This window comes from Seriola dumerili, unplaced genomic scaffold (assembly GCF_002260705.1).
Source record: "Seriola dumerili isolate Sdu_G_001 unplaced genomic scaffold, Sdu_1.0 BDQW01000291.1, whole genome shotgun sequence".
Lineage (NCBI taxonomy): Eukaryota > Metazoa > Chordata > Actinopteri > Carangiformes > Carangidae > Seriola > Seriola dumerili.
In genome coordinates, this window is record NW_019174546.1 from 2,673,027 (window position 1) to 2,815,121 (window position 142,095).

The 142,095-nt window shown below is 38.9% G+C and overlaps 13 protein-coding genes across 23 annotated transcripts in view; 8 read left to right on the forward strand and 5 right to left on the reverse strand.

Moving 5' to 3' along the window:
- The window catches only part of LOC111230992 (receptor-type tyrosine-protein phosphatase F), a 184,594-nt gene extending 184,448 nt beyond the window's left edge, over positions 1-146 (forward strand). For all 7 annotated transcript variants that reach the window (XM_022757914.1, XM_022757913.1, XM_022757918.1 and 4 more), the window contains one exon: positions 1-146. This exon is cut by the window's left edge and continues 712 nt beyond it. The gene's annotated coding sequence lies outside the window, so the exon portion shown is untranslated.
- Positions 147-3,580: 3,434 nt separating this feature from the next.
- LOC111231199 (la-related protein 6-like) lies at positions 3,581-4,970 on the forward strand. The gene is made up of 3 exons (XM_022758238.1): positions 3,581-3,597; positions 3,680-3,866; positions 4,005-4,970. The coding sequence occupies exons 1-3, from the start codon at positions 3,581-3,583 to the stop codon at positions 4,968-4,970; spliced, it is 1,170 nt and encodes a 389-aa protein (XP_022613959.1).
- A 3,135-nt stretch (positions 4,971-8,105) lies between these two features.
- nrtn (neurturin) lies at positions 8,106-15,106 on the forward strand. The gene is made up of 3 exons (XM_022758266.1): positions 8,106-8,188; positions 14,044-14,347; positions 14,670-15,106. Exons 2-3 carry the CDS (start codon positions 14,071-14,073, stop codon positions 15,104-15,106), a joined length of 714 nt encoding a protein of 237 aa, XP_022613987.1. The 5' UTR covers positions 8,106-8,188; positions 14,044-14,070.
- Positions 15,107-42,529: 27,423 nt separating this feature from the next.
- On the reverse strand, positions 42,530-54,290 carry ranbp3 (RAN binding protein 3). 2 transcript variants are annotated; one of them, XM_022757982.1, is made up of 17 exons: positions 54,245-54,290; positions 52,059-52,114; positions 51,155-51,191; positions 50,974-51,051; positions 50,813-50,884; positions 48,614-48,679; positions 48,327-48,419; positions 48,019-48,128; positions 47,518-47,637; positions 46,968-47,068; positions 46,789-46,864; positions 46,583-46,679; positions 45,222-45,346; positions 45,007-45,127; positions 44,187-44,329; positions 43,420-43,621; positions 42,530-42,874 (listed from the first exon to the last, which is right to left on the reverse strand). In XM_022757982.1, the coding sequence occupies exons 1-17, from the start codon at positions 54,264-54,266 to the stop codon at positions 42,831-42,833; spliced, it is 1,563 nt and encodes a 520-aa protein (XP_022613703.1). In that variant the 5' UTR covers positions 54,267-54,290; the 3' UTR covers positions 42,530-42,830. The 2 variants fall into 2 exon arrangements, with proteins under 2 accessions (XP_022613703.1, XP_022613704.1); XM_022757983.1 differs by lacking the exon at positions 48,327-48,419.
- Positions 54,291-62,255: 7,965 nt separating this feature from the next.
- Positions 62,256-64,777, forward strand: LOC111231101 (C-C motif chemokine 21a-like). The gene is made up of 5 exons (XM_022758093.1): positions 62,256-62,348; positions 63,005-63,084; positions 63,331-63,448; positions 63,592-63,709; positions 64,019-64,777. Exons 2-5 carry the CDS (start codon positions 63,027-63,029, stop codon positions 64,034-64,036), a joined length of 312 nt encoding a protein of 103 aa, XP_022613814.1. The 5' UTR covers positions 62,256-62,348; positions 63,005-63,026; the 3' UTR covers positions 64,037-64,777.
- A 2,884-nt stretch (positions 64,778-67,661) lies between these two features.
- On the reverse strand, positions 67,662-71,241 carry LOC111231061 (serine/threonine-protein kinase NIM1-like). The gene is made up of 4 exons (XM_022758028.1): positions 70,933-71,241; positions 70,528-70,803; positions 68,994-69,262; positions 67,662-68,739 (listed from the first exon to the last, which is right to left on the reverse strand). Exons 1-4 carry the CDS (start codon positions 71,000-71,002, stop codon positions 67,987-67,989), a joined length of 1,368 nt encoding a protein of 455 aa, XP_022613749.1. The 5' UTR covers positions 71,003-71,241; the 3' UTR covers positions 67,662-67,986.
- Positions 71,242-74,176: 2,935 nt separating this feature from the next.
- Positions 74,177-78,656, forward strand: LOC111231230. The gene is made up of 7 exons (XM_022758267.1): positions 74,177-74,228; positions 74,764-74,859; positions 75,085-75,224; positions 75,549-75,825; positions 76,653-76,834; positions 77,742-77,800; positions 78,447-78,656. Exons 1-7 carry the CDS (start codon positions 74,177-74,179, stop codon positions 78,595-78,597), a joined length of 957 nt encoding a protein of 318 aa, XP_022613988.1. The 3' UTR covers positions 78,598-78,656.
- Positions 78,657-80,496: 1,840 nt separating this feature from the next.
- On the forward strand, positions 80,497-82,540 carry LOC111231201 (bone morphogenetic protein 2-like). The gene is made up of 5 exons (XM_022758240.1): positions 80,497-80,797; positions 80,901-81,037; positions 81,154-81,276; positions 81,392-81,581; positions 82,116-82,540. Exons 1-5 carry the CDS (start codon positions 80,497-80,499, stop codon positions 82,538-82,540), a joined length of 1,176 nt encoding a protein of 391 aa, XP_022613961.1.
- Positions 82,541-83,834: 1,294 nt separating this feature from the next.
- LOC111230991 (excitatory amino acid transporter 1-like) lies at positions 83,835-89,434 on the reverse strand. Its single transcript, XM_022757912.1, has 8 exons — positions 89,403-89,434; positions 88,758-88,947; positions 86,696-86,833; positions 86,388-86,595; positions 85,352-85,585; positions 85,000-85,194; positions 84,267-84,401; positions 83,835-83,994 (listed from the first exon to the last, which is right to left on the reverse strand). Exons 2-8 carry the CDS (start codon positions 88,933-88,935, stop codon positions 83,856-83,858), a joined length of 1,227 nt encoding a protein of 408 aa, XP_022613633.1. The 5' UTR covers positions 88,936-88,947; positions 89,403-89,434; the 3' UTR covers positions 83,835-83,855.
- Positions 89,435-90,873: 1,439 nt separating this feature from the next.
- cib3 (calcium and integrin binding family member 3) lies at positions 90,874-94,814 on the forward strand. 2 transcript variants are annotated; one of them, XM_022757934.1, is made up of 6 exons: positions 90,874-90,924; positions 91,621-91,655; positions 92,064-92,175; positions 92,676-92,823; positions 94,409-94,604; positions 94,793-94,814. In XM_022757934.1, the coding sequence occupies exons 1-6, from the start codon at positions 90,874-90,876 to the stop codon at positions 94,812-94,814; spliced, it is 564 nt and encodes a 187-aa protein (XP_022613655.1). The 2 variants fall into 2 exon arrangements, with proteins under 2 accessions (XP_022613655.1, XP_022613656.1); XM_022757935.1 differs by lacking the exons at positions 91,621-91,655; positions 92,064-92,175.
- Positions 94,815-97,183: 2,369 nt separating this feature from the next.
- Positions 97,184-100,676, reverse strand: LOC111231003 (ras-related protein Rab-8A-like). The gene is made up of 8 exons (XM_022757933.1): positions 100,507-100,676; positions 99,864-99,924; positions 99,290-99,350; positions 99,105-99,182; positions 98,902-98,991; positions 98,739-98,804; positions 98,602-98,652; positions 97,184-98,353 (listed from the first exon to the last, which is right to left on the reverse strand). Exons 1-8 carry the CDS (start codon positions 100,628-100,630, stop codon positions 98,264-98,266), a joined length of 621 nt encoding a protein of 206 aa, XP_022613654.1. The 5' UTR covers positions 100,631-100,676; the 3' UTR covers positions 97,184-98,263.
- Positions 100,677-101,705: 1,029 nt separating this feature from the next.
- On the reverse strand, positions 101,706-112,196 carry LOC111231002 (tropomyosin alpha-4 chain-like). Of its 2 annotated transcripts, XM_022757931.1 has the most exons (9): positions 111,843-112,196; positions 108,964-109,089; positions 104,658-104,791; positions 103,661-103,778; positions 103,486-103,556; positions 103,318-103,393; positions 102,954-103,016; positions 102,793-102,862; positions 101,706-102,055 (listed from the first exon to the last, which is right to left on the reverse strand). In XM_022757931.1, exons 1-9 carry the CDS (start codon positions 111,954-111,956, stop codon positions 101,973-101,975), a joined length of 855 nt encoding a protein of 284 aa, XP_022613652.1. In that variant the 5' UTR covers positions 111,957-112,196; the 3' UTR covers positions 101,706-101,972. The 2 variants fall into 2 exon arrangements, with proteins under 2 accessions (XP_022613652.1, XP_022613653.1); XM_022757932.1 differs by lacking the exons at positions 108,964-109,089; positions 111,843-112,196 and adding an exon at positions 106,024-106,318.
- A 4,918-nt stretch (positions 112,197-117,114) lies between these two features.
- LOC111231020 (AP-1 complex subunit mu-1-like) lies at positions 117,115-129,468 on the forward strand. 2 transcript variants are annotated; one of them, XM_022757960.1, is made up of 12 exons: positions 117,115-117,294; positions 118,158-118,314; positions 118,437-118,504; positions 118,628-118,758; positions 119,464-119,611; positions 119,968-120,094; positions 120,419-120,561; positions 122,145-122,216; positions 122,509-122,667; positions 122,968-123,093; positions 128,133-128,208; positions 128,626-129,468. In XM_022757960.1, the coding sequence occupies exons 1-12, from the start codon at positions 117,253-117,255 to the stop codon at positions 128,646-128,648; spliced, it is 1,272 nt and encodes a 423-aa protein (XP_022613681.1). In that variant the 5' UTR covers positions 117,115-117,252; the 3' UTR covers positions 128,649-129,468. The 2 variants fall into 2 exon arrangements, with proteins under 2 accessions (XP_022613681.1, XP_022613682.1); XM_022757961.1 differs by lacking the exon at positions 117,115-117,294 and having other exon boundaries at positions 118,311-118,314; positions 118,437-118,506; positions 118,629-118,758.
- The last annotated feature ends 12,627 nt before the right edge of the window (positions 129,469-142,095 follow it).

Here is a 142,095-nt window from a genome sequence, read left to right on the forward strand (position 1 = left end):
ACGACATTATTGTGTTATTCATATTATGTATCATTACATTGTTTTTGGTCTTATACAATTCAATACATCAGAAAAAAATTGCCTTTTCACTTGCTGTTTCCGATAAAAAAAAAAAAAAATCTACTTTGAGAAAATTGATTTCAGAGCACACACTTGATAAAGTTATCCTTCTGTAAACATGGTAGCTAGCTAAAAAAAAAACAAGTGAATTAGCTAACAAGAGACTAAATGAGAGGTGTACAGAAATGGAAAGCACATGATTTCTATGTTTTCTCTTTTCGTTTGTTTGTTTGTTTGTTTTTCATCAGAAGCCTATGGCATTGAGGCCTTCATACTCCACAGAGGAGAACTTACCTGAGGAAAACAGACTTTTATACCCAAAGGGTAGTTGACAGAAAATAAACTCCCTGATCTCTGAATATAAACGCTCTTCAAGTCCCTCCCGTCTCCTCGCTGCCCATTAGCCTGGTCGGTTTGATGGAGCTGAACCACACACACTGAAAGGAGCGGAAGTGGTTCATATGGGCTGAGGAGTAGAGCCATCAACGCTGGCACCTGTACAGAATCAACCATTCCTACCAGAGGGAAAGAGACTCAGCCCTTTGGACTGAAACCTGATATTATTTTATACAGAAATAGAACTATAAATATATATATAATTATGATTGATTATATATATGTACAATTACACATAGATATATACACAGCTTCAAAAGTATATTGTTAAAAGGATTAATTCTGCTGATCTACCAACCCTAGAGACACTGCAGAGAGCCTGCTGTCCTAGAGTGTGTATTAATGGAAACACCGTTGTATCTACTGTAATACCATAGTAACTTTTGACAGCTGGTTGTCCATCTGAATGAGCAAAAACAGCACAACCCCCCCCCCCACCCCACCCATCAAAAGGAACGACTCCTCACTCAGCACAGGCCATCGCACTACTCAAGCACACATCCTCTCCCACACGAGCCGCAGGAGGGAGCGTCTGATCCGAGAGGCCTGAACGTTATAGCATTGGTGGTGGTGGAGGTGGTGGAGGTGGCAGTGGAAGGGAGGGGGGACTTGAAAACGCTGGCGAAAAACAAAAATGTTCATTTTTACCTTGTGAATGCTTAGTGCTGTAGGGGTTCGATCTGTTGTACACACAGTCTGTTTTCTATTTGTTGATAAAGAACTGGAATTTAAAAAGAAACTGTTGATGAAAAAGAAAAAACATTGATGTTAATAAAGTTAAATAATTGGGTTTTTGTACAAATCCCGGCTTGTGAAGTTTTGTTTGTTGATGCTGTATTTTACAAAATGCTTGACCGATAAATCTGTAATTTGTTCTTCTGCTTTTTGCCCCTGGGGTCACCAGCGAACACTACAGTTTTAGTTCATGATCATGTTTCCTTTGTTTCAAGGGATTTCTAAGAGCTCGTTCCAACGATAAAACTTCATGTCTAGATATTTGGAAGTGTGTGTGGTTGTGTATGTGTGTGTTTGCAGAGGTGTAGCTAGGAATTCTGAAGGATATCCACCCCCCTCCTATTTTTTGAGAAGCTGCCAAAACCAATTTTCTTAATTGTTTCTGGTAACACTTAACTTTAAATCCCTCAATTAACATGTAGAAGCGGTACGCAAACATTTAATACGTGGTGTCTAACGCACCATAATGTAGTTGCAAGCAGATGTACACTGCGTCAAAAGTTTAAGAACACCTCAGTTTTTCCACTTGTAATGTCCTGGTGTTCTCTGAAACTCAACATGGAACAAATGAATAATTAAAAAGGGGAATCATGGAATCTCAAACCCTTAATTGAAGCTAACATTTTGACTCATTCAGCTGCTGAACACACTCGTGACGTTCTTTCTACAGTGGAAATTAAACATTGTTCAGAAAGTTTGTCCCGACATGTTGGTTCCCACAAATGTGTTGCGTTTGCAGTTTGCTTTGCTTTCACCTTCTCTCCAGTTCATCTCAAATCACCTCTGTGGGGTTTACATCAGCAGTCTGTGCTGGTCTTCATCATGTGAAGCCACCGTCTGTTCTTTTCTTCTGATGTTTTGGATCATTGTCTTGCTGTAGGATGAACCTCTGACCAACCAGCCTGTCTTCCTTACTTGCCTTTTTCTCCCAATTCTGATAACAACATACAGCAGTACTTCCTGCAGTACAGCACTATCCTAATAATGTATCAGGGGGTGTAGTAACACAGTTTGTTCCAGCACTGCCTTTGTGCAGACAGAGGGTTTGTAACAACAAAAGTTGGGCACCTGTGAGTGGAGGCTGGTGTGTAAAACTGATGTTTAGTCAAACACTGTTGTAATAATATAAAATATTAAATAACAAAAGTCTTTATAGGATAAGTTATACTTGCTGACAAATACTGTACATTATAAACACTGTTTATAAATACTGTTGATGAATGCTAAATCAGAGCAGTGTTACCCATCAGTGTCCTAAATAACTGTTTACTATATCGTGCACTATGATTATTGTCCACCATTTTATTTAAGTGTTTTGAGTCAGAGTGTAAAAGTTCTACTTCTACACTACTACTTCTGCTATACAGTAAACCCCACCATGCAATGTATCTCCTTTTATCGATTCAAAGATGAGTCTTGTATCACTGCACCTGTCAGAGATGATGCAGAATAATGATGATTCATAATTGTGTGAAATCTCAGTTCACTGCTCACTGTCGAGTAAACTGCTCAGTGTTCGTTACATTGGGAACGAGCCAGCGAGGGAGAGATATCATACGCACAGTCTAATGACAGTCGTTTTTTGTATGTCACCACGGAGACACTACTGTCAGTCTAATGAATAGATACAGATAGATGTAAATATTGTTTCTTGGCATCACTCCTCAGTTTATACAAATGTGTATGGAACTTGCTAAGTCAACCGTCACTGCAGAGCTGCAGGTTTTGCATATTTATCTGGGCACTGGTTCAAACACATAAACCAACAGGGAACATATTTTCATGTAACTGACTTGTTGGTGCTTTGAACATGTTGGAATGACATGCAGCAGCAGTAAAATGTTTTCATTTAAATTCTAATTACTGTTTTATACTTTGTGCTGCCATGAATTGTGTATTTGGTCCGGCAATATCATAATTTTCTTCTAATTTGATTGTGCACTTAGCTCTGAACCGCACGCTACAGAAATTCACACCTATAATGACGCTGTTGTTCTTTTGTGTTATGATAATAATACTGATATGCTGGGGTTATTTCTGTTGCGCCGTAATTTCAGCAGTGATAATATTCTGTTTATGAAAGCTTCTAGTTTGTTTACATGACAGTGCTTCTCCTTTTTTAAACACACACAGGGGAGTAACTTTGTGTTATTGTCAGTGGTAGATGTATGATTGTGTGATGTGGAATCTTGGTTGTTGCAGCATCATATGATTTTGTTTTGGATCCCACAGAACCAACCAACATCACTGTGGCTGTATGAAGTGTGTCCAGGTGCATGTTTTTTTGTTCTTCAGCTCTTATGTAGCCTGCTGCTTTTCCTTAATACTTAAAACAGCCCAAACAACACTGCAGCTTAGTGACCTGTTATCCCTAACCTCAGGAGACACCATGAGCAATCCAACTGGGTAAGGAAATAAAAAAAAAAATCACATGGCTGACTAATCTAGATTGCAATATATCATGATCCTGAGTCCTGTCTTCTTGCAGAGATGATTCACAATCTGCCAAAGATGAGGAAGAGCGAAATGGTGAGTTGCTGTGCTTCAAGATTAAAGCCCATTTGGAGGATTTGTTCTCCAACAGCCACCTGGCAGAGGATGGCTTCCTGCTTAAACATGTGCAGAAGAACAAGCAGGGCTACGTGAGTCTCAAGCTCCTCACTTGTTTGAAAAAGGTAAAAGAAAAAAAAGACACATTTCTTTGGTTTTAGCAAGATTTTGAACGCTTTCTGTGGTGTTTGCATTCCAAACATTTGAATAAAAACAATGCAGTGAAATGCAAACAAAGCTGAGTTTGCCACTGTTTGCCACAGATAAAGGCCCTGACCACAAACTGGTACATGACTCTAGCAGCAGCAGAGCGCTCAGACCTTCTTGAAGTGAATGATGAGCGCACCAAAGTGAGGCGGATAGAGCCACTTCCCCGATGGCTGCTGTGTTCCCCCAGCAGCAAGCTCCTCCTCGTCTGGAACATTTGTGAGGAGCAAACCGGAGAAGACGGAGCAGCCCGAGGCCTGGAGCGACTTTCCCTCTCAGAGAGGATCTTACAGTTCAGAGCTTACAGTGGTGTTACCTCAGTCTGGATCCTGCATCCTGGCAAAACGCTACCTAAGGAGCTGCAGTGCTACGCCAAACGTCACAGAGAGCTTGGCCAACATTTGTGCGCAGTGGTGAAGTTTGATAGTTTAGAGGCGGTCCGTAAGACCTACAGTGTCCTGAAAGCAGAAGAAGACAAGTCCAACGGGAAGGACATGTGTGTGGTGCCTTTGGGATTCCAGTCAACGCATCACATCAGCAAGGACAAATCATCAGAAGAAAAAACTGAGGACAAATCTGTGTACACGCTGTCCCAGAAAAATCCACTGGAAACCTCAGAGGATCTGGTCAAGGAGGAACCCTCTTCACCAGCTAAGACTCCAGATACATGTCAGCCCCAAAATACTTTGAACAGCTCCATTCAAAGTAGCTCTGAGCAGATCTCCACCAGCTGCAGCGGCCAGTCCTTCTCTGGGTTGAATGTGAGGTACAGCAGAATGAGCTGGTGCTCTGGAGACTGTGATAAAGAGAGTTTTGGGATCCCCTGGGTGTTGAGGCGCAAATTTGCAGCCAGTGCATTAAACTCCAAAGCACCCGGACTCCCGTATGCATGTGGCATGCAAAGAGTGCTGCGCCAGCCGTTTGGTCCTGACGGCACCAAGGGTTTTCAGGGCAGAGGGAAGCCGCTGCAGCAGATCAAAGAAAGAAGAGGCGGCTGGAGCAGTACCACCTGTGCTGAATAACAAAATCTTACCAAAATTTAAAAGTTTATGAAGCAAATTAAATATTTATTGCATTAAACAACAAAAGCTATATTAGTTTTGGCATCTCTGTTGGTGAGAGGTTGTTTATTCTGGGAGACATGTAGTTGTAAACCACAGGCAGATGGGGGCAGCATTTAGCTGTTCCCACAAACATGTTATTCTAAACACTTTCTTCTACTTGTCACACTGTAGTTGTGTAGGAAGTAAATTCACTATAATACATGTAAAGAGACTATAATACATATTAGCTGAAGGTACAAATTGTAACACAAACAGAGGCGGTGCTGAGGTAAAAGTCTCTCTGAATCTACAGACGCGCCTTTTGAAACTCGAGTGGCCTCTGCGCCCCTGGGGCCTCAGCTCGTCTGGTCACCACTGCAAATTGCAGTGTATATTTGTTCTTGAGCCAGGATGGATTTACCTTGTTACCACTTTCTCCGAGAAAGAGGTGTTGTCTTTCAACATGTAACGCTCAGAAAAAAAGCCCCCATTGTCCGTCTGCATCTTTTTCACAAATGCCTGTTTAGATTTTGGTTCTCTAAAAAGTAGTTTTCCACTCGCTGAGATGACATTTGGCTGAAGGCTTCTTGTCCAATCATCAAACCACATCTTGTGCAAGACGAGCGTAGTAGCAACATTTGTGCCTTATTTCCAGCCGTTCTAATGACACCTCGACTGGAATGGTGTGTTTATAGTGTTACTGATTGAGGGCTTCCTTAAAATCTTGCCCAAACCTAAACAAAATGTGTTTCTTCACTTATCCACACCCAGTGGAAAAGATTCAATCCGATGTGTATGGGATTCTATCATATTCAAATTGGAAACATACTTTGTTGTTTTTTTTCTCTTGTATATTCTGAACGTCAGACTGTCTCTCTGACTAATGTAATCGTAGCTGTTGAGTGAGACTTTGCAATGCACGGCTCAAATGTTTCTCTCTATTGTCTCTGACTTGATTTAGCAATTAACAGCTGTTGGGGTTTTACTACAGGAGGGTTGGTCTATGAAAACTTAACACATCTGTGAACAATATGTATAGAGTAGAAAGGTTCCTGCCTGATGTCAGGAAATGTTTCTGTGCTGATGGTTCCTTTTCAAGGCTAGAAAAGCACGATATCCACAGTTAAACTGGAGGCCATTATGTATTTACACAGGCTCCTCTGCACAATAATTGAGGTATATGTCAAACAAGTTAGTTTTAATAATTCTCATATTTTCTTATGTTTTTTTGTTGCGGAGCGGATGTGGATAATTGTGCACCTGCTGACCGTCACCAAAATATTCTCAGCTTGAAGAAGAGAACAGATCTCCTGTTGATTTGTGGCCCAGTGTTTTTCTTCAGGTTAGCGCTGAAGGGGTTTAAGCGAAAAGAAAAATTTGTTTTGGCTTCACTTCAAACTTTACATGAAATCTACGCTTCAGGTCACTGAGATAACAACCCTCAGATATCCATCAATACACATTTTTTGGTATGAGACGAAGCTTGGGTAAAGATTCCTTTGGTTTTTTTCTCCTTTCTCTCTCAGTCAACACTGAAGGAATTTTAAGTTCTAGCAAGTTAGCATTTGGCCACATCTCCACCTCTCTATTGAAACACTGCACAGTGAGATTTGTGTATAATTTGGCCCGAGGATATCACAGTGACTCATGGTGTTAGAATGAGATATTTGTTAGCAAATAATTTGTTTCCTGTTGTGATGCTGCCTTTCGTTTCTCCAGCACATTTCAGCATGTTTGGCTCCGGCTGCAGCTCTGAACCATAAGCTCTGCTCTGTTACCTGCAGATTTATGGAACGGCTTTATGCTCCCAAACAGCACCTGTACACCTCTGCGTACTTCCGTCACCTCTCCTCCCTCATCCAGCGCTTCACTCGTCTCCAAACTGGTTGGCCTTTGTTTATATATGACTGACCCTGCACACCTGACGCATTTCCTCCATGGATGGGGTATTTATTTAGATTGCAGTCTGGAGTGCCTGATACCTTCCAAAAGCACAACCATCTGCTCCTAATTTGGCGCTCGAGGCTCAAGGGCTAAAATGCTGGTTTGTATTGGAGGAGACGTGAACGTGAGATCCTCAACAACAACACCCTTGGTTTTATCCCCGGCCAACTGTAGATGGAATCATCATGAAATACCTCTGCTGTGATAATTCTATTTAACTTGGGTTAATGTTGTCTTAGCACCATTTAAACCAATTGTGAACTTTCTTAATTCCCACTAAAAGATTGGAAAACACTTGCTTCAGCAGACCGATCTGCCCAATTGAGGCTATTACCAATCTCCTGCTTAAGATGGCAGACTCTCTTGCGGCAGAAGGTAAATGTAAGCCCTTGCTCAGGCCAAAGCATCCTTTAGTGCTCCTGGAGCTAGAGCCAGGGAGATTATCATGTCAGGAGTAATCCGACTCGGCCCACAAGCACAACTATGGAGGAGGAGGAGCAACAGTTGAGGGGGTGAGGCAGGCAGAGGCATCAGAGGAGCTCTCTGCTCCACTTACGGTAACCGAGCTCTCCCTCCTCACCCATCTTCTCGACCCACAGAGTTCCCCTCTCTGGAGCTGGAGAGAAGAAGTGCTGCTGGAAAGAGGGTAAGGAGATGTGCATTATCATTCCAACACCGCTCTTGTATGAAGATAAAACGTTCTGAGGGAGAGTGAGTTTCATAACAGATGGAATAAAAGTTGAGGCATCTGTGAGATCTGTTCATGACATGACACTGCACCTCAGTTTTGCTCTGCTCCTCTTGTTTCAGGCTCAAGTCTGTGCGGAAAGGGGACCAAGAACTCTGTTTGAAGGAGGACGATGACAGGAGTTTTCTGAATTTTTTGAAGTGATACCAAGTGACAGGCTGCTCTCAACAACCCATCTCTCCTCTTTTTGAATGGATCAACCTTCCAAGAAGCCATGAAGCCCATGCTTACATTTGGAGGAATGTTGATATTGATCTTTGCAACTTAAGAATTCTATGGAAGTGGAAATATGATAAATGAATAATACAGCCTGGACCTGAATCAAGTCAGGACGCCTTCCCTACTTGCAAGCACAGGGAGTTGTGATGCTTTTCAGGGGAACTAGCAGGAATCCTGCTATCGCGCCTCGCCTGTGATGATGATGGACTTACCTAGCCAGCACTTGCCTGTGGAGGTCAGCTGAAGACGACGCCACGCAGCTAAGTCTGGATTAGCCGGCCGAACGGTAAGGACACCACATCTTCTTTTGTTAGTTTAAGCCAGCAGCTTATGGGGAAGGCGTTAGGTGCCGCTGACAGGGATGCCTCACCAAGTGCTTGAGTGGCAGAAAACACACGCTGGATTATCTGTATCAACAAGCGGCCTTCGCAGGAACCACATGTCAATACCGCACAGCCGCCTGTCACGAAATGTTTGCAAAGCAGTTACCACTGATTACAAGAGGCATGCCGGTATGTTGCAAAAAATAAATTATTATTATGATTTTCTTGCAGAGTTTGAACAACCTCTGACAAGTTTATTTTGTCAGGGAGGGTTATTTTCCTTCCATGTCGCTTATCCAACATGGTGGTTTGCCTCATTAACATGCATAATTGCTCTCCAAATACTCTCTGGCTTTTGTTCCCCAAAGGTTAAAGCATTACTTACAGATATATAAACAACCATTTCAGCTAATTATTTTCCTCTCTATGTATCATTTCAGAGATTTATTTATTTTTTAATTTTTTTTGCAGAGCTGAACCTTTAATAGTTTAAATAATTAAGAAGATTGGGATCAAATTGTTAAACTTGTTATCTAAAAATATAAAGGAGGCACACTGAGAGAAACTTGATGATACTCACTGTGGGCATTTTACTGAAGTGATGATCCCCTTCTCACTAAGCCCATATCATACGTAGAGATTATACTGAATCTAGTGGAGCCCCGAGAGGCCAGATAGAGGTTAAGCCTAAAGTCAATTGAGCTGTTCAACTTTCATAACCTGCCAAAGCTTGTCATAACTGGAGGAAGCTGATGAGGAGGCTGAACGGATGCACCACTCCTCGTTGTGTCGTCTGCATTTTTTTTTTTGCGCGATAAAATTGATAATATACTCATTGTGCATATAAAAAAATGAAGATTTATTTTAATCTTAAGAAAGCATAGGCTTTTAAGGAAGCAAAATGTCATCATATTTCAGATGTTTGTGCTTGCTTGTGCTTGCTCGCGTGGGTCATATTTGAAAGTGGTATTCAGTGTGTGCCAGATGGCCGTCAACCTTTTGTAACAGCAACATCAACATGTTTAACATGGGTTTAGAGCCGATGCTGTTGTGTTAAAAGAGGATCTGGCATAGACAGATTAGCAGCCAGAATAGCAGCTCACAGGCTCCTCTTTAGAAAGCAGCTGAGAGACAACATCAATCTTCCTCTCGGGTGGCACAAAAATTATGAGGCAAGGTGATGCTTCTTTGCCAAGTCTCATGTAACCCTGCTAGAAAAAAACTATTTAAATGCATGCCACAACTTTACCTTAACTCAGCTCTTCCCGAAATAGCAAAGGGCGGGCAAAGTGAGACAGGTGTCAAATGTGCATCTTCCCCTCACACCTGATTAACGCCACCCTAACAGCAACAGGTTTGAGTGGTGAGATTTCGTGCTAGGCTGTTGGGTCACTGGATTAATCTGTATAAATCCGTGGGTGATAGTAGGCCTTCCAAAATAAAATTGAAGCTTTTCAAGCCACTTACCAGTTATGTCCAGTAAAAGGATGCAGGAGTCAGGATTTGTGGAATGTGTGTAAAAATGAATGCTATTTTTCTGGCGTTACCTGCAGATGTTTTCCCCTTTTCTTTTCTTTTTTTTCTTCTCAATAATGAACGGTAGCTTTCTCACTAACAAGGAACAGGCTTGTTTTAATTATCCTATGGTTACTGAGTGACAGAGCCGAAGCCAACAGAAGTGGCTGCCCAGCAAAATTACAGCACAGTCTAACCTAAGCCTTTTTCAGTTGCATTAGAACCAAGGCTGGATTTAGAACAGCCAATCCTGGCTCAGAACATCCACTTTATTTTACAGCCTTTTGGCCCACCCCGGTGCCAACACAACAGATCTCTCACTCACAGGGCTTGTCACTTTTCTTCACCATTACTCCGACTGTAATCAGGACAGGTTTTAGCAGCAGAAAAAGAAGTGCCTGCTGGTGCTCTATCAGTGGGCCCTACATGCTGGCCTAACCCCTGAGTTAGAGGTGTCTGATGGATTAACACCAACACACACACACACATACAGCAATGCCTGGGCTTCGCCACCAACACTGCAGCCAGGTGTTAGCCCACGTGACTGCAGATAAAGCCGGCAGGCATTAGTGCTAATCCCGCCCTGATCTTTGGAATATGTCCCTATTACCTCCCCAAGCACTCTCTAGATGTCCCCAGGCCTCCTGATGCTCACCTAAGAGGGAAAAGACTAGACAAGGCCTCTCTAGGACTCCCCAAAGCATGTTGTTTCCTTGCAACAACACAGTAGGTGCCCTTCCCGCTGTTTGTTATGCTCCTGTTATCTTTCAGTGCAGGTATTTATGGGGTGTGTTCACAGTAGCGCAGAGACAGCTGGTCACATGGGTGGAGCTGAGCTGAAACACACAGCGGGGTAATAATGTTCTGTAGGTGCAGGCCTCAGGTGGTGCAGTGGCAAATACACAATGCTTTAGACCTGTGGACATTTCTAGATATCAAGAAGCAGCACTATTATGTAAGATGGATTATCTAGTGTTATGTGATGGTGCTTCTGGGAGTGTGTGCGCGCCCTGGAAGTGAAGTGGGTGTCTGGACAACAGTGGAAGGTTGGACTTTGTCTCGATTTCTACACAAGCCCGTGTCATATGATTTGGGAAAAATGAAGCCACGCAAGTGCTGTATGTGTGTGTTTATGGTATGTGTGAGTCAGAGCGAGGGAGAGAGAGAGTGAGACAGAACAGGCTGTATTTAGGGAATGCACAGGAACAAATGCTACAGAGTGGGGGCACATAAAAGTCGCTATCTGCTTTTTTCTCCAGCACAAAGAAGCTCTTCATTCAGGCCTGTCTGTGATCTTCTCTCACTGTAATCATGTCACACTGGTCAAGATCCAAGCAAGCTGACAAGAAGGCCCCCCCCTGTCTGCCGGCTTCATTCAAAAGTGTTAACCACAGACGCCCCTTATCCCCATTTTGACAGATCTCTAGTTCATCTTCCATAGGCTGTGGCATTCTGTCGAGTGTCTCCTTCTGGCGTGGGAGTGCGGGGAGGACACGAGTGCCATGCTACTGTAATTACATTACCGCCAGCTTAGCTGCTCCACGGCCACTGACCCAATTATTCCTTTGAAAACATCAATTTTATTGTGTCATTTGAAATAATGCGATCTTTGAGTCACAACAAGAGCTCGGTTGAGGGTTGAGTGTCCGGCTGCAACTGTATGATGCATGCATTTGAGAATACATAATGTCTCAGGAATGGCTCAGACTGACTTAGGAATTCTTGGCAAAGCGGTTCACTTTCATTGTTTCCCTCAAACATGTCAGTGATCCTCTGAGACAGTTTTCACTCAGTTGGTGGCTCTTCAGGTGACATATGGCCGAGTGCAGACATCAGGTGTGCTGTTTCTTACATGCCGCATATTCACTCCCGCTCTCACTCTAAACACAAAACCCTAATGAGGACTTTCATGCGTGTAACCCTTGCCTTTTCTCCTTGTGAATAGATTATTTTCTCCGTTTGTTTTTGGGCCTCATGCGTTTGACCAGCCTTTTCTCCACACACAGGAGCATGCATGGGCACATCAGCACTGAAGCTCTGTGAGGGCTAGACATGCTGCAGCTGTGCGGGAGCTGTTTTAGTTGTCTTTGCGACTCATCTGCGCTTTTATGTCTCTGTTTGAGGATGGCTTTTCCTTCTGCCGGAGAGTCCTCTGGGGTTCCACTGTATCCTCTGCGTTGTTGCTCCTCTCTATTTGCTGGAAACCGGCAGCATTCGTCCTTTCAGGAAGCGGACTCCTCATTCATGCCTTTCCGCTGCTCTCCTAAGAAAACACTCGTGCTCCTTTCTCCTATCAGTGTCTGTATATTTATGTCCATGACAGCAGGGGCCAGTGGTAGATATTAAATGTCTGTGCTGATTAATCACCCGTGACCATCTGAACAAGCTGCAGAATGCTCCTTGGCACTTTTATTGGCGCCAATCGACTGCAGATAGAACTAATGTGTTTCTGAGTGGAGCAATTATGACAATCAAAGTGTCTTCTGGGACGTGAGATCAGTGTTTGATGACCAGTCTTCGTCCAGTGTCAGCAACTGAGACATCGGAGGACTCATCTGTTTTTTACGAGCTAATTGTTTTATCACGATGAGCCACAGAGCTAACAGACTGAGGACATTGATGGATCGCGTCTGTGTGAAACAATTAACTCCCAGGATGAGTAATTGCCCCAAAACTGACCTATTAATAGCATAAGAAAACAATGATCTCATCCTTTGCCATATATCATAACAAATCGTCTCTTTTTGAATTGGCGATTTATCACATTTAGAAGCAGCAGCAGTGAGATTCCTGGTGTGAGGAGTTGGTGTTGAACCAACAGAAACAAAATGAAACTTTCCATTGAGGCTTCTATCTATCACGCCTGCCTGTAAATACAACGACGTATAGGCAGGCACGGAGTGACACTCTGCAGGCTCCACGTTTGATTTACATAGACTGTGTCTGATTGTTAGCTGAAATGTTTGACTTTCAAATGAATACTATTCTACCCCACCATTGTGCAGAGGCTGCTTACCACGTCAAACCCATATGGAATTATGAGTGATGAGTCAAGCTTTGACTGATAGGACTGGTTGTACCTGTTTATACGCTGTTTACACCACTGCAGCTCATGTGTTCAGCGTCTCTGTATTTTCCCTCTGCGGTGTCCAAAACAGACGTAGTGAAGCACTGTCTGAATTTGCATATAGTTTTTTTTTTTTTTTTTTTTTTTGTTTCACTTACTCCACGGCCAAAAGTTAAATTCCACAAGAAACCAAAATGTTCCTACTTCTTTTACTATTTTTCACAAATGTTTATGTTGAATGTGATCTGCAGGAGCAAACCTCCAGAAATGATCCATTTCAGATTTTTGGTTCTAAAAAAACTACTGGACAAAGATATGTGACACTTTGTCCCACTGTAAACAATCCAGCAGTCTGTATATGTACACTACAGAATCCAGTCTGGCAAAACAATTTGTAACGCTGGTCTGGAATTGCTGTTAGTTGCTGCCAGTATACCATTTCCAGCTCTGGGGAAATGTTTTGCTCACTGGTGACATGATATGAAAAATACAAAGAAGTGAGCTTGTAAAACTTCTCAGATACCTGTGGAATGACAATAAGGGAAGAGAAAATGTAAAGGAATAAATCCTCCAAATTGAGTTTTGTGGCTGGTGTCTTGTATTGTCTATTGAAAGGGAGGGGCTGTATAAGATGAAGGGGTGTACAAGCACACACTCACTGAGGCCTCATCATACATTGCTTTGGAAATAGGTGTGGCAAAGAGATTCCCGTAAAGCAACCCCCCACCCCCCCTTAAAAGGATATTGCAGGGACACGATTTCTGCACAAAGAAGTGTTTTTTTCTTAAGAAATCAAGAAAAGAAGTTTACATTTTTGAGATAATACACAAAACCTTTTAGAGGTTTTATGAGTAAGGTACTTGCACAACTCAGTCAGCTCCCTCCAGTTTAAATAAAATATTTTGCAGCAATGTTTTTTTTCTTTCACCCTCAGGCTGCCTCGATATAACTTTAAACACACACTGCATTCTCAGGTGTCAGCAAGTGATGTCGAGCTCACAGATCATGAACCCACTTAAGAGTGAAAATGAGCTGACAGCAGAATCAGAGAAAGTAAACTGACGGTAAAATAAAAGCCCTGTCAGGCTAAGGTTGAGAGAAGTGGATTTACGGGAAGGTCACTGAAATGTGATGGCGAGGAGATGCCAATTATGACATTGTTCTCTGTGCTTTAATGTGACAGGTTTTCATGTGTGACTGTTTGAACGCTGCCTGACGTTTTGCCTCTCTCGACAGAGTTTCAATGCTCCTCCACGTTCTAAGATGAAGTTATGGAAAGGTGCTACTTTTGCCTTCATGCTCTGTGGTGCAGCCCTGTCCATCGTCCTCGTTAGAAACATGGCCACTATTGGACAGTTCAAACCTAAGACAAAATATCCATACACACCTTCATCCTCATCAAGTCCGTCTTCATCATCAGAATCAACATCCAGAACCTCACCACCATCCCTAGCGGAGTCGGCGGCGATGTCGCGGCAGATGGGTGGTCTTCATCGGAGAGTCCGCTCAGCAGACGACATGAACTCTCTCCTCTCAGAGTGTAAGATCTACTGTTATTTTCTTCCTTCCTTGTCTGGTCTGAGATTAGGTGTCATGTGAAAGGGTTGCTGGGGTTCAGACAGAACACTTAGTACCTGACTGTGTTGTTATCTCACAATAGCCTGCAGTCAATTAAAACCTCATAGTTCACTGACTGCCCCGTTTCCCATGGCTGCACTGTGAGGCATTCATCACAGATGGGATTCTATCTCTGGGAACCATCAGCCATGTTTACATATCTGCCCTGCTATTCACATTGCACAGAAATCAGATAATCTCTTTGTCACCTGTCTATTAATTTTGATTCATCTTGTCTCCGTCAGTTTCCATGATGTTCCAGAGCTTCACAGAGGGCGAGCTTCAACATGTGGTCGGGACCTTGCTAGACAGGAAGAGAAGGAAGAGCCGACGCCTGGGTAAGAACCAGGCCCGAAGGACTAAAAGAGCCAGGAGGCAAAAGCCCTGCTCTCTAAGGGAGCTGGAGTTGACCGTGAGTGAGCTGGGTCTCGGCTACGAGAGCGACGAGACAGTGCTGCTGCGCTACTGCAGTGGCAAATGCACGGCCCACCGGCATAACTACGACATCACCATGGAGCACATGATGCGGACGGGCTTCAAGAAGAAGGGCCGCAAGGACAAGGTCAGTAACGGGCCCTGCTGCCGGCCAACCGCATTTGAAAACGACTTTTCCTTCTTGGACAATAAGAGCCGCTATCACACGATACAGAATGTGTCTGCGAAGAATTGTGGGTGTGTATGACCCAGAGAAATGGACTTATTATTTTGTCATGCTGCTCTCAGCCTCTGTTGGAAGAGTCGAACAGGATGCTGTTAAAAGACAATCACAGGAAACTATGGAATATAATCTCAAGGAGAGGAGGAAAGGATGGGAATATGTAATATAAGACTGCTCCACGGTGGCCATCTTTGACAGACAGACTTCTCACTGTCACCACAGCTTGGGAACGAATCACATGGACAGCACGTGCTGTGTTTCTGTGGATTCCATCTAAAAATACAGAAAATGACTGTTGATGACAAAAAATTTTTATTATCTTTTCTATCTGTGTAGTAACACTGTAAACTGTGGTGTAACAACAATGTAGCAACATTATGTTTGTGATATTACATTTGAGTAGTAGTACACATACGACTCATGTTGACAATGAGCCATGGTGGACTAGATTATTGCTGTTACTACACTTCATATTCATGGACAGTAAATAAGTCCAAATCTCCTAGTTTACATGATTATAGTGGCGATAGTAAATCACCCGTCAGGCAAAAAAAAAGTGCTCAAAAGTCAGTTCAAAGCCATAAAGAAAACAAACAAACAAACAAAAAAAATTAATTTAATGCACCAATGTTTACTTTAAGTTCTGTGCAGGACAGTTTGGACCGTTGACCTAATTATAACGTCTTGTGATAAGATGTCTCCAGAGAGTATATTGACTTAAAAGTGTGTTGAATTGTTGTTAACACAAGACATGACATTGTGACCTGTTTGTTTGCATTACTGTTACTGATTGCAGTGTTATTACACAGGTAAGGTATTGATAAGAATTTAACGAAAGAAAATCCTTTTCTATAGCTCCAGGTTTGATACCCACGTTTAATAAGTGTTTTGTATATTGATGTTGTGTAGATTAACAATGAGGACCAGTTTTAAAACACATAAGTACACTCTCACTTTAGCAATAGATCAGTATGAACAATTTCTCCAATTTGCTCTCCATAGACTAGCTCATCATTCTCAAAGAAATTGTCATTTTAAGTCTTTTTTTTTAAATACTTTTCCCAAATAACCCTGTGTTGCAACTACCCATAATCCTCTGGAATTATTTTTCTCAAAGAATTGCCAAAACAAAGTTAATTCAACACACATGATGAATTCACAAACTTAGATTCATAAACATCTCACGTCTCAAGTTCCAGGTGATACAACCTCTTTAATGTCGTCTCTGGATGTAATCTGCAAACGTTTACACAGAGTTTTTAGCCAATCAGAGGCTCAAGTGTGAAAGAGAAGAATGGTTTTAATGATCAGTAGTGACATGTTTTTTTTTGTTTTGTTTTGTTTTGTTTTTTCTCGCTGCAGGAAAACTAACTATGAAGTAGCGACATGATCTGGGAACGTGTTTGCACCCATATATAAAATCCTGTAACTTGCCCACAGTACAGCCTTCTATTGGCCCATCAAATGCCTCCTTGTTGTATTGCCTGGTAGACTTTTAGGGGGAAAATAAGCTGTTGAAATGAATTATCAAGCATCTGTTTTGGTTTTGAACCCATTGCAACTGTTTGCCTGAAGTACAATAAATTATGTTTTGTTTTGTTTTTGTTTTTCCGAGGAGGTGCAGTGCGGGGCGCATATGCGGATGCGGTGCATCTTTATTGTAGCTTATATTGTATTTATTTGGGAAGTAAATTATGGTTTTGCATATTTATTTAGAGTACCACACAGAAATGGGACAGCTTATTATCATTAAGCAACTGTGCCAAAAAATGTTTTATCTAACATTCTATATTGACTGCTGAATAAACATAATTTCAGAGGTATGGATGTGTATCATTTTTCCCAAACTATTGACCTTTGGGTGACAGATAAACTCTACTCAGATTGTATTTAGAATAAATGAATACACAATAATAAAACTAATCTTGCAAGATACTGTTAATAAGGAAAAAAAGCCGAACCCTGTGGGGAAATATGAGGATTACAGCAGCAGGAGGATATGTGGACGATCAGATTACACTAAATGAACCATAAGCTTTTATAACACGGCCTGTGACCAGACAGTTTGATCCCCCTGGCGGGCAGGGACAATCAGAAGCCAATGGGGGACATCACTGTGCCAAATTATTAAAAAAAATTAAATTAAACAAAGACCACAATCAGCAATGAACTGATCTTTCTAGCCAAAGCCCGATACATCTTATACCTCTGTACTATAGGTCTCCATTGTTGTCCAACACATAAGTCAGCCACATCGTTGCACTGGGGGACATGTTGCTAAAGGGCAATGAAAATGGTAACTGTAGTTTATTTTGAGCCAATCCCTCATATGTTGCCGGAAATACTAACTAGAGCCCAAATGTGCATCAATCCGCAGCTGAAAATAGTCCCAAACAAATGACCTACTAACTCCATTTTGAGAAACTTCTGCTAAAATTATAATGCCCATCTGTTTAAATAAACCACTGAGCCTTTTTAAATACAAAACTATAACTATGTGACCCATTTTTTTTTTTTAAAAAAAGAAGTCTTCAGTAGGAACCAATGGATTTGGGGCTGAGTGCTACAGACAGTGGCAGAGTAGTCAGAAGGTAAATGACTAACAAAATGTATTTTGGTATGGGATTTTTTGAGAATAAGAAAAATATCAAATGACACCAGCCTTATCCTTTCAGTGAAATTTCGTAAGGCTTTTAGGAAATGTTTTTTTGTAAAATTCATCTGTTTTGGACCAGAATATCGTGTCTGGAAAAAGTAAACTTTTCAAAAGTGAAACCAAACAACCTTGTTTTTAACTTGACCACCCAGCAGTTTTGAGTTTAGCCGAAAGGTTTTACGAGAGCTTCATGGGGCTTATGAGTAGCAGAACTTTCCCAACCCCTAAACGAGCCTTAGACTTCTTTGGGTTAGATCTGAAGAGTTTGTAAAGGTATTTAGGCATTAAGCTCTTCCTTTTCTGCCTCCATCCTGATACAATGGTGCTGTGCATGTCACAGCATTGAAAAATTACACTAGAAGAATTCATTGTGGTCTGTCCACATTGTGAACTTGTTTTCATAGCAACTATTTCTTACAAAGACATTCCAATAATAACTTTTCACAGTACAGTGGATTATCCCCTATCGATTTCATTTTCAGTTCGAAATAAAGTCTAATGTTTTTTTCTTTTAGCTGTTATCTGCTTGAGAGAGATTGTTATTTTTCAGCTGCGAGTATCTTCAATGGCAATTTTAGTGGCCACGGGAGCTGTTGGAGCGGTTGCAAGGAGCGGTTAACTTAACATATTTCGCAATTATTGAACAGTTTTTTTCTGTAAATTGATTTACAAAAACCTGTGTTCCGTCGTCAGTCTCATCCACGTTTGACTCCATTTTTGCAGCATTTTTTCTGTCACCATATTTCTGCCTCTGGCACAGGAAGCACTGGATGGCCCCATTCTTCGTCCAGCATACAAAGCTTTGATTAGCTTGGTGGGTTTTCCAACCAGGGAAACTGCCATCAGGGAGCACAATGTCTGATGAATTTGAATAGCTGAAAAAAAAATGACGTGGGCGGCAGATTAGAGGTCTGGAACCACACTTGGGTGGAAATTCCGAATCATTTTGCTGATTCATATAATTTCATTGAGTTCATTCACTTTTTTTCCTAAGATAAACAATCACAGTAATTACACTACTTAGATGAGTGAGTGAACAGATTCTGACTGTCTTCATTTCAGTAGCCTGTTCAGTCTGTTGTCTGATTAAACTGTTACATTTAGATTAGTAGTAAACTAAGACGATGCTAGCTAACAGTTTAGCTTGCAAGATTCTGCACACTGACAATAGTGATTCAGTCAGTTCTGTGTTAAAGATTTGTTTGTGTCTATATATATATATTTATATATATATATATATGTACAAAATACATACACACACACACACACACGACACACACAGCACACATTCACACACACACACATATATATATATATATATATGTGTATTTATTTATTTATTTATTGTTGTGAGCATCACAAATGAAATTATATTTAACCTCCACTGAGTTGGAACAGAGGCAGCAAACTCAGAGACAGATATCTAAAACCTGTCTGGATGGCTAGATAACACTTGAGGTAAGTGAGAATCTTTTTAATACATATTTTTAAATTCAGAACAGCTACAACTGATATAACATTCAGAGGAGCTTACACTAGAGAATTAAAACTTCTGTTTAGATTTATCATTTAGCAGTATCATGTAAACATATACTGGTAGACAAATGTGTTGTTCTACATACAAAAGTCAATCAGCAGAGCAGAAGCCAGAGCATGTTATGCATTTTGCCAGGGAAAAACTCCATAGGTCGTTTTCATAGCAGACATTTTGACATGTCATTGCAGGTAAAGCACAGGTGTAATTGAAGTCATTAATTGTAGCTGCATTCCTTTCATGTGTGTCAGGTTCATGACCCAGGTTGTTGTGCATGCTGACTCTCTCAAATGGCTTACTGTGATACCTAAATGGAACAAACCCAGCATTGATTTAATTAGTTAAACCAGGAAAAGTCAAAATGTTTGTTGTGATTAAGCTCTGTTGCTGTTTACTGATACTTTTGAAATCCACCCTAGGGCATCACTATCTGGAGGGGAAGCAGTGGAGACAGGTTTAGGGAATGTGGTTTAATCAGAAAAGCTAACAACAACAGTTCATGACAACTCCCACAATGCACTGAAAATCACAGTTTGATAAAATAAACTAGTGTAAGTGTCTGAGCAGGAATTTGGCTTTAAATTAAACAGAAAATTAAACACATCAAAGTTGAGTCAGAGAGTTTTCATGTGACAACAGCACTATATACACTATGTACTGTATTGTTTTGGAGATAAATCATGTGGAGGTAATTCAAGAACACTATTTGTTTGAAGTATATGCAGAGTCCAGTTCTGACTTGGAGACATACAGCATATACTGAAAGTCTTGTGAACAGTAATGGTGGTACTGCTCTGTATGTTGGGTGAAGGGGTTGCCTCCTTCTCGGCCCACCCATGCTATAAATCTGCACACTTGATTGCACTTTGGATGTAAATTATGTTAAATTTAATATGTTATCACCATATTTCACCTCCTGAGTATCATTTGTACTAAGCAGGAAACGCCTCCTCATGAGTTATACATGCATGAAGACATAGTGCTTGTTATCCCCCGGGAGACACAATCCTAGCACAAGGCCAGACAACACAACTTACACAACTTCCTGCACAGTTTCAATGAAGCAACACCACCTCTCGCAGTTTATACCATGTCTGCAGGCATTTGGAGATAACAGAAGTCAGCTTGAGTTGGTTTAGAGACGATCAGCGGCAGGTCACACAGAATGATGTGGCGGATGTATGGGTCCGGGGCTAACTGTTGTATATTTGTGAGTGAAAAATAATCCTTTCCCTTTGGGTTTTATTTGGCCAAGTGGAGCACATGTTTCAATTTGACTGTGACTTACTGTATTTACTACAGCTGTGGGGGGAGAAATGACTTCAGCAGTTTGTAGTTTGAACAATTTCATAAAATGAAGAATTTCCCCGTGAAATCTGAAATGACAACTTTCACTCCAGCTACTAGTGGAAGGAGAGCATTCCTGCAGCATGTTGTATTTACATTGTTTTCTTTATGTAATTTCCTGATATGGTTTTCATACTCAGAGCACCAAAAATATGCTTTAAAATGTTTATAGCTGTATTAAAGTGGAACCACTTTATTGCTGATATAAACAGACATTTCCGCAACTTGCCACTGGAGTAAACGGTCTTCAACCAAGACATTTACAAACCCAGTGCAGAGAACCAGTACTTCAGGAATGAAAAGATGATAGCTGGTTAATCCCAGCACAACATTGGTGAGAAAATCAAACTGCATAATAACACATGGCAGCCATTTGATCACCATGTACGATTAATCTATGGGAATTCGCACCACTTTTGGACTGTGGTTTGACATTTCCTAAGAAATAATCATTACCGCTATTTGTTTTTCCTTTTCATTGGGCAATAATAGCAAGTTAGACCTTGAGCCAACGGTAGTTAATGAAGTCCAAATTGAAAGAAGTGAAACTTTTTGCCATCAAGGGGCTTAAACTGAACAAAGAAAGATGCTCAGCAAGATCTAATTAACCCTCTTCACCCTTTATCCTCCCCTTTATGTTTTTTTCCTGTAGGTTTTTTGGATAAGCTGCCACTACTTTCTGCTTGCTGAATTGAACTGTCAGCTGTCTGCATGTTAATGTTTGAGAAAAGCACATATGAGCAAAAATTAATGATTATTTGTGTTTGCGGATTTAAAGGAAACCCCCTCAATATTCGTGTCAACATTCTAGCATGTTGGAGGATAATAGTGTTAGTGTATACAGGACATCTGTTGTTGGTAACAGCGCTGACAAGATCTACAATAAACATGCCAAAGTTTTACAACCCCCTCCCATGTCCAGCTGCAACATGTTGGTGAGTTCAGACATCTTTAGAGGAAGATAGCGGGATGGAGGATGCAGCGGTGACTCTGGAGGACCCAAACAGTCTGAACAACTGCAGCGAGCAGGTGTTTCTCCTCTTCCTGAGCAGCTCTGAACTCTCCAAAGATGTATTAACACAATCCATTCTGGCTGTGTGTTTTGTTTTGTTTTTTTTGTTTTTTTTTGTACTGATGAAATGATTACTTTAGACTTTGTATTTTTTTAATTACACTATAAGATTTAAGTTATAGATACATCATTTTATAATAGAGATAGATGTGTGCAAGTCATAGAAATGTACTTGTTGACTCTTCATGTTCATTCATAATTAATGTGCGTTTGCATTCATAAATATTTAAAACCTTCAAATATAAATAATCATGAATAACTGATGACATTAATGACCTTGTGTACCGTTCATGTTTAAGAGAGGAACTATACAATGGTCAATTCAACTTGTAATGGGTGACTGACATCTATGATATGTAAACAGTGTTAATTTATAGCCTGGAGCAAAGTGAGGTGACTAGGTCTCTTATCTGACAGGGTCCAGATGGGTCGCTGGTGGTGCAGAGTAGCTTTCCGATTGGCTGGTCTCAGTTTGAGGCCGTAGTCCTAGAAGTGCGAAAGCTGCTTAATTTGGCAGCGTCTCTAAATAGATCTTGGATGGCACCATCTCTGCTGCTGAAATGAATGATGGCCATTCTGTGAGCAGGCTGGCGTGAGTTTGGTTGAACAGAGGATCCACTGTTTTCTGGTTTTGATGTCCTTCAGTCGGAGGCAGTGTCTTTTAGAGCCTCTGCAAATAGTCTCACTTGGTTCTTCCTGAGGTAAAAGTGGTTGTGGAGATGCTGCTGATAGCTCTCTCTGGAAAGCTGTTGGACATTTGGAAGATGGGGACATTGTTTAACAAACAGCTTCCATGTTATAGATGCTGCACAGAGATATGTCACGGCTCTGTAGGAATGATGACAGTTGTCTCGGCCTCAGGAAACTCCTTTCTTTCATTCAGTGCCACACAGTGTAATGCTGCTGTTAGCTGTCATTTGTTGCTATTAACTCATTATATGATTATATGCTCCACACCTTGAAACCTTCAAACTACTCCCTTCTCATTGGATTTCTTTATATTAAAGCTCCACAGTTCAAACATTGTATGGGCAGGGAAGGTGTTTATACTTAAAATGCTTTCAATTTGAGCCAAATATTAAAAAAAAGGGCTATGCTTGCCAGGATGTTTATCTTACATTGTTGGTAGCTGTGTGAGCGTTTGTAGTATGTATGAGTGTTTTGTAGGGGCTTTGGGGTGAGGCAGTGATTGGGAGTGGCAGGATTTGATGGAATACGAGGATTAGCGGGAGTGGGGGGAGAAGTGGGGCAAGGTGTAGGGCTGGAAGGCTGGAGGCCGCTCCGGCATACAGCCTCTACCCATTCTCCGCCACACACACATACTGTATGATGTTGAAAGTTGATGTATGATTTTATTTTTGTTTTTTAAAATGTTTTACATGAAACTGAAGAATAATTTTAGAACAATTTCTGTGTTCATTTGTGCATCATTGTTGGTCAGATAACAAAGCAAAATCTACAATAAAGCATTAAACGGACATTTTAGATGGGAATTTAAAACATAAATCATATTATTTAACTTATTCAAGGTCATTTAAGTCTTGGTTATTAAGAAAAGATGTCTCTGCATGCTTTGCTTTAGTATGTTAAATTTAAATTTGCTTACCCTTCCTTTCTCCTTATTTGATATTTGTGGGATCTGGATACTGTATGTAGACTGTATCATGAGAAGAGTCATCTTCTCAAAAGATGACATTTCAAGACTATCCAGGATTTTCAGACACCCTGATGCTCCCATATGTTTATGACCATGAGAGAGGAGAGCTAGGACTTTTGCTGAATTGTTATTTCAACATCAGTGTTGAAAAACAAGAGCTAATCTAAAATTCATCAGTAAATCCTCCAATACTACAAAGTACAGTATCTGTTTGACATTTGAGACACTGCAGCTTTTTCACCTCACAGCTCCCCCTTGTGGAATAATAGAAGCATGACAGTTAGATAAATTAATAAATAAATAAATGGGGTAACTGTAGGTCATATTCAAGCAAGGGTGTAGGTTTGCATATTGACGGTAGGGACATGTCTCCTTCCAATATTTTGGGAGGACAGAATTATCCCTACCAATATGTGAGTGAACTCGTTCGCACTATGTTTGGAGTGAAGTCATATTACATCATTCCAATGTGCCCTCCAAGAGGCTACGTCTCCAAGACAACCGATTTAGGCATGCTAGCATTTGAATGGTTGAAAGGGCGGAGGCTATCTCAAAGCTCATGTAATGTGAGAATATCACAGAGGTGATGGTGGTACACTGGTTAGACCTCCCGCCACACAATGAAAAGGTTCTGAGGCCTTTCTGTGTGGAGTTTACATGTTCTGCCTGTGTGGCGCCTTCCTCCCGCGGCCCAGACACATGTACATTAGGTTAAGTGGTGGCTCTAATGCCTTACTATACTATATCGTTTTATGACTTTTTTATGCCTCACTATATACTATGACATTTCATGCCTTACTGTACCATGGTGTTTTTTATGACTTATACCATGAGTTTTTATGTCTTACTACGCTATGACGTTTTTATGACTTGTTATAATGTGGGATTTTTTTTTATTTACTATACTATCTGTTTTTATGCCTTATTATGTTATGACATTTTATGTCTTACTATACGATGACTTTTTTATGCCTTATTATACTGTGACTTTTTTTATGCCTTACTATACTACGACATTTTTTGGCTTACTATACAATGACATTTTTTCACATTTTTATCCCTTAGTATACCATGATGTTTTTCGACATTTTTATGCCATACTGTACTATGACGTTTTTTGTCAATTTTATGCCTAACTATACTAATATGTTTGATGCCTTACTATACTATGATGTTTTTTGGCACTTTCATTCCTTATTATACTATGGCATTTTTAAAAAATTTTTGCTACATTCGAGGTAAGGACATTGAGGTGGTGCATACTTATAAATACCCAGATGTGCACCTGAACAGTAAACTGGACTGGTTCCTGAACACGGATGCCATCTACCGGAAGGGGCAGAGCTGGCTCTTTTTCCTCAGGAGGCTCAGGTGCTTTCACGTCTGCAGTGAAATGCTGCACATGTTTTATCAGGGCAGCAGCATGTCCGACATGAACACAAGGAGACTGGAAAAGCTGGTAAAAAAGGCTGGGTCTGTGCTTAGCAGGAGTCTGGACTCACTCAGTGTTGTTATAGTGAGATGCATGCAATGTAAGATTGAGGCCATCTTGGACAATACCAACCACCCTCACAACATTCTGGCAGGACAGAGAAGCAGCTACAGCTGCAGCAAAAGTCTGATCTCACTGTACTGCAGAACAGAGAGGTTCAGGAGATCCTTTGTTCCTACTGCCATCAGGCTATACAACACCTCAGCCAACTCATCTAATTATTATTGTTTATTTATTATCAACTGTTATTATTATTATTATTACTATTATTAATGTTATTAATATTATTATTATTATCAACAATGATCTAACGGACACATGGATTTCCCCTAGGGGATAAATAAAGTATCTATCTATCTATCTATCTATCTATCTACTGTAACTATCTATACTATGACGTTTTTTCACATTTTTATGCCTTAAGTTACTATAATGTCTTCTGACATTATTATGTCTTTCTTTAGTATGACATTTCATGCCTTACGATGCTATGACGGTTTTTCATATTTCTATGCCTTACTATCATATGACGTTTTTTGACATTTTTATGCCTGATTTTGTGTGACTTTTTATGCCTGACTATACTATGACATTTTATGCCTTGTTATAGTATGACGTTTTATTCCTTAGTATGCTATGATGCTATTTGACGTTATTATGCCTTACTAGAGTATGACGTTTTATGCCTTAGTATACTATGATTTTTTTTTCATATTTTTATGTCTTCCTATACTATAATTTTTTATTTATTAAATGCCTTACTATACTCTGATGTTGTTAGACATTTTCATGCTTTACTATACTATGACATTTTTTCACATTTTTATGTCTTCCTATACTATCATTTTTTATTTTATTTTATGCCTTACTATACTATGATGTTTTTTTCACATTTCTATGCCTGACTTTTTTTTGTCTTACTATACTATGACATTTTATGCCTTTTTTATTACTTACTATACTATGAAGTTTTATGTCCTAGTATACTATGACTTTTTTTTCACATTTCTAAGTCTTACTATACTTTCATCTTTTTTTTTTATTTATGCCTTACTATACTATGACGTTTTTTGTCAATTTTATGCCTTCTTATAGTATGAAGTTTATGCCTTAGTATACTATGATGTTTTTTCACATTTTTATGTTTTACTATACTATCATCTTTTATTTTAGATTTTATGCCTTACTATACTATGATGTTTTATTCCTTTTTCATACCATTCTATAATATGACGTTTTATGCCTTACTATACTATGATGCTTTTTGACATTTTTATGCCTTACTATACTATGACGTTTTTTCACATTTTCATGTCTTACTATACTATCATCTTTTTTTTTTATTTATGCCTTACTATACTATGACGTTTTTTGTCAATTTTATGCCTTCTTATAGTATGAAGTTTATGCCTTAGTATACTATGACGTTTTTTCACATTTCTATGTCTTACTATACTTTCATCTTTTTTTTTTATTTATGCCTTACTATACTATGACGTTTTTTGTCAATTTTATGCCTTCTTATAGTATGAAGTTTATGCCTTAGTATACTATGACGTTTTTTCACATTTTTATGTCTTACTATACTTTCATCTTTTTTTTTTATTTATGCCTTACTATACTATGACGTTTTTTGTCAATTTTATGCCTTCTTATAGTATGAAGTTTATGCCTTAGTATACTATGACGTTTTTTCACATTTTTATGTCTTACTATACTTTCATCTTTTTTTTTTATTTATGCCTTACTATACTATGACGTTTTTTGTCAATTTTATGCCTTCTTATAGTATGAAGTTTATGCCTTAGTATACTATGACGTTTTTTCACATTTTTATGTCTTACTATACTATCATCTTTTTTTTTTATTTATGCCTTACTATACTATGACGTTTTTTGTCAATTTTATGCCTTCTTATAGTATGAAGTTTATGCCTTAGTATACTATGACGTTTTTTCACATTTTTATGTCTTACTATACTATCATCTTTTTTTTTTATTTATGCCTTACTATACTATGACGTTTTTTGTCAATTTTATGCCTTCTTATAGTATGAAGTTTATGCCTTAGTATACTATGACGTTTTTTCACATTTTTATGTCTTACTATACTATCATCTTTTTTTTTTATTTATGCCTTACTATACTATGACGTTTTTTGTCAATTTTATGCCTTCTTATAGTATGAAGTTTATGCCTTAGTATACTATGACGTTTTTTCACATTTTTATGTCTTACTATACTATCATCTTTTTTAGACATTTTTATGCCTTACTATACTATGACATTTTTTCACATTTTTATGTCTTACTATACTATCATTTTTTTTTTTAAATTTTATGCCTTACTATACTGTGACGTTTTTTTGTACATGTTTATGCCTTAGTATACTATGACATGTTTATTCCTTACTATACTATGAATTTTTTGTAAATTTTTTTGCCTTACTATACTATGATGCTTTTTGATATTTTTATGCCTTACTATGGTATGAGGTTTATGCCTTAGTATACTATGACGTTTTATGCCTTTTTCATTCCTTACTATACTATGACGTTTTTGTACATGTTAATTTCTTACTATACTATGAATTTTTTGACATGTTTATGCCTTACTATAGTATGACGTTTTATTCCTTACTATACTATGACGTTTTTTGACATTTGTATGCCTTACTATAGTATGAGGTTTATGCCTTAGTATACTATGATGCTTTTTGATATTTGTATGCCTTACTATACTATGACGTTTTTTGTCAATTTTATGCCTTCTCATAGTATGAAGTTTATGCCTTAGTATACTATGACGTTTTTTCACATTTCTATGTCTTACTATACTTTCATCTTTTTTTTTTATTTATGCCTTACTATACTATGACGTTTTTTGTCAATTTTATGCATTCTTATAGTATGAAGTTTATGCCTTAGTATACTATGACGTTTTTTCACATTTTCATGTCTTACTATACTATCATCTTTTATTTTAGATTTTATGCCTTACTATACTATGATGCTTTTTGACATTTTTATGCCTTACTATACTATGACGTTTTTTCACATTTTCATGTCTTACTATACTATCATTTTTTTTTTTAAATTTTATGCCTTACTATACTGTGACGTTTTTTTGTACATGTTTATGCCTTAGTATACTATGACATGTTTATTCCTTACTATACTATGAATTTTTTGTAAATTTTTTTGCCTTACTATACTATGATGCTTTTTGATATTTTTATGCCTTACTATGGTATGAGGTTTATGCCTTAGTATACTATGACGTTTTATGCCTTTTTCATTCCTTACTATACTATGACGTTTTTGTACATGTTAATTTCTTACTATACTATGAATTTTTTGACATGTTTATGCCTTACTATAGTATGACGTTTTATTCCTTACTATACTATGACGTTTTTTGACATTTGTATGCCTTACTATAGTATGAGGTTTATGCCTTAGTATACTATGATGCTTTTTGATATTTGTATGCCTTACTATACTATGACGTTTTTTGTCAATTTTATGCCTTCTCATAGTATGAAGTTTATGCCTTAGTATACTATGACGTTTTTTCACATTTCTATGTCTTACTATACTTTCATCTTTTTTTTTTATTTATGCCTTAGTATACTATGACGTTTTTTCACATTTTTATGTTTTACTATACTATCATCTTTTATTTTAGATTTTATGCCTTACTATACTATGATGTTTTATTCCTTTTTCATTCCATTCTATAATATGACGTTTTATGCCTTACTATACTATGATGCTTTTTGACATTTTTATGCCTTACTATACTATGACGTTTTTTCACATTTTCATGTCTTACTATACTATCATTTTTTTTTTTAAATTTTATGCCTTACTATACTGTGACGTTTTTTTGTACATGTTTATGCCTTAGTATACTATGACATGTTTATTCCTTACTATACTATGAATTTTTTGTAAATTTTTTTGCCTTACTATACTATGATGCTTTTTGATATTTTTATGCCTTACTATGGTATGAGGTTTATGCCTTAGTATACTATGACGTTTTATGCCTTTTTCATTCCTTACTATACTATGACGTTTTTGTACATGTTAATTTCTTACTATACTATGAATTTTTTGACATGTTTATGCCTTACTATAGTATGACGTTTTATTCCTTACTATACTATGACGTTTTTTGACATTTGTATGCCTTACTATAGTATGAGGTTTATGCCTTAGTATACTATGATGCTTTTTGATATTTGTATGCCTTACTATACTATGACGTTTTTTGTCAATTTTATGCCTTCTCATAGTATGAAGTTTATGCCTTAGTATACTATGACGTTTTTTCACATTTCTATGTCTTACTATACTTTCATCTTTTTTTTTTATTTATGCCTTACTATACTATGACGTTTTTTGTCAATTTTATGCATTCTTATAGTATGAAGTTTATGCCTTAGTATACTATGACGTTTTTTCACATTTTCATGTCTTACTATACTATCATCTTTTATTTTAGATTTTATGCCTTACTATACTATGATGCTTTTTGACATTTTTATGCCTTACTATACTATGACGTTTTTTCACATTTTCATGTCTTACTATACTATCATTTTTTTTTTTAAATTTTTTGCCTTACTATACTGTGACGTTTTTTTGTACATGTTTATGCCTTAGTATACTATGACATGTTTATTCCTTACTATACTATGAATTTTTTGTAAATTTTTTTGCCTTACTATACTATGATGCTTTTTGATATTTTTATGCCTTACTATGGTATGAGGTTTATGCCTTAGTATACTATGACGTTTTATGCCTTTTTCATTCCTTACTATACTATGACGTTTTTGTACATGTTAATTTCTTACTATACTATGAATTTTTTGACATGTTTATGCCTTACTATAGTATGACGTTTTATTCCTTACTATACTATGACGTTTTTTGACATTTGTATGCCTTACTATAGTATGAGGTTTATGCCTTAGTATACTATGATGCTTTTTGATATTTGTATGCCTTACTATACTATGACGTTTTTTGTCAATTTTATGCCTTCTCATAGTATGAAGTTTATGCCTTAGTATACTATGACGTTTTTTCACATTTCTATGTCTTACTATACTTTCATCTTTTTTTTTTATTTATGCCTTAGTATACTATGACGTTTTTTCACATTTTTATGTTTTACTATACTATCATCTTTTATTTTAGATTTTATGCCTTACTATACTATGATGTTTTATTCCTTTTTCATTCCATTCTATAATATGACGTTTTATGCCTTACTATACTATGATGCTTTTTGACATTTTTATGCCTTACTATACTATGACGTTTTTTCACATTTTCATGTCTTACTATACTATCATTTTTTTTTTTAAATTTTATGCCTTACTATACTGTGACGTTTTTTTGTACATGTTTATGCCTTAGTATACTATGACATGTTTATTCCTTACTATACTATGAATTTTTTGTAAATTTTTTTGCCTTACTATACTATGATGCTTTTTGATATTTTTATGCCTTACTATGGTATGAGGTTTATGCCTTAGTATACTATGACGTTTTATGCCTTTTTCATTCCTTACTATACTATGACGTTTTTGTACATGTTAATTTCTTACTATACTATGAATTTTTTGACATGTTTATGCCTTACTATAGTATGACGTTTTATTCCTTACTATACTATGACGTTTTTTGACATTTGTATGCCTTACTATAGTATGAGGTTTATGCCTTAGTATACTATGATGCTTTTTGATATTTGTATGCCTTACTATACTATGACGTTTTTTGTCAATTTTATGCCTTCTCATAGTATGAAGTTTATGCCTTAGTATACTATGACGTTTTTTCACATTTTTATGTTTTACTATACTATCATCTTTTATTTTAGATTTTATGCCTTACTATACTATGATGTTTTATTCCTTTTTCATTCCATTCTATAATATGACGTTTTATGCCTTACTATACTATGATGCTTTTTGACATTTTTATGCCTTACTATACTATGACGTTTTTTCACATTTTCATGTCTTACTATACTATCATTTTTTTTTTTTAAATTTTATGCCTTACTATACTGTGACGTTTTTTTGTACATGTTTATGCCTTAGTATACTATGACATGTTTATTCCTTACTATACTATGAATTTTTTGTAAATTTTTTTGCCTTACTATACTATGATGCTTTTTGATATTTTTATGCCTTACTATGGTATGAGGTTTATGCCTTAGTATACTATGACGTTTTATGCCTTTTTCATTCCTTACTATACTATGACGTTTTTGTACATGTTAATTTCTTACTATACTATGACGTTTTTTGACATTTGTATGCCTTACTATAGTATGAAGTTTATGCCTTAGTATACTATGACGTTTTTTCACATTTTTATGTTTTACTATACTATCATCTTTTATTTTAGATTTTATGCCTTACTATACTATGATGTTTTATTCCTTTTTCATTCCATTCTATAATATGACGTTTTATGCCTTACTATACTATGATGCTTTTTGACATTTTTATGCCTTACTATACTATGACGTTTTTTCACATTTTCATGTCTTACTATACTATCATTTCGTTTTTTAAATTTTATGCCTTACTATACTGTGACGTTTTTTTGTCAATTTTATGCCTTCTTATAGTATGAAGTTTATGCCTTAGTATACTATGACGTTTTTTCACATTTCTATGTCTTACTATACTTTCATCTTTTTTTTTTTATTTATGCCTTACTATACTATGACGTTTTTTGTCAATTTTATGCCTTCTTATAGTATGAAGTTTATGCCTTAGTATACTATGACGTTTTTTCACATTTCTATGTCTTACTATACTTTCATCTTTTTTTTTATTTATGCCTTAGTATACTATGACGTTTTTTCACATTTTTATGTTTTACTATACTATGATCTTATATTTTAGATTTTATGCCTTAGTATACTATGACGTTTTATGCCTTTTTCATTCCTTACTATACTATGACGTTTTTGTACATGTTAATTTCTTACTATACTATGAATTTTTTGACATGTTTATGCCTTACTATAGTATGACGTTTTATTCCTTACTATACTATGACGTTTTTTGACATTTGTATGCCTTCTTATAGTATGAAGTTTATGCCTTAGTATACTATGACGTTTTTTCACATTTTTTCTTACTATACTTTCATCTTTTTTTTTATTTATGCCTTATTTATGCCCTATTATAATATTATGTTTTATGCCTTACTTTACTATGATGTTTTTTGACATTTTTATGCCTTACTATAATATGACGTTTATAACGTACTATACTATGACGTTTTATGCCTTTCTCATGCCTTACTATAATATGATGTTTTTTGACATTTTTATGCCTTAGTATAGTATGACATGTTTATTCCTTACTATATTGTGATGTTTTTGTCAATTTCATGTCTTATTTTTTTTTAAGTATATTTTTTGGGCTTTTTTATTCCTTTATTTGATAGTACAGTAGAGAGACAGGCAATGGGGAGGAAGAGAGAGGGGGAATGACATGCAGCAAAGGCTGTCTGATGCGGGACTCGAACCGGGGCCAACTGCAGCAAGTACTGTAGCCTCTACACATGGGGCACCTGCTTAGACCACTACGCCACACAACACCCCCACATTTTCGTTTTTTTTGCCTTACTATACTATACTATACTATATACTATGATGCTTTTTGATATTTTTATTCTTTACTATGGTATGAGGTTTATGCCTTAGTATACTATGATGTTTTATGCCTTTTTCATTCCTTTCTATAATATGACATTTTATGCCTTAAAACAGTATAATGTTTTTTGACATTTGTATGCCTTACTATACTATGACGTTTTATGCCATATTATACTATTACGTTTTATGCCTTACTTTACTATGACATTTTTTGACTTTTTATGCCATACTATACTATGATGTTTTCTTAAATTTTTTGCCCTACTATACTATGATGCTTTTTGACATTTTTATGCCTTATTATTATTATTATTTTTGTTAATTTTATGCCTTAACTACTATGACGTTTTTTTGACATGTTTATGTCTGACTATACTATCATCTTTTCTTTTTAAATTTATGCCTTACTAGACTAGACTAGACATTTTATGCCTTTTTCATTCCTTTCTATAATATTACTTTTTATGCCTTACTATACTATGACGTTTTATGCCCTATTATACTATTACGTTTTATGCCTTACTTTACTATGATGTTTTTTGACATTTTTTGACATGTTTATGCCTTACTATAGTATGACGTTTATAACTTACTATACTATGACGTTTTTGTACATTTTTATGCCTTATTATACTATGATGCTTTTTGACATTTTTATGTATTACTATGCAATCATCTTTTTTATTTTATTTTATGCCTTACTATACTATGACATTTTTTGACTTTTTCATGTCTTATTATACTATAACGTTTTTGACAATTTTATACCTTAGTATACTATGACGTTTATGCCTTATTATACTATGACCTTTTTTGACATTTTTATGCCTTACTATACTATGATGTTTTTTGTCTATTTACTGCCTTATTATACTATAACGTTTTATGCCTTACTATACTATGACGTTTTTTGTACATTTTTATGCCTTACTATACTATGACGTTTTTTGTACATTTTTATGCCTTAGTATACTATGACATGTTTTTTCAATTTTACACTTTACTATACTATAACGTTTTATGCCTTAGTATACCATGACGTTTTAGCTCAGTTTTATGTGTTACTATAGTATGATGTTTTTTGACAATTTTATTCATTACTATATTATGACGTTTTATGCCTTACTATACTATAACGTTTTTTGCCTTATTATACTATGATGTTTTTTTTACTTTTTTTTGCCTTATTATACTATGATGTTTTTTGACTTTTTTTTTGCCTTATTATACTATGACGTTTTTTGACTTTTTTTTGCCTTATTATACTATGACGTTTTTTGACAATTTTATGCCTTACTATACTATGACATTTTTGTACATTTTTATGTCTTAGTATACTATGACGTGTTTTTTCAATTTTATGCTTTAATATATTATGACGTTTTTTGACATATTTTTGCATTACTATAGTATGACATTTTATGCCTTAGTATAGTATGACTCATAACATATATATACATGTCCGTATTTCAAGAATGATGTTATTACATAATGTATGTCACATATAAGAGGATATATTATTATGATATATATACATTTTCTGGATATATGAAGTTATATTTTCATAACATATATGATATACTCCTCTTCAAAACAACATGCTTATTAAAGTTCTATGTGTTTGTATATTATTTTCTTAATAATTTCTTTAAACATACATGTCAATTTTTTATATTTACACATTTAATGTGAATATATACGAAAAGGCTTTGGGGTGGATACATATTTATGTTACATATGTTTAAATTATAAACAGACATACTAAAATACATGTACAAAATACAAAATACAAAAATAGATGTACAAATACAAAATACATATGTGATACTGTTCCAATTTCCAACAGGATCATTTGTAATTTTTACATATATATATAGGCTATGCCTTACATACATATATGTTTTACTACATACATATTCGTACATATATTTCATGATTCAACACAATTCGACACGTTTACATATATTACATTTGTGTATGGGAATTTCTGAATGTAAATTCAGATCTTACATGTTAATAATCTGTTTGGTTGATGGCATTACAAAGTCAATCTCTTTGTTTTGGATTAATATGGCCATCTTTTGCAATTGTGTACATGAACCTAAGAGTTGAATAAATAATCAAATGAAACATTAAATAATAGCAAAATAATAAAAAGTAAAATTTTAATTGCTATGTCACATCTCAGATCCTTTTCTAGATGTACTTATTCAAAGTTCATATCCTTTAGCTATTTAAAAGTAGAACTTTAATTGTAAAAGCACTCTATTAAAGGTAAAATCCCTGCTTTCAAAATGTTACATGCATAAAACAAAATTAAATATATTAACTGAAAACAGGGCGTTAAATTACCCTTTATTGCCATTATTGTTTCAGGTGATACTTTTCTTTAGTGGTAAATATCCCCAAGTAAGTTTGCAGTCAATCAAATAACCATAAGCCCATTGACACACAATGAATATGTGGCCCTGAAAGTCTGAGGTAAGAAGGCAAGGCTCTTTGCCCACTTGGCGATCCAAGCCTTGTTTGGAAGGAGTATTTATAATTTAATAAGTAAACTGTATAGTTTAATCTGAAATCAACATAGAATAGAAAGGACAGATGAGATGTCTCATTTCAGCAGTTTATGTGACTGCACAGACAAACTTTAAAAAGGCTCATGCTTTCAAGAACACACAATAGCTGCTAGATAATAGTAATTTTTCATACTTTCATATGCATGGCAAACAGCTAACACTCTTTTCTGACCAGCTGAATAATTAAAGGCCGAGTTTCAATGTATATCACTTATTTTAAATGTGATGTCAGCAGATAAATATTACCTGGGTATCAGCATGCGAAACAGACAAAGCATTTGTTTCTGGTGTCTGTCTCGTCAACATCCTTGAACGCTGGGAATGTCCTCAGACTGCAATAATTGCATGGAACCATATCTGATTATTGAGTAATTTATTTATTTATATGTTAAGTGAGGTTTGGACTTTTAAGTAAAATCCACGTCATGCGCTTCATTCTTTCCAGTTAGTAATCGTATTTTATTTATACAACATTTCCATCCTGGAGGAGGATGCTTCTTGTAAATTCCTCATAGTAGACAAAGTCATGTGCCCCTCTTAGGAATTACTTGACTCCTTCTAAGGAAATAAAAGACACAAAGAATAATCAGATGTTCTTTATGGGCGATCACATAAATCTTACTCTGGTTTTGATGGTTGTTTTTTATGTGGCTCTTGTTGTTTACCCAAGCTGCTCAGAAGGACCACTATAATATGACTTTGATATATTCACCTCTCTTCACTGATATAAAAACAACATTCCTCATCCACTCCATCTCCATCTCCATCTGAGCACTCACACAAATTCTCATTTTAAGTATTTTCATCACCATCTTTGATCAACTTCTTCTTCTGAACTTAATCCACACTGACATGATTGCCCTTAAAGCGTTGCCAAAACTTCCCAGGTTGACTAAAACTGGATGACTCATTTCCAGATCGGCCCTTTGTACACATGCTTCAGCTCACAGGTGATAACAAGTCTTAAAAATGTGGCGTCTTGGTAATTTGAATTTTGCACTCCCTTTTAACTCTCAATGAGTTATAACACTGGAGCCAGCTGGGTGAAGAAGAGGAATGAACATAGAGTTAGCAGGTGTAATTTGTTCTCCGTGCCTAAGGAATTCTTAAAAGAAGCTGTTTGACTAATGACATAAGAGATTCATTCCTGGTCCTTTACAAGTTTAACAATGCATATTAGGTGCTTCTCATTCTGACATCATGACATGTATAGGCTTGAAACTTGTCCAAGTCTACTGAAATTCAGAAGCCTGCTGCAACTGAGAGGTATCACTTTACAACAGCTTCCACCTGGTCTGAAGTAATGCAATTCTACACTGTGTCATTTGCATTTAATGGGTTGAAAAACACAGTGTGAATATCCATTTGATCCAAAACAATACAAATTAATTCTGTGCAGAGGCAGAGGAGAATATTTTATTTGAGCAGCTACATCAAAGAAAATTTTTACTGTTCCCCAATTAACATTAAATACTTATGGTGACCATAATTTTAGTGCCTCCAGACAAATATATTAAACCAGAGCTATACAGCCATGCTAATGAGGCACTCTGAGGCTTTACTTTTAGGTACTGTGGTGCTTGATGCCATGTTCACCATCTCAGTCTTAGTTATCTTAGCGCCTTGTTGACTATCAGCTGAGGCTGATAAGAGTGTCCTTAGTTTTGCAGGTATTTGGTCATAAATCAAAGTATTGGACAAATTAAATTATTGACCTCATGGTAACCTAGATGACAAGTCAGGGGATGCCCAAAATTATTCTGAGCGGGAATAGTTGTTGACACACTCAAAACTACAAATGTGAACCTCTTGATGGTGCTAGACAAAAAGTCAGGGGATCACTGATGTCTTTAGGCTTCATCCTCTGGGAAACATGAATGTCTGTATAAAATGTAATGCCAATCCATCGAAGTTGTTGAGATTAATTGACATTGGTGCAAATATAAGGGCATAAGGCTGCAATGCTAAAGTTAGCCCAAACTAGAAGGGAGACAACCGAGAGAAGTTGGTGGTTAAAAACTAACCTAAGACAAGGAAGACAGAAACACCTGAACATGATCTCACCCATTGCATCCCCCATTAGGTTGAACACATCTGGGAATTGGACTTTGATAAGCCGGTGATGGTAGGAAATTTCACACTGCTGTTTTAACCTGTGTTTTGTCATGTGGTTTTAAGTGCTCTGTTGTTGTTAACTGTAGGTTGTTTCATTTATATTATTCAGGTGTGTGTTATGATGCTTAAAGATTAATGATAATTTATAAACAGACCTCAATATTTCATAGAAGGAAAAATCACACTGAAGTGATTTTCTGTGACAACTGGTAGCAGGCAGATGTTGCCTAATTCTAAAGGGTTGTATATTTGCATTTCCCTTTGATGTACTATTTTGTTTTGTTTTTTTTGCCCTTTTGATAAAAGTTAGGAGCCACATATATCGTGAAGATCTACCATAAAGCATCGCTAATCCTTCAATACTTGTGTCAACACATGGTGAATTTGCTGTTACCATGCTCGTTATTGTCCCTATATAACCCTGATGCATAAAGCCTACAATGAAAGGAAAGGAAATGATTCAGAAAAACAGTTGTGTTACTATGCAACATGCTTTTGTTGAACAGGTACGACCAGCTTTGAATATTTTGCTAACTCTTGGTTCTGAGTTCCTTTTGTAACAAACTTTTGAGGAGAGAATGGTCCTAAATGAACAAAGACTGCAAGAGTGGAGTGAGTTTTCTTTTTTTACATCACAGGCTTCATCCCATGAAGAGAGAAAAATCTCAATTTGATCCCAATATAACAGTGTAAAGACATTAGGTAAAACACTTTAATATGCACCTTATAACCCTATCTGCTTAGTTTTCAACACAAATTATAGTCAGAACGTGTTGCTCCTCAGGACAGGTTTTTATCTAGAAGCCTTTGAAATAATGAAAATAATACGAATGACAATATACAGAATACTATTTACAAAATATCAAAAGGAAATGGGAGAGAGAATAGGGTCTGGAGATAACAGGGGAAGGTAGGAATAATAAATGGTTATGGCAGACTATGATGACAAATGTATGGTCCAGTAGTAATTCTGGTGGAGGTGTATAATCTGTTATTTTTTGAAACAACCATTTATACAAATGAGCTCTCAGGGACAGAACCAATGCTAGCCGCAGTGTGGTTAAAAAGAAATTCTTCGCTTGACCTTCTATTTTGATAAACAATTAACAGTTTTAAGCAGAAATTTGAAAACTTTGCCTGTAGCAGTTTCTTTTTTGTGTTTTATATGACTGTAAATTGAATATCTTGAGGTTTTGCACTGTTGGTCAGATATAACAAGCCATCTGAAGACTTCATTTTGGATTATGGGAAATTAGGACGGGCATTTTTCACAATTTTCTGATATTTTATAGGCAAAAACAATTTTAAATGATAAATCAAAAACCAAATTGTTCATAGCTCCACTGGCAAGAGCTCTATTAAAAGATAATCAAAAGACTTGTAATAAAGATGAATTATACCTGGGCAAAATTCCACATGAACTTATAGCGCAGGAAAAATACATTATCTCGTAATGATACTTTTGGCAAAGAGTAAAAAATTCCATCACACATAAACAGACAGGCAAGAACAGCCAGACTGCATTTTGTGACCTATATAAAATGAGTTATTTACATGAGCCTATTCTTTGACAGGTTATTAACATTCTTTGTTGGATTTATTTTTATTTTAATCTATTACTGACCCTATAATTTGAAGGAAAGAAAATGTTCCATCTTCAAACTCATCTGGAAAGCACCAATCAGTGTTCAGAATGTACACAGGAGAACCAGTTTTGCTTCTTTACTCTTTATTTAACTTTTATTTAAATTGGTTAAAGGAGCTGAAAAGATCATGAAATTGTGCAAAATCTAATGCTTTGAAGGCTCACAGTTCATGATGATAGTATAGACATTGTAAATTTTCTAAGTTGAATGTCATTTTTTGATTGTTTGAACTTGATGAAAAGCTGTTTTGTTTTTTAGCATTAGCTATTATGCTTGAAGCCTTGACAGGTAAAAGGTTAATGCAAATGTTAATTGCTAATTGTTTGTTATTTAATCAGCTCAAAGTTTAGAGATAACAGCAATTATGGCTGGAGTTTTAATAGAAATCAGAGATAAGATCTGTTTTTTTTTTTACCATTAGTTTCTAAACATTTAATGCCAACACCAGCACGCCTAACTGGGTTCATGTCTGTTTTGCTTGTAACTTGTGTACTTCAGCAGACAGAAACTGATGACAAGGATTACATTCAAAGTTCAGAATCTGACAGTGATAAGTGATTCTAGTTTGTAAAGCAGAAAAGTGCAGGCAAATATTGGAGCAGAAAAGAAGACAAGAGGAACAGCAGCAAACAGAGAAAGAAAGTAAAAAGGAAAGTATCAGCAGAAGTTAAGAGAAATGTTTTGGGGTTTTTTTGTAAAACTTTAAGAACTTTAATGCCAATTGTGATTTCAAATTCGATTTGACTAAATCGTTCATGGTCTAAAATAAAGCATATTGCGAAAATTGTCTACGCCCCAGCATATCATTTCAAGATTACGTATTTTTGACCTTTACAGTCAGGCTAAGTTGTGAACAATACTGTAAGTCAAATACTCAAACCTGGGAGCTTATGTACCTAGATAAGATGTAAACCATTAAATACTGGACTGTAAATCACTGAGAGACAGAACTTGTTCCTGTACAGTTTTTTGGCACCTACAACAGAGGTTCCTAATCTGGGGTGAGGCCCACCAGAGGTTCACAAGATGGATCTAGGGGATTATCACTGACTTAATGTTTGCTTTTTTGTGAGATTCTGTGTAGTTTTACCTTTTAGGATTCAGCTTATAGACATGCACCCTGAGGAGCCACATGTAGAAATAACTTTATATTAAGAGGTCATGAGTTTAAAGGTTGGCAGCCACTTACCCACAGCATGTCAGCCCACCCACTTGTTTGAAAATGTCAACAAAGTAGCAAAGAAGAAGAAGCTGGATGGTAAATAAATCTGGTTATTGCCTGTGGGGAACCTGCAAGGGTTTTTACAAAGAACAGAGGCTGGACTAAAATAGTGTTTGGTATCTGCTTTTCAGAACACCTTTTATTCCTGCAGTGACTGTGAAAACACAGCATCAGGCCCCAGTTTTTACCCATGTAGGCTACCCATGCCATGTACTGACTGGAGAAAAGGTGTATCATATGATTTATTAAGATTAATAATAAATCTCTGTCCTTTCTGCTTGACATTGTCTCACCAGTATCATGAGTTTTCATGTTCTGCCTGTTGTCAGGGACTCTAAACTGACCCTAAATGTGAGTGATGGCCTGCAACTCAGTTTTAACCTTGAGGTAGAGTGGTGCTCTCATGCCTTTAGTCCAGGGCATTCTGGGAAAAAAACATACAGCTTCATTACTCTCACACACAAAAAAACAAAAGAAATTAGGATTACATTTGTTTCCAGTCTAAATTCTGAGCTCCATTTGAAATTTATTACGGTGCGTCTCAGCCTAACTCTAAGTGGTCCAGATCTGTGCAATCTGTGCCACTTTTTGGATACAATACAATATATTTTGGGGTTTTTTTGTCTTGTATGCCACTTTCTCTTTTCTTCCTTTAGAGCATTTGGTAAGTTGTGCTTAGAAAAGTCATACATAGTGTTTGCTTGCTTATTTCTGCTGTACTTTATCAAAGTGTCGTCTTTGATTGGGCTTCACTTTTAAGCTTGTGAAATTACTCAGTGAGTTGAGGATCTTTGCAAATGATACCTATTTTGTGTTAATGATGAAACTGCATACAAAAATAGCAACTGTATAAATTCAGTATGTTAAAACTGGCTAAAGTATACTTTTAAGTACACTTCTCGCCTGCATCAAAGCGACTTCACCAATATACAGTAAAGATTTACTTTCCCAATTTTCATCAGTGTCTCATTAAAATTCAAATTAAGACATCCCATGTAGTGAAAGTGGAGGTGAACCAATGTGTTGGATTTAAAGGCCTCAGGCAAAACCTCCCTATAAGTTATGCAGATCGATTTGTTTTATAATGTCTAAAAAATTAAAGGTCAGAAATTGTTTTTTAGTGAATTTCATGACATGCTGCAGTCATTTACAGGTGACACTGCAGAAAAACACTTTTCTACTGCATCACTACAGAAAGGCAGATAAGGAGGAGAATTTTGGAGCGGCAGCTGGTTTGGATGTATAGATGGTGTTGGACTTTTACAATAGGTACATGCATCAAATATTCATAACCTTGTGCCAGATGCACACAGTATATTGGTAAGGTTTAGTGTGATGATTCCTGCTCAGTGCAGTCAGACCCAACACATGAGTACAAAACAGATGAATGACTCATTCTATGCATTGTTCAAGGTTGAAATCTGTTATTTCTTTGGTTGTTAATTCTTATTGTGGTATTTCAATTTAACACAGCTACTTGAGACTTTCAGTGCTGAAGTGTATCACACTCTGTGGCTGTCTTACCCTAAAATTTTTTTTAAGTCAGGATCTTGACATAATCAAATTTCAGAAGGAAAAATGGCAGATGTCAGTCCAAAATGGTTTATTTTGTAAAGGGGGCAGTTGGAGGAGATGAGAAAACATGGTGCGCTACTAAATGATGATATATTCAAATGTACATGACATTCAAAGGGTATTACAGTTATCACTCAAATTTCCACACATGAAGTTAAGTCTTCATTCCAACATGTTTACCAAATGTAAATGGATAAAAAGTTTTGTATATTTTAAAAATAAAAAAAATGTATCAACACAATAAACCCTTGGGATGCTGAAACAAAAAAAACAGAAATAACAGTTACATGCAGAATGTAGACTGATGAGTTAAATTTCTTGATTTTGGAAATAAAAAACACAAGGTGAATGACTAACACATCTTATTAATTTAGAGAAAATTTTGAGGTGAATCCTTCTGCCCTTTTGTCCCCATCATTAACTCACATTAGCAGAAACTGCATTGTTTCAGTCTTTTATTCACTATAATATAGGTCAATAGGAAATATAAGAAACTGCTATTAATGACAACTTGAGTGGTCTTGGCTAGCCATTACAAACAGCACATATGTGTTGAGATGCCTCATGAAAATGATGGCCCAAAATAAATTACATTTGCCAAAACCTAACGCACAGACTGGTAGGGAGGGGGAGGGGGAGGTTGGACTCGATGTAGGAACAACTGACGGGATGACTAGTCAAATACACTGTGAATGAAGCTCCTCTGGATGTGTGGCGTCCAGAGGTACGGCTGTAGAGTGAGTAAAAAGGTCCCAAAGTAGAAACTGCAGTCTTAACATGTGCCATACTTTAAAATGTAGAGGAAAACACCCTTACGCTCATCAATATGATGAGCAGAAAAGTCCCAAACCAAAGCTTTGAAGTCTTTATTTTTGCTATCGGGGAGAGGAAAAAAATACTCGAAAACAAAAATAAAACACAAAACAGGAGAGGGAGGGAAGAAACGACTCCAGATATTACGCTGAATGCAGAGAAGATGAACTGCACGAGTTGGGTGAGACACTCCGGCACAGGGGGTTATTTCCTGGAGCTAGACTTCTAATATCCAAAAGTACTGGTCTGGAGGACCCATGTTGGTCAAGGGGTGTCCATGGAGGTGCCTACAGCAAAATGCCTCAACAGCAGCATCTTAGCAGGCTGTCCATGAGTGACGCTATGTGCTTCCTGCTGCTTGGCTCTCTCCTCCCTCTGAATTACCTGCAGGAGGGGAGTGACAGCAGGTTGACAAATGGCTTGTGGGCTAGTGGTCTGAATACATGTACACTGATGGCAGTTTATTAGGTACACCTAGCTGAAACTATTGCAGTCTAATACAACAGTCCTGTAAATCCTCCTTCATCAAAGTTATGATGTTCAATCTTTTATTTTAATAGTTTTTAAGCAGCATTGATTCAACCTCATGATTATTTTAGAGAATGTAGTTTGCGGTACTGTTCTGATCTGCATCATGTTATATAGAAAGGTGTTTGTTATTTTGCCTACCCTCATTGATATAAATAGGTTCAACAAAATAATAGAAGCCCTGTCTGTACAATACAATTCAACATTACCACAAACTGCAGCCTCAAATAAGCAAGAATTGGAATCAACACTAGACAGCATTAGTTTTAACTAGCTGCCAACTGAGTGTATATCACAGTGCAAATGGCTGTGGCACAAACAAGCAAAAAGCTTTTAAAGCGACAATAAAATAAACAAACACTCTTTAATTGAACTAAAACTAAGAAATAAAAATTACTGACTTGTAGCAGGAGTGGAGGCTGAAGCAGAAGCAGAGGCAGAGGCATTGCCCTCCTCGTCACTGTCGTCCTCATTCGACTGTGGTACCTCGGCCTCAGGGATGGTTGTTGCTGGGGTCTCAGGCTCCTGCTCCACCCTGCTCTTCAGGGCCAAGATACGGTGATGTAACGCTGCAGCCAGCTGACCTATGTCCTTAGAGCTACCCTGAAGAAAAGAGACATGGGTACAGACATGTCAGCCACACTGAAGGGAAAAAAAAAAAAAAAAAACATATTCATACTCTTTCATTACATTGCTTCCAACACGGGATTGTGATGTTTGAGCCACTGGAAGGCTTTTAATGTGAAACATCTGAGCAGGGAGTGTTGAATTTCATTACTAGTAGTTTAGCTAAATATGGTATTAGAGTGTCATGTATGGACAAGCAACACATGAAATAAATAAAGTCAATTCAAATTTTGGTTTTGTCCAGTGTGTAGAAAGTCTACAAAATGGAAATCGAGTTATTAAAATGTGCACAAAAAGATTATTTTCACTTCAAGTAAAGCTTTGTAACTAGTCAAGAAGTACTAATTGTGCTGACAGTGAGATATTCAGGTCTGTGCTCCACTTCACTGAAACCTCTAATAGTACATTTCTATAATTTTAAAAGAATAACCTATACTTTAGTCTTTTTGCATTTGCGTAGGGGGGGAAAAAGACTAAAATCTCACCCAAGCTTGAACATAAATATTGCATAGCCCTAGCTTAGAATTAAAATTTTACATACCGATATTAGGAAGACCTTGACCCCCTGGTCCTCTGTGTCCATGGCAGTGATTCGTACACTCTTCTCGCTGGCCTTGTCCACCTGCATCTGGGGCCAAAGTTTAGTGTTGAGGATCAACCGAAGGCTGCCCTGGGTCCTCATCACTGGAAAAGTTCAACCACAAACACAAACAAGAGCAATGAACAACAGGCCCAAGCAGCTACTTGCTTTACCGTTGTTGCAGTCCATATTATTCTACCTGACTATGATCTCAGTGCAGTATGTCGTCATGAAAGATTTAAAAAAAAAAAAAAGACACTAGCAGACTATAGGCCTATAGTCCCACAAAGTGCCATTTCCAAGGTGACAGAGAATGTTTATATTTGCCAATATTTTACAGTTACAAATTCATCAACATAAATACAGTGACAAGAAGTATAATATGGCCTGGAGTAAGTGTGGTAAAGCAAAAAATAACGCAAAAATCTAAACTTTAGAGATAAAAGGGCTTTGTTTTCTATCCTTTTTTGTCTAGCTGATGAACAAATATATTACACAATCATACATATACAGTGTATTTAAAACATGCTGTGGCGTCTAGTCCATATGTGTGTAACATGGGGAAGGGCTCCCCCTTGTGTTCAACATCACGCATTGTAATAACTATGGCAATGAAGACCACAACTATGAACTCATTATTTAGATAAGTGTTACAACTATGAACTCATTGTTTAGATAAGTGTTACACATCTGTCTCTATAATCCCATATCTATCTTGCACACACAACCAATCAGAACCCCCCCCCCCCCCCCCCCCCCAAAAAAGAAGATGTTTCTGTACCTAGACGAGACTGTAGCGTGCCATCATCTGTCGATGCCATGTCGTTGAGCCTCAGCAAACCTCGACCTCTCTCTATCCACGACTGAGCAGTCTTCTCAAAAACGTATAACTTGCACTGCATCTGTGGGAAAAGAGTGCAGACAAACAAGGACTGTTATAGCTGTCTGCCACATTTATTTATTGCATGTCTTGAAATTAAGGGAGCCGCCCTCTACCTGTAAAACATTGCTTTCTGATTCTTCTCCAGTTTTGACGTCAACTTTCTCTAAGATGCACTTCTTGGCTGTGGCTTTGGTGTACGCTGCTGCAGACTCCTCCAAAGACTCTGACACGCTGTTCACTGGAGAGAGAAAACAAAGGTGAGAAATTAGCACCTTGCACGATTGTCAATGTTAGGTCACTTAGCTTTTCATCAACAATTCATGTGTGAAGAAGTCTGCTATTTTTCCCATGTTCTTGTACTGAGACAAAAACAATATTCTTTTGCAAAAATTTTGAACTAGCCAGTGCTGTAGGCTGATTATGAAGAACTCAGAGTGGCAGTCTATCACTTACACCAGAGCTGTAAAGGCCGCTGCAGATCATTTGCAGAGCCACTTGACCACTGCACTCACATAAACGAATGCCTGAACACGCAGCAGCTAAGAAATGCTGAATTTCTTTTCATTTTCACTGGGCAACATGGACAGTCGCTGTCAATCCCCGAACTGTATGCTCAGTATTATCTCACCAAATGAGATTGCACAAATAACATGACTACTGGCAATTATGTTAAAATACTGACCTTGGTTTGGTGTTGAAGTTCATAATTGGCTAAATATGAAACTAAAAGGTAATGTCATTCTCTTAAAAACAAACAAAAAAAGCTGTATATAATACATATATAATCATGGCCTCCATTTCAGTAAACACATTCATCAAACCAAGTCATACAGTATTCTCACATTTGTAAATGTAACAAGCAGGTGATATTTTATAGTGATCTAAATTCACTCCACATGCAAATGTGACAAAATTCTCTGTTGCACATTATTTCTATTTATCAGTTATTTGCATTCACTGTAAATAAGATGTGAATATGATGGGAAGGAAGAGGGGCAGTTATGTACACTCTTTTGTGAGAAAATATATGTAACTAAAAGTTACTCGAGTCCTTCAGCTCTCACAATTCCGAGGGATTTTCCACAAAGGAAACTGCCTTAATGTTAAAGGAAATGGCTGGGATATATCACTGGTGGTGTGGAATTTGTATCTCAGATTACAGATTAAATATTTATAACACCCACAGCTCTTTAGGGAGCACTAATCAAACACCAATTCCCAACTAAATTTGATGCTGATATTAAAAGACTTAATGTAACTTGTCCAATAGATGAAGACATATTTCACTGACTATTTCAGTTTGGATTATTATTTCAGTGCTGCATTTCTGTTAAACTGATTATTTTACCGCTCCAGGTCTCATTTTTGTTGTTTATGGTTGTCATTGGAGTGAAGCCAAGTGTCTCTTGAATCTATTAAGAGTCTAGCCAAACACTAAGCATTTTGTCAGTAATCAGGTGGGTTGTGTTTTTACCCTTCTCTGGGGTGGTTTCCTGTGATGAGGGCTCTGAAGCAGGGGTAGCTGAAACCTCTTTATTTTCCTCATTTGAGGACTCACCCTTGGGGGGACTCTGAAAATACAACAAAGCTGGTCATCGGAACTTGTTCATAGCTCACTCATTATGGGTTTTCAAATTCGACAAAAGGCAGACCATCTATGCAACAAACTGTATAACTCACCAGAACTCTTTCAGACATGTTCTGCCCAAAAACAAATTTTGCCCCACTGTCTGTACTGTTTGTGGCATTTTTTGAACTGAAAATGGAGGAAAGAAAAAAAACATTAGAGAGTTGATGAAGTTAATCATAAATGAAGATGAGTTTCTAAAAATACTCAAAGGAGGACACAATTTCATTACCTTGGGGTAGAGATGTACTGTAAGAAATAATTAGTGCCCTCTGATTGAGAGTCCAGTGGCACACTATCCTTTGACTTGTCTTCTGTACTGTTCTCCTCCAACTAGGGAAAAATAAAATCAAATTGTTAAATTTGCAATCATGCACAAAGCAAGCTTAAAGACAAAAAAAAGTCACCATTTCCAAATTGTCTAAATCGTTTTCACATATTTCTACCACAACAGTTCCAGACTGGCCACGACAACTGTATAATAGTGGACATTGTACAAAAACACCCAAGGAAATGCACCTCTTATCAGGAACTGAATTTACAAAAACCAAATGTGGGAAATTCTCTTAGGGAACTGAGACTCATTATTCAGGGTGAAATCTCAAGGAAAGGTGTAGAAGCCCCTCCTCTGACTGCCACTTTTAAGTGTTTTAATCTGTCTTTTGTTTGTCATATGTTTTTGCCTCAGGTTTGCCCACTCACTGCATATTACAGACAGGTATATATAAAAAAAAAAAAAAAAAAAAAAAAAAAAAAAGGTGAAAAATTAGAAAACAACAAACCTTTGCTCTGTCTTTGATATTCTGACCAAACACAAAAGATATTGCTACATCTGTCTCCTTTTTCTCTCTTCCACCTCCATCTTTGTTATCACTTGCTCCATCTTCCTCATTTTCATGTTTCTGAAATAAGGAAGAAAAAAAAGTCAACTTTTATCCATTTTCACATGTATATTTTTATGCCAGTTTTACAGCAACTACTCTTTGCACCCCTGAGCAGAAAGAAAACAACTCAAACTAATTAATTTCACTCATAATACAGTGATCCATTTGATGTCTAACATTTGCTTAACCTGCTATAAATATGTTCAAAATTCAGTATACTTCCTCATTTCAGAGGAACCCAGAAATAACCACAAGTCTTCACCTCTTCCGTGAAGAAACTAAAGTTCAGTGGTTTCCCACACATTCTGCAGCCTTAAACAAAGCCTGGAGTGAACTGACCAGCATTGTTTTTCAATACCAAGCCTTTGATTATAAACAGGCTGAGATTTAACCACTCACCAGTGACTTGGCCAGGGTGGCCGAGTGCTCTGTGTTGTTCAGGAAGAGGGACTGGGTCGCAGGTGGTCCATCTGATGACTTCTTCACGCCATTGGTTCCACAACTGGAATCTTAAATGTACAGACAGACAGGAGAAAAATAATTTACTGTTTTTTTTCATTGTCCCAAAGGGAATTTAACCTGTAAGGCACAGGCAGAAAACACACAATTCAAGGTTAAATGAATCATCAGGCTAAGAAGATTTTAATGTTTAGAGAATGTTTTACAAGTATCAACTAATGAAGGCGGGCAATTCTAAGCTAACTCACTGGACTCTATATGTGATTTAGAGGGCGGCGCCTGGAGAACTGCAGGGCGGAGGACACTGCGTTGCTGCTCCTTGGGTTTCTGACTTGGGACACCTGCAAAAGACAAAACTTGTCTTATATTTTTTAAATAATAAGGCGCTTTGGGTCTACAAGTTCAAGACTAGATGTACCATTTCCATTTCTGAGGGGTCATATAAAGGGTGCAAGTCTGTTCAAGCCCTTTTTCCATTTCAATAAACTCATTGTGAGACAATATTATATGAAGAAAGGAAACATCAAACACCAACCTGAACTTGGTGCCTGTCCATGTATGAGAGTTGGTGGCTTTAAACGGAATCCCACAGGCTTCTCCTCTGGTGAGATTGAGCACAGGAGAAGGCAGACATTAAAAAAAGAGTTACACAGCAACTTAAAGGGTATGTTCCTTTTGTCTTTGCACCTTTCAAACCACAGTGCCAGTTACCACAGCAACGCTTGTAGAGCCTCAAGAGTTGTGTTGCGATCCAATTCCTGTGCCATAACGTGACGGGCTCTAGGGCCTCTGATCTATTTCTACCTCTGTCTCTCCATCTCAGTGGCTTTAGTAGCCTGACATGACCTGGCCCTAATCAGTGCTAAAGCAGAAAACCTAAAGCACTTGTAAAAGCTGCATGCCCTTTTCCCTCAACATTTATGAGGCCATTCCCATGTCTAGCAAACATTGATGTTAAATGAAATTTCATTTTCATCCCCCCAGCCCAGACCTTATTTTCATTTTAATAAACACAGCTGTACAATCATAAAAAAACAACCACATAAGCAATCTAAAACAGTTTTTTTAAAAGTCCAATTTATCCAAATGAACAAATCTACCAGCTTGGAAGTTATATAAAAGGTTGAAATTATTACATCCACTATTTTGCAGAGCTTCCATCTGCAATAGTTACTGAACTTCTGCATCTAAGTAGTTTTACAACCAATCATGTTTCATATTTGCTCTGTTCATCTTTGTTTTCAATTTCAAATAAGGACTCCATGTAATAAGCTTGAAGTGGTTATCAATTATACCCTGTTTGCTCAAGTTGATGCCCAGTCCTCTCTGTAAAGCTGTGTTAAATGGTGACATCACCCCCCCACCACGCATCTCTAAACTGAGCTGGTGATAAGAATTATAGCCAGACACTAGAAACAGCAGTTGCATTAATTACAAAAAAACCCACAAGATCAATCCAAAGCAAAATTTGATGGGATATTTCATTTTTCCAACATTAAACACATCTTACACAAACATAGTCCTGCTCTAGTAATAATTTCAGAAAATCTCAGAACGTGTTTTTTTCTTTGCAAAAAGCATCAATTAATATATTTCTCATCTTGCCTTCTTCCCAGTGTTAATCTCATTCTGTTTTAAATGATTGCACCACTGTCTATTTAAATATTAATGACAAAAACTCCTCACTGGCCATTGATTCTGATCAGTTTTGCATGTCCCCTCTGATGAAATGCATGTGGTGAACCATAACAAAAATTCTGTCATACATGGTGACCAGTACACTAACAATGTGTGATAAATGTGACTGATTCTGAGTTTTACCCAAACCACATCAAAAAGATGGCACTGGCACGGAATTGAGACCCAAACTCATTCTATACCAACATCCAATTAACATCAAACTGACCCCGACTTGTACTGCCAAAATAGAGTCCCAAACCCAATGCTCTTTTTTTTTGAGACAGACACAGAAAGATTTTCTCACAAATTTCAAACTAACGTATCTGGGAACCGTGACTACATGTGAGGTCTATACAAAATTAGGCACAGTGGCCCACCAGCACAAAACACAACTGCCTTATAATCCATATAAACCATTCTTCTGACGTGTTCAGGAGTACTACACAAATTGCAGCCAACTACCAGCACACGACACCAAGAAATCATATAATAATAAACCCTGTGTCTTTAACAATATCAAGGTAAACTGTGCCTTTTTCCCCTCAATAATGATATAAAAAATTTGGTTGGTAAACTCAGAACTTTTTTCCTGGCTTAACTTGGCAGTTCAAACAGTCACAATGCAGAACAGAACTACATTATGTACAGGCATGGTCGTGGGTCATACAAGGTCATAATGTTCCCATCATGAAGAAGTCTTTAATTTAATAAATAAAGTAAATATCTTGTTTATTTCAACTTTACAATAGCACACATCTCAAATCCAATCATACCTGTGGAAGCTGTACTTTGCATTTTGTAATCACACATTTTTGCATTTACAGGCAAAGAATACACAAAACTTCACTGACATCTTATTTGCAAACACTGATGAACTACTAAACACAAGAATTATTTCTGACACATAGTCATTGGGCAATCTTAGTCAATTCATCAATTTATTGTCCTCAACTGTTAAAAAAGATTTACAAGTTTGACCCCTGAAACAAATATTTTTTACTGCATGGACCTTTTAAGTTGTGAAAAGAAACTAATGACAGTCTAGATGTCTCACCTGGCTCAGAGTCAGAGTTCCCAGTAGGAGACTGGCAGAAACTTGAGGGCATGAATACATTGTTCTTGGGAACTGCAAAAGAAGCAGACGGGCATTGCAGTCAGCATACAAATCAATGTGTACACCACAAATAATCAAGTTTAGTCACCCTGTGCCCTTACCAGAATGTGGGGGTGGGAATGATGAGGTCCTTTCCCTTTTCACTGGGGGGCAATAGCTTGCCTCATCTTTATCTGAATCTGAAAGTGACAATAAAATATTAGTATTATTCCAGTTTTAAAAAATTGTTGAGAAACTTAATATTAACTTTTAAAACGTGGCCAGTTTGGACATTAGATGTACCTTCTCCATCCTCTGCACTTGAGCCCTCCGCAGATCGCTTAAAGAAAACACAATAAGTCTTTTAGTTCTTCTCTCTCCCAAAAGAATAGTCCTCACCATTGCAATCATTAAAAAATTAAGGACACATAAGAAACAACGCTAGGCTGCATCTTGCTGAGCTCACTGATTTTCTGTCTGGAGCTGCAATAATGGATAAAGGTGAAAAGTGGTATCAATTCAAGCAAGATGTGTTTGACATGAGGTCAACATACACTCAGTTGGCAGTTAATGTAGTACACCTGGCTGACACTAATGCAATCTAATACAGCAGCCCTGCAATAAATCCTTCTGCCATGAAGGTTATAACGTTCAGTTTGTTTTGAAACTGTTTTGTAGAGCTGTTGATTCAGCTGCATAATAATTTTGGAGGCTGCAGTGAGTGGAGCTGTCGAACTGTATTGCAATATACGGGCAGGTGTTTCTATTATTTTCCACCCTATTTATATCAGTGAGGGTAGGCTAAAAAACAGAAACAACTCTCTGTATGATGCAATACAATTCAATAGCACCACAAACCACATACTCCAAAGTTATTATAAAGTTGAATCCACACCTCTTTAAAACAATTCAAACAAAAACTGAACATTATAACATTCATAAAGGTAGAATTCAATTCAAGACTTGTATTAAACTGCAGTAGTTTTAGCTAGGTGTACCTAATAAACTGCCAACTAAGTGCATTTTGACTTTTCCTAATTCATTCTAGTTAACAATTCTGCTAATAGTGACAGATTTGAATTTAGCAACTCATCTGCAATATATGATTTTCAAGAATTTAGTCCAGAATTTAAGCATAAGTGGTCAGCAAAATAATAACATTAGCTTTCAGCCATGATAAATACTTGAATAACATAGTGAAACTTACCTTCTGTGCTTTATCTTTTTGGAAAACAAACACAGGAGGCGCTATGGCAGGCTTGTCTGTTAAGAGAAGATGTAGGCTAGTCATCCAAGCACTAACTTAGGTGAAAAGCAATCATATTCATGCTTTATGGTTGAAAACAAAATAGGTAAGCTCATGGCATGTTCATTATTTGGCCTTGAGTTTCCCCTTAAAAGCAGTGACAGCATTACTGTTGATAAAGCCTAGAAGGTTATGTGCATCAATACTAATCAGCAGTCTAGCACTTACTTATACACCAAATTTCAAGGAACTGCAATACATCCCAAATGATGCCACAAGTCATACAAAACATTTTATATCATACAGACTGTCTGACAGATAAAAATTCTGTTTCTCAAACTTACGCTGCCTTTATAAGATACATCAGGTGATGCTTACGGTGAGGTAAAACAACTGTTACAGTTTATTTAAATGTCAGGTTTAGCTGGGTCAAAACCTATACTATAAAAAGAGGGAACTGTGAAAACAATCTGACCAGGGTGACTTGAGAAAATAAACTTCTATATGATGATCAATGTCTAATTTCAATCAATGTTAGACAGTCAAAAGCAATCAGAATATACCACCGTTAATCGTGCAATCCTATTAGGAATACCAAGAAGACAGAGATCACTTAATGTTGACCTAAACTAAACAATCCTAAAATACCAAAACAATGTGACGAAATAAAACAAATGCAAAGACATATGTGTAAATAACCATGTATCAAACAACCATCAAACTGTCAGACACTCCATATGGTCAAACAGTAACTATAACTAGTTTCATAATAAAAAGGGAGATTTCATTCATTTTACTCACACATATCATATTACTGCTAAAAGCTATCGTCATAACCAACAAGAATAACAATAGTCAGGCCAGGTAATAATTTAAATTCACCTCAGGCAACTTAATGCGTCTACCTTCACACGGTAACCCCTGTAAGATGTGTAATCCTATAACGTTAGCAGACAAAGGTTTTCCTCTGTCTGGGTTGGGCCTATTACACTGAGCAGGTGTAGCATCGTTGTCGTTGTGAGCCTTGCCGGGACATAAATGCATGCGGTAATAGCCAACTAGACGACAGCACACAGGCAGGATTGTTTACTGAACCGACATTCAGCGTCTCAATCACAAACCCTCAAGGCTAACACTGTCTGTTTATGTATGATTCACATGTAATGGAAGAAAACATGAAAACGTTGTGTGACCTATATTTAACAATTTAACACCCAGTTTTGTATCTCTCGGCGGCTTGCAGTGAGCTATCTTGGCTGATGAATGTAAGAAATCTAGCGTGCAACACTGATATTCACATCAGAAATTCAAGTAGCCCGAAATGTTCCCGGCTTATGTTAACCAGCTAGCATATACACTATACAACCCGCTCCAGCAAATACTCGGCGCCACAGGTTGTTCCTTAAAGCAGAAGCTAAGCAGTAGCTTAGCTTACTTGCTATAGTTAGCTTGCTAATGCGCTCCATCCCGCATGAGTCATCTTGCCCGACATGCAAGGACACCAAGATTCTAGCTGAATTCCCCTTCAGTTAACAGATCGACATGATGACAAGCAAATCTGAGCGGAATTAATAGCAAATGCCAAGAAAGCACTGACTGCACAAAAGCATTGCCTCTTGACTGACGTTTCTCTTTCTACGCGCCTAAATGAGCGTCAAGCAACTGAGCGCTAACTACATTAAATAACAAGAAGAATGCCGTAATGTAAACATTTCCTATCAACCGAAGCAACAAACTGGTATTGCCTCTGTACATTAGCTGTGTTGGAAGCAGATCCTTCATCTTTGGCCATGCAGGCTTATGTTTATACCCACATTAAATCATTTAGCTCACCACAAATGGCAAAACACACCAACTATAAATAGCCGGGTGCTAGCGTTAGAAGGTAAGCCAGCTAGTGGCAGGCAGCATTCGAGGGCGTTCCGAGGCATTCCAGGTATTACACACAGCCCAGCCGTTAGCATTGTTAGCCTGCTTGCTAACGATGTAGTATTGTAAACGCCGCGAAGCTCATAATTCACCGGAACTCACCATTAACAAGCAGCCATGTAGTTTCATTTCAGTTATCAAATATGCAGACAGTATACTGGCTCCGTTTATAACGCCACAGCAGCGGTATTGTTTTTCTCATACTGCCACTTACTCACCTTCGTTTGCCAAGTCCGCCATTTTACTTCGACGCTCACACACCCACAACCCACCGCGCAGATAATACAAGCCGAGGCTGAACCGTTTTCAGTGGCACAGAGCATATTGTCACCGTTCACTAAGTCTGTGAGGCAACCCACTGCCATCTCCTGTGCCCTTCAGTGAGCCACAAATACATTTTGTGCCCTTGCCTATCTCAATGTATATCTTATTAATTAAACATATTTCAACCAGCCCCATGGAACAGCTTAAAGTTTGCTTGGAAAGCCTAACCTACGACTACAGCAACTCCTTAGGCCCCTATAGAAATGTTATACCACGGTGTGATAATAGATTTAAAAAGTGTTACCTGCTATGAGTGACACACAGAACATAACTACTAAAACTAAACTATTGACGTTAAAAGAGCAAACAAACAATCCCAACTCAGAGTCCTTTTACTAGCTATTTCTGGACCTTTCAAACACATCCCACAGCCTTCCTCAGATTATAGAGTCCATGGAGATAGCTAACTCAGTTGTCATCATCGTTAATGACAACAAATGAACTCCCACAGCACTGAAGAAGGAGACAACTTGCCAGGAGAGGGACGTGCTGTGCAGATATGAAATTCTGCTCACAGCACATAAGCAAAGGAAACCACATAAAAAGATGAAAAATGTCCAGAGGGCAACAATAAATTACTGCAAGTTCCTGAGGAATAACAGTCATATGTGACAGGGAGAGGGAGAGGGGGCTCATAAGCAAAGATGAGTCACAAGAAATGAATTTAGGCCTATAGCCCACACTTGTAAAAATTAAAAATTAAAAAAAAGGAGGGAAGAGGAAGTTTTCACAATAGATTCAGTTTGAGTGCCATTCTAGTCTTCAATACCTTCAATATACAATTTGTGAACTATTTCTTTCTTGGTACTGTTATCCTTGTTTAATTACCTCTCCAGTTTCAGCTGCAGCTCTACAGCCCTCCCCAGAGGCACCACTGTACAGGTGCGGATGGTATTTAGTATGACAGCCAATAATGTGAGGGTAAACAAATAAAGCATTGGTTGCATCTCTCCTGTAATCACTATGTTTAGATTTATGCACACAGGGGCAGTGTTGCCTCGCAGTGAGAGGGCTCAGGTGTTTGAATCAAAGAGAGAGCTGGATAGTCAGAAAAACACTTTACATGACAATGTTTAAAAACAGACATGATGTTCACCGTGATGGATTCATATTATTTTCATACCCCGTGGGAATTGATGAAAGAAAAATAAGTTCCAAACTAAAGAAAAAAAACATAAAACTGTTTGGTATGTTCTGGAAAATAGTCTGAATAATGTTGAAAATGAGATAATACTAATTATCCTAAATTAACAGACTCAATTAAAGATAGCCAGTTTAATCATTTACAGTCACACTGTGTCCTTGAAGTCTAAGAAACATGTTGAACACATTTTAAACCTCATAAAACATCTACAAAGCTTTTTTAAAATGTTTTGAAACAGGATCTTTTTTACATCATCTTCTCTTTTATTGGTGCCTTGGTATCTTCTATGGAGGCCACATTCCCTGCGCTGTGAATCAAACATGAAAACATCACGGACTGTTCTGTAGTGCTGATTGTTTCCCAGAGCTGTAAACAAAAAGCCTCTCTGTTATGACTGAAAGAGACACTTCCTCAGAGATTTGGGGACTCTAGAAAAAAGCAAGAATGAATCCAAATTCTAACACTTTTCAGTTTGTCTTTTCTGAGCACTACTGACATTTGTGTCTGATCAAGATATTTTCATATGGATGTATGTGTCAGTTTTCAATGTAAAGCCAATGCAGGTCCCTTCACCTGCCACCAGAGGGCAAACAAGCCTTTACAGCTGGAGGTAAACCTCTCATGCACAGACAGTTACCACCTCCCACATATTCTGTATCGGCTTGTTCAAACACCTGATTGTTAACATGACATAACATAACATAACATAACATAACATAACATAACATAACATAACATAACATAACATAACATAACATAACATAACATAACATAACATAATCGAATCTAAGATTGGTTTTGTGGTTTTGTTTTGTTTTGAGTTTTTTTCCATGCAGGAAACATCAGTATGTTCTTAACTTGGTTATGGCTTCATAGCAGCATAAATTGTTAGGACATACTCACATTTCTTAATTTCTGACCTGATATTATCAGAAAATGACATTGTAATCTGGAAATAATAAGGAAATCATTTTATGATCTTGCGATAATGGGATTAAAACACTAATTACAATCCCAGTTGTTCTCTGTTGACAAATGAAACCTATTCTTTGTCATACTCTCTCTTTCTCTCTTTCTCTCTCTCTCTCTCTCTCTCTCTCTCTCTCTCTCTCTCTCTCTCTCTCTCTCTCTCTCTCTCTCTCTCTCTCTCTCTCTCTCTCTCTCGCGCTCTCTCTCATAAACAGTTTCTCTATACTATATGAGTATATGAAATCCTTCCTTTTAGGAAATGACCAAATGCCAGAAGCCAGATAAAGAAAACATTTAGGCAGAAATCACTGGGCAAATATGGCACAGATTATACCAGCTGTTTGTTTTGTTAGTTCAATTATGGTTAAGGAACACTGCATAGAACACATTTCATATCAAGAATTTGTATTGCTCAATGTTGACCAAAAGTTTTTGGAAAGAGTCATTCAAATTTGCCTTCAGGCTCAACTCAAACAAGCCACTGCATGTGTTTATGCTATTTGCCACAGAAAACCCTCATCTGGCAGAGGAGCTTGGCTTGTACTTTGAGCCATAACAGTTTTTGTTTCTGTTTCTGCCCATCACCATGGGAATTAGCTGATGTCCACTGTCTATCATTGAGTCACTATAGGCCAAGGAACTTAACCCTTACTAAGCTGTAATTATATACGCCAGCTAAATGCTAGGATGTTTTTTGTGCTTGACAAAATTGTCTGTTACTATGCAGTATTGCAGATTTCCAAACAGTCCCTGTAACATTGTTCAAATAGTAAAAGTGGCTACCTCATTTCCGAATCCATCAGAGACTAGTAAAAATGGCATTCTCTCCTCTTCATGTGTGTGATATCTGCATAATGATATGTGTTCCTTGAAGTAATGTAAGACCACCTCAGACACACTCTGTTACATAACAGACTTCTTTTTTTTCATATGACTGTAACGAACACCTAAAGATAAAACCCAGGGAAAATTGACTGGGAAAGCACATGGGTAATTATAACACACTCACTCTTCCATGTAACCCCAAAACTATCATATTTGTTGAGTAGGATTATATCTGATCTCATCCTCTGAGCAGGGTCATCTGAAGAACACAGATTCTGGTTAACGCTAAATACAGCTGAGTGATGAATAAATCAGAATATAATAAAAATGTTGGTTTGAAAACTGCCCTCAATAGTGTAGTGTAACCGCCAAAAATTGGGCAATTTAGCCACATTTAGACAGAGGTGTACAGATTTGCATACTCACATGATTTTTCATGTTGAACAAATCATACAATGCCAATGTAGCAGGTGTCTCAGAGACTTGCGGTGTGCTCCACAGGTCAACAACAATTTACCAGTTCCAGAAGGAATATTAATATTGTTAAAGTCTAGTGCCAACATTTTGAAAATGATTCCTCACTTCAATATCTGTGACAACTACAGTTGAGGTTAAGAAAAGTTCATGGTTGGTTAAAAAAAAAAAAAAAAAAGAAATATTAATTTCTAGGTCTGTGACTTGACAGGAACTCCAGTTTCCAGATGTAATACACACCCATCAACCAACCTGATTATTCACTTTGCTACATAAAATTCATTATACATTGGCACAGAATGTTAATAGATGTGTCTAGTATTAATTGCAAGCAAAACTGGGTTATGTGCAACTATGGCAGGTTCTGGTGAGAAGAAAAATCTCACAAATACGCCCCTTTTTTATCCGTGAGGCATTGGGTATACCAATCTGCGTAGAAATAATTTTGGAAAATCTTATTTTGAAAATATAAAAATCCCACTTAACAGGTAGTGTAAGTCTGGGAAAACAGTGTATCTTCAGTGGTTCTATCACATAAAACCTCCTCTATCTGTCATTCATAACCATTGGTTTACTCTTAAATCTGACCACTCAGGGTCTAATGTCCTGCACTTAACATCCTATCACAAAAGGAAACACAACTAATAACAGAAATGAGAATACTCTGGTAAGTTTGGTACCTTTAATATTACAATGAATATACTTCTGTTTTTGTTTCTGTTGTTGTATTTTTTACCTCTGGTGATTGGATTGTTTTGTTGGTGGTATCTGAAAAGAAATGACTGGGTTGTGACAAGTTTACTGTCTACACTCATGACATTCCCTTACCTAAAACAATTAGGTTACAAAGTTACACTTATCAAATGAACTTATCTCCTGACCCCTTTGGCGTTAACATAGAAGTTTTGCTCTGTACATTCATACAGAAAGAGAAGAGAAAAACTACTGATTTCACATCTTTCGGACCTTTCAGTCATCATCACACTCTGAACACATGAAATCCTGATGCTTCAAAATCAGTCATAAATGAAATATGAGAATCTTTAGAAACTAAATTCTTTTTTTTATAGTTTCCCTCTGTGTTTGCTTTTATCTTTATTTTTCAGGTACATGCAGTTTACAAATGGATGGTTGCAACAGAAGTAAATGTTAAATCAGTATCATTACTCAGTCCACAGAATGTGAGACAGCTCTGTCCTCATCTCCACTGTAGGTTTTTTTGTACTGCATGCAAAGTTAAGTTTCTCACACACTGATGAATGACTTCTTTGACATGTCTCTGTTCACATGCATGCAAAACGACAGCATCGATGAAGGGATAAAACAACATATCATATTGTCTGAAAGGAATGCTGAAGACAACGCAGTGTATCATCTCACGGCCTGAGTCCAACTACACTTGGCAGTGGACCATCATGTCCTGACAAATGTTCAGTGCCATTAATCAATTTTTAAATATGCAATCACAACCAGGAATTGAGATAATCGCAGCCAATTCTATAAACATAGTTTTTTTTTCTTGTTAAAGTTACAGGTTGCTTTGCCAACAAACATTCAGATCTCTTTCATGTGTTGAAACCCACATGGCTTGCAGGGAACATTCACAGCAAGACCAGAGTTGCACAAAAGGACTGAGGCAATTTGTTAATAAATCCTAGCAAACCAAGTGTAAAGGAAGTGCTTACAGCCTGGGCGGCAAATCCGCAGAATCCTTCTATACAACATAATTCACAGTGGTGGTGTTCTGTCGCAGTCGTGGTGTACTGAACAACTGAAGTCAGCACCAGTATCCTGCAGGCAAAGGAAATGAAAAGGGCAGGTCCATGAAATGTCTTGTTGGGCTTTAGCAGGGTGGATGTGAATACTGGTAAGAGTATAAACAGTCTACTGTGCTATCAAATGTCCACACAGGCACTCATGGCCCATTAATATCTGTCACAGTGTTCAACATCAACAAAAAAAAAATCCATGTGAAAAGAACACAGCAACTTATTTTCAGGCATTAACAGGATATGGGAGGATATGCAATATGACTGACAAATGCTGACAAATGTTTTTAATGCAAAGTTTCTCAGCTGTCAGAAGACAATACAGCTGATGGGAGGATACCTCATATCTGATTCTGTGCAAGTGATGTTTCATACATCAGAGTCAAGTTCTTATGAAAATACTGAGAAGTGTAACAGGAGGTCAACTAGATTTTAGTGTTAAACTAGTATATTTCCCAACAATACAGCAGCAAGCTACTCGTGCATAGTGCATGTCGGGGTTTAAAACATAAATTAGCAGGAAACATTGACATCAGATTAATATATGTTGCATCAAAAAGGATTAAGTCAGGAAACATGAGCCTAAAAGGTGATTTGTCATCAAGTATAAGCACCAATGTTGACAGATATGCCATTAATTTTTGATATACTTGTATTACTGTGATGACTTTGATATGCGGTGTCTAATGACTCATAATTTCCGGTCTCCTTTCAGTTAAGAGTCAAAACAGGTTGGTCAGATTTTCAGTTGTCAGGCCAGGTGAACTCTATTGATACTGAGACATAATTTTTATGGTCCCATAAAACTTTGTGTGACATCTGTCAGTGACTTCCACACACCAATAAAAGTAAATAAGTAACAGCACTCAGTCACTTTCATTTTATATTTGCTACATGATATGCACCTACCAGAGATAGCGAGAACAATTTGTCTCAGCATAAAAGTAATATCCTATTGTGTACAAGGCAATATTAATATTATTAATATTAATGGTTTGCATTGTGTCTGCGAAATAAAGAACAAGATGAATATCCAAGTAAAACAGAGGTAGGAAGTCAGTCACTGTGTGTGCATCGCGGTCATGCTTCATATTATCAAATGAAGCTCAGAAATGATTTCACAGCAAGCTTACTAACTGTAAGTCTGATACATCTTAAGAGAAATTTAACATTGCATGTGCCTTATTGTTTGCATCTGTTGGACATAGAGAGATTTTAATTTAAAATTCAGTTTTAGATCAATTTTGAAGAAGTAAAAGATTTCAAAACGTGGGGTGATGGAATGGTTTTCTAAATATTTAAGATGTTTTCAACATTAAATAGGAGTTCATATCCAGTGCCATAACATCAGTAACATCAGTCATCATTTATCACTTTGGTAGTGATGATAAGGGCATAGTTTTGAGGGGTCTAGATCTTTTTATATCTAAATCAATCATGAAGGAAATAATGTTCTTTAATGTTTTCTCTTCAAGCAAACCTCAGAGTGTATATGAAGATGGAATGGTAAATGCATTGTATTTATACGGCATATTTATCAACAGGGCTTTAAAATTTTCTTCTCATATACCCATTTAAACTCACACCACCAATGGTGGTAAGCTTCCCGTCATAGGCCCTGAGGAAAAGATGGTTTTAGTGAAATTAACTGTGGTATAAACAATTCATTACTCATTACTCCAATATGAATGGATATATTAAAAGGGGAAGTGAGTTTCCTGAGAGATGTTAATTATGCTGTCTGACCAGGAGTTCAGATGTCTCAGGCAGAGGTATTTATTGAAAGCTGACGCGCTGCAGAGAAAGTTATGAGCAGTGCAATGACAGCAAGTGAACCATAGCACTTCCCCAACAAGTTCTGAAGATGTCTTGCCCGAACACGGGTATATATTTCCAGGTATCACAAGGTTGCAACATTTCACCACACCTTACTCCGTGTAAGGTTGAACTTTATCCTAGACAATAATATATACTATTGAGCAAAATCATAAATTATCATCATAAATATTAGATTTATATTTCAAAATGACAACCTGATGTAAGGGTGTGTGCTTGTACTCAAAGAGAAAGACATCATTTGAGTGAGAAGATACAAATACCTGTTCAGTTGTTTATGTTAACACACTTCTCTTGAAACTATATAGGCCACGAAAGTCTGCAGAATAAGCTTCAGCAGTTTTGCATTAGCACAAACGTGCAATTGTCTAAGTCTGTTATTCCACCCTGTTTGTTAAAACCTGTTATTAAGTGCAAGGATTTCAACAACAGAACTTTTTGGATAAAGATTGAGAGCAAGTTATGTAAGAGTGAGTGCTCAAAACACCTTCATTCAACAGCGACTTTTGAAGACTTAATTTTTCTCAATATGTTACTGTCAGAGTGAGGGGATGTTTAAAACCTTTAAGAGTTTAACAGGCCAGACTCCAATTACAACAACCTCAAGCAACATGGCAGTTGATTCCATATCTGACAGACATATGTGGCAGCCCCACACATACTACATACATGCTGCTTGGGAATTTCCAACCTCTTGAGAATTGAGGAGATGTCATTGAACAATAATGCAACTAACTGTGCTGACTTAAATCATATGTTTCTCCAGCTCTCTTTCTATGCATCCACTATCTCAGGGAGCAACATAAGACAACACACATGAGCTGAAAAAAATTAATGCTGGGTTGAAAAAAAGAAAAAGAAAAAAACGCTGTGCAAAGGTGAGCAACATGACACCTGCCCCTGGGTGCTTATAAGAACGCCTCACCTGCGCAAGTAGATAACACATGAAGAGAGCTACAAACTACACCTGGAGCATTAGAGGTGAGTGTTAAAATATGAATAGAGACATTACAATCTGTGTTTGTCAACAATTAGTCTTTTTCAGAAAAAAATGTGTCTTTGCTGATTTGTTCTGCTCATCAGATAAAATTCAGTAGGATTTTTGTAAAATGTAAAATATTTTCCATATTTCTTATTATTTTCTTTATTTCCTCTTCTTTATTTGTTTATTTACCTATGACAGCACACATCATTCACATCATCATGATGTAAATGTGCCACATTTAGCTTTTCTTTTTTTTTAGATTTAAATTTTTTACATTTTTTTCTCTTAATAAATGTATTTTATGTTGTCCACCAAAAAAGCTGAATACAGGAAACTTTTACAGACAATGGACATCAAATACACATGTGCCAGAACCATGATTGCTTCATTCAGCATGTGCAGACAAATCCTGTGTGAAGGAGACTGAGATATGGAGGTTAAAAAAAAAAAAATATGGGATTAAAAGAGCTGGTGCTACATGTCGGTAACAGACATAAAAGAGGTGGTGTAAAACATCTGTTGAAGGTCCAAGGTTTGAGATGTGAACAGGGAAGGCATGGAAGGAGTAGAGGTTGAACAATCACAGAGCGATAAGGCTGATTGCAGGTAAACATCGTAATAATTCTTTGCAACCATCTGTCTTTTTTTTCAGAGCTGCATCTACAGACTTCACCATGAGGTTGAACGTGCTGCTCTTCCTGAGCCTGTCTCTCTGTCTTGCACTGGCACAAGGTAAAGAGCTGTAAAAGGATGGCTAGTATCTGCAGCATAAAATGAGGGTCAGAGAGGCTGGTTTATTGCCTAGGTACCTGCGTGGGCAGATGTGCCCTCACTGTGTATTTATTGCTTTCTTCAGCACCTTCCGCATTCCCTGATAGTGTCAATGGCTTTTTGATTATTTGACTTGATATAATGCACTTTATCTATGTTGCACATATTGTACTGGATTTCTGACTTTACTGTTTTCTGATCCGTCAGTGTCCTATGAAGACTGCTGCCTGAAATATGTGAAAAAAATGAACCACAGCACTCAGAAACATGCAGTGAAGTACAGACGGCAGGAGACAGATGGAGGCTGCAACATCCCTGCTATTGTGTAAGTGCACACTTTCATGAACACCCACTTTATAAGGGAGTTGATCAGCCCTCATGAACTCTCAATGTTTCTTATTTTAAGGGTAGAGGTTTCCTATCGTTGCTGCTGAAAATAAACATCTGTTTGAATCGATTGTTCTTTAGATTCACCATGAGGAAGGGGCGAGTGTTTTGCACAGACCCCAGAGAGAAATGGGTCGAAGAGCTGATGAATAAGATTGACACAAGGGGAGCCAGAAAAAACAGCTACAACCCCTCCAAGGTGAGTGATTATTGATGGTACTTTTTGCACTTCAGAACTTTCAAGTCATGTGTTGATGTTTGCATTTATTATGTTCCAGATACTAGTTTTTTGCATCTTGAGGCTTGATTTTTGAAAACACTTTGAAGTTGATTTGAAATGTTCTGACTGCACTGACAGATTTATCTAAGAATTAAACTTTAAGGAATCAATACCAGAAAATTGACTTGATAAAACAAAGATTTCTGCAGTGTGACCTGAGCATTTGAATGTGAATCTTTAAATAAAAGTGTGAACTGATTTTCAAATGGAGATCTTTGTTCTTCAAAGAACCATCCACAACAGTAGCGGAAGAGAGGCTGAGGGCGAGAGCCTGCCAGCCCCAATCATCCTTCTGCCCTCTGGTTAATCTTACCATCCACCAAGATGCAGTTGGACAGTTTCATGACATCTGACTGGAAGGCAGACGAGGAAGCTGGCCAAATTTTGTAGCATTACTTTTGCTTTCACTCTGCATTAAGCTAAGGGTCAAGAGCTTGTGTAGAATTGCAGCAGCACTTTGTTGTCCAGGGTTGGGCTGTTAATGCTGAGTGGTCTCCACACAATACATATAAATATGTTCAATAGCATGGCTGCTTCACTGGGATTAATTGTGACCATTTTCTTGCCTTTTGAGAACTTTTAATGTTCAATAATATGTTTAATTGTATGAATGGTGATGGAATGGAATTAAATGTAAATAACTTTCTGTAATGTTTGTCATAGGGAAGGAGAAATTCATGTCTTAATTTCTGAATTGTTTAAGTGCCTTTTCATAAATTTTGTGTCTGGCTTTTATTACAGTATATGTGTTCCCATAAAAGCATGATTGCAATAAACTTGCTTTTCAGATCCCACACAATGTTGTTTAAAAGTTCATGTATATGTACATATATAGGGTAGAGCGGTAACAATATAAACTTTCTCCAATGTTTGCGTCACCTGATGCTATTAAACACAATGATAACGTGTAACTCCTCTCACCATAAGCGACATCACTACCACAATTTCTGCTACCAATCACTGCAATACAACACAATATTGAACTCATTCCTGATATGTTGACAGTCTTTTACAGTAAAGTAACCACTTTACAACAGATTGCTTTCTCATAGCATTGCTATTATTTCACACACCGTTTCACTTTAAGCTCTTATTTTATGAGCTGTTCCTAAAATACTGTGATCCATGTAATTATACATTTCATGCTCTGAAATTGTGGTTTGTATATTTTTAAAATAATTTTCTTGTGTTTTCCTGCTTCTTGAGCAGTGCCTGCTGTGATAAGTTCCATCTCCCAAGCAAAAAATTGTGTCATATTCTTTTTTTCTTTTCCTTTAGTATCTTGCAGTGCAACTTTAAATTTTGCCAGACACCAGGACTTTGGCTGCAGTTGATTTTCTTTGCACGGGATGCACAGCTAATTAGATTACCAAATTACCAAATGAGACGAATAAAATCAAGACTTAACTATTCCAATGCAGTGCAAAATATCTACAGAGAGAAAGCAAGAACAAATAAAAAAATCTTCAGTGAGAGTATCGGTGAATGTGACATGTTGATTTACAACAAACAGTATCTGGTCTGACATGGTGCTAGATTTACTCGGTGATCTATGTGTGTTACTCTCGTCTCCATGAGCATTCACAGGAACTGCAGGAACATGCAGCTGATAACATCAGTCTGTGAATAATACAGCGTTCCACTTTGCTGTCTGTGTGGATTGATGACTTCCACGCGTTGGTGCCTGGCAGAGGCTCCGTCCTGCAAACTAACTTAAAAAAAAATTTTTTCCTCCATAGCAACATTATCAAAGACTACAAGCCTGTGCATTACAGTGTATTAATTATCTGATGTTTGTTGATTAAATGAAAAGTGTGAACACATCTTCTTGGCCAGTGTACAGGTGGTTAAGTGGTGGAAGTGAGTGGTATGATTGTTGTTTAAACGTTTTAAATAGAGCAATCACCATTAAAAAAGTATAGAATCTCCCATGCGTGAAGGTTCAGGATTTGTTCGAATTGGCTGCCAACTTAGCCTAAAGGCAGAGGTGATAGACTACCTGACAAATACATAATAATTACCAAGACATTAACGGCATATATGTTACTGATGGACATCCAAAATTCCATTGAATATGACGGATAGATGCACCACCTTCAGAGAATTTGGTTGCAGCTTGAGAAGGATTTTGGTGATGAGGCTTTGTTTCTTCTTGTGTATATGTCAACCATTCCTGACAAATGTGCTGTAGTCTTTGCCTCTGCATGCTGAGACAGAGAGACATAGCTGGTTGGCATCATGAGCAGAATTTTTTCTTTCATCCAGGGGGAAAACCATGAAAGGAAAGTATGAGACTGGAAAATAATATCAGTAAAAAAAAATCACCTACTCTGAAACAAATTGGATTTTTGAACACGAACAAATCAGATACAGAGAAAATTAGATTATAACATGTTACAGGAGGTGTTAAAAACAGAAATATAAACAATAAAGCACAGACTTGTTTCTTATTGTTGTATTTCTGTCACCTTCATAATGTAAAAAAACTTTTTTTTTCCTCCTCAAATTCATGTCAGCAGAAATGTGTGTGGAAGTTTGGTGCCAAAGATAATTATGGTGGAATTATAAATCATGACTCCAATCACAGTCAGAAAGGAGAAAAAGATGAAAGCCGTCATAAAACATTGCACACCACAAAGCACAGAAATTACATTATATTTATTGCCATATTTTATACTCTACCTAATACTCAAACTGTCATAACAGCTACTTTCTGTCACAATGAGCAGTGAACTGTATTTGCAGGATCATGAATAATTGTTTGCCTTGCTCTATAGTATTCTTACTGTAGTGAGCAGTTGTTTAATAGTCCATTCTTTATCATGTGAAGGTGTTGCAAGCTAATATTAATAATTACATACATAAATACGTCTTTACAATTTTTTAAATAAAATTTAAATACCGTACATGTAAACATTTAATGACACACATTAGTAGAAAAGTCCACAGTAGAAGGTCAGTAAAAAAAAATCTGGGACAGAATTGTACCAACAATATTAACTACTATAAACAGGTTAGACACAAAAATGAAAATTGATTTTATAAAAACATGATAGCTAGCACAAAAATAAATTACATCTTGCCCTGCTAATTTATTTACTGTAAGGTTATTGTTACTAATAAGTATTTTTTTCCATGTTTCTACAATAAAACTGATCGCTGATCAGTTAGCATGTATGGAAATTTATCACCAAGAATTTATAAGGGATCAAAAGTTGGGGTCTAAGTTTCAGGAAAAGATGAATGGAAAATCTGAAAAGGGGGGTTTAAATATCATTGAAATTCTATCATTGATATATAATACACTATATAGGGATGGATAACCAAAAAATCAAACGTGTTGAAAATGTCAGAACCCTAGGCTATTTATAACCCTGTTTACATTTTCCTTTTTCACATTTCACTCATTAAAAAAAAAAAAAAAAAAAACACGTGGTGAGAAATGAACCTCAAGGTCATTCTCAGTCCAGTGAAATTTCCTTCATGCTCAGTTGGTTTAAATACATCACACACTTTGAAAACGTTTGATGTTATCTTGGTGCACACACGACTGACAAGTATGAGCACAGACTTTGCCACTGGTCTACACTTTCAATTACAATGACTTGCAATAGCATGAGAGCATCTGTTCACAGCCTGATTCAAATCTAAAACCATGTTCTACCCTTTTAGATTTACTAAAAACTAAAAGAAAACTACTGAGGGATTAGTTCAACGTTTTGAGACATAGCCTATGTTTTATCGCCCTTGTTCCGAGAGTTAGATGAAAAGAACGGGATCAAACTCATGTCTGTGTGTTAAGTGTGGAGCTGGAGCCAGGAGATATTAGCTTAGCTTAGCATAAAGCATGGAAGAGGAGGGAAACAGCTAGCCCAGCTCACTCCAAAGTTCAAAAATAGCTATGAGCAGAATTCACTAATTAACATGTTGTATTTGGTTTGCTTAACTATTTCTTGATGAGCCACAGTTTATGCATATTTCTGTGTAATGTCTCAACTCGTTGACTCATTGTCTAGCTTGGTCCTTGTTATCACCCTACAGTGATAACAAGAAAGGACCAAGCTAAACCTCCGGGCTCCAGCTCCATGCTTAACACACACATATGAGGGTGGTAACAATCTTCTCATCAAACACTTTGGAATTAGGTAAATAAGAATATGTTTCAAAATGGTGAACTATTCTTTGAAGAAACCAAACTACATGACGATACAGACAACAGAGTGACGCTTATTTAGCTGCCCGTCTGAGCCCCCTGTCCATCTGAGTCTATTCTGGGACTCTTTGGTGCATAACTGGTTGTAGCCCACAGCTTCCACAGATCTCCTCTTTTGGATGCGATGTAGCAAAATCCGGTATGTCCCGGTAACGGGGCTTCTTAAGTCTAGGCTGTTGAGGAGATGGACCCTGGTGATGCCGAGATCCTCCAGAGCAGCTTTGACATTTAGTTCATCTGAGCTGAGGATGTAGTTGGTCTCAACCAGATGGGAGGGTGTAGGGCTGTAAGAGGGGTAGGCCTGGGGATACTCAATGCCTCTCATCCACTCGCTGGACATGATCTGTGCCATAGTGAGGCGATCAACAGGCACAGACCTCAAGAGGCCCTTAATGATCTCCTGGCATGATTTAGGTACAAAGGAGGGGATGGTATAAGAGCCCTGCAGGATACAACGTCTGAGCCTTCCTGTGTTAGTAGCTTTGAATGGCATGGTGGCAGTCACCATGAAGTAAAGCAAGATACCCAGCGCCCAAATATCTGCATAGTGACCAATGTAACCTTTCTCTTTGAACAGCTCAGGGGCAGCGTAAGGTGGAGAGCCGCAGAATGTGTGAAGGACATCGCTGGGGCAGCAGAATGTGCTAAAACCAAAGTCGCCCACTTTAATACAGTAAGTGCTGGTGTAGAAAACATTCTCTGCCTTCAGGTCCCTGTGGACAATATTGTTATCATGCTGGAAAAAAGAGAAAACAGATGCATGTTTGAGATTGTTATACTGACATTCATGAAAAAGTTGACCGGCTCATTTAAGCTCATTGACCTTAAATACAAAGTCACATAACAAGCTTTATTTTAAAGTGTTATCATTACCTGGACTCTATTCAACAACTCTAACATATAGAATATAATCCATTAAAGTGATATCAAATTATATTCTATCCTTCCAAAAGCATCTTATTGTAAAATTGGTCTCTGCTGTTGACTTACCATATGTTTGACTGCAGACAGGATCTGAGAGAACACAAGCTTGCCCTCCAGGTCTGACAGGCGCCCCCTGGTGCTGATACGGGAGAACAGCTCTCCCCCACTGGCGTACTCCATCACCAGATAGAGACGCTTGAACGTCTCCACCACCTCATACAGCCGCACTATGTTGGGGTGAGCCACCTTCTCCATGCAAGAGATTTCAGAGGCAAAAAGCCTGTGCGAGTGCTTGTCTAGACGCACTTTATCCAGGATTTTTACTGCCACTCTCTCTATCAGATGAAGATAGACATGGACAAAGTCAGTGAGGCAACAAGGAATAAACATATTTTCCCCTACATTTTTTTTTTTTTACAGTCATTCCTTAGATTGTGAATGATTTATTTTCCTTCCTTCTATTATTATATTATGATCACACTTTGGCCCTCTCACAAATGTATGCTTATCAGTTATACAAGCTGTGAACTGTGAAGGTTGAAGACTAACAGTGTGGATTAGTGGGTGGCTGCTTGATGAGATTATCTATTGTCTTCTGACACATGGAATGGCCCAGACTGGACTTGCAGTGCTGAGATGAGCTGACCCCAGTGTCTTCTGAGTCTGGGTGTCAGCACATTCATTATAAATTGAGGATAAGGCAGGTGATATTATATATTTTCTTTCTGGTAAAAAAAATCCCTTGAAAAGCCAACAATAAACTAGCAAACGTTGTTTGTAGCTATTCCACTGTGCCACTGAGCTCCAAACACCATTACAATGACATAACTGAGCTGCACTGTTGCACTGGAAGACAATGTTCCTTTATTATCATGAATATGGGGACTGTAGTTTATTTTGAGTCAATCCCACATACGCAGTCCTGCTGCCAGAAATACTCACCAGAGCATCAAATTAGCAGCTAAAATAATTCCCTAACAAAAGCACAATGTATTCCTGTTTGTATAACGTTTGCTAAAAACTACAATGCCCAGTTTTAGGAAGCTATTTTGCCTTTCTTTCAAATGAAAGTATATATTCTTGACCTATTTTTAAAGATATACTGTATACCCTCATTTGGGAAAAAAAATGGGCTTGGGTCTGAGAGCTACAGGGAAGCCGGGGAAGCTGGAAAGTATTGAGAGATGTTCTAATGCATCACGAGTTTCTGTCTTTTTGAGGACTTTCTTAACAATAAGAAAAATATAGAATATTGCTAACCTTATCCTTTAATCTTAAGAAGTAACTGCTCCTAGGGTGGGAGACAATAGTGGAGCTCCAAACTGACACCTAAAAGTTATATTCAGTATATCAGCGGTTAACATTTGACATGAAAACTAATATGACCCAGTATTTGCAATCATACTATAAATGTTGTCCAGGAAATGATATGACGAGGTGCAACCTTTCCTGAAACAACTTATCATTATTTTATTGCATCACATTTATTGCAATAACTCTGTCGTAATAACTATAATTTTTATATAGCCATGCGTCATATCTAAACACTGAGGCTGTGAAAACATTGGGGTGTGAAAAGACAAAGCATTCAGTAGCTCACCTTTGGTCAGGTCATGTATTCCCAGTCTAACCTGGGAGAAGTTGCCAGAGCCGATTTCCCCTCTCAGCTCGTAAAGCCCCACCCGTCGTCCAAAAATCAGATCATTCATCACTCTCTCTGAATGGGTCTGATCATGGAGGGCCTTCCCTAAGGCCGTGCGCTGCATCGACTCCTGCTCCTCCGTCATGTTCTCCTTTGTCTCCAGCTTTCTCCCCAACTTTGGGGACATCCGGTTGATGATCTCCTCCTGACATGAAGCTGTCTTCATGTGGCCCCCTGAGATGGAGAAAGTGGTCAAGTTGGTGTCATACTTTGAGATGCAACATCAATGATTTCCATTATATTGGGTCTAATTAAAGTGCACCCAAATCATAAATGTAAATATATAAGTGAGTCTGTACTTACATGCTTTTCCTCTTATGTTCTTTTTACTCCTTTCTGTGTTGATGGCATTATTCCTGTTGTTCAAATACATGATTCCTACCCCAGGCACTGGAGGGTACGCTGCTTTCCTTGGTAATCAAAGTTATTGAAGATTTTAGAAAACAAGAAGTTGGTAAATTACCAAGACAATAAAATTCCACAAACCAAAAACTGAAGAAAAAACAATGTAAGATGCATGATTTGAATTCAAAACCATTTGCATGCATCAGGAAAAATACTCTAAGATGATGTTGCTTGTCCAGATACTGTTACAGTACCGCTGCTCTTTCTCACCAGCTCTCCCCCTATGCTCCAGTATTGTCTTGATGTATACTCCAGAGCTATCACCCTGTAATCCTGGAGTGTTGGACTCCACCCACGCAGACAGACAATAGACAGGCTTTGCAGAGGCCTCGTTAACCCCTAGACATAAATATGCAGCCTGATACAGGTGCATGAACAGGACATTGATGGGATTACCTTTATACTGTGACCATCATCATTGTTTGGGGTCAATACACTGAGGAAAGTTTATGTTGCATGGGGTTTCCTGCAAAACCTTTAATGAAGACAAACTTTGGTTACATTTTTACATTATTATTTAATTCATTATTCTACTTCATCAGAAGTAGTGCGTTGATGAAGGCCGCACTGATGACAAATAGCAAATTCAAATTCTTGTAATTTTCCACCAAATCAGAACAAAACAAAATGCTATTTTACCCTCATAACTTCAACCACAATCTAAAAGAACTGAACACAGGGAGTTTGTGATGTGGTCTTGTAACTGGGCTCCACAGAAACAGTGACCCAGACGCTGACCATGACACCAGACAGAGGCCAGGCCAGACATGTTACCCATCGCTCCTGTTAACCTCTGCTACCCAGACTGGACAAACGGATTGTCTAGCGCACGTGCATAAGCTGCATATTCATGTTGCGAATGACTCATTTTAATCCAATCACTGCCTCATGATTATGTCAGCACATGCAGCGTTGAATTAAATTCCTCTAATGAGGAAAGGCTTACTGTAGAGGGAAGAGTGGCTGCACTCAGACAGGTGTGTTTCATAATTGTACAGGACAAAAAATAATAATAGCAATATTAGAGGACAGTCACTGCGTAACAGAAAATCACAGTGCAGTTCATTATCTGTGCTTTTGCTAAGGAGGACTAATGGATGAAAAGAGATTCAAAATGCATGTGAAAGGCACAGGTAAAACACACCAGGCATATATTCTAATTCCTTGGGCATTTTCAAGCAAAATCATTTAATGGACAGTACGTGAAACAAATTTCAGAGAGAAATTTATAAATTGAGGTTTTACATCTACATTAAAATCAATAAACTGAAACTGATGAATGCATCTAAAATGGCCTCTGAGAAAAATGATTAATTATTAAATACTTTAAATGTTGCCTTTGTGGATTTTTAAGAAAAAGTGGGGTAAAAAAAACACAGCATTGTGGAGACTGAAACTTTATTCTTGACCTTGGAAAAAGCATTTGGCAAAATGTCACCACACAGTCCATTAGTAGCTGTTCTGGTACTTTGTGTTGTATCACACGTCTTACCAAAGAGGTTTCAAATTTTCATTTTTACTTAAAGGGCCTGTCGTGAGATTGTTTGTCCAACTGATGTTTCCAGGCTGAAGGATGAACTATCATTGTCTACATTTAAGCCAGCGTGGACACAGAATCCCTAACGCGCCTAGAGAAGTGGAGATGTAAACACAAGTCTCTCACAACTGGAAAAACTTTTTCTGCTGAGGAAGATCATGTGACTCAAATGAAAGCTCCAGAACAGCTACTCATGGACCTTGATCAGATTGCTGTAGTGGTTCATATTATATTTCTTTATGTTTTTTTTGTTTGTTTGTTTTGTCAACAACACAGCATTTCATTTCATGTGAGTCGTGAGTCTTATTATCAAACTCACAAAGTTTATTTGGTTGTAAGTCTCAAACTTGATAACCTGTGACCCCTGATGACCTTTTATATACAGCTGCATGTAGACAGAATGGTAAAGAGTGAGTTTTACTTTTATTATTACTTTCAATATTGATGACTCCTCCTGATCCTTTAAGGCCCTAAACCTAGACTGAAAACCATGTGTGGTCATCTTTATTGAGTCTTTACAGTCTCTCGGCAACATATCGTGCGATCTGCATAATTAAATCAAGTAATTACTACGACTGAATCTGGGTTTTACCAGGATTATGATAGAGTTTCAATAAGATTTGTTGTCACTTAATGAAAGGAATCAACAATAGAAACTGCTGTTGGCATCACCTTAATCAAGGTGTCTGAGTGCTGACGGCTCTCTGAACGATGATCCGTTGATCCCGGTGAAAATGAGGGGATCACATCAACACTTCAAAGAAGGACTAACACCTTATTAAGAGATGAATGGAAAATCAATAAAATGCCAACATTATCAACTTCTTTCCTGTGATTAAAATAAAACATGATATGACATGATAAAGGAACAAAAAAGAGAATTTAGGTTGCCCCCTTTCAGATGTATAATTGACAAAACGTTTGGTGTATTCTTGGCCTTTTTGCCAGCATACCGTGTTCTTAGGTAAGAGTAGATATCATAAACGTGCATGTATGGAAACCTGTTTGATAAACAGTATCTTATTCCCGTTCTCAATCTTTCCACTTTCTCTGGAGAGAAAAACAAGCTTGAGGTTTGAAGGGCAGTTCTGAGAAGTCTGGCCATTTGGCGTCATGTTGAATAAACACAAAGGTGCTGGAGTTTTCTGAAGGGGAGGCTCAGGCCCCCACGCTGATCCTGTTTATGTGTTTGGGCCAGGTTTTGTTTTAAGTCAGAGGTGCTAAACACCTTCCCCCTGAGATAAAAGATGATTAATGCCTTTGAATGAGCGACGCTTTAATGGCTCAAGGCTACTTAAGCACTTCATTAGAGTGAGCTCAGGCCCGGTCGACACACTCGAGCCACTGGGTCCTCTCGCAGCAGAAACAGAAAAGCTGTAGAGATTTCCTTTGAAGTGGCCCCTGCTTGTAAGAACACAATCCCACAAGGCATTCAGCATGGAAATTTGATTAGCTCTCACTTTTTCTGGCTCCACACCACTCTGAGAACTTGTTTTCGGGCGACATTTGGGGCTGAAGCTTGATCCCATATAAATATCAGAGGCATCACTGAGCAGAGGGGCACTCAACATCTGGCAGCTGCAGGAGCAGATTCGGATTTAAGCCATGGATGTACCCTGGCCGTTCCTTCTCCTCCTGTGTGCCCTCCACCTGACCTGTAAGTACTGTTTGCTTTACTCTACTCTGCTACTACTGCTGTGACATTATAGAAGCAGCTATTAACTCGCCGGACTGACACCAGTCCGCTCAGATATATTTGCTAATCTGTTGCTATATTGGTAAACATGAGTAGTAGGACAGGGTGTGATGCTAGAAGATGTGTGCTCACTTGAGTTCCTGCAACTGCAATAGTAGAGTCAAATCACTTTAACTAAATGCTAACGTTTTTTTACTTGCAAATCCAAAATTAACATTTCCACTATAGTCATGCATTATTAAAAAATCATTTAACAAAGTCATTCCTGGAAAGCTATGGTTCTAAACATTCATATTCCGTAACTCTCTGGGCTTTAATAATGAACGCTTTTCATCTACAAAATGACCTTGAAGAAAACAGATTCCTGCTTAGTTGTCGTCTGTGTTTAATATATTGTAATTTAAATACTGATCTCATGGTTAATGTTTTTGCACTAAACTCTGTAATATAATTCCATGTCTAAGTCATTAATGTATGCTTATGCAATGTTTTCTAGTGACTGGAGTGTCGGGCAAACACACTGATCACAGAAACCTGTTCACCCAGAGAGTGTGCTGCAAGAGACAGAGCCACTTTGTGTACATTGGGCAAGGTAAAGCACTGCACTGCTCCTTTAAGTGAATGTATTGTCCCAACACGTTTGTCTCTGTGTCTTTTATAGAAATCAATAATGTCTTCTCATGTTTCATTGCTGAATTGCTGAGTAGTTTGAGAAAATCTAAACCTAAAGGAGATGTGTTCAGACTTGTAGGAATTACCAGCGCCTGTTGTTGCCGTTTGAATTCAAATCCATCTTGTCTCCTCATCCTGTCCTCAGACATATCTGGGAGTCCTGTCAGTGTGGATGTGGGAATCTGCAGGTCGCACTGTGGGGCAGCATCCAGGCCATCCCATGAGGCAGGGCAGCAGGAATACTCCAAACACTCCTCAATGCTGGAATTTCTCAGGAGCAAAAAAGTAAGTGAAGTTTCTCAACCTGGCCACAAGGGCGCGCTGTAACTTTGTGATTATCCGTTTAGGTTGATGTCCTGGCATAAAAGAAGTCAGTGTAAAAACATTAAAACAGATGCTTATTTAGCACAAAGTCAGTAGTTTATGTAATTTTGTAAGAAATATTAAAATATAGCCAATAATAAATATAGTTTTGTCAGATCAATAAATGCTGTTAGTGCATTTTTAAGTTAAATATCTATCAGAAATTAATTACACGTTTTAAACCAAATAAGTTAAGCGATCAGAAACACGTTTAGACATGTCTGACTCAAACTCGCCTCTCTGAAGACGAGGGCCCGGGGACCTGCTGCTCCAGAGAGCCCGGACACGCTGAACCAGCTGCCCTCCTGCGGGATGAACCAGGTGTGTGAGCCGACCGGGATGCGAGTGGACCGGGTGCTCCTGCTGCAGGGGCCCCGGGAGGTGGAGGTGATCGAGGAGTGCCACTGTGAGATCAAGCTGACCCAGTGCATCCGCGTCCCCGCACTGAAGACGTATTACTCCGAGACGCCATATGAGACGGTCATCGACGTGGGAGGATGCTCCCGGTCCAAGGGCTCTCCAGGTGTGTGTGTGTGTGTGTGTGTGTGTGTGTGTGTGTGTGTGTGTGTGTGTGTGTGTGTGTGTGTGTGTTTGTGTGTGTGTGTGTGTGTCGCAGATTTACCTGCCTAAAATAACAATAAACAAAACAGGAAGTGGTACTCACTTCAACAAACAGCAGATTATCAATTGTAAAATGATTCATTTAGAGAGGCAGTTTACATTATGTTTTCATATAAGACACTTATGAGTCATATTTTTTAAATAAATGGGGACAGGCTCCTCTAAACTATTTAAATTCTTTTTTTCTTTTTTTTTTTTGGAAAAGAGCAAATTGTATAGACTAACTTGATTATTTTTCTCTGCATTTATCTAAAAGTTTAGCATTTTATTTTAGTGTGTATCATCAAAACTAGCATGTTGAAAGGGCACAATGTGAATATCTGGAAAAATATTTAAAGTGCATATTTTTGTGGGTTCACTAAAAGATTTAAACAGTGAGCTACTTGGGGTATAGTAATATACACTGCAGGTCATGGTCTTCATCAAGTCATACTGATGAAGTCGAAGCTCTTATGTTTATGTTAAAAGCTTAATCTACAAATATAATTTGTATGAATGATGAAAAAGATATTTGATGTAAACACACCTTTACAAACAAACACACCTAAGTCATACAATTGTCTAGTGTATAGAAAGACTTGCCAATCAATTTAGGAGTAACTGAGGAGCTAATCCTGCGTTTTATATTTTGATGTTGGGACTTTCTGTTTGTTTAGATTTAGATCACAGATTATAATTGAGCCGTTCTTTCTGTCTATATAAATCGAATCTTTTGTAATAATTTTGCAGAGGGATTCTCCTGTGTCCCCACTAAGTTTGACTCAGCCTTGGTGGAAACCCCCAACAAAGTGGATCTCATCCAGACCGTAGTGGCCTGTGAGCTGAAGGAAAGCTGCTACAGGGTCCCGTATGTGGAGTACTACTATGAAATAGTCCACCACGCAGATGGAGTCAAAGAAGAGAGGCTCAAAGTGAGTGTAAACTCAGTAAACTAGCACTGAAACACAGACTCTTCCAGCTATGTTCATTTGATTAGCATGGCATACTTAACACCAGACAGTGATTCATTTGTGATGCCACTTTCACACTCTCTTTTGTAATCGAGTTGAGAGGAAACGGGTGCCTAGCTTGGTGCCAGACAGTAATGAAGTATCTTTATTCATCAGACATGTGTGGAAGACAACACTTAATCAGGCACCGGCCAGTGGCTGGCACCGCACGTCCTGGTGTGAAGGACTTCAGGATGTGTTGAATGCTTATTCATGCACAACCTGCAGCAATACACATGACAGACTGGCGGGTCTTTGAATTCGAATATAAACAGTAGGAATTTATGTCACTTCTCTTCCAAGGTGCATCAGAGATGGGAAAATAGGCTGCAGATATCAAAACTCCTCCAACACTTGTAGTATTAAGAACAACTTTATTGTGCAACCAACACATTTCAGCTTGTGAGGGTTCTTATAAAACCCTTTACAAAGAAGGGTTTTATTCTGATCACATTGCATTGAGTGCAAGCTTCATATTTGTTGCACTAGACCATTCAAAGGATTTAAATTTTTAATTTGAAGGAATTTCCTAGATACAGTACATTCTCATTATCACGGAAATAAGTAATTAGTTGTGATTTTATTTTCATTTTTTAAATAAATGGGCTGATAGACAGAATTTAAGTTGAATTCCGAGCCCCAGTTTTGGTCATCTGCTGTGTTTCAGCACCAAAGGTGTGAGCAGAGTGCAAACACAAATGGCCCCTGCAGGTGTCGAATCAAAGCAGTTTACATGCTAAACAGCAGCCGGCCCCCGGCTCAACCGGGTCAATATTTGCGACCAGCTGTGAGCTCATTGCCCTTTCTCTGTGTTGCTAATTTTCCACAGGAAATAGATGTGGGCAGATGTTTGGGAGGCTGCACTACAGGAAACCGATGCCTTCTCAGGTAAGTACGAACCACAGCTGCTACACCCACACACACACACACACCTCCTCGGCCACTCTCATTGCAATTGCCTGTGAGCGCTGACACCCTCTGAACTCAACATGTTGGCCTTTTTAGGTTAATTCCTCTGCCCAATGTCTCCTTTAAACCTTTTGCTTTCATTTGAGATCATAAAAGACTTACAATAAGATAACTGTCAGTTTAGAATAAGTCCACATAGGACTTTGATTTTCTGTCCTTAGGGGGGAAATGCTGCACAAACAAAAACAAAACAGTCTGTCTTCGTGTTTGATTAATGCATTTCTCAGTGGGATTCATGTTATCATTGAAATCTCTTGTGTATTGCACAGTGGTAATACATGTATACCAGCACTGACTGCCAGAATCATGATGCTTGCATACAAAGGTTGCACAGGAATCATCCCAGTTGAAACTGACAATAAAAATTAACAAAAAGAACTCACATACTTGTTGCTGTACTCGTTGCACAGTAACCATGACACTGACAAAGGCTATAGACAGAAACTGTAGTTTAACTGTTTGTTTGACATTTGCAGTAAACAACAATGTTTTGGGAGACACACAGCACATATATGTTTTTTTTGACGCACTGAACAAAGTTGCATTTTTTCATTTTCTGCTACAGGAGTCCAACTGATCCTGAAATGTGCCACTTGTGGGCTGAAACACAGTCCAGCTCCTGCGTTCCTCAAGGCTACGAGAGCCACAGCTTCCTCAACCAGCATGGGCAGTTACGCACCGTCCTCTCCATCACTTCCTGCTTTTGCAAAAACTGAACACTACTTCCAAGACTTGCAGGGGCTCCCAAACGTTGATCAAAAATGGCCGCAGCCCATTGAACCAAATACTATGTCATTCATTGCAGACTTTTCTACTCTAAAGTATTATTGTATTATATGTAATATATGTAAAAATGATAATTTTGTAAATAAATTTAATACCACATAATATATTATGAATTGTCACTGGAACACTGTGCAACACATTTTATCCAAACTGCAAATGAATGGCTCATGGCTCATGTTGGAAAGGTCTCACAGGTGGCTCGCATTACCAACAACACAGATGACACTTTACATTTCAGAGCAAATCAAATAGTGTGCCGCCCGCTGTTGATTGTATACATACTTGTAATTAGTATAAGTTGAAAAAAAAAGTATATAAACTTCTTGTTGCAGAAGTGCACAAGTGAATTTACATGAGAAACAACAGCAGCTATTGGTAGACCTGAAGGATAGTCTTTTAAACTTTAGACCACAATCCATAAATCAATGAAATTTGAAACTAATTTGAATAATTATCAGGGTCAAACGGCCAGAATTTAACTTTGAAGAAGCACTTGAAAAGGGCACATGAAAGGCCAACCAACTTTTTAAATGTCTCTTTGAAAAAACACACGTGCAAGTAGTTAATTGCTCCTTATTTTGATATGGAAGTGTGAAACAACACTTTTCTGTGACACTTTTCTGTCTCATCTAAATAGAAGAGGTTTTATGGCTTGCTCGTAAAGTGCCATGTAGAAAAAAAACTTTGATCTCTTAAATGTTTATTACAGTTGGGGAAAAACGTTTTTTCAGTCTCAATTTGTCTTTTGCTCGTGCGTAATTGTGCGTAAAGATCAAATGCACCAAATGGCACAGTGCGCAGTTTCTATGTTTCCTTGGAAAGAACCGAGTTGGCTTCGGTAAATAATTTTAAAAATAACCATAATGACAAAGCAACAAACATAAAGTTTAGTTTTAATGCTCAAGGATAATATAACTAATTATCTATTATAGATACAGAATATAATATAGACATTTCTATATCTGAAGTGGTAAAGGGCAAACGCTGAACCCTAATATAGTGTATCTAAATAGCTAGGGAATTAACACTGTAAACTATATTTAGAAAGACTTATGTCTTAGAAAATCGCCTTTTTATGGGGGAACAAGGAGAGATCACTGGATAAAGTCACAGAAACTTTTCAAGCACCACGCCAGCTTATGCCATGGAGGGACAGGGTGGGTCCAGTTGGGAGTCCTTTTAAAAAATAAAGCTGCAAATTTGGTGATTATCCAGCTGTAACTGGATAAGCAGTTATGTAAATCTCACGACGTGTAGCCTGCGACACCAGCCTCTTTGTCGAAATAATTGGTTTCCACCTAAGACACTGTGCCCATTATTCTAAATTAATGGATTCATTTGGGCGCAGTTAACCTCCCATGGTGAGTGCACTTCCTCGGGAGATCAGCTCCAATCTTATTCTGTTCATATGCTTTGCAGTCTTTCAACTTTAACGTTATAAATCAGAGAAAAATATATGTTCCACAGCAACATACTGTGCTGGTCGATGAGTATCGAGCTGTTTCAAAGGCTGAATGTAGTTTATTTGAGCCTTTATTGCCAGACGTGGAGACAATGGGCTTGAATAAAATCTACAATCGGGTTCACACCTTGTTAACACCGCCATTAGTCCCCCTTTACATTCCCTGATTGGTGATTTACATTTGCGACCAAATAGCATCTTTACTGCTGTTTACCAAGGCTTTGGGGGCACTGAAGAGTGAACGGCGGCTTTTGATATAAAAAGTGGAGCTTCGGGGATCCTGCAGTCAGTCCAACTCCAAGTTGCCGGCTGGTAGTGTGGTTCCAGGAGGACACCGACGCACCAGGAATATACCCACGCTGCAGAGATGTTGGTGTTCGTGTTCAGCTTCGCCACTTTGGTGTGCACGGTCGCTGCGCGGCCTTCGCTCAACTACCTGGAGAATCAGAATCATTTCGCCGCGGAGAACGAGTCGGAGGAGGTCCGCTCAGAGGCCATCAAGAGACTCCTGGAGGTTTTTGGGATGGAGGACCCCCCTGCAATCCATGGACACAAACAGGCACCGCAGTACATGCTTGATCTGTACAACACGGTTGCTGATGTAGATGGTGTGACCAAGGACCCATACCTTCTGGAGGGGAATACTGTGCGCAGTTTCTTTGACAAATGTAAGATCTGATTTGTGCACGCATGCGTTTGCAGCTGGCTACATGTAGAAGATGAAATATAATAGGAGTGTTTTGGTCTCTAATGATATAATTTTCCTTGCAGTGCGAAGTGAGCAGGTGGAGTTCAGGTTCAATCTGTCCACTGTTGCAAGAACTGAGAAGATCCTAACTGCAGAGCTCCATCTTTTCAAGCTGCGACCTCAGGCAACACTCACATTCAACAGACATCACTTCTGCCAAGTATGTACACCATGTAAAACGATCAAATCTGATCAGGGAAATGTTAAAGTGAAAGTACAATCTAATGCACCTCTCTCCCTGCGATGTTTCTAATATTGGCTACATGTTTCACTCAGGTCAGTGTTTATCAGCTGCTTGACACCACCAAAACCAACAATACACAGGAGAGGAAGCTGCTGTCTTCTCGACTCATCCCTGTCCACTCTACTGGTTGGGAGGTGTTCACAATCACACAAGCAGTGAGTATCCTCTTCTCATACAGTCCTATGAGTGCATTGACTGCTTGAAGCAAACACTGAACAGTATGGAGTGAATCCTGCGTTTTAACTGACCAATGTGAACTTCTACCTGAAGGTTCGCTCCTGGATGGTGGATGAAGGCAGCAACCTGGGTCTCCATGTGGTGGTCCGGACTCTGGGAGGAAGCCCGATGGATATGAAACTGATCCGCTTTGCTTCAGGACGCAACCACCACCAGAGCAAGCAGCCCATGTTGGTCCTCTTCACCGACGACGGCCGCCGCTCTACTACCCTGGAGAGCACAGGTGAGACTTGATTGATCAGGTTATGCCCAGTGTTAGGGAAAATAAACATCTCAGGGATTTTTGTGGTCCTGCCTCTGATAAACAGGGGTGTAGAGAAGAACTATGACGCCTAGGGAGAACTCTGCCCACCCCCCCACCCCTCCCACCCCCCCATTATCCTCTCATCACTGTTATTTTATCTGTGGCAATTTACATCGACAACTCAAACCTCTGTACGTTCTACACATTACAAATGTAATATTTCACCAAACAGTTATCACACACCCTTCTAAAGAAAAATGGGATGTTCAGCTCTAATTGGCCTCTTGTCTGTCATTAAAAATCGGCCTCTTGATTTTAGTTTTTTAATTATTCCACTAACGCCCCTTTTCCTATTAAGAGCAATGTGGGAAGAAATAGCACAAAATATCAATGGTACCTTTAAACGTGAACTCTTCAGTGGACCTGCTATGCCCACTTTATATTTTACCACTTCACCTAATGTGCAACAAAATGCAGTGATGTCTAACAAAAATCTCCCCTTTCCACCACCAGACCCAAACGATACCGCAGCCACTTCCAGCCTGCCCCATGCCCCCATGTCTGGTCCACCCTCCCGCAGCGCTCGTTCCCTGGACTACAGCGAGGAGGAAGGCGCGTCTATGCCCTGCCAACGCCTGCCTCTCTACGTCGACTTCGAGGAGATCGGCTGGTCAGGCTGGATCGTCTCTCCCAGGGGTTACAACGCTTACCACTGCAAAGGCTCCTGCCCCTTCCCCCTGGGTCAGAACATGAGGCCAACCAACCACGCCACCGTCCAGTCCATCATCAATGCCCTGAAGCTGATCAAAGGCATCGAGACGCCGTGCTGTGTGCCGGACAAGCTCTTCTCCATCAACTTGCTCTACTTTGATGATGATGAGAACGTGGTGCTGAAACAGTATAATGACATGGTGGCTGGAAGCTGTGGCTGCCACTGACATAGAGATATTCATTACAAATACAATGTATATTGGGTTTGGGGACATAGACAGCCAGCTGCCCTCTATAAGTCAATTGCACCTAATGAGTAATGTGCTGAGTCCCACATTGTAATATATGTAAATATCCATAAATTATAATATATGGCAGTGATGGAAGTGACATCCTGTGAAAGGTGTAAATGTGTATATTTTATGTTTTCTGTTGTGAATGAATATGCAGTCAGAATAAATGGCCTAAACAAAAGGTTACAGTGTGAATTTATTTGGAAAGCAGCTTTCACTCAAAAATGTAACATTATTAGCGCAAGATGTTTTGGATATCGAGGCTGATATTGGTAAAACATTTTGTGAAACTTGTGCCTCCATCAACTTGCAATCCTGCAAAAACAGGAATTAACCGAGCTTGCTAGACCAGTGTTGTTCAATCCCTGCAGTGTTTCTACAAAACATTTGGAAGAATACGTATAATCTTCTCCACTGACTACTTAAAGTTTCTATCTGCAATAATTCGATTCAGAAAAAAAATGTTACCTGCCCATTTCAAACAAAATCACGAATCTCAAAAATCTATGCTGCACTTATATTATCATTTACAAGGAACTTCACAACAACTTCATGTTGACATGAGCATACACACACAGGGTGTGTATTCCTTCCAAAACAGCATCACCAAAACAAATCACAATTACATTTATTCCTGCAGCCTGCAACTTTAAAATATCATGGCAGTTTCTCATAAAATGCTTCAAAAAGGGGCTTCTGGTGAAAACTTGCCTTTTGGGTTTTTGGGTACATTTGCATTTATTTGAATGTTGATTAATGGTAAATTCTCCCTTTTCTACATAAATACATTTAAAATAAATCAGAAAGCAGCTGCAAATTTTTCCTGAAAAAAATCTACAACTTGCAGATACTAAAGAGGAAAAAAAAAACAATGATTCAGTATTAGGGTTAGTTTTGTATCATAATGAGTTTTTAGGACTGTTGTTAACCTTGATTTCAACACTGATTTCATTTCATTAAAATTTATTCACCCAAAATCTGTGTGAAAATGTTCCTGAAATTGACTGGGTATATATTTACATTTTTTTTTTACTTTTACTGCAACATTTTTGATGAAGCCAGTTAAATCATATAGGGTATGGTATGAACAATTCATTTGTTTGTCCTTGTAGAATAGAAATGGTATATTTAGTTACTGTCTCCAGGGGTGCCACCATTAATTTTCCTGAACATTAATTGTGCTTAAATGAAAAAACTATATCTTGCTGCAGGAAGAACATGAAGCGAGGTTGCGTCTTGGTACCGCCTCTCAGTCAGAAGGTCTCTCTCTCTTTTCTTCTACCAAGCATTCTTCTGCAGGACCCTGCAGCTCATGTCTGGAGAGATGCTGCACTACACCCACACCGATACAGTCACCCAGCACATTGGTGGCCGTCCTCAACCGATCCCTGTCCACAATCATACAGGAAGTTATGAGGCCAGGAACCCGTGAGCAGGACTTTACATTATTTTCCGGTAATTTGTTTTATCCCTTTACCAAAATATCTAAGCAGTTGACTGAGGAATAATATATAAGCATGTCTGTCATATACAGTATAGCACAATACAGGCAGTGCATTTCTAAGACTCTATTTTTGTAGTCACATTGTCATGCTCACATAATCATGAGAGGTTAGTTCTCAAACCCTGATCACACACAAACAGAAAGACATACACTTACAACATCCAGTCAACTGCGATGATAAATGAAATGCCTTCAAGGGGCAGTCCAACTGATGTCAACACTATCGCCATGGAAACCATACCGCCCTGTGGGATACCTGTTGCCCCAATAGCTGCAACTGTGGCAGTTACACTGCAATTACATCATTAAGAATAATTAGATTACATAATTGTTTACGAGCAATAATGATCAAATGCATATACACAGGAAATATGTGATCAATTCAGCTGTTTCAAAATTTAAAAAAAAAAAGAAATATTATATTATTAATCAATATAATTTTCTATTATTACTGTTATTTGCAGTGATTAGAACCCGGCCTGAATTGAATTGAGATCATGAATGTTAGACACTTAGGTCCTTTAAAAGAAAGATGTGTTGAAAAGCCTTTAACAGCATAAAACATATTGAGTGTCTGACACTTGAATATTACATTTAGAACCTGTACTGTGAACTTATTTTCACCACCTTGGTTACGTTAATGTTGTGCAATTCATTAGGTACAATATTTTTTTGTTAAATCTAAAAATCAAAAGTCGAATTTAGTCAAATCAATTTATCAGCCATTTGTACATGTTTTGTAACTGACAGTATTTGTTATTGATTGATTAACCATTAGCTACATGTGCATGTTTTGAACATAATTCATTTTAAGTAGTAAAATTCCTCAAAAGATACTACAGTTTAGGTGAAGTGATAGAACCAGTTAAAAATATGCATTAGCTCATACCTGATGATGATGAGTTGACCCACATCAAGTTCCATATAATGAACCTGGGCTATGAATATAGCGGCTACTGCCTCATAGAGTGCGGTACCATCCATCGTCACGGCGGCCCCTACAGGCGCCATGAAGCGTGTCACCCGTTTGTCCATTTTGAGATTCTCCTCCAGACAGTGGATGGTGATGGGTAGAGTCGCAGAGCTATGAAAAAAAAATCCCCTTTATAAAATATACAATACATTTTTACTGGCGATCAAATCATTATTCAAAATTCAGCAGCATCTTAAATTTGGTAGACAAATCTTTTCTTGCAGGTGCTGGGCGTACAACAGCAGTGAAGCCTGGAAGTCCAACTCACCTGGATGAAGTCCCAAAGGCGGTGGTGAGAGCCTGGAGGAGACCAACCATAAACCTGAAGGGATTCTTGCGTGTGAAAATAAAATAGATGAGGGGCAGGGTGAAAAAGCTGTGAATTGCCAGGCCAGTGGTTACAGTGAGAATATACATGGCAAGCTGGCGTCCTATAACTCTAATGTCCTTCATCTTCAAAATCTCTCCTCCGACCAAGAAGAGGATTCCTGCTGGGGAATACCTGTGAGAGAGAGGAGAGATACAGCGAAGGTAATGTAGCATCAGCAGATGACTACAGGGAGCGACAGTCAGTGTATACTTTGAATCCTGATGCATTTTGACACTGTGTTGTGGCATTTCACAAATTTCAGGGATTGACTGGATGACTTAAATCACAATTAAAGGTAAAAATATCAAACTTTAAGATTCCATGATTGTTATAATCCACATCCTCATATTGTGCTTACCAGATGACAATACTGATCAAGTGCATGATTGCTTTATTAAGACAGTCAAAAACATCCCTCACAAGTTTCGCCTCACTCTCCATACTGCCCAGGATGAGGCCAAAGGCGATGCAGAAGACCAATAAACCCAAAATATTGACTCCTTCTACAGTGCCTGGCATTGGTACTGTGTCATCTAAAGGGGTTCAAGTAATGCTGTTACAAGTCATGATAATAACGACTCATGTTAAATAAAATGAATAATTGAGTGGTCACGATTACAAAGAAGGGTAAAAGAACTTTTATTGAACTCACTTGTCTGAGTCAGATTGACGACACCAAGACTTTTACTTTTAGAATAAACTGTTTTATACTGAATAAAAGGCAGAGAGAAAGAAAGAAAATGGTCAGTGTTGACATGTAGCATGATGAAAAAAAATACAACAAGAAAAAAACATGACCTCTGCAGAGCTCACCTTTCTGAAACAAGCTGTCACCAGGTTTGGAGGAAACATGTTTCTGCAAAGCAAAAAGAAAGAAAGAAAGTATTTAGCTTGGACTGGAAACTTCTATCTAACAACTCTTTGTAATGCACACCTGATCAGATCCAGAAAGGCATCCACAGTCTGCACAGCCTCCGCTTGGCCACCAGGGGACACTGAGACGTGACTGGGTGATTTCCCCGGGTGGATAAAAACAACTAGGAGGATGCCAGTCAACACAGCCATGAGGGTGGTCATTGTGTAATAGCAAAGAGCGTGGAGCCCCATTTTCCCATAAGCCTTCCCGTCCACAGATGACATGCCTGAAATGAAAAGAAGTCATAAGGAGCAGCGGTACATGTGGGCTGTTTAAATGTAATATCCGAGGACCTGTTATGGTAGTTTTGTTATGAAGTTGAAAACCTGTGATCAGACTGGAGATGATGAGAGGAAGCACCAACATCTGCAGCATTCTCATCAGCAGCTCTCCAGGAAAGGTAAGGTATTTAATTTCCCTCTCTGTAATGTTAGTGGATCGCAGAGCGAAACCCAGGCCGACCCCTGAAAGAAATAAAAAAAACACAGTACAGCATGTCAGTGTGTCCAAATGGCGACTTCATCCAGAAAAAAATACCAACTGTTGTAAAGCCAGTACATAAAAACATTGTTGAAAATTGTCACAATTGAGACAAGTATGGAAGAAATCAAGGGAGGTGAGAGACTGCAAAGACATGGACATTCAGTTCCAGGAGGACTCTTCTAAAGAAAATCCTGAAGCCCCTGCCAAGCTGCGAGAGGCCAGAAGAAACTGAAAACCGGCCTTTCTGAAAGAAGGCTATGCACTTGACCGTTGATTGATGCCTCCAGCTCTGGCTCTGTTTCATGTAGGCCATACTAGATGGAAGTTAAATTGATAGAACATAAAAAAAAAAGGTTTTAAGCCACATATTTGTTTCCAATTGTAAGGTTTGACCCAGAGGTGGAAGTCACTGATCCAAAAATCTTCATCCGGTGCTTTGTTTTTAATTGTGGTCACCAGTCAGGTGTAAAATGCAGTGGTGCGATGGTGAATGAAATAAATGTAACAAAAATGAAAAAAATACAAATAAATAAGTACATACAGTTCAAATTAGAGGGAGACTTATGGCATGGAAACAAAAAATGATTAACACTAGGTCCCAGACTGTGGGGGCTCTCACTCCTGCCGCCCTTCCAGACCCAAGCTGCAGTCTCGAGAGGCCAGCCTCTACACTGGCTTTATACCAGAAGCCCCTCCTACAAGGAAAACCACGGTTAATTGCAATCAATCAACCCATAAACACAATGTTTACATCAAAGTCATTTCTGTGCACATCACTCAACTTATCCTAACACAAAAATATCATGACTGCAAACTCGTTAGAGTAGGCCCTAAAAGAGCATGTCTGCAGAACTTAACAAAAACAACCCCCCTGCACTCGTTTACAGATGGTACATTCCCGGTCCCCTCCCTCTATTTAAGCCCTTGGATAATACCAATCTTGGTTTGACAGTTGGACCAGGAAACTGTGCGAGCAGCAGGTAACAGATCAGGTAACACAGACAAACACCTTGGTAACCCAATAATATTTCAATAAATGACCCGGGGACTTAAAGTGTTTGTTTCATGTTGGCATTTCTTCAACTGGTTGTGACTCCTGTCCTTCACCTTCTGCCCTGCACCAGGGAAGAAACATGCAAGTGAAATTGCCAGGAAGGTGATTTCAACATATCCTGTGTCATTCAGAGATGTTAAAGATCAAGTTGAAGGTAATGGTTATGACTCTTTCAGCGAACAGCAGCAGAGCTGAGCTGCATTCCTGATGAGAGGGAAACCTCTCTTTACCCAAGAAGACAGGCATCCAGAGCTAGTGAGGGAAAATACCTGCCTTCCGAGATGTTGAGACTGGATTTGACTGTGTAAATCGGCAACCGAAGCGGCTGCCTCTAGTTGAAGCCATCGAGACTCAGAAACGTACTCGAGAAGAATTAGAATGTGCACGAAAACAGCAGTGACACCAAAAGTATTGGAGAGAAAATGGGGGCAACTGACTAAATAATTATGATTATAAATAAACAATCTTCTCCAAATATTTTAGCATTTGATTATTTCAACAGTATTACAGTTTTGAAAAGATTGTTAAGTATATTTTTAACATCTGAGTGGAAAATCAAATTAAGGTAAAACTTGGATATGAATGTTAAAAGGACATTAATATTTTTTCCCAGCAGAACTGGGAGCAACTCTGGAAATCTTGCAGAGGTAAGACTTGAAGTGTAATTATTCAAAGTCAATACATTTTTTAAGTTTACTTCTGTCAAATCTCATACTACTCCGCAGCAGCACTACACCTGTGATCCATTCAACACTGAGATTAAAAGGCAGTGTTACTTTACAAAAGTTAAACCTCGACTGATATTAATACTAATATATAATATATATGATATATTTAATAAAATGACTTACCTATGACAATAGCAACCACAGTGAGAAGCACAAAAGCATTTCTCCAGAGAAAAGCTTTGACATTACATTTATTCTGGGGCAAAGGATCCAAACCCGAGGCCTCAGACGTCTCTGGGCATGTCTGGGTATCGTGGTCGTCTGTGCTGTCCACGGTTCTCAGCTTAGAGCAGTGAGGCATCTCTGTCACAGACTGCAGAAGAAAAGACAAGTAGAATATTCAAGTTCTCGACATATTTATCTATTACAAAACATATTTTGTAATAGAAGATACAATTTTCAAAGCAAGTCTTCAGAAATCAGTTTAAGATGTAATTAAAAAAGAGCACACGTAAATATCAAACAAATTACTTAAAAAAGAGTAATTCCCTTTTCATTTGCTATGAACTCCAGTAAAGAAATCATTGATTCAAACCTTTTAAAGAGCTGGACAGTTCCAGATATTTTCCTCTTGCCACTTCAACTAGTTTCGGTCGAAGTTCAAAAGTAATACTCTTTGTTTAACTAGGTTTCTGTTCCTCCCCATCCCACAGGCTATCAAGAGTTTTCTCATACATATATTTCTCATATCCCATACATCTTTGACTCAGCAACCACAACATGAAGCTCTGGATATTGGGTGTCAAAGAAAAAGCAACTATTACTCACATGATTTGCTTAAACTTGGAACTGGAAATAGCACCGCGGCAGAATAGTTCTCATCTGGCAAAGCAGCAATATTTCAGGACGTGTTGCAAGTCACATCCTGGTAAGAAAATTAATTCAGGAATATAAACCCCTCAGGCAGGAGGCAAACAAACAGAGAAGGTGCAAAGCAGGTGGAGGTGGCTAGAGGAGGAGGCTCTTGCAAAATAGCAGCAAAGCACACATTAGCAAAAAGACTGAATATATTATAAATATAAAAGTCTTTAAAAGGGACAACCACACTATTTCAGCAAGACCCCTTAAAATAATATCATTCCTACTTTGACGGTGTTTGCTGCAGGTCTGATGGTTCTGACTGAAGCTGCCTGCACAATTCACTGTCCAAACAATCCTGCTTCTAGTTTATAGATGTATAATATTTTCTGAAAGCTCACAATCAAAAGCTTGAGGTATTTTTTAGAAGTCAGAATATTCCACCCTATCACCAGACAAGAATGTCAGTGTTGTACGATTCTGCAAAATCCTAATAATGCTTGAGAATGTGGTTATGGCAAATAAAAAATTAAGGTTTTGTCAGTATCAAATGTGTTGCATGCCCATCCTCCATCTTGACCTCTTCACCTTTACCCTCCACCTCGCTGCATATAGGACACATTCCTCTCTGCACCGGCACTCAACACTGGTATTTGACATAAATCGTGAGATGAGGAAGTGTGGAATTATGAATTAAAGAATAGGAATCATAGGGTTGAGTAAAGGATTCAGTAAAAGCAAAACTTTCTTTGTTTCATTAAAACCACTGATTGTACTGCCTCATGTCTTTCTTGCCATTCATATTAAGTAGAATAGAGAGAGGTAAAGGAGGAATACATGCATGTGACTGCCACTGTACATATGCTATTATTAATTATAATCGCAGGACAAAAGGCAAACAGGTTATTTAGTGCCTAAAGTCATGTTTACCCCTCTAGTTTTGCAAAGTGAATACGTTTTTCAAATACAGTTTCAGGTGAGATATATAATACCTCACCTAAAACTGAACATGAAAATGTACTTCAATATTATAAATGTATATCCAATAATTAAGTTCTCTGCTATAAAAAAATAACCTTTTCTCCCATGAAAAACTCTTATTTGCTCAATACAAAACCCTGTCTCTAAAGAGTGTAACCTGAGCGCTGACTGAGGCGTTGGCCATAGAGTGGCACTAAAGGGGGTTGATACCACTTGGCATGATGCTGGACGACAGCCCTTGCTCATTGTCAGAGGGGCTGCTATTCACAATTGAGAAAACGATGAAATGCTGCCATTATAAAGGGGACCAAAGGGCCCTGTGGCAGCCCGACACCTGATCTCCTCTTTGGCTCTGGCTTCCTTTTGTCCCAGTATTTCATATCTGACATATCCACACACCCTAAAGCACTTGATGTTGGAGCAGCAATGGACCTGAGGCTTGGTGTCTGCGCGCTCAGACATGGGGAATAAACAGACCATCTTTACAGCACAGCAGCTAGATGCCTATCAGGTTGGTGTCAATCCTTTTTCTTTCTGAATGAGACCATTATCCTCCCTCCCTTTAAATGGGGCTTCTCTTATCGATACGAACAACTGGCATCTGTAAACAAGGTGAAATACACAAAAGAGATGACTATAACTCATTTGTTTATGGACAAAAACAGGATGCAGGTTTATGTGGTGCATCCTTCAGGGTGATGATGCACTAGGTCAAAGCTTCCCTGATGGTGTTTGTTGATTTCATATTTTGTTTGTTACATTCCCAAACAACCTTGCTGTTAATGGCATATTTTAATCAATTCAAAATTTTGAATGATGTAAAATGTATGCATATCAAACCAGGGGTGGAAGGTAATTAAGAATATTTACTCTACTTAGTTACCTTACTGCATCACTGTACTTAAGTACAATTTGATTTAAATTTGTATCTATATCTACTACACAACTTTTCAGCAAGATATGTACTTTTGATACTTTACGGACATTTTGTAGCCAAAGGTCTGTGCTGACCTAGTTTTACTTTACTATTAAAATTATACACGCAGGTCTGTTACTGGTGCTTGAGTATTTCTAATTCTGGTATTGATAAATGATGTGAATCCTTCTTCCTTCGCTGCATCACACAGATAATTAAGCACCACTCTATACAAGCACATCTACATAATGTTCTTCGCACTTTCCTGCCATGATCTGTTTGTATTTGCAGGACTGTACATACTTTACAAGAAAAGAAATTCTCAGGTGAGCATACGACTGTTTTGTTTACACTGATCAAAACAGAGCTACATCATATTATCCCTGAGTCACTGCTGGTGTAACAGACCTGACACACCTGAATTTTGTCCTGTTCTGCACAATACTACACTGTAACTCTAAACTACAGTATCAGGAGACCTGTCCTACTGTGGGGCAGGCTACCATTGAGATCACATGGGATTTCAAATCTTGCTATTGGAGAACACTTTCAAAACTTTACTGTTTGGAAATGTAGCTCATTTTTTCATGTCTTCAGTGCTTAGGAAAAAAAAAGACTGCAGCTGAACACTTTTCTCAACTACTACTTCACCTTTAAAAAATACACAACTACATAATATAGAAGATATCTTGTCATTCAATATTGAAATTATATATTTTTTTAACCTTTCCCAGACTGTTCTACCGCTATCGGGATTTGGCACCGCAGCTCGTTCCCCTTGACTACACCAACCACCCAGATGTGAAGTTACCATATGAGCTGATTGGCAGCATGCCAGAGCTGAAGGTAGACCCACTGGTCCACGCACACCCTGCAGACCCTCGCTCTCCCTGTGTTCCCAATCCATAATTAATGGCCAACTAATCGACAGAATTCTTTGAAAGGTTATCTGTTACCCGACTCCTTTAAACTTGAAGGATGCAGGTGGGTCCCTGAGGACTCACTTTTTGGAAATGGGTCAATTATATGGCTCTTTACACAATGACAGGAAGGTAAGAGGCAGTGCTGACACGCCGGTCACTGGTATGACCTGAGAAAGGGAGAGTGAGACTGTCAAGGTAAATTTTTCCCTCAGTCATCCTTCCAAACTGTGATACAAACTAAACATGAGATACACGCCAAAATAAAACGCACAATCTTGTAATAATAAATCAAACACAAAATGACTGGAAGCCATCAAATCCTTAACAAGTACTAGTTCTTGTCTCTGTATGATTAACTGCACTGAATTGCTCAGTGAAAGGTTGTCAGGCTGAAACAGGAGGCCTGGTGTCCCCTCTGTGCAGGACAACCCATTTCGTCAGAGGATCGCTGAGGTTTTCTCTGAGGACGGAGAGGGAAACATGACACTGGACGACTTCTTGGACATGTTTTCAGTCCTGAGTGAGATGGCTCCACGTGACCTCAAGGCCTACTACGCTTTCAAAATCTATGGTAAAAATATCTGAAGAAGTGGTACATTTTTATTTAACAATATTAATGAATTCCCATTTCTTATTTTGTTTTGTTGAGATTTACTTCTTCGATGCACGAGTCCAGTATGTAAATAAAACAATAATATTAATTGAAATTAACCACATATTTTCCTTTAAATACCTTTTTTTCTGATATTTTTAAATCTCAACATGCAGAAAGGTAGTGCAGCTGTAACCGTTCCGTTTGCCACAAACTGAGCTTGTATGTGTGAGAGTGCATTGTTATAACATCGAATAAGAAATATGGTACATGCTACACATGAAAAAATATTTTGTTTGCCAAAAAATCATTCACATACAAAGCAATGTCCAGTATGTTAACCAAAATGGTGACTTTACTAATGTTTGAGATCAATTAAAATCCAGAGAGGTCAAACTCCAGATAAACTCCTGTAGAGCTCGGGAGGGTAGTGCTGTGTTAAAAGTGCTGTCAACACTAATCACAGATTTAGACATGAAATTACCTTGTTTTTAACCAGATGGGGTCAAAGATAAGTAATACATCATTTCCTGCACAGGAATCAGTTCAAAATCACGTTTATAAGTAATCATCATAAAATTAGGAGAAGTCATGAAGTATCAGGTTGATGAAACAATGTTAGGTATGTTTTGAGCTGTTAATGAGGGTCTGGGGTCTCCAGGTCCCCAAACAGAAGGGTTAGGTGAGGGTGAGGGTTAACACATACAGCTACGGGCCCCAGGTTTGTGCAACAAAATCATTCAATCCCGGCTACAAATTTTAACTATGAACCACTGTAAATGAAACATGTGAATCATGCATTTTAATATGATGCAGCCATATGTTGACAGAGCATGCACGGTGAAGGGTTATGGACCTGTAAGCATGACGGATGGTGCACGGACTGTTATAAATGATTAAACAGCCGATTATAGAGGCAACAAGCTTGTCAAAGCCGAGCCCCCCTAATTAACAAACGATGACAGAAGTCACATACACATCGCCATGGTCATGGATCAAGGAAATTTTTCATTAATTATTCAGACCCATAGAGGAGAAACATCAAGGAAGGTGACATACTGTAAAAGCACAGTTGCATTATGATGAAGCATGAGCTCAGATGAGTGAAACGACCTCTCCAATGACCCAGTGGGAAAATGTCAACTCAACTTCTAAAGTGCGGTTACATTAAAAATGTAGTTTAAGAAGATGCTAAGTAGTAAGATGCAAATTTCATAACATTGAATACTGTTAAAATAATTATTGATATGTAACATTAATGAGAATTAATTCGGCATATATGACGGATGTCGCGCTGCAGCTAACTGTTTTCATAATCAATTAATCTGTCAATTAAGAACCTCAAATTGAACCAACTGTCCAAAGCCTAAAGATGTTTAGTTAAATATCATAAAGAAATCCATTTGAGAAGCCGAACCCAGTGCATTTTAGCCTTTTTTTCCCCTAAGAAAATAACTTAAACCTTTCATTGATTATCAGAATATTTGCTTGACCAATAGATTAATCCAAAAATCATTTCACATCTATATACATATATATCTCCCTCTCTCCTTCTTTCTGCAAGACTTCAACAATGATGACTTTATCTGCAAGTCAGACCTGGAGAAGACGCTGAACAAACTGACCCGCAACGAGCTGACGGAGGACGAGGTGAGGATGGTGTGTGAGAAGGTGATAGATGAGGCCGACCTGGACAACGATGGACGTCTGTCACTGGAGGACTTCCAGCACATGATTGTCCGAGCCCCAGACTTCCTCAGGTATTAAGCCAATGATAACCATGTACCAAAGGACATAATGACGAGAAAACCCACCTACATAAATACATAATACATTTATTCTGTATTTTGTTATGTACAAATGATTGTAATCTAATGAGCATTTAGCTACTTTATCAGTGACTGCTAATGAGGAAATCAAACCAGAACTTTCTCATTTCTGTTCACAGCACCTTCCACATAAGGATATAAGGAAATGACACATGTACATTTCTTATTTTGAAAAGCTCCAACAGATGGACTAATAATGCTCCACATTGTCTGGAAAGCAGAGAAATCCTGACATCTCTACCAAAAATTACTATAGCATCTTGTGAATGCCTACATTTTTACTTGTTTGTGTCCGTCTTGTAAAAAAGAAAAATCTAACCAAAAACACCCTCACAGACTTTCACATTTAACATCTAGAGCAAATACTATGAGAAAGTATGACTTTATGGGAGCATGAATGTGAACAGCTTGGATTGGTTTGCCACATCCGATTTTTCTTTTATTATGGAAGCTGCAGAAATAACAGCAGTCATGGTGTGACTGCGAGTCCCTCATCAGGTGGAGGCATCAGACAATCCATCAAGACAAGGCTCATTAGTTATGACCATCAACAGCAGATTTGTGTTTGGTATCTAAAGGGGTTCAGTTACACCAGACTATAAAAGAAACACATGCCAGAATATTCCAGTGGGTCACAGCAGGCCAATAAAGGGAGAGGCATTTGTCATGAAAGCAGGCAAGCTCCATTGTGAGAGCACAGGTTCAACAGACGGTGTCGTTTCCTCTGACAGCCGGCCAATAAAAACACTGAATTAAGACGAAGAAGCTGAGTTTTATCATCTTATTTTATTAAATCAAAAGTACACATATCTACAAATTGTAGATACATTTTCATATGGGTTTAGAAAGTACAGTACAATTTAAGTAGATCTCTTTTTCAATGTGATATTTACAATTTTTTTTTTTCACCTTTTTTTCTAAAATGTCTTGTATTATTTTCCCTGTGTACTTCACAATCAATGGAATGAAAATATGGCTGTAAAAAGGGATGTACAGTATATTATGACATGTGATAGGAGTCTTAAGAAAAAGATATGATTCAAAAACAAAATCAAAGAGGGAGTATCATTTTGGCTGAAAATGATTCAGCTTGAGTCCCACAAATGTCTGCTCCCTACGTCTCTGTTTTAAAGCTACAGTATCACTCATGTGAGACAACAGCACTATCTCCACATTTCGGCATCCAGACTCTTCCTACTTAACCTTCCATAATGTCAGATTTCACCCGCACTGATGTAGCCATCAAGTTTTCTACAAACAGAGCATGTCCTATTTTTTGGCTCAGTGACTGAAACAAAACAAAAATAAAAACAACAAAAAAAGCCCATACATTCAACTGTACAGGGCTACAAGTATGTCTGAAAATTACATTACACAAATATGCACAGGTCCAAGATTCACAATGCATAGCTCACCTATGACAGAACTGAGTATTAGCGGTTAAGACAAATGGTCATGGTAGTCATGAGGTCCCAAATTATTAAATTATCAAAAAAAGGTGCAGGCAAGCAAAGACAGATTCCCCCTCGATATTGTGCATACAGGAGCTTGATTTTCAGACTAGCAACAAATGTAGAAAGGAAACATGAGGAACAATGGAAATAGATCGAGACTCAACATCACGGTAAATACGAGTCGAGGGTACGTTTGCATCACACAAGTTTGTTCACTGTGACTCGAGATCTTAATAAAATACTGGTTCAGATTAGAGTTTGGGTGGTCACCTATGATGCATACTGTGCCTCTGGTGCCACCTAGTTGTCAAACTATAGGGCCACAGTGAAACACAAATGTGCAACAAAATGCACAATACTAATGAGACCACCTAAGTTTAAGTCAGTTTAGGTTTCATGTAAGCCAAGGAAATATCACTTTTAAACTACAGTTTGGCAGGGCAGTAGCATAGAAACAGAGGCTTACAAATTATATATGTATATGTATGTGTGTGTGTGTGTGTGTGTGTGTGTGTGTGTGTGTGTGTGTGTGTTGAAGTAGGTTAGGGCAATGTTTTTCAGTGAACTAATACCAGGACAGTGGATCACTAGCAGTGAAATAGCAAAAGAGATCAATTCATTTATAAGAAGGTGCAGTGAGATTCAGGAATTATGCCCACGATATTACCAAGACTCATTAGCTCAAAACTGTTTTTATCTAAGTAATTGTATTGCTGTACTGCAAAACTATCACTTGGCACAGACTACACACAAAACACGAGTTACTGGTAAAGTGCAAGGAGAGCTGCTTGGATAGCAGGGGGGAAAGGGCCTTACAGTGTGAAACCTCAAGTGATTTTAATTGCTGATCAAATAACCAGAGACGTCATTTAGCTTGAGTGAGAGTCAGAGCTGCTACAAAACCTTCACACAACTCAAATTAAAAGGCAACGCTTTAAAATAATGTTATTAAGAGCCCAAACGATTGATCAACTGAGAAAAAATAAATTAAAAATACTCCTCTGACAATTGATTAATTGTCTTAATTATCATTCTTTAAGCAAAAATACCAAACATTTGCTAGTTCTACTTCCTCAAATGTGAGGATTTGCTGCTTTTCTTTGTCCTTTGCAACAGTAAACTGAATGTTTTGGGGGTGTGGACCTTTGGCCTCTAGAAAACTTTCAGAGGATTTTTCACTATTCTGTGGACCAAACAATCAATTAATCAAAAAAAATAAGTGGTTGATCAATCAAAATTTGAAATAACAGTTTCCACCGTTATCTTATTAACTGTGGAGGATTAGTCTAATTATACAAGTACTTCCGAATATATTCATAAATAATGTACGTACAAACAGTGTAAGCACATTTGCACTCCCAATGCTTTGTTTTAGGTTAGTGCACCACCTGGATAGCTGGTTCTGTGTTGACAAACTGCTTTCAAGCACTTAAGAGCTTTTGCAGAGAGGCTGCAGAGTTGGAGGCAGTGTGTCGCATCAACTGACTGTCGAGAACCGCATGCAAACAAAAGAGCAAAATTCTAACAGAAAAACCTTCAAAACATTTTCTCCCTGATCCTTGACCGCATTTTGCTCGATATGGTTCTCAACTGCTGAAATGAAAAGAAAGCCTGTGCAGCTCTGTTTCAGTGGAGTTCAAGCCTATCAGTCTCTGGATGAGATTTATCACATAAAAAGGGAAAAAAGCACCAATAAAAATAGATCTAAATATCACATTTGTACTTATAATCCCAAAACCTTGACAGTAATTAAATGATTTCTCATTCTTGGTTGTGCTACCGGCTGTATGAAATATGAGCGTGTAGAACACAGAGACTAATATGGAAAGAAAGAGCCTGTTTTTTGTGTGATATGGAACACCTGGACAATGCTCCGGGTTAAGTCCTCCACCAGTCAAGTGGTCTGACTCATGAAGACAACAGATCTCCTTAAAAATGGAAGAGATGCACCACTGGAAGCTTTCAGAAGAGGAAGAGGAGGGGAAGTCCTCCACTTACTGGGACTATAATGGTTTGTGTGGACTGGGAGGACAGGCCATGGTTGGGTAGAAAGAGGGATAGGGGGGTAGTGCTAAGAGTAAGCACAGTCCATTTATGTCCAGCCAGCTGGCAGCCAGTGATGAAGGCCTCATTCCTTTAGAGTAAGCCACAGCGGAAGAAGCTGGTCTTTTTCTGAGGCTCTGAGATCTTGACTCCATGACTGCTCCCCTGCGGCGTGTTGCCCTCCTGCAGCAAAACAACAAACACACAGGTCACGGCTTGTCAAGTAGAACTATGTGGCTCAGCCACTGCTTTCTTACAATTCATCAGCTTTCTTTTCATATATCTTCGCTTATATTTTCCAAAGGCATTAAAAGTTTGGAATATAAAGAAAATCATACGATACAATATTTACGAGCTGCTGAAACATACTCATTAAAAGATATAATTTTTTCACAATATGAAATACTGAATTATCAAATAATTCATCTTACCAATTTTGTGTCCATTTTTGATTTGATGTCTCTGGCGAGTGTCAAAAATGCCTGCGAATCAGAACAAATATACACGTTGTCACATTTGTGATGTAACTTTTAAGCACATTGTAACTCAAGGGAGAATGGCTACTTACATTTTCCACATTGATGTTGGCCTTTGCACTGGTCTCCATGAACTTGATTCCATACTCTAATGCAAGCTGAAAGAAAATGGGAGGGAATTACAAAAGTCTGGTCATATGTTTTTTCGTGTTATACTGGTATCTTCTACCCAATTAAACTCAACAAACTTCTCACCTTCTCCCCTCTCTCTTTGGACACCTGCCGCTTGTCGTTGATGTCACACTTGTTGCCAAGGACCATCTTCTCAACATCAGATGATGCATGCTTGATTAAAAAGAAGAGCAATTTAATAGAGACAGCATGCTACATGGTGCCAATCAGATATTTGAAGAGGTAGTAAGCACATAAAAGGAGGTTATGTTTGGGCCAGTAAATACCTCCTCTATGTTCCTTATCCAGTTCTTGATATTATCAAAAGACTTCTCGTTGGTGATGTCGTAGACAAGCATGATGCCCTGTAAAGAACAGTAACACAAATGCGTTGAGATAAATTGAGCTCTGTTGCTTCCTCAGAAAGTGGATTTATGCTACATTTGTCTGTCTGTCCATAAAAGATACCCACCATTGCTCCCCTGTAGTAAGCTGTCGTGATTGTTCGGAAGCGCTCCTGGCCAGCGGTATCCCTGAGATAACACCACAATTGCAAAGTTTCAGGTATCATTAAGTTTGAGAACAACATCTCAAATGTGTGGACAAATCAAGGGGGAAGGTGTCAATCACTTCTGCACTGCACCTAAGTATGACAATAACTTATCAAGAGGTCTGGGGAGATTGGTTTATCTAACATTGGCTTTTTCAAACCCAACGGTATAGGAGGAAGCTATGAATATAAGAGTAAAGTGCAGGGGCTGCGATTAGATTGATGAATTTTATGAGCTTTAAACCTAGTATTTTGCCTTTGAAGACAGAATCTACACAGAGAGTGATAAAAAGGTCGTTAAAATTACAATTCAAAACTTGAACAACGATTTTAAAACAATTAACATATGACTTTTCAATAGGTAGAGAATTCATATTTTCAAGATTGCAAAAGGACATGTGGACGCGCTAGGCAATCTAATGTTGACTAAAATGCTAAAAAATTGACAAAACACTCCCACCATGTCACATGTCGAGCATCAGAGGAATTAACTCACCATATCTGTAACTTTATCTTCTTGCCGTCAAGCTCTATTGTCCTAATCTTGAAATCAATGCCTGGAGGGATAAAGACGGATGTCAATCATAACGTTAGCTCGCTAGCATGGTATAGCTGTCAAACATTGGCAGACACTGCTGTGACACAAAAAAATACGCTTAAGAACTGGGAATAAACTGAACTAGGAGCTTGGCCTCTTGTCACTGCAGGAATATGTGCAGAAAAGAATAACGGCGCTTTTATAATGCTTAAATTATTCATCTATTGCGTGCTATATAACAGGCTTTCCGGTGTGTGCCAGAATGTAGACGGGCCCTAATAGCTAACGTTAGAGCTATTTGTTAGCTTGCAGGAGAGCCACCCGGCATAAGAATATAACAAAACGAAACCATCTTTGCATTTACATTGACCTCATACGAAACACACAGCAAACAGTGTTAACCCTTGCCATCTCCCATTAACCAGTAAATTATACTGATAGCATGCAATTTAAAATAATAACATTCTTTATTAACCTAATGACAAAGAGCAACTACTTCCAGCAGAGCAAGCATTGCAGCAAGTAGACGGCGCCTCGGAGACAGACCATTGACGTATTGTAAACAGACAGAAAGACACATTTTACATCATCAAAACCTCACCAATAGTTGAGATAAACGTTGAGTTGAAGGCGTCCTCTGAAAACCTGAACAGGACACAGGTCTTCCCGACACCAGAGTCGCCGATTAACAGTAATTTAAACAAATAGTCGTATGTCTTCGCCATACTTGATATTATTGCGGAAATCCCGCCCGGCGAAGCAGCGATGTGAATGTATAGAAACGACGCCCCCTGCTGGCGCGGAATCCACCTGCTGTTTTATCTCTGACTGGGACCAGTGGGCGTTTTCTCAATAACCCCTGTAAACCAACCAACAATGAACTTACTACTAACAATGGTGCAAAGTTAAAAGCTGGTTTAGTCAATTAGCCCAAGTTACTACAATTTTGAAAGACTTGTATTTGAATATTTTAATTTTATGCCACTTTACTTGTACACTTGTACTATAGCTACTAGTATACAGTTATAATTAGTAGTTACTATGCAGCTTTCAATTCTTAACTAACGTATAAAATATGATGCATAATTATAAATTTACTACTTGACAGTACATGCATATACACTCATTTGGTGGTTTATTAGACCGGTACACATAGCTAAAACTTAAGCCACAAGACACAAGATTTCATAACATAAGGTCCAAAGCTTTCAACCACACTACATGGCATTCCTCAGCAGCTGTGGAGTTGCTCAGTTGTCATGGAGACGGTTAAGTTATTATGTAGTAACTATGGATTAGCAATTATTCACTCCTTGATTCCCTTTCCTGTGGGGTGCTCGTGTGTGAAGAAGAAACCAAAAATAAGAAAATCATGAATGTTGTAATCATAATTTCTCATTTAGCTAACATACACTTATAGTTGACAAAAAGTCTTAACTGATAGCCCACTTTCCGATAACAGTAATATTATGTGTCATTTGACTGCTGTCTTTAATACTGAGGATGAATTGTCACTTATATATGATTAACTGAAAAAACAGAAGTACTCTGTGGCATTACTGTTGCAGAAGAAAAGGGCCAGCAGCAATACAGTATCTCCAGCTCTGTGTTTGAGGGATTCACTGTCCTAGCAGAACATACGAAAAACACTGTGCGTGTCAGCACATGTAAATTACAGGGTGAGCTCTCTCTCCTCTTACAGTTTATGGCTATGTGTTGAAATTGCCTGAAGGACACACACAAACACATATGTAAAACTGGGAATACTCACACACAGACAGTCAACTCATAAAACTTCACTTCATCATCTCCAGCGTCATCATCAGTTTTATTTGTGCTCAGCGTTTGGTCTAACAAAATTTCTGGCAACGAAAACTGAAATCATATGGACCCAAAACCATTTTTAAAAAAGGAAAAGAAACAAAGGAAACATAAATATATAAAAAGGGGTACATGTGTTTTAAAACCAGGGATAAGAGTGAGATTACAGAGACTAGATGGCATGTAGAAAATATTTTTTATAAAACAATTTTTTTTTTTCAATTGTTTGATGTTCTTCTTGGCCTTTTACAAGCTATTTAGCTCCTGCAGTGTTTGGTCCAGGACTTGGTGCATTCCTAGGTTTTCCTCTTTTGCATGTGATAGGTTCTCTGCAATAAAAAAGCAGCAGCAGATATCAAATGTAATGGCTTTGTTAGTTACATCCATTATTAATAGAAGTACAAGATAGAAGGTAAGCTAATAAAATGTCCCTCATTTTAGCAAAGAAAAAGCAAAAGGAATATACTTGTGTACAATTTGTAAACCTACAAATTTGAGCCTTTTGTTGTGGCCAATTATTAAAGAAACCATGTACTGAAAAACTGTATAACTGACTGTATAGCTAAGGTACAAAGTGTAATAAGGAAATAAGGGAAATTCAAGCTGCAGAGTGGTAAAAAGCAAGCGTAATTGAAAAGACTGAAGACAGGATAAAATAGAAACATCTTTATTGAGCTTTACTTAAAAGCAGCGAGGAGGAGTGAGAGCAAAGGGAGAAGAGAAGAAACAAGGTGTTTCCAATCAGGCAAAGACACACAAAGGCAAAGTGAAAAGATCATGAGCTAACATTTACAAGGTGTTCATATCATTGAGGGCATGATCCAGCTCCTCACTGATAGCCTTGTATTTCAGCTTCTGAGTGTACAGTTCGTCTGCAGGTCAGGTGGCAGACAGAAAGCAGGTGGAGGAGGATCAGAGGAAAGTACAGAATGGTGCAGACCACAGGGGGAAATGAGGAGGAAGAAAAGGAAGAAAATTAAGAATAGTAAAGCTTTGAACAAAAGGTTGAGTAAAGAAACATTGCAGTTCATTGCAGGATTGAAAGAAGGATTAAAATGAAGCGTACCTTCTAAGTCATCTATGGTCTTTTCCAGCTTAGCCACTGTCCTCTCTGCGAACTCTGCACGGGTCTCCGCCTTTGAAGAAAAAAAAAAAAAACACACATTAATCATCCAGATACAGCTTAGCTTCGCTCTGAGAATATAGCTTCGGCAGACATGAACACACCTCCTTCAGTCTGTCATTCAGGACTTTGATCTCCTCCTCATATTTGTCCTCTTTCTCGGAGTACTGTGGAGACAGAGAAATCATTTTATTGCTACACAACAATAAATATAACAATGTTTTTTATTGGTTATTCCCTCTTTTCATGCCTAACATTTAGGTTGTATCAAGAACGTTACAGTTTGTAAACTCATTTTGGACAAGATGGAGAAGTACAGGCAGGAAAAGTGAGTGGCTTTTCTCTACTTTTATCAAATCCAGTGGAAGGGCTGAGCTGTTATCCTGTAAGTGTTAATGTGTGAAGCCGTTCGAGGGTCAAGCAAGAAGCTGATAGAGAGGAAAGTGCATCATCAAACAGAGCACTTACCTTATCAGACTGAGCCTCTAGCGACTTGAGGTTGTTGGTGACGTTCTTGAGCTCTTCCTCCAGGTCGCCGCATTTTCTGCATGAACAAAGCAAAACATTAAACGCAGTTTTTAGTACCTGTTCATGGGTTTGAATATGTCTGACGTGCATGTGGGTATTTGTGCTTACAGTTCTGCGATCTCTGCCCTCTCCTCTGCTCTCTCCAGCTCGCCTTCCAGGATCACCAGTTTACGGGCAACCTGACATTAAAGAGACGTGAAATCCCAGTTACAGCAAAGACAACGACGTTCATCACTCAACTGAAAACTGAACGCCAGCCAAAATGCGATCCCCGCGCCCGCACCTCCTCGTATTTGCGGTCGGCCTCCTCAGCGATGTGTTTGGCTTCTTTGAGTTGCATCTCCTGAATCTCCATCTTCTCCTCGTCTTTCATGGCTCTGTTCTCGATCACCTTCATGCCTCTAAAGATGAGAGAGACACACAGCGTTGAAGTTCAACAGGACCGCAAACGTTCTTGACATCACTGCAGCGATGTCAGACGTATCAGCTAAAGGTCAGTCCTAACATTGTGAAGATGCTTGAGAAACTTCCAACGTGTTTGTGGGTCATTTCTGTCATTTTCGTTCAGTTGTCCATGTGGTCCTGTGTTGTTTGTGGTTGCTGTTCAACATAAGCTTTGAATTTGTAATTTGTCATGGAAAAATAAATATTTTCAGAACCCAACAGCTCTGCAAAGGTCTCCATTATATCCAAAAAAAATACATCTGACTGCTTTATCAGTGGCCCAGGGTGAGGAAAGACATTTCCCTTTTGGTCTATACACATTTCAGTAATGCCTCTACATACAGGATCTTTAGCTCAAAAAAGTAACATGAGAAAACCTAACAGTGTACTAAATGTCTTTTAACACATACGTATCCAATGAGGCTACTACTTCCCTTTTCCCAGCCTATCAAAACACTGATTTTAGACAATCACACAGCACTTACACACACAGTGGGACCTTCTGAATTTAAGATGGATGCTGTAGTTTTTAAAAATGAAATATCTTTATGCACACTTTGCTGTGATCTCGCTGCCAGCTGTGTGAAGTCCAGTTAAACGGAACATCAGCATAGTACCAGCAATGTCTCTGATTGGTGGATCCTGATTTATGGCTTCCACAGGCACAAGGCCATCATATTCCACTCTTAAAGCTGATGGTAAGTCTACAATATGTGGTTAATACATTATAGCTAATACTGATTTTCATTATGGTGACAACGATCTTTTCGTTTGAACTCGCTCAACTGCTGCATACAGTAGCATGAACTCAGGTGAAGCCTGTGTTGTGTTGTCACCTTTCGCTCTCATCTGCAGCCTTCTCAGCCTCCTCCAGTTTCTGCAGGGCTGTGGCCAGTCTCTCCTGAGCACGGTCCAGCTCCTCCTCCACCAGCTGGATCCTGCGGTTCAAGGATGCCACATCGCCCTCAGCCTACAGCAACACACAAGAGGCACACAGAGAGGTCACAGGTCAAAGGTTAGCCAGGAAACACGCTGCTGCTGCTGCTGTTGCCTCATGAGGAAAGGCGCTGTTTAGGATGGCCAGAGACACACACTCAAAATTAGTTACATAACACAAAATCAGTGATTTTAAAAATGCTTCTTTGGCTCTTGGTTTTCAGTGCAAGGTCTCATTCATACTAGTTGTGGTTATGTGTATCAGTTTACTCATTTCCATATGATTTGTTTACTGACAGTTGTTTAATTACACCTATTCATTCTCTGGAATCTGTTACAATCCTCTCTGGTCATGTGTCTATTCCTGGTTTCTTTTTCCCTCCTGTGCACTCAGTCAGATTCCTTGAGCACAATTAATTATCACTCTTAACAACCATGGTGAGCTGTGGACTTTGCAGCTTGACCAGACACTGTGAAAACATGCTGATGTATGTAGGACAAGAGAGGGACAGTTTTAACCCTGACACTGACTGAAAAGTGGTGCAGCTGGACAGACTTTTGTAATGGAAACCAATTTAGTTTTTTGGGGGGTGGGGGTGCAACAGATTGCTTTTTCTCAGAAGGTTTCCTATGGGACTGATATCACAGATAAGCATTTCAGCCCTCTTCTTCCTGTGTAGTGGAGGAGCAGGAGGAAGGATTACAGCGCCCAGTTTCATTTAGGTGTCACTACGTCAAAAAAGCTCAAAGTGCGAGAACAGGAACAAACCACTTTCCAAAGTGTCTTAAACTGTAATTGGGAGAAGAAAAAAAAATCCACGATTATAAAATGTCAGAAACCTACCATCAATTAATATTTAAATAATCACGCTGATTGGTTAAAGTGATGGTGGTTGAGCTCGCAGCATTTCTCAGTGTTTTATTCGATGTAGGGCGGGTTGACGTTAGATAACGCAGCCGAACAAAAGTCTGCCAAGGAGTGTCTCTACAATGATGCCTCAACTTCCCATAAGCCTCTAAAAACGACTGTACTGAAACGTGAGAAGTTAAAAATGACACATTTACCGATGGGGTTCGCAGGGGAAGTTTTGAATTCATATAGGAGCGTTATGTAAGTTTTATAATCGCTACCTGCAGTCCAGCCCTGACAGACTCCCGAGTTAAATTCTTTTTCAATCCTCAGCAGAGATGCTCGACAGGTCTGTGAGAATCAAACACCCAACAAACAAGTGCAGCTCAGTTCGTATAAATGATCAATAATCTCACTTTTTCGTGCTGTTCCCGTTCAATGTCCAACTCCCTTTGTACTGCCAGTGCGCGATCTTCTGCCTCATCAACTTGTTGCTGGAGGGTTTGGATTTTCTTCTTCACCACCTCCATAGTTTCGATTACTCTGTTTTCTCGAACGCAAAGGAAGGAGCCCGGGCTGACTTGGTGTATTCTTCAAAAGTTATTGATTTGTTTCAAAGTTGCAGAGTCCGAGGAAAACTTTTTTTTTTTCTCGGGCAGGAAATCAGGGACGTGCAGTGTTGGGATGGGGGGGAGAGAAAAGGGCTGGGAGTTTTCAGGAAATTTATGGCGAGATCCTCCAATCCTGTGAAGAAGCCTGTCTCAGATGACATCACAGGATTTAGGAGGGGAAGGCACTGCTCTTTTCCTCCACAAAAGAGGTGTGTAATGTTGGTTAATGTGTGTGTGTGTGTGTGTGTGTGTGTGTGTGTGTGTGTGTGTGTGTGTGTGTGTGTGTGTGTCTGGGTTTTCTATTGTGGACTTATATGGCAAATGTAAGGTGTTGCTTAGGCTGCATTTTTGTGCTCTGATTAGAGGGAGCGGGGTCGAGATCAGGAGGAAGAATGCGGTGTGAATCATATCATCATCATATCTGATTCAGATGTATGAATCATGTCTGATGTGAACCAGAACACATATGATTGGTTATGGTTGTGTGAACGAGACAAAAAGAATAAGAGTAAGTGTGTGTGTGTGTGTGTGTGTGTGTGTGTGTGTGTGTGTGTGTGTGTGTGTGTGTGTGTGTGTGTGTGTGTGTGTGTGTGTGAAAGAGAGAGAGAAGTAAGGAAGTAACTTATATAGATAGAGAAATCAAAGCTCCAAAGGATTACTTGTACAAGGGGAGGAGGAAGGGTCAATGGTGGGGTGGGGCGGTAATAATCCTCTTCAACAGGGGTTGCTGACCTGCAGTGGCTTGGAATGTAAATTGATTTGGTTGCAGACATGACCCGCAGCCATTGGGTGGCGACACATTCCTTCAGCGCCCCCTTCTGCCGCCTCCTCCTCCTCCTCCTCACTTTTCTGAGCAAAGCCTGGGTTTAAATTCTCTTTCTGTCCTCATATCACGTTTATATGTATCATCATCCCACATAAGCAGTGTGAAACACATTAGAAGAGGAAGAAGAAGAAGAAGAAGTGATGGATAGACCCACAAAAAGCAGATCTGTGGGCATCTGATAGGTCATCTGAGGCTGAATTAATTTGTTATCTGACCTTTAATCTTTTAAGTCTTATCTCACCTGCTTTCCCTGGTAGTTTTAGACCTAGGCTCCACCGTGTGGGTGCTTTCATTTTATGCTATATATAGTATTTGACTTTAATAACTTATTTGACTATTTAACTATTAGAGCTGAAACCAACAGTTGATGAATCGATTATTAGAAAATGAATCAGCAATTATTTTAATAATCAGTAGTTCTTTTGAATTATTTTTCAAAGCAAGATGCCAAACATTTACTGGTTCTAGCTCCTCAGCTGTGAGACTTTGCTGCTTCTCTTTGTCTTTTGTGACAGGAAACTGAATATGATTTGGGTTTTGGACTGTGGTCTGGCAAAAAATGTCACATTGGTCTATACAAAATTTTGAAAATTTGTAGACCAAATGCTTAATTAAAAGAATTGTTCATTGTGAAAATAATTATCAGATTAACCAATAAGCCTAACCAAAATAATGGTTAGTTCCGGGAACAATAATAATACATGCGTGCAACACAACATGGTTTTGTTGCTCTGAGACAATGCATCTTCCTAAAAAACAGGGAAAAAACTGAAATATAAAAAATGGGAATCACCATGTGCCACTAGCAAAACTGCTGTTTTTCTGGTGTCATATTGATAATATTGGTCGTGACCTACTGTAACCTTTTGCTTTACATAAAACATAACAGTGAATTAGATCTTGTCTTTTTCAGGTGAATTAAGTATTATTGCAAAAGGAAGATCATAAATGAAGTAGACCCTCTTTAAAGGTGAGTGGCCATTGACCATTGTGCATTTATAAGGTATGTACTGTAAGTCCAGACAGGGGAGGGTATAATACCTCCACCCCCCAGAAAAAGACCAGAGCATTGGTTTCATTAGACACTGCAGTATGGGGTTCTCTGTTTGCTTAAGCTGCATTCCTGAGATTCCTGGTCGGCTACAGGCTGGCCAAGTTTTGTCTGTGCTTGAGAAATAGTTCCAGAACTAAGTGAGCCACCAATAACTCAGTGATTCTCAACACTATCTGGGTTAGAAGATACAAATTAGTCTTTTAAAGATTCATTTGAGGCTGGTTAGTGGCCTTCAGCAGGTGATTTTACATTGTGTTTGGTCAGTAGGTGTTGGGTCTCAGTGTGAAAGCAGCAGCAGGAGTTTAGCTTAAATTATTTCTGACAGATATACTGTGTGGTACCTGACTGTGTTTAATACACTTCATATTCAGTTTCACGACAAACCTTTGGTTCTCTGGACTGAAATCTTTTATTCCTTTGTGTTGTTGAAATAAGTGAAACCTTTTAAAGACACACCCTTAGTTTCCTTGATTACAGCTAGACAAACAACCTTTCATTGTCATTTTTATATTTTCTGAATGTCAGTGTTTTAATCACTCTACTCCCATCACTCTAAAAGCAACCAAGCTAAACCACTGAAGCGAGTCCAGACACGGCCTTTTCTGTGAGAGTAAGCAATAAGAGCAACACCCAGACTGAGTGTGTTAGGCGCAGAAGTCAATGATTCTCTGACCTAATTTTGATGGAAAAGAACTGAATCCTGAATCTGCTGCTAACACTGACTTTTTCAGTCATGGAGCAACATTTAGTTGAGTCCATCTGAAAAGAGTGGATATTGATGCTTTATAAGACCGAAACGTAGAGGTTATGGTGTTCCTCTGTAATGGATAATGTGTTTCAGATGGCGTCTTTGTGGTAAACTCACATCTGTGGCCTTCTTCTCCGACAGTTCCAGTTTCTCCTGAGCATCCTTCAGGGCCTCCGAGTACTTGTCCAGCTCGTCCTCTGTTCCCTTCAGTTTCTTCTGCAGAGCCAGCAGCTCATCCTCCAACTGAAAGACAGTCATAACGACAAGGAGTCAGAAGGGACACAGCAAACCAAACCAAGTCTTTGCTGTGAAAATGCAAGTATGAATGAGAAAATGAATTGAACAATGAAGCATTATTGTAATAGGAAGATATGATATGTATTGTTTTGCTGTACTGCTGGTTTTAGCGATTATTCTTCATATATTCCAGACGGGTTAAGACTAAAGATACTGGGAACACTCAGTAGTTAAAAGTTTTTAGTTTAGATCAAGTTAAGGGAACTTGGTCAATACCCAGAATCCCTCAGGTACTAGCCTGGGTGTTCTGACCTATTCATACTGGTATATTACCATACAAATAGTTTTAGTTTTATTTGCCACACGGATACAATGGAGGTGAATGAAATTTCGTCTGGAGAGTCACAGCCGTTAACAATTACATTTAAGTGAGAGTTTACAGCCATGCCAGGAGATCTTTGAGGCTGTTGTTTGGCACAGTGGTGCTTTGAGTTAAATGCTAAGGTCAGCATGCTAACATGCTCATGGTTAGTAGGTATAATATTTACCATGTTCACCATCTTGTAATATCTTTAGTTTTGCAGGTATTTGGTCAAACCCCAGAATATTGGACAAATTGGAAATTTGACCCAATAACAGCCCTAAATGAAGGTAGAGGAGTTATAACAGTTCAGCCTCTGGGGACCATGAATGTCTGTAAACAATTTCATGGCAATCCATCCTATAGTTGTTGAGATATTCCAGTCTGGACCAAAGTTGTGGACCGACTGACATTGCCATCCCTAGAGCAACATGGCTAACGTGGCTAAAAGTTCAAAGACGTGTGGCTGTTACTTTTGATAATACACATAATACACTGTCAATAATATTCATCAGGACTATTTCTTCAGTTGAAAGTAGTTCCCAAGTAAACTGTTCATCATGAGGTCATGCGTGTTATCGACACATTGCTGCTGATTTTTATTGTAATTTGTTTGAACCAATCCTTTAATTGCTGCTGGAGTCTGTGCCTGAAGTGTATTGTATGTTGATACTCTACCCTACCGTCAGCCTAACTGCACTCTGATGTTCATCTCATCGTGCCAAGAATAGCAAAGAAAGCATCTCTTAGCACTGCTTATATCCCTGTCATCCAAACAAACTAAGGAGCTCTGCATAATCTTCTAGGATTTCATGCTGACTGTTCCTTGATGTGAAAGACATGCTGTGGGTCCATATGTGCAGTGCCAGTGACAACTGTCACTCCTTGTGCTCTCTGCGGGTATGATTAGGGCATTAGCCGCCACGGAGAAGATTCTTTCCACTTGCTTCAATGTAGATCCTGGCTTTGTGCAAGCCTCCCCAACTCCCTGCTCTCTAGCATTCCTCCCGTACCGCCATGATGACGACATCACCTCCCAATGCGCAATAATTACCTCTATTTAGAAACCCCAAATCTCCAATTACATCTCCAGATTCTACTTTGCTTGTATCAAGTGGTATTAGTACGCTATCATTAAGACAGCCCTCAAAATATCAAGCTGTCTGAGGGTCTAGCACTGCAGTGCCAAATATGGATGTGCAAATATTTGGAATTTGTGAGGTTTCTTTGATACTGTACAGACTTCAATTCAGATAAGGATACTCGGTAACATGGTCTACTAAAGTCAGAGCAACAGCTGCTGACCTATAGATGGTGTGTTTGAACTCCTGCAGCACCATCCTGGTAGTTTTAAACAATCCCTCTGGTTCACTGTTGATAATTTATCCAGCAGTCGCCACTTTGCCAGTCTGTTTGTGCTTCCCTGTGGACATCCTCCACCTTCCCCTGCCCACTACGAGACCAGGCCCTGTGTCTCAGTATCAGCTGTTCTCTGTAATTCAGCATTTGGTGCTTTAGGAAAATGCTTGGCATGTTATGTTGCGCCCATCTGCAGGCTGCACAAATGTTTTGGTGACTTTGTTTTTCATTTTATATCAGATTATTGTTGACATTTAAAGAACACCTATATGTTGATATTATATACAGCAAATTAACATTGGTTTGTTTTCACCAAATAATGTACCAAAATTAAATTACGAGAAACTACACAATTACTTTGATATTTGTTTTACTATTCCAGATAGAGTTGTGCAATATGATCAATCAATATCACAGCATTATTAACCATATTTCTTGATACTGATACATATCATGACATGGTTCCACAAAATCATGTCTATAATAATCCAGTTGATGTTCGATTGTTATGCAGTACACCACACAAAAAATTCAATAACTAATTTTGTTACTTTTAAATTATAGTGTCCTTAGAATCGTTCATTTGTTCAACTGAATTTTGTAAAACTATAATGACATTGTTGCAGTAGCTCCCATTTCATTGATGTTGCTATTTTTTTGTGGTGTATATAGCATTTATTGTCTTTTATTTTCTAATTTAAATGATTTATTTTGTTCGCAGTAGACACTAATAATGTACATGATGTATCCCTAATGTGTGTGTGTGTATATATATATATATATATATAAGTATTCTATCCATGAAGTATACTATGGATCTGCTCTTGTACTTCTTTCTCCTGCTGTAAAACTTTCCATGTGTGGTATCAATACAGTTCATATTACATTATGCATGAAAGTCAATATGTCATAATATTGATTTATTTCACAACTACCTCTGCATTCAGTACAATTTGTGTTATATGAGAGCTCACACTGCTCTTTCAGTCCAACACATCCATCCTGTGGTTTCCCATAAAACCCATCATCCACAGCTCACCTGCTTGCATTTATCCTCTGCCGCCTTTTTGTCAGACTCAGCCTGTTCTGCCCTGTCGATGGCGTTCTCCTTGTCCAACTTCAGCATCTGCATCTTCTTCTTGATGGCCTCCATGGTGACAGCTGGGTCTCAGTGTCTTGCAGGTTTCACAGGAAAAAAAAAAAGAAGTTTTTTTTTTATTTCTTCAGGCGAAGAAGCTGTTGCAGATGTTCAGAGGAAAACTCTTCACAAGAGCCCTCACAAGGTTGACGGGGAGAAGGACTGGCAGAAGCAGAGAGGAGGAGGGAGACAGAGGGGTGCTCGGAGCGAGTGAGCACAGGAGAGGAGAGGAGGATGCAAACTGAGAGTCGGTAGAGCTCTATGTGATTTAAACTTGACTCGAGGTTTGGAGACAGCCCCAGTCCCTAGTGACAGCCCTTTCCCACCGGTTACCCCTTTCTGCCACTCCCCGCCACGGCTACTCTACAACTTGCTGTGCCCCCCTCCCTGCCTAAAATTCACCTCTCAAAAGCTCATGAGAGATCAGTGTGGTGTAGATGTTTTGGCAATTTCCAGCTTGTCTCCTTATTTGGATCATGGCCTCTTTGTTTTGGACAGAGCAGGAGAGGAATAGCAGATAGGAAGCAGGAGAATGATCCAGAACTCAGACATCAAAAGGACGTTGTTCACATTAGTAATATGAGTTACTGAAGGTTAATTTTTTTCCCCCTTTGGGCTGCATATCTATATGCCTGTGTTCTTACTCAGGAATGTTCAAATTGATGTTAATACCAGAGTTGGTTAGAAAGGACATAGTTTTCATTCTACCTTGGAATGAAAAAGGGCTGTATGGAAAATGATCCAGCCAAAGAAAATTTTGGGGGAAAGAGCTGTCTGCATGTGATCTACACCAGGCAGCCGGAGCTTTACAGTCGAGCTGCACAGACATTAACCATAGGTCTACTGCAATTAAGATCCTCTTAATTACTATTGGTCTGATGGATCTTTATTTAGATTTGTTTTCTGTAATTTGGGAGGCGCATTGTTTGCCGGGTTATACAGCTTGTTGTACGCTGATGGATTCCAGGAATATGATTTTATGCACCTCTGTGATGTTCAGAAAGTGGGTCGTGCATGGTATTGACTCCAAGCTCTTTATACGATATACAGGCTGTGATTACAGTCCCATTTTAGTGTAGTAGCAAAAGAGGAAAAAAAAAAGAAATTGTTGTGAATAGGAGGGGTGTGTATGCGTGTGTGTTTGTGTGTGCGTGTGTGTGCGTGCGTGTGACATCAACACTGATGGACCCGTCTGTCTTCTTTCAGCTCCTCCGTGCCAGCTGCTCCAGCTAAAAATAAAGATTACAAGGAAAGTCAAAGAGGCGCGAGGCCTACTGTGGCCATTTAAGTGACATATGAAGATAAACTTGGGCAGATGCATCTCCTGTTTTTCATGTTGCTTCGCCACCATTGTGATATGCATCCCCCTTGGTTGTTGTTACTGCTTGTACTTTGACATTTTCCTGGCTGTGCTCGTGTGGTACAGAGGACGATGTCCAGGACGAGTGAATTGAAACCAAACCTGAGGATCTATATTTGCTGCAGGTACTTTGAGTTTGAGGAACATTTTGTTGCGGTTTCAGTGAAAACCATGTATCTCCAAATCTGGAGAGTTTGAATTTTTTCAGGTAAACTGAAAGGATCAATACTTCCTGTGGTTTCCACAGGAATTTGTCTGAGAACGGTATGAGGTTCTCCCTCATTTTATATTCATGGACGCAGACAAAATAAATATCATAAATATCATCATCTGAAATACACTCTTTTGAATTTGGTATTTAGGTTTTTCAGCGGTCAGATAACCCCAAGGATATTTGACAAATGAAATGCCAACAGAAAAATAGAACCATGGATCTTCCTTCTGTTCTTTGAGAATACGTGAGCAGCGAAACTTTGAGTGGACTCTAAGTATTCACTTCAACAAGAGATTGAAACTGGAGCTTTTTTTGGCACAAGTTTATAAAAGTGGTGGCAGTTTAATAGCTTTAAAATCCTGGGGTTAAAACAAGCTTACATCATGACCCGTAATGATAAGAGCAGCGACTGCGTGCCTTATTTGGTCTGTCAGGATGCTGGCTGCACATGTAGTTTTTGCTTAGAAACAATCCTGATCATTTCATGTAACAAATATTGATTTTGGAAGTGTGTCATAAACACGTCTGACTTCTTGAGGTTGCATAGTGAGTGAGAGAGGAGGTTTGGAGCAGAGCCAGGAGCGGAGAACAGAGAGAGAGAGAGAGAGAGAGAGAGAGAGAGAGAGAGAGTGAGAGAGAGAGAGAGAAAAAGAGAGAGGAGGTAAGGGAGAGAGAAATAGAGACAGAGTGAACTGAGAGAAATCAGAACCCTCCCACAGGAAACCGAGCTAAACTCTTCTTCTCCTTGTATGGTAAAAACTCCCCAAAAAGCCACAGGATCGCCTTGGGAGTAGAGTGAAAGTCCTGCTAAGTATAAATCACAAAGCCATGGGAATGGTGGAGCAGTGTATATGAACGCTACCATGAAGGATACAAACTTGGACACTTACAGTAGTCTTAAGTGCTTGATGTCATGCAGGGGATATGTAGATACCGATAGTACAGTTGGGTCTTAAATGTTGACAGTGGATGAAAGGCTGTAAGCAATTCTACACACAGAAAGTGCTGTATTTAGTGCAGTAATCAGTCTGAGGAGGCAATAATGAACACTGGATATTACAAAAGTTTGCTGTGGCAACACCTGTACGTTTGATTAATCAAGTACGTCAAGTATGAGTCACAGTGTCCTGAGACAAGCCCATTTCTCAACCAAAGTAAACACGTCAGCCCTGCTCAGCTCTGAGACTTCTGCACAAACATGTCCATTAACTACACAACCACTTCCACTGATCCAGTGATCTACAGTCCCACACACAAATGCTGTGTATAGCGTATGGAAGTGGCTGAGGGAAGTGGCAATCCGTTATATTTGGCTCTGTAACTCAGGCCAGTCGTATCTATGACTTCTGACAATGTCTAGACTCCATCTTACCAGCCAAGGGATCAGAGGTCTGTCACTTTGGTGGGGCACAGTTGTCTCGCACAAGCCCGGTGCTGAAAGGCTTTTCACGCCAAAGGAAGGTGTTGTTCCTGGAGAAAAAGACTGGGGATGGTTGTCTTTTTCTTTTACCCATAAGTCACATTTCTGCTTTTAACTTCATCAGATATCAATGCAGATGTTTCACACTATGTTTCTCCAAAAAAAACAAACAAACAACCCAGCTGTTCTTGTGTACCTTTTTGCTATCCTTCATCACTTCACATCCCTGTCGCTGTGTCACAATACGCAGCGCTGAAAAGTACCAGCTGTTTGGGTCAGTGCGCTTGAGCAGGCTTTAAGACCTCAGTTATTTTAACGCTAAGCCAGTACCAACTCAACAATTACTCCAGTAGCTTTTTGTATTTATTACATTGACATATTAATAAGCGGTATATTTTTAGATATATGAAGCGGCAATACTTCTACTTGTGTTTCAGGAGTCTTTTCACCTCTGATGAAGTCAGTATTTGTTGCTTGGCTGCCATTTAAATGTTGTGCATCAGCAGTTATGGTCAGTGGGCTGATCAGCCCCATTAAGTTTCAGTGTAGAGAGACTGGGGTTAGGGCCACATCAGCATTTATGGAAGTGAAAGTTCAAGTAGTACAACTTCAATAAAGATTGAGACAAATTTCCACAGTTGAACAATACAACTGAAATTCATGATGCGTGGCTGGTGTAAGTGAAGATGTGAAAGTCTGTTATTAGCTACCCCAGATGGCCAAAAGTATGCACACACCACATGCACATACTTTTTGGTACATTGTTTGTGCACTTCTGGCCTGTGGGGATATTTTTCATGGTTTGAGCTCGGCCTCTAGTTAAGTGACATTGCAATGCTGCAGAATACAATTATATTTTAAACAGTTTGGAAAAAGACTAATTAAATTTTCATTTCAATATGATAACGTACCTGTGCACAAAGCCAGGTCCATAAAGAAGTGGCTCTCTCCTGAGTTTGTTGTGGAAGAATTTGCTGTGGAGCCCTGTTTTCAACCACATCAAAAACACTGTTGGGATGAACTGAAACACAGAGTGTAAGCCAGGCCAAGATTAGTGCCTGACCTCACAAAATCTTAAGGAAAGTCCACAGTTTTGGAATGAGATGTTCAGTAATGAAATATGGGTGGAATGACACACTTGTGTTGTTTAGTGTAGCTTGACCCAGTAGCATTCGCATCTGCTTTGGGTGTGTGATTAGCTGAGGGATGGGAGGGTTGGCACATTGAAAGTCACGTATAGTAATAAGGGTCACAGGAAGAAAATAAGGGACATTTTCATAATGTGAAGGAACTATAATAACTAAATGATAATGATGAAACAACTGAACCTATTTGATCATTTTTTGTTTTCTGTATTAATTGACTATTTGAAACCGATTTTTTATCACATAATTTCATATTAATAATAATTTAATTTTGAGCCACTACTCTAACCGTCAGCTACCTAAACTGTTGAAAATGGTGCTATCTTGTGGTGATCGTCATGTGGCAAGTTTTTTTTTTTTTTTTTTTTTTTTTTAAACATTTGTCCAGTGCAGATCACCTACTCCTCCAGTAGAGGAAGCTACAGGACAGAAACAAAGATCAACACAACATAGAAACCACGACAACTGTTTGGAATACTAGAGAAATGCAAAGATTTCTAGTTCCCTTGGCCTATTTGTATCTTTTCATGAGATTTCATCTACCACCCAAATCCCTGACATCAACGTCATTTGTTATTTTTGGTCAGGAATGTAATTTAAAACTCCTCAGTAAGTATGCAAAGTGCTGCAGGGCCTGTGCCGACTGTGAGTGTAAAATACACAAAGGATCATGACATAATGGATAGTAAAAGATGATACTCCAAAACACTTTATATTTGCATTTGATACTTTGTCTGAACACGCCTTGGTGGCGTTGTGCACAAGTCTTTCATTTACTTGACAGTAAATTATTCAGGACTCTGACGTCGCTCAATTAATAATTATTTTTGCTCTGAACAAACCTGTAATGTGGTTACTGTATCTCCTCTCAAGCTCCTCTCTTATTGATATACCCATTGTCGTGAAAATATCAACCACACGTACCACAGCCAGTTACAAAGAAATTTCTCCTCCGTGCATTTATGTGTCGCCTGTAGTGGTTCCTCCTGCTCCATAGGGGGCGCTCGTTAGAGAGCTGGTCGGTGTAACGAAAAGGGAAGGGTCGCTTTCCTCTTTCCAGTATTATGAATGAAAGTCTGTTCTTTAAAATCTGCCAAGAAGTACTTATTATCAAACATTATCAATAACTTGTTGAAAACGAGCTGAACTAAGCTCGTATAAATTAGTTCAAGATGTCTGCGAGTGCTGTGTATGTCTTGGATTTAAAAGGAAAGGTAAGATAACGGCAGAGACTGCTAGCTGTGCTAAGCTAACGTTAGCCTAGCGCACACATTCTTCATTGACAGATTATGATGTGGCTTAATCCTCGGCAGGACAGCCAACGTATCGGAATGGTTTGATATGCTGTGTTAAGGTTTAGTCTTGTAACCTAAGCAAGTAGGTTGCACCTAAACAAGGAGGTCGGTTTCATATGATGGATAAAACTGAAAAAAATATCAGGCCGCTAGCTAACAGACAGGTGATGTCAGCTGTCAGCTGCAGGGAGTGTACAGATGTTGCCAAAACTCTATTCAAAATTCACAAGTTTCACGTATTCTTGGTTAAATGCAACGCTTTGCATACAGGGTTTTGTATGCCTTTAACCCAGTTGTTAGCGTCTCCTGGTAAATTCGGGGAAAATATTAATGATCGAGATGCATTAACTTCAGGAGGCATCTAGTTTACCATTTGTTTGTAGCTGACGCCCAAAGATCTGGTTTGGTGGAGACTGCGGAAGACTATTTTTGTGATAATTGACACAGAAGTCCTTGATATATTCCAAACAAAATAATGGAGGACTGTGCCTGTCTTCAGAGCAGAAATTACTTTGTACACAAAATATCAGGGTGAAGCTTAGCTCATGATGTATGGTTAAAGATCAAAGAATAAAGGTGTAAATGAACACATATATTAAACTACAATTGATTTGTATTGATAACGTTACTCCCTACAGTTCAACCTGCTATAACATTTTAATAACTATTTCATTACAATACACCAATGATAGTCCTCAGGTTTTCAGCCTTATTACAGCTGTTGGCTAACATGCAAAATCATTGATATTGCAAGCCGCACTAATACCATTTGTTCCGCTCAGGTCCTGGTGTGCCGAAATTACCGGGGAGATGTGGACATGTCAGAGATTGAGCACTTCATGACCCTTCTGATGGACAAAGAGGAGGAGGGGACGCTCTCTCCAATCCTGGCCCATGGAGGAGTCCGTTTCATGTGGATCAAACACAATAACCTCTACTGTATCCTCTTTATGACTGCATGGTATTTGTACCCAAGAAACTTCTCAACACCTTGTATTGTATCTTTTGTGCTTGTTTTGACTTTGAACCCTTGTAGCACTTCTTAACACACATCACATCAGTGGTTGCAACATCCAAGAAAAATGCTAGCGTATCGCTGGTCTTCTCCTTCTTATACAAAATTGTTCAGGTATGATCAAATTCTTTACCTGCCTTGGTCTATAGCAGCTTTAAACAACACCAACAAATCTACATACTGTGTACTGACAGCTATGGACAAACAGATTTATAAATCAACGTCCATCTTCTTCAGGTTTTTTCAGAGTATTTCAAAGAACTGGAGGAAGAGAGCATCAGAGATAACTTCGTCATCATTTATGAGCTGATGGATGAGCTGATGGACTTTGGCTATCCTCAGACGACTGACAGCAAGATTCTGCAAGAGTGAGTATCCTCTTAGCCAGAGTCGCACTGAAATGAACTATATGCACATTCATTAAAGTTGCAACTGATGAACACTACCGATAGTGATTAACCTTTGGATTTTGATTATTCATTAGACTATAAAATGTCCTAAAAACATTACAAATGCTCATCAGTCCTTCCAAGAGTCCAAACTGATGTCTGAAGAGCAATCAAAAAACCCAAATTAATTTAGTTAAGAATAATAAGAAACAAATGAAAAGAAGAAAAGATGCAAATCGTCCGGTCTTTGTCTTTTTACCTAAAATCAATTCATGAAATTATCAAAATTGTCATTGTTAATTTATCTATTAAGCGCTAATATTAATGTTGACATTTCATCATGTTTTTCACCAACCAGTGTTGCCTAATTTTTGACAGGTGTAAAAATTTTATACCTTGACCGTAGCAGTTAATCTCGGTCTGCAGTTTGCCTTGTGGTATCAACCGGGCATTTCAATATATCTGAAAGTCAAAAAGAGCTCACTGTCCTGTCCTGATTGACGCAGTAAGCAGACTCTGGACTTCCCCCTGTAGTCTCTGACCACAGTGACAAGTCAGACCATCCTCCCTTATAACCATGACAAGCTCTGTTCTCCTTTGATGCTTTCTGGGAACTCGCCACCGCAGACAGTTGATTTCCTCTTTCCTCAGTTTTGCCTCAGTGTTTACATTTTTGTCTCCCAGATACATAACCCAGGAGGGGCACAAGCTAGACACTGGCGCCCCACGACCCCCCGCCACAGTAACCAACGCTGTCTCCTGGAGGTCAGAGGGCATCAAGTACAGGAAGAATGAGGTCTTCCTGGACGTCATTGAGTCAGTCAACCTCCTGGTAGGAACTGTGTTGCTAAAGGAATGCCCGTTACAGTGTTTGTAAACTTCCTCCCCAGTGCGTGTGTGTGTGCGTGTGTGTGCGTGTGTGTGCGTGTGTGTGCGTGTGTGTGCGTGTGTGTGCGTGTGTTTGCGTGCGTGCGTGCGTGTGTGTGTGCGTGTGCGCATGTGTGTGTGTGTGTGTGTGCGTGTGTGTGTGTGTGCATGTGTGCGTGTGTGTGCGTGCGTCGCACTATACTGACAGTGTCAGACTAGCTGTTCTTGTTGTGTTTTCTGTGCTTTGAATCCTTTAAATGGCTAAAACTTTTTCTGATGATTCTCTGACCCACTGACACTTTTAATCCCTCTATTTTTCAGGTTAGTGCCAATGGTAATGTTTTACGTAGTGAGATCGTTGGCTCCATTAAGATGCGAGTCTTCCTGTCTGGAATGCCTGAGTTGCGGCTGGGCCTTAACGACAAGGTTCTGTTTGAAAACACTGGACGTGAGTTCCCTCTCATATCAGACTTTGGGCTGATTGTGCTTACAGATGTTTTGAGCTGGGTGAGGAGATGCATGATGCAATAAAATGTGATGATGTTAGATGACCCTTTCAAAGTAGGGAAGAGTGACAATCAGACGGTTCTCGATGTGTTGTCCTGTGTCACACGTCATGTCCATCTCTTACTTCATGCTGATCAGAAATCAAGTTATTTACAAATGCGGCCTAGGCCTGATTCATGTTCATGTGACACTGGTACATTCTTCTTGCATTTTTTTCCTTTTAAAATGATCTCTCTTGTTTTTTTCTCTTGTTTTCTTTACGTAGGAGGGAAGAGTAAATCAGTAGAGCTGGAAGATGTCAAGTTCCACCAATGTGTCCGTCTGTCTCGCTTTGAGAACGACCGCACCATCTCCTTCATCCCTCCGGATGGAGAGTTTGAGCTCATGTCCTACCGCCTCAACACTCATGTGAGTACTGTGCGTTAAAACCACCTCACCCTCCTCATGGACTGCAGCGCAGTAAATGGTGTGGTAGTTAAAGAGACAGACGCCAAACCAGATAAGCGCTGAAGATATACTTTCGCTTATTCTCAAACGCTCTCCGTACAGGCCACTGAAACAGCCAGAAAAATCAGGAAATACAGACAGGTACTTTAGTTGGAATGAAAATGGGGTACAGGGCACATTTCCCCAGTCAAGCTCATAGCATGGGAACCTTGTTCACTACAGAAGACTGCACCTCGGTCTGAACTGAATCCCAAAGCTCCACCTGACTTAATTCTAGTACCTCTCACACAGAGACCGTAATGACCAAATATTATAAAAAACATTGAGGAAAAATGGTAAAGCAGTAAAACAATACTGAAAAATACTGCTGCAGAATCAAGAGTCGGCTGTTGCCAAAACAACTCTCCTGAACATACTGTTCATCAGCAACAGTCAGGAGCCTTTACCGCTAACCATGTTTTAAATATCTGTGGTCAAAAGCAGGTGAATCATGTCCGTACACTACAGTACGTGGTCTATGATCATTACTCACGGCCCTGTGTTATTGCATGTTACTTGTAAAGCCGCCCACCAGAAAAAGTCCTGGTACCCCTGACAGCCTCAGTCTCCCCCTGGTTTCTTGGCTGATATTTACGAACCTGTAAATCTTTGAGATAAACCTTTTTGATTGAGCAAAGATGGCTGCAACAATTTTTTTTGAATAGTCATAGTCAGCATGCTAGTAAATATCTATCCACAAAACTCCTAGCCTGGAAAGAATTAAATAGATGGGATCTTGGCCAAACCAGATCTCGCTTCGTCAACCAGACCGCAAGCATTTCAAATAGCAAAAGCATAGTCGTGAAAGGAAATGGCAAAAATATACAGTATGTAACCAGTAATGTGATTGGCTATAGGCAAGAACTTGGAGTTGAAAGGGTTTAAACAAGGCTCAAATTCTCAATAAATGTTTCACAATAGGGTTTTGCCAGTAAGCCTGCAGGAAGGGAAGTAGGACAGGGGAGCAGACGAAGACGATTTGCTACCCAACAACTTCCTAAATGACAGACCACATTAAAACATGTAGTTCTCAGACATATGCCACGGATAAAATTGATGTTTAGATAAAATAAAACATGTAGTTCTTTGTCAGCAGCTTGTCGGCATCAGTCTCAAAAACCTAGTATTGGTGGGCTTATATATTAAACATATGTGTTTTAGGTGGAAACATTAGGAAACATGTTGCTTAATTACACAATGTGTCAAGTGGCGCAATCCATGCTTTTCCCTAGATTTCCTCGGCGGAGTGCACACAACAGTTGTTCCAGACATTGACAATAAATGAATGTCGGACTATGTGTTGTTTTTGTTGATAGCAGTGGAACCAAAGCAAGCTTAGGTGTTATTCTTTAACTTTTAATGTTTAATGTTCTTGTTGTAGTAGTACCTGCTATCCACTAGGTGGTGACTGTGTCATATGTTGTTTAAATTGCCATGTTTGTTAAATGTTATAAAATGTGTTTTAAAGTAAATTCATGAGTAAAATATTCTTGTTTATGTCTTAGGTGAAGCCCCTGATCTGGATTGAATCTGTTATTGAGAAGCACTCCCACAGTCGGATTGAGTACATGATCAAGGTTTGTCACTTTTTCAGCTGTTACACTGGTTGCCATGTCATTTGCATTGTTGTGGTTTTACCTGGGTGCCATAGTTACTGTAAAAAAAAAAAAAAAGAAAAAAAAAGAAAACAGACTACTAACAAATTCACAGCCAAGTCTACTTTAATGGTATTCAGCAACAGTTTATATTATGTGTCTCGTTTGTCATGCATGACCAACCTTGATTATATAATACTTATTTTAAACAATCATTAAGCCCTGTCTAGGCGGGACATGGTGCTAAACTTGACCTGCTTGTTTCTCGTCTCAGGCAAAGAGCCAGTTCAAAAGGCGTTCCACTGCCAACAACGTGGAGATCCACATTCCTGTGCCAACGGATGCTGACTCGCCCAAATTCAAGACCACAGTGGGCAGCGTGAAGTGGGTGCCTGAGAACAGCGAGATCGTTTGGTCAATCAAGTCCTTCCCTGTGAGCAGAAAGCATGACTCATGAGTATCATACAAATGGTTACAAATGACTTTATAATCCTAGGTTTGGTTTTTGGTTTGCCGTTTCCTTATTTTCTTCACCTGACTCAAAAATTCTGCACTTGTCATTTATTTAGTGGTAATAAAAACTTGGTTTTACTCTCAGAAAGCTTGCAAAGCTGCTGCAGTCCCTCCAGCGATTTCTTGTATCATCATGTTGTCCCTTTAAACCCTAAAACACAATGGCTTGTTCCTGAGTTTTTGTTTTGCCTTTAAGAGTTTGTGCTGTGACTTGCCACAGGGTGGAAAGGAGTACTTGATGCGAGCCCACTTTGGTCTGCCGAGTGTAGAAGCTGAAGACAAGGAGGGGAAGCCACCAATCAGTGTCAAGTTTGAGATCCCGTACTTCACCACCTCAGGCATCCAGGTACGTCCTGTACACACACACACACACACACACACACACACACACACACACACTCATGACCGCTGTTAAACAGTGTTTTGCGAGTAACTCCTAGAGTAAGTTGTTAAACCTATATGCATGGGTAGAGCTAAAATAATGGAGACATGAAAGAAATAAGCACTGAGTTTTAATTAAAAAAAAAAAAAAATACTTTACTAAATCTGTTTACAATTGGTCAAAATGTGTTTATCATTCCAGTGTAGTAAACCATCTGGCACAAGATTCAAACACATGTTGCAGTTTCTTTGCACCTGCTGTTTGATTATCATCCAGTGCACGTGCATACATACTCCAAATATCTTGTGGTTCTGAGTTGTTTCCTTGTCATCGCGGATTTAGAATTTATGGCACATAGCAGGGTATCTCACATGTCCTCTCTCCCCAGAGCAGGAATTCAAACAATTCATGTTAGACCCCTGTGTTGGCCAGAGGGGGCAGTAAGGCAGCACTCTGAGACTGGGACTCAGTTTGTTGTGGAGAGAAAATTTCTACTGTCGAACGAACCAGAAAGCAACTGCTCATCAACCTGAACTTGGCCTTTTTCCTTTGAGTTTAATACAGTGATAGAAAATGTCATTCTTAGTTACAGGTAACTAGATTCATAGGACTTTGATTGTGACTCCCATGAAACTGAGAGAGACGCTAATGTTTTTCCTTCATGTTTGAATGAAAACTCTTGCTGACCACAGACTTACACAGATGTGCAGCACATACTGTATAATCACAGTTGTCCTGTGATTATATGTGTAGCACCACAGTAACACAAAATTAAGTTTTCCCATGTCTCGATGTGAGGGAACAATGGCAACTTGACAAACTCCATTTGAAAATATCATATTATTGCTCTGAAGGAAAGAAAGTATTTTCTACATCAGTTTTATATTAACCAGATGTCATTTGAGATTGTGCTTTATTATCTGAAGCAGGAGCTCAATCAGAAGTTGCGAAATACCAGTGCATTCATTTAGAAACTGGGTTTCTAGGAACATGGCACCAGATATCAATGTTACTGCAGTAAATAAAGAAGAAGGCTGTAGATTTTATGCATATTCCTCACACACTTTTTACTTTGGAAGCATTTTTCATTTTCAGCTGTCACATCTATGGTCATCCTCTTCACCAACAGTTCCCTCAAGAGTTTTGATATTGTTATTGCAAAAATTCAGTTCCTGATATGTGGTATATTTCACACACAGTCACTAGAAAATGTGCTGAACAACCAACAACATCTAGATAATTAATTCCCAAAACCAAAAAATCAGAATGGATGATAAAATAATTTCACTGATGTACTGATAGACAATTAGTCGTGTTGTTTGATAAAGCAAATTAGAGGAAGTGAAGGTCCCTCTAGAGCAGCCAAGCCTGGTCACTGTGCATAAATGAATTCTTCTCTAACCGTATAAGTTCTCAAATGTATGAACTTCAAAACTTCCTTTTAACAGCAAGCAGTGTATTGTTGATAATAAGCTCTGTGATCAACGTACAGTTAATCCTTGGTAGCTGACAGAGGCCTGACTCTCTTGCTCACTCACTCTTATTTACTTCTTAACTTTTGATACTGCTTTGTGTATGACACTCATTTAAAGAGCTAAGAGGTCATATTTTCCAGCTTCTGCACATTTCCTGCGAGAGTCAATAAAACATTATTAAGTTGTATGGACATTATGCAGCCCACTCGGAAACAAGGCGCTCAAACCCAATTTAATTGAAATATATGATACTTGTAATTCGGGTGGTTATGGCAGTGTAAGAATGCTTGCCATTTTCCAAGGTAATTTGACAGCTGAAAGAAATAATCTCATTTTCGTTCCTTCCTTTCAAATCTTCGCCAATCCATAAACGAACAGATGCTCAAAAAAAAAAAGTGTATTAAGTCATAGTGCAGCGACAAAGACAGGTGTGGGGTCACTATGCATGTCCATGGGATAGATTCTTGTACAATATTAAATACTAGCAACCTTTTATGAAAATTTGAATTTGAAAAAAAATGGCTTTTGAAATCCAAACCTATTTTTCTATTAACCGACCACACATTTTTTATGATAAGCCACAACCAGACCAGTCCATTAATGATAGAGGAAAAATACACTTTCAACAATCTGCATACATTTTTAAATCTTTTTTTTTTTTTTTAATTGACTACAACCATGTTTAAAACTCAACAAAACATTTCAGGTATTTACAACATTATAAGTCTCATAATAATATCCAGTGGAATCCTTCAATCTGGACACACCATTCAGGCAAAAGAGTCTCCGTCCCCAGTGAGATAGATGGTCAGTGTCTACAGGGTTAAGCCCCTAAACTTGATTTGTAGTTCTGATCCTTGAAAAATGAAGTTATAGCCTAGTTTGAGAAGTGAAGAGACATATTATAATATATAATAATAACATTTTTCGCTGGAATGTCTTGCAGTGTTCATGGAGATTTAACTGCAGCAGTTGCGGGCCTTCACAGCACGACTGTCAGTCAAATAACAAAGTGCTCCTCTTCACTGACCAAAAACTCAAAACAACTTTTCTCAGCAGTCACACTGCGGTGCACCCAGCATCGCAGAGGCAACCTATTAAGAGCCATATTCCCATCAAACTCCTGTGTCAAGCCTGTAACCTTTCCCTTATTACAGGCTAACAGCAGGCTCGGTCTCAGACTCTAATGCAGCCAATAACACCACTCTCTACGTGTGAGGAGAGGCTGTGAAGTTTAATTAGACGCATGTAAATATCAAAGCTTGAGAAAGTTCCTCTTAACTCCACCACTAAGTGTAGGGAAGCACACATGTGAAGTGTGTATGATGCAAGTAACTGCACCTTATAAATTTAACTAGAAATGGAGTAAGCCCACACTTTGGCCAAGTGGCAATAAGAGCAGAGCTGCAGTTACATTTTCAAATCTCCCTTCTTTAGGTGATGTTGAGAGAACCCAAACAAGTTGGCAGATGCTTTTTGGGCCATAGCTTCTACGAAAAGCCTGATAATTCCAGACCACACATGCAGTCTGTACTTACCAAGCGAGATACAACAAACATCCTCCTCTCCCCTTCTCATCTTACAAGCCATAATGATATTTTGCGGAGGATGGCTTTTGGTGCCATTTTGCTGACTATGTACCCACGGTCAGGCCGACTACATGTTTGGCTCCTGGGTTCAGGGAGAAGTGCTGCGCCGGCAGACCCGGTGATCCCGCGTCTATGTGTTTGTCGTCATGTGTCTGGTGGCCACGGCGCTCTCTCTGACCTCACTGTGTAGTGGAAGGTAATAACAAGGCGGCCAGTACCAAGGCCTTACCAAAGGCCCGCCGCCACTCGACCCACAAATTCCTGCCCTGTCTGTCCTGCTTTCAGCTGGGAACCAGCTCGATGGAGACACGGCACGGCAACATCTCCCAGAGAGAGAGAGAGAGAGAGAGAGAGGGGTCGTGTCGGCAGTAAAATGGCTGCGCTCTCATCCCATCCCTGCTCAAACTGAGGGCACATATCGGCTTTTTTTTTTTTTTTTTAAATGTTAGGGCTTGTGTGAAAGTTATTACTGCAGAAGAAAACAGACATGAAAGCTGTTTCTGTAAATATTTGTGACAGATACTTATCGCTACGACAAGATGAATTGACACACTGCAGAGAAGTTCTCAGTGTTATTGTGGTTGAATTGTGATAGAAATTTCTATTCAAATAACTGAGTTATATTTCATTATTTATAAATACTATAAATCTAATAGCAACATGGACACATTGTTACAGTGATATAAGTTTCTTGAACACTTTTTTTGTCCACCCATCTGGGAAAAACAGTGTGAAGTCATGATCAGAATCACAGGGTATTTTTACATTCTCTTCTCGAAATTCAGTTCTGTGGTAACAGGTCTGGTGAAATATCAGTTAATGGCTTGTGAAAGTTGTGTCTTGATTGTGCTGATGTGCATTTTTCTTTTCGTTTTTTTTTTTTTTGAAAAATACAGTTATGTAAATTATCTTTGTGTCCCTTGAAAGCTGTTCTGTAGCCGCTTCCCTCTTCTCACTGTGACTCATACTACTGCTTCCTCATCAACACCACTACTCTTACTACTCACCACAAGTTTAAAGGACAATTCTACTGAATATCTGTCTTTCGAGTATTACGTACTTCACACCTGTTAGCTTGCAAGGTGGCTGTGAAAAGTTGTTGGTTCCTCTGTTGCAGTCAACAGCGACTGCAGTGAGCTTCGATTACAGTCAACTCCAGCTGTGACCCAGCTTCACAGCAAATTACTATCCCACGATGCTTCTAATAACCTATTATAGCACATAATGCACTCACTTTTCCAGTAAATCAGTGAATAGGTTGCAGAGCTATGAGCAATCGATCACATAGAACAACAGAAGTAGTTTAGTTAGCAATGATCAGATACAATTGCTATGCCTCAATTCTGTACTTATTTGTATTGTATTGTTTCGTAAGTCTTTTTGGCACAGTCTCACCACCATATGCAATTTATTTTTTGCAACACATAGTGTCACTTCAGTTCCCTTGTGCATTGCGTGTGCTTTTTTTTTAAGTGTACACACTGATAAAGTTCAGTATAAGTAGTTAATTTGCCACTTTTCCAGTATGAAGCCACTACATATTCAAATTCTGCTAAGAAATTGCATCTAGTATAAAGTTTATACACAGCTGGCTGGTGTGTGGAGTTTGCTTGGTGTCCTCTGTTTGGGTTTCCACAGTCCAGAGAAAATTTAAAGCCCTAACCTTCATGAGGTTCGGTGAATCGTTGGCTCCAAATTTCCCATACGTGCGAAAGTGCCTGTACTGCAACCCTGCAACCCTCCTAAACCTATAGATGACAAATGTTTAGGATAAGGTCATTTTACCATCTAAAAAGCTACTTGGTGTCAGCCAGTGACTTATAACATGTTGTGTTGCTTTTTGCATCACAAACTAGCAACTTACACCTTCTGCCTTAGTGCAGCTTCTCTACTATCAGTCATGTTCATATCAGTTTTGTGGTTTTGGTTTTCTCGACAGGTGCGTTACCTGAAGATCATTGAGAAGAGTGGATATCAGGCCTTGCCGTGGGTGCGCTACATCACCCAAAATGGAGGTGGGTTAAGAGTTCACTGGTACTTGTGCAGAGTACCCATATGTGCAGGTATTAGGCAACAGTTGGGCAATGCAGTGCAATGTGGTGGGAACTAACCTTGTACTGATGCAGTTCTATGAAAAGGGGATACACTGTAGAACATGAGGCAATGTGGCAACGTCCTGCGAAATGTGAGAAAGTGAACTTAATTTTTTTGTTTTTCTTGCCAAGCTTCCCTGATCTTCATACTCAGATTACCAAGGTTGCACATGTTGGTCTTTTTGCTAATGTTGCCACTAATTGCCAAACATCCTCATCTCATTTCCTTTGTATTCCATTCATTCTGGGTGGAAAGCATCAGCTGCCTCCACTTGATTTCTCTGTTCATTCCCTCTTTTCTTTGTCCATTTGATTAAGTCCTGTCCATTTCCTCCTCAGATTACCAGCTCCGGACCCAGTAGGCAGCGCTTCAGCCAGCAGTAGGCAGGTGGAAATCAGAGGGGGCGGAGTCGAGCCGCTAATGTGCTATCAATGGCAGGTGTCAGTCATGAGACCAGAGGACTGTCAGTATCTTCTTTTGTTTTGTTTTTCGTTTTTTTTTTTTTTTTTTGTATTTGTTGAAGTTATATTCATTTCTGATCAATGCAAATAGAACCTTTGGTTAGGCAAGGGTTAAAAAATAAAAGTAATTATGTTTTACTACTGTGTGGCTCCTAATGTGAGCAAGGCCAAGGAAAGCAGGAGTAATGTTTACATCCAACCGATACGATGCAGAGTTGTACAGAGTCTATCACAGAGGGTCAAATGGCTTGAAAGCAGATGTTACAATTCTCATTTAAAGTTACTGTAATCGCCTCCACACAGGTCAATAACACACTCACCGGTCAGTCTGAGTCTGATATTTTTTATATGAAGCTGCTTTGTTCTGCCACAATTCATATTCGTTGATTATCTGTATATATTTGTTACATGTTAATGAACTTCAATTCAGTGTTATTAGTTTGATAACTGTAAATTTAAAAGTGAAACTCTTTCATTTTGTATTATCACCTCCATGTGATGCCATTGAAACATGTCAGAACAATGCCTTTCTGCTTGGCTGTTGTGCTTTTTATTCATCACTTTGTCTCCCTTGACATTCAGCTTTGCAGAAAAACATTAAACGCGGTGAGTTTAAGTTGCACGGTAAAGCCCTTTTTTCCAGCCCGACACCTGTTTCCCTTTTCCCCTGTCTGTAGCCACACTATTTTAAATCATTAAATGTCTATTTAGAGAAAACTGTTCCATGGTCTGCTCGCGTCATTTCTTACGTGATGTCACTGCAGTCACCAAGGTGAGCTGTTACAGTATCATCTGCAGGCACCTGTCCGGCAGACCGGCGAGGAATGCTGAATGGAGTGGAAAGCTCTGGAGAGACACACAGAGGAGAGGGGGGTTTCCTGTATCAGGCCTGTGGTTGTAGCTAACCCTGGACGGTTCTTTCCATCCCATCCTGGAGGTATTTTCAAACAGTGCAACTCTTAATACCCAGGGCCCGTGATATCATAGGCAACTGAAAGCCAGTACTCCGTAAACATGCAGGAGAGCTAGGAAGGATGTGACTCAAACTGTGGTCAGCGGTCACAGACATGCTAGAGAGCAACGTAGGATGGACTAACACAGACTAGCTATTGTTCATGCCAAGCCAGACTGCAGTGGTCCCACATGAGGTCATGCCTTAAGTTTGTCTTGTAAGGGGACTGTGATACTCTTAATTCGTGTGAGTCAGCCTAAGCAGGTGCTGAAGGTTGTGACTCCCTGTCACCGTGACCTGAAATTCCAGATTTGTACTTATTACTTGTCACATGTTGGACTGGATTCTATAGTATTGTTTTCGGAAGCAAATGTTTTTGTTGTAACACCTACACAGCAGGTATGCCCAGTCTGGGAACGTAATATGATTCACTATCTATAGAGAGAATGCCAGGTTTTGTCAATCATGATAGTCATTAAGATCAAGGTCAGTGTTAACCAGCCTGTATCCTAAACATGCTGGCTGCTGAATGGTCTATAGAAAATGTCTGTTTTAGGATATTATTGAGATTTCTTGCGAACATTCTCTCTGGCACTTGTGTTATGCATGCAGTTGTGCGTGTGAATATGCGTCCTATCCAGCAGTGATCTGAATGACAGGTATGACAGTAGTAATAACATCTAATCGCACCAGATTGCTTTTATCTCATTTACATCGGCCTCTTTAACTGTCTGGGGTTACGACTCTGGTTCTGGATTTTTTACAAGCTTGTCTATTCATACTTATTACAACTGTTGCTAAATAATTAATTTAAGCATCTCTAACTCCAAGTCATAAACTTCCCGTGGCACAGCCGTTGGTAGAACACACTTACTGGTCAACGTGTGCTCCCCCTTGCTGGGGAACAGTCTCTGTGATACTTGGCAGAGCATGTGAATATAGTATTTGGCACATGATGAGAAGGTTGCATTCATGAAGCAAATTCAACCTCTGAAGAGTCAGAAGGGAGATCTGACATATACCTCATGTTGCAGGACTGCTTACAGAAGGCTTGGATACAGCAAACCAAGAGTATCCTCTCTTATGTTCACAAATATTTGACACAAACATATAATCTCTTATCTGAGATTAACCGCAAGGTTGTCATAACATTTTCTCAAATACACAAGCTCCTCATTTATGTTCAAAATGTATCATTTCAAAGAATACGTATCAATTATCGGTTATAGAGTCACATATGCGTAAGAAAGTAAGTTTTTCCCCTTGCCTTTTTTTTTTTTTTTTTTTTTTTTTTTTTTTTTTTTAGTCCACAAGTCTGGGCCGATCCTGTGTCAGCAGCTGACGCAGTGATATGGGGATCCTGTGCTTTGCACAGATAATATCAGCAGCCTTACAGCTTTCAAACAATGTTTAATTTGTCAAAGTTGTGTGAAGATTGAGACCAACAGACCAAAACACACGTGAAGTAGTGCTACCAAGGCCAAAGTGATGCCCCGGTGGGACAGTGTATCTTAAAAGGTCAAAAGAATAGTCACACGCTTATCTCGATCACTTATCACTTTCTTAAAACTCACAAATCTCATTTTGTGGCATTTAAAATGACACATTTGAATTTATAATTCATACTTTGGATAATGTTATAAATTATGATTATACTGTAATTATTGTTGTCTCTGTAAAAACAATCACAGCAACTTCAAGGACACAAATGTAACCCAGTGATTTTTGCATGAACCGCAGGGTTACATTACTGCATCATTTTAGCTTTGACATGGTGTGCAACAAAATAAATGAACTTTCTCATGCCTGCAGCGTAACTAGACTAATAGGTGAATAGAACAGGAGCTTCACCTTTCCCCTCTGTTGACTATTTGGTCGCCATGCCAACGCTACACTGTTGTCACTAATTTTATAGCAGATAATGTGCAGTAGTTATTCGCAGTGGAAAATACCTATATGGTACATTTACAGTGTGATGAAGCAACAGGTAGGGTTCAGACAGCGTGGCAGTGTCGACTTCAAACTCAGGTGTGCCACGAGGAACTCCGTGTTTATCCACATACGAAACCCCACTGCCTAGCAACCAGGGGAATCCTCTCGTGTCGCATCAGGACTCTGATCTCTGCGTGACGTCAACACAGGTCGTTCCCCGCTCAGGCATGCACAGTGCCCCTGTAATCATCTGTGTGAAGTCTGTCACCCTCAGTTGTGAAATACAAATAGTTGATGAGTCACCTTGAGACAGTAACTGGAGAAAAGGTATTTTACTATAGGTAAAGCCGCAGAATTAGACGGATTTCCTCCCACAGAAACAACTGAAATAGTTGCTACACTGCTTGAAAAACACCAGGAGCGCAGTGTGTGGTCTGGGTTGGCTTTACAGCAGGGTATTCCTCAAGTGGAGGGAAATTTCCATCCTCCTGTGTAGACTTAGAACAATATTGGTTTAAGGAGCATATAGCTGAGTTTTCAACCGTACTGGCCTTGAGACGCTGTTGTAATCTCTCAATGTCTCGATCCCACACATCGCTGACAGTACGAGTGCAGTACGTGACAGTAGGTCATTCTGCCTCAACAGAGCCTTCACATTGGGTCAGCTTCTCGTAGTATCACTTGGTCAAAGTGCACTTCAGGGTAAACATTTAGTGAAGTTGCTATGTTTATTTCCCATTAAAAGATCTCATATAACAAGTGTTTTGCTTTGTCTTTGCCTTGGAAACTAACTCATCAGCAGAAGAGTTCAAAGTCTGAAAGATCAGCAAGTACAGTGGAGCACGTACAGCCCTATTAATTTCATAATGCACAGAACATATTATTAAGGATTACTAGAGCAGTGGGTCGCAACATGTGGGTTGCCCCCCCAAGAGAGTGGGTGGTCCCCAGATGTATCAGGGGATATATCTGGGGACCACCTTAGAGAGGATGGTCCCCAGATATATAGAGGTGTGTGTGTGTGTGTGTGTGTGTGTGTGTGTGTGTGTGTGTGTGTGCGCGCGCACGCATCAGATGATTAAAGGAAAGAGAAAAAAAACTGTTACAGAAAATAGTTTATTTTTCCTATTTTTGTGAAGTGCTGGTTACTTTTCACTCTTCAGGCCCCTCTAAGAAAACTGAGTCTACAGCCACACAAGCAGCTCTGTATCTCTGCACAGCAGTGCTCTGAGCTAAATGCTAAGGTCTGTATGCTAACATTCTCACAATAACAACGACAGGCTGAGGTTTAGCACGTATAATGTTTATTTATTTTACATTAATTACACGTAGCTGAGTCAGAGAAAAAAAATGTCCACGTCAGCCTCCAGGTCTGTAATTCCAAGACGGAGATTCTGACGGGACGAAAAGAACGACTGGAACTGTCAACAAACCAGTTACACCAAAATAAAATCCAGTCATTTCAGATCATTTAAAGGGGGCCTGTACTTTGTCTGTTCATGTTTCACTAGTTAACAAAACGCTCCAAATAAGAAACACAGCACAAGTAGCTAATTTAGGCTGTTTAAATGGTTTGACTGCGAGGCTGCCAGTGAGGGTAACCGTCTTGGAATAATGCATGAACACTCCCAAGTCTTCTTATTCTGTCATTTATTTTAGTTTAGGGTGTTTGCACGCCATCATTTGCTAATTGGCAGATGACGGTGATGTTCAGTATTTTGTATTGGACAAATTATAAATGTGACTTCATGATAGCACTAAAAGAAAATTGGTGGAGTACCAAAAACAGTAGGATTCATCCTTTGGGTGCCATGAATGTCTTTACAAAATTTCATGGCATCTAATAATTGTTGAGATATTTCAGTCTAGACCAAAGTAGTTGTGGTGGGCCGACTGAGTGACAGACCACCTTCGCCTCGCGTTGTTAAAAATGCTTCAAACAAGACAAATCCAGGAAAATGAAAAGTTAAATGATTTTCAGCTGCTCACACCTCATGTCCACACTGAGGTCATTACATCTGATGAGCGGTCACAATTAAACGTTGCTTCATCTAAAGGTGTCACGAGCCAAAAAGTGTAGGAACCACTGTGCTAAAGACCCTGTCACATAAATACTTCATCCTGTCTGGCTTTACTACTCGGTGGGAAAATCTTTTATCAGACACATCTCCAACTATTTCATGAGTCACTCATAGATATGTTTAGAAACAAAGACTGTAACCTCAGACAGAACCCATATACAGTATGTTATACAGAAGCAGTTTACTGACAATAACAGGATGTCTGTCTTCATTTTTTTTCTCAGCCTAACTCTCAGAGTTGTGCTGCTTATATTCCTGGAAAACTACCGCGGGTACTGACATGGTATCCACAAAAAAAAAAAGGCTCTCACCGCTCACGGTCAGCGGAGTTATGTTTGTTTTATCAGTTAGTAAATGTCTCCTGCAGTTTACTCTTATCCAAACTGAAAATAAAAACAAGAGGTACGGCTTTGTAACTGTGCCCCCCGGTAGTTTCTTTAGCTCTCTGTATTTAAACATGTGTTTTTCCTCTATGCTGAAGAGTTGCACTGCAACAACCTGCCCTGTGCTGCCGAGGGATTATGGGAAAATTAGATATATACACTGTATAACCTGAGGCAAAATCTACAGGGCAGTTTGAACAATGTTTTTCTTTCACAACTGTCAGTGATGGCACTGGTCTTGAAAAGTAAACAACCCCCCCCCCCCCCCCCCCCCAAAAAAAAACAAACATAGATGTATCCAGCTTGTATGAGAAGGAAGTTGAAGATGTCTTCCTTTATCAAGTACATAAAAAGAGAAGAAACACTTTGTGTGTTCACGGAGCATTGGACATAATTTATTTTATTACAAGGACGGAAGTCTTTCCCTTTTTTCTGCCACTGAACAAAACCGTCAAAATAAATGTTGCTTGAGGCAGCTTGGTAATTGAGAAGTCTTTTCTTGTAGCACAATGGAGAGTAAAATCCTAGTCTGTCCTCTTTGAGAAAGCACAGGACACCTGGCTGTTAGATGAAAGTTCAAAGGCCTGTAGGAGCTTTCAGTAACCTTCTGTTCTTGTTTTATATTCGGGTAAAGAAGGACAAGTGCACTGGGAGCACAAAGACACCTTGCACTCTGGGTAATGACAATTACAGATCTTCAGCAGTGCCACAGTGGACAAACCTCTGCTCGCCATCCGTCAAATTACTATTTTAACCAGCTACAAGTCTACCAAATCTACATCTGGATGTTATCTGGACAGTAACAGCTGTAATAAACACTGACGCGTTCATCAGAAACCCCCTAATTCACTTTGATTGTCCACCAGAGCGCCTTTTGGTTTCGCTCCCTGCTACTGAAAACATTTGTGTTTTCCTTTCTCTCGCTCCCCCGGACACTTGATAGGCCTTGGACGGCGTCTGACATACTTTCTGCTGTCTTAATGCCGGCCAGTTGCACCAAATGATATTTTAGCACAAGTGCATGGCAACAGCAAAACAAAGAGGCACAAGATGAATTCTTTGGCCGACCACTTTTTGAATTACTGATCATGTAAAAACCCGCTGTGGCTCCCAGATTGCAAACATCAGTCCTTGGAGCCTGCATGCAAACCAGCCCTCTAAATAGGCTTGTCTATTTCTGTTGGGCTGCGGGGGGAAACATGTGTTTGACATCAGTGTCACTCGCTAGACGTCTTGCAGCGGGGCTTCATTGTCCCCTTACAGCAACTCCACTTAATGGTTGACAATGGCTGAATTCAAACAGTACCAGTAATTACAGTCAAATCAATGAGCTCACGTTTGAGGACGGCCCTGCCTACTGAGGTTAAATGGTTTCTGGATTAAACATTGTGTCTCATTTTGAATCTGCTCAGGCTGCTGTTTATACAAGCTCTATGAAAAGGGCTCTGGATAGACAGCAGCAAAGTAAACACGTGCATAAAGTACAGCGTGTCCCGTGCCACAACAAACTGTCCAAGACTATCAAGCCATGTACAACATGCTCAACATCAAAGGGCACAGTCATAAGCAACTTTAAATCACCAAATTACTCAGAAACCTGATGCGCAGTGACAGTTTGGGCGGACGAAAGTGAATGAGCAGCTCCGTCCTGCCATAACAACTACTGCTGAGAAGCTCATAATCAAAACACTCAGCAGGCAAAGTGCTCCAGCTGTGCTGCGGATGATCCAGTGGAAAAAAAATGCTTAGTGGCTCTCACAGGTGTGGAAATGTAACAGCTAATATGTGTGTCTCAGCCAATAAATAATATTAGCTCACACAGAACTTTGTCTTATGAAATGTTTTGAAATGAGACATTAACATTCAGTCCATGAAGGTGAAGTCAGTGAGATAGTTTTTTCCCCAACACAAAAGGATTACATGAAGGAGACTTACATCAAAACCATTTCCTTCACAACTTTCAGACTGAGTTTACAGTTTCGTTTTTTATGTAATACTGCTACTAAATTTCATTCTAACCAAACCCTGTTCATATTTTTCTTTCTTTTAGTTACCTATATAAAACCGTAATGTCCTCTGTTATTTAAACTTGTACTTCCTTGACTTCAAAAACAAAACCTTTACACACAACATGCACATGGACATTTGTGGTGCTGCCTGTCACACAATCCTTTTTTGGCAAAGGAGGAAAATGTTCACGCTATTCATGTCCACTGTACTGAATCCGCCTTTGTTGTTCATGAAATGATGTGAACCTGAACCAAGCGTCACTGTGAAGTAGGATGCTGCTGAAAAAGAGCAGGCCTACCTCACAACTCTCTGGATTAAATGTTCAAATAAAAACTCTCCTGTTAAAAAGGCGGGTGATGCTTGCGACCCGTATCCTCATGAACCCGAACAGTTACTGTTTCCCAGCCCCAGAGAGACCTGGTGTATTTACCCAATCAGCTCGTGGAGAAGAGGAGGAATGAAAGGCCTGTGTGACACCAGTTCTCTCCCTCTATAATTTCCGTCCCCATTTTCCACCAAGACCACTCAATCTTACAGCCATATGGCGGTTTGCTGCCATAACCATTCACGACTGAGTAAAAATAAACCTTTGGGATGCATCCTCGGGACAGGGGTTTGAAGACGCACTCAGTACAACTCGTGCTCGACTGTGCTGGTTACGATAACCTACTGTGATTCATCCTATCTGCAGATGATTCCCCTCATATAATTTGCAACAGGGCTACGGTCAGGGTATACAATATCATTCAGTTAAAATTCAAGGGTGAGGCAAAAATAGAAACTCAACCACATCAAGAAGCTCAGACCAGAAATAGCTTGTTTGATGGGTATATATTTCAGTGGTACAATGATGGGGTCTCTCCAGAGAGCTTTAAAACCTCCCCCTATTTATGATTTGGGGTAGGGTGGTTGCACACGTGGTTAGCTTACTCTGTGCTTCTGCATAAGACACAGAGAGTTTAAGAATTCAGCCATCCTTAGATCTTCTTAGATTGCAAAACTAACATCTCATGATGTAAATTACACACGTCTGCACTCCCAAAATAAATGTACATGTTGAGAATGACGCTGTTAATCTCAGACATAATCAATGAGATTAACTGAGGCCCTTTTCTTCAATCTTCCAGCAAATACAGCATGTCCTCATATCACGGTCTGATGTAGTAACTGTTGGCTATTAGGAGGTGTGGCTGCTGCCTCCCACGCTAAATGTGGTGTGAGGTGTGCAGACAGGAGACAACCTTCACCCACCTCAGAGCAATTACAGAGATTACTGTCTACCATCATTGTGACTGATTTATGGCCTTCGAGGAATTGTAACAGCATTTCCCAATGGAAAAAAACTCTTGGTACACATGTTGATTAATAGCGTTAATGTTTTGTGCAGACCATTTGAGATGTACAGGCAGGAAGTTCATGTACTTAAGCTCTTCAAACTCATGAGGACTTAATATATAGGCATAAATCTTATTTCAAAATGAACAAAAACCTATTTTTGATATGAGACAGGGGCTTTTGAGTTAGGTTGGCAAATCCCACTGTAGGCCCTTAGCCACACTTGTATGGCGGTGTCGGTCTGACAGTTGCTTGGCTGCTCAGTCCAGCCTTTAGGTGCAGGATATCAGACTTGGCCTAAAGAATTAACGATAACAATACTATCACAATATCTAAAGAAAATTTGAATAATAATAATGTATCAGTCAAATTCATCTTTTACTCTGTTTATTGTGTGTTTTGTTTCTTTTAGCAGATGAATTAGACACAATAAGTGTAGAGAGGTGGAGAGAGAGTCTGTAAGGATAACTGTACAAAAGTGTACAAAAAGATCAGATACGCTTAGTCGATAGTGAAAGGGAAACCAGATGAACTTACAGACACAAGATCCACAAGTAGTAACATATGCCATATTAATATTATCATGTGTGTATTACTATCACACATTTCATATTTTAAATATCACAGTTATCATCAATATCAGTATATCACAGCACCCCTAATGTCTGTACGGACTGCCATGAAACTTCTTTAAGCATACATAGTGCCCAGAGGATGAGTCCTATTGACTTTTCCTCTTGCATCACCATGAGATTCACTCTTGTGGTTTTGTGTGAAATGTCTTTTTAAAAAAAAAAACTATTAGATGGGTTGACATGAAATTTGGTTCATACATTCACGGCTCCTTCAGGATGAATTGTAAAAACTTTGGCAATCCCTTAAATTTCCATATCGTGCCATCAACAGGTCAAAATCTGCTAATTAGCAAATGTTAGCGTGCTAACACTAATTGAAGATGGTGAATATGGTAAATACCTGCTAAACATCAGCATATCACTGTTAACATATTAGACTGCTAACGTTAGCATTTAGCTCAAAGCACCACTGCTCCTATTGACAGCCTCACAGTGCCACTAGCATGACTGTAAACTCTCTTGTTTCATTACAGTGAGGACATCTGGAATCCTTCATTTCAAAAACAAGAACATTGCTGCAACTGAATGTTTACTGTTTTTGCCTGACAAGCTCCCAGTAAAAAAAAAGATGGTGGTAAAGAAAGGGGAGGCCATACTATCTGTATGTTTTGTTGTTGAAATGAATTTTTAATCTGTAAACGCATTGAAAGTGAGAAAGGAGACAGAAATCTAAATATCTAAGAAATAAAATGGGAGAAGTCCTCTTAAATTGACCTTTCCGACCCTGGTTAATTGACTTCTTGACTCTCGGCACTGACGACTGTCTGAAAAGCTTCAGCTGCCATCTGTCAGCACACCAAAGCTGTGATCACTATCTCAACATCTACACAGAGGGGCAATTTACTCTCGTGCCCACAGGAGATCATAAGGCACTCAAGCGATAAATTACAAGTCTCAATCAAAGGCTGTGGCTCCAAGTGTGTGAACAGGAAGTATTTGCAAAATAATGTTTCCCTGCTACCATTTCATCAACATGGAAATTTGTCACAGATATTCTTGTTTTATGTGTCATTGTCACAATAGGATGTGCTTTTGTTGTAACTTCTCACTCAACTTATTGTTTTAACAAGAATACACCAGGGCTCTTTCAACCGTTGCGTCCCAAATGAATAGAAAGGAAATTAAAAATGATGCAAATCACTTGCTCATTGTTGTTCTACCTAAGAAGACATGCTGCTGAGTCACTTATGTCTTCTGTCAACTATGCAGGAAATCCCACTTCGGTTTCATAAGACAACATAGCCTCTGACTTTAGCTGTTCATTATGGAGAATATGGGAATTTAAGAATTAATGTAATGAAGGACTTGTGGTTTTGCACTTATTAGTCGACTCACAGTTCACACATCACACATGAGCAGCCGTTTTCCAAACATGCCAGTAGTTTTGATTTGAGACTGATTTTCTCACCTCCAGGCTTTGGTTTCTGCTTATCTCAGTAAGATGTGAAAATCAACTCTGAAAAGAAATCTAAAAATTGGGGTTTCATGACAATGAACGTATCATTAGTTTCTATGCATGCATGTTGTGAAAATGACAATGTAAATTTAGTACTGTCTTGCACAAAAGACTGGTTGCTGAATGCACCAACAACAGTTTCCCTAATAGTCTTTGCTCACAGGTGCACCATGCAATAATATGACTTTCTTTATTTCATTATTATCAAGTATTATAGGCACTTTTTGCCTTTATTGGATAGACAGTGAGAGATCTGAAAGGAAACACTGTAAGGGGAGAGAAAAGTTGCGTTATTGTTGTGTAGGAATAGGAATAGTTGCAACCGGGAACCATTTTTGAAAACTTCTCTGGAACTCAAGAGATCCAAGAACAATGGGCAAACATGAATGTAGAAAGAAAAATGTAAATTTGAGAAGATTTCTTCTCCAACTCTAAAATATCAGATATTGGGGCATCCTTGAATACCTCAACAAGAATTTCCAAATAGCTCTTGCTTTGCATATTGCATACTATGCAGTAGGGCAGCGTGTTGAAACTGTCCTTGTCTTGTCCTCTTGACAGAGACCAACAGGCAAACATGGATGTTTTGAAAAGGATAAGTCAGATTTAGTCCTTATATATTAAAGGGTTATTGTTTGATTGCCAAATTGTATTGGAGCATCCTTGAATAGGCCAGAGTTTGCAGAGCAGTCCTGCATGATCATGTAACTAAAAAGATGCCACCGAAGGTAAGAAACCGCTATAAAATGTATGTTATCCTTTGGAAAATAGCTGTCACTGACATATATAAGATTTGTATTCACTGGTTGTAACCTAAACCACAGGTATGTCTTTTCAGGCATGTATTTCAAGATGGAAGTGGGGAATTAGGATCTATAAACGGCATGTAAAATTCATGGCATTCGCAGAAATACCACACAGGGAATGGAGTTGTTTGAACAACGGCTCACTTAATTTAGGTGGTGGATCTGGAACTGCCTGCAGGACACCTTTCATTACCCTAACACTGTGTAAAATGTTTGAAGATCTTCGCCTTCCTCCTTCCTCCTTTCTCTCTTCATCTCACACATAATGGCTTGAATATCTCCACCTCTTTTCTTTCTCTTTCTTTTCCTCTCCTCTCTTCCACATAAACACCTGACAGGACAGGTGAAGCGAGGTGAGGAGCAACAGCACCCCTTAGGGCTGAAGCCCTTCTCCTTTGATCCTGCACAGCAGATATGATCATTGACGGTACCTCACTACCCTTCGCTACCACTCCCTGAATTCAAGCTGCGTTAATCTCAGTGATCTTTATCTCCTCACTTCAAAAAAAGGACCAAAGAACCAAAAAATCCTGTTTGCGTCTCAAAGTTCAGCAGAATCTCTTGACCTAAATCCTAATGAGGAGTTTCACCATACAGGGATGAAACAGCTCAGCTCTGCCACCTGTTTGTATGCTGTTTGGCTCCGCTTTCCATAGGAGTCTGAGGGTGAGCCAGAGTTCTCCATTTGTGTCAAGCTTATAGCTTTTAAACAGATGCTAGACCCGCTCTAGCCAAACCAGCATCACTTTTAGTGTTGACCCATGTGGTAATTCTATTTAACGTCTTACAGACCCCATTAAATTTACCCGAATGACTCCAGCCAAATATATCAAGCAATTTCAGTTTATATGGAGTCGACTTTAGTGAGTCACTTTTAGTTTTACCAGCGTGCACAGGTTGGTTTGAAGGAATCCTTCAGGAGATATATTTTGAGGATGATTTAAAACTCAGGGGAGTTTAACTTGCTCTGCTCCCACAGGAGATGTGTTGAAGTGTTTGAGTTATATTGTTAGAAGCTTGTGTGGGAAAGTCTGCAAACATGTGTTCTTTAAGAATGAAAACTGAATGCATTCTTGACTCACAATGTGCAGCATCCACTCCCTCTGCATCTGAGAGGAACTGAGTGACAGATACATTTCAACCATGGTAGAGAATTAGTGGAGTAGTAGGCGGGTTACAGAGGAAGAAATTAGTCAAATGTGTTGATTGTCCATGTCTAATTTAGCAGAACATCCCCAGAAACTCATCTGCAGTCCCCCTTAATCATCTATTACCCTCCTACATAAACAACAACAACAAAAAGCCCGCTTTCCTCTGTGGATGGTTTGCTGCAATGGTTTTATAATGGCTTACACGTTGAAATGTCCTCTCCTATTTTATAGGAAGAAAAAGGAAAAATAATAACAGAAACATTCCTGAGGGGCTGTAATTTTCTTCCGGCGGGTAAAAGTTGTCCATTATGGTCAGGGTCAAGGAACACATGCAACCCCGTCATCAGGGCCGCGTGGTCGGCCACATCAGAACCGCCCGTCACGACCAGTGGAAAGGCCCTGTCTGTTAGCACAACACACAGCCAATCACCAGCCAGAGGCCCCAGTGCCTCGGTACATTTGCCCCCCCTAACCACGCCGCGCTCTAATTTAAGAACACATATTCCATTGAAATTACAGCATACATACCCACCCTTCCCTGCAATTTACATGATTTGCACGCTGATGGGGTGAACTTAGACAATATACTGAGGAAGTTTCCGTGTC

Bases quoted from the DNA above. Each gene is read 5' to 3' on its own strand.
- LOC111231002 (XM_022757931.1), bottom strand. From the start codon at position 111,956: ATGGAGGCCATCAAGAAGAAGATGCAGATGCTGAAGTTGGACAAGGAG. The intron at 102,863-102,953 runs GTGTGTTCATGT...TTTTCTTCAAAG, and splicing joins TGAATGACAGACTGAAGGAG to GCGGAGACCCGTGCAGAGTT. The intron at 102,056-102,792 runs GTACGCTTCATT...TTTTTATTGCAG, and splicing joins GACCATAGATGACTTAGAAG to AGAACCTATCACATGCAAAA.
- LOC111231003 (XM_022757933.1), bottom strand. From the start codon at position 100,630: ATGGCGAAGACATACGACTATTTGTTTAAATTACTGTTAATCGGCGAC. The intron at 98,805-98,901 runs GTGAGAAGTTTG...ATTTTCTTTCAG, and splicing joins CCAAAGAGAGAGGGGAGAAG to CTTGCATTAGAGTATGGAAT. The intron at 98,653-98,738 runs GTAAGTAGCCAT...TCTGATTCGCAG, and splicing joins CCAACATCAATGTGGAAAAT to GCATTTTTGACACTCGCCAG.
- LOC111231061 (XM_022758028.1), bottom strand. From the start codon at position 71,002: ATGTATTTGAACAACAGGAATAATGCCATCAACACAGAAAGGAGTAAA. The intron at 69,263-70,527 runs GTGAGCTACTGA...TTCATCTGATAG, and splicing joins AATACATGACCTGACCAAAG to AGAGAGTGGCAGTAAAAATC. The intron at 68,740-68,993 runs GTAAGTCAACAG...TCTTTTTTCCAG, and splicing joins TGTCTGCAGTCAAACATATG to CATGATAACAATATTGTCCA.
- ranbp3 (XM_022757982.1), bottom strand. From the start codon at position 54,266: ATGGCGGACTTGGCAAACGAAG. The intron at 48,680-50,812 runs GTGAGACATCTA...CAATCTCACCAG, and splicing joins GAACTCTGACTCTGAGCCAG to AGGAGAAGCCTGTGGGATTC. The intron at 48,129-48,326 runs GTGAGTTAGCTT...TGTACATTTAAG, and splicing joins TAAATCACATATAGAGTCCA to ATTCCAGTTGTGGAACCAAT.
- nrtn (XM_022758266.1), top strand. From the start codon at position 14,071: ATGAAGTTATGGAAAGGTGCTACTTTTGCCTTCATGCTCTGTGGTGCA. The intron at 14,348-14,669 runs GTAAGATCTACT...TGTCTCCGTCAG, and splicing joins GAACTCTCTCCTCTCAGAGT to TTTCCATGATGTTCCAGAGC.
- LOC111231101 (XM_022758093.1), top strand. From the start codon at position 63,027: ATGAGGTTGAACGTGCTGCTCTTCCTGAGCCTGTCTCTCTGTCTTGCA. The intron at 63,085-63,330 runs GTAAAGAGCTGT...CTGATCCGTCAG, and splicing joins CTGTCTTGCACTGGCACAAG to TGTCCTATGAAGACTGCTGC. The intron at 63,449-63,591 runs GTAAGTGCACAC...ATTGTTCTTTAG, and splicing joins TGCAACATCCCTGCTATTGT to ATTCACCATGAGGAAGGGGC.
- LOC111231199 (XM_022758238.1), top strand. The intron at 3,867-4,004 runs GTAAAAGAAAAA...TGTTTGCCACAG, and splicing joins TCCTCACTTGTTTGAAAAAG to ATAAAGGCCCTGACCACAAA.
- LOC111230991 (XM_022757912.1), bottom strand. From the start codon at position 88,935: ATGCCTCACTGCTCTAAGCTGAGAACCGTGGACAGCACAGACGACCAC. The intron at 85,586-86,387 runs GTGTGCATTACA...TCTCTCTCACAG, and splicing joins GCCTTTCTGGATCTGATCAG to GTATTCCCCAGCAGGAATCC. The intron at 84,402-84,999 runs GTATGAGCTAAT...ATGTAATTGCAG, and splicing joins GGTCAACTCATCATCATCAG to TGTAACTGCCACAGTTGCAG.
- LOC111231020 (XM_022757960.1), top strand. From the start codon at position 117,253: ATGTCTGCGAGTGCTGTGTATGTCTTGGATTTAAAAGGAAAG. The intron at 118,759-119,463 runs GTGAGTATCCTC...TTTGTCTCCCAG, and splicing joins GACAGCAAGATTCTGCAAGA to ATACATAACCCAGGAGGGGC. The intron at 122,217-122,508 runs GTTTGTCACTTT...TTCTCGTCTCAG, and splicing joins GGATTGAGTACATGATCAAG to GCAAAGAGCCAGTTCAAAAG.
- LOC111231201 (XM_022758240.1), top strand. From the start codon at position 80,497: ATGTTGGTGTTCGTGTTCAGCTTCGCCACTTTGGTGTGCACGGTCGCT. The intron at 80,798-80,900 runs GTAAGATCTGAT...TTTTCCTTGCAG, and splicing joins GCGCAGTTTCTTTGACAAAT to TGCGAAGTGAGCAGGTGGAG. The intron at 81,582-82,115 runs GTGAGACTTGAT...TTCCACCACCAG, and splicing joins TACTACCCTGGAGAGCACAG to ACCCAAACGATACCGCAGCC.
- LOC111231230 (XM_022758267.1), top strand. From the start codon at position 74,177: ATGGATGTACCCTGGCCGTTCCTTCTCCTCCTGTGTGCCCTCCACCTG. The intron at 74,860-75,084 runs GTAAAGCACTGC...TCCTGTCCTCAG, and splicing joins CTTTGTGTACATTGGGCAAG to ACATATCTGGGAGTCCTGTC. The intron at 75,225-75,548 runs GTAAGTGAAGTT...GCCTCTCTGAAG, and splicing joins AATTTCTCAGGAGCAAAAAA to ACGAGGGCCCGGGGACCTGC.
- cib3 (XM_022757934.1), top strand. From the start codon at position 90,874: ATGGGGAATAAACAGACCATCTTTACAGCACAGCAGCTAGATGCCTAT. The intron at 90,925-91,620 runs GTTGGTGTCAAT...TTGTATTTGCAG, and splicing joins AGCAGCTAGATGCCTATCAG to GACTGTACATACTTTACAAG. The intron at 92,824-94,408 runs GTAAAAATATCT...TCTTTCTGCAAG, and splicing joins CTACGCTTTCAAAATCTATG to ACTTCAACAATGATGACTTT.